Consider the following 144179-nt stretch of genomic DNA (forward strand, 5'->3'; position numbering starts at 1 on the left):
CTGAAACAGATTGAAGGGCCTAATACAATGTCCATTGAAATCAATGGAAAGATTCCTATTGAGGTTAGTGAGCTGCAGATCAAGCCCTAGAAATGCAGTTTTCAGTAGTGCTGGATAGCAATTCTTCAAGTTCTACTGGTCTACCAGTGACAGGCTATAAAATTAGAATCAGCTGGTTGGCTGACATACTCATAGCATTGTCACTAATGAGCTGCTATCTCTGCGGCTCCTATACAGCCTTTCCATCAAAAGTTTCAATAAAGTTTATCCAAAAGCCTAAATCATGCTGAGACTTTTGGTGGAGCAGCCCCTGGGGGCTGTATAGGAGCCTAGCATTGCATGTACTGTGGGAAATAGTGCAGGCTGGCAGACCTGGAGGCTGTAGGAACAGGAATTTCAGATCCTTCTAGCAATAGACCTCAAGTACAAATCACAAAAGGAAATTGTACACCAGCATTTCCAAGGACTGCCTCTGCTTTAATGTAGAGGAATAGGAGCTATTTTCCACAAATGAAGGATGACAGAGTTGCCTGTGGCTGAAGAAAACAAAATAAATACATCTGAACACAAGAAAAGCTGTTTGAAAATGTATGTAACTCTTTCATGCATTTGGTCTTTGCCGTCCTAAGTGAAAGTAGTGGAGAGAAAAATCTGGGGGGGCCTAAATGTGTAAGGTAGGGGATGACAGAGGGAGGATGAATATGCGCCAAGGAAATGTGTCAGAAATATTTTCAGAGAAAATTCCAGAAATGACCAGGGCTTAAACACAAGAGTTTTTCACTAGATTTGACTCACAGGCAGCTAGAGACTTGAATTTGCATGTCCTGCATTTCTCTGCTTTCCTGATCCTGTGTGATAGAAATGAAAAAAAAAAGTAGTTTATTTCCTAAAACATTCCACAATCTGGCCTGGATTCACACATTTACACCCAGACGGGATCTTCTGAGCAGGAATCTTCAAAGGGATGGAGGAGTTCAGACCTCTTCAAACCTCTGTTACCTGCCCAGCTGTAATCTGGGCTCTGAACAGAGCTACCGCAGAACTGGCTTCTATGCAAGAAGAAGAGCAGAGATTAGCAAGATCCAGGAGGAGTGAATGGGTTGAGGGAAACTAACACTATTTCTCTCTGGCCCATGGTGGGCTCTGAAGGGTGAAAAGGCTGTCAAAGTCATAAGGTTTCCATAAGGAGACCTTTGTCTCCTTTGGATATCTTGGTGTTTGCACATTTAAGAACAGGATCTGACAAGATGTCCTGGGAAATACCTGCAAATATTATCTACCTCAGAGCCCACTTCAGTGGATTTTAGAGCTGGGAGAGGTGGGGACTTCAGCCGGCTCTTTAAACTTTCCCATCCTCTTTTTCAATCCTCTCTCATAGATTGCTGTCTTTTATTGACTATCAGCATCCAGAACTGTGTTTTGTGACACTGTGGAGTCTACTCTCGTGTGAAATCCAGCCCCCCCGAGAGCATCACTACAGAATGAATCTTGTAAAATCCACTGCAACACTTTTCCATGCTAGCGTAGTAGTCAATTTTATAAAACACTTCCCAATGCAACCCCACGCATCCCAGACTACCACTGAGTCCTTTGATTCTGGTGGACACCAGCTGAAACAAATAAACAGGATTTGGATTCTATTATAAAATGACATCTCTTCCTTTCTGTAGGGCATGCTGAAATAAGTAGTTTTTCATTTTATTAGGCAGGAGTTCTTCTGTATAATCTTCACGTGAGGATCTGTTAAATGCTACGCCATTCTCCCAAGTGAGAGAAGCTTGCTGGCACAAATAAATAATTACGTGTGTTAAGTCACCAATGCTATTTACATCTTACGGTCATCAATAGAAAGAGCTTTAGAAATACAAAAGGACATATATTTATGCTTTATATACTTGAGAAAGCATTCAATAGGGTAAAGCACGATGAAATGATAAAAATCTTAGAGGAACTGGACATAGATAGAAGGGATTTAAGAATAATTGGGAACATATACTGGGATCAAACAGCAGCTGTTAGAATGGGTGGTGAACTAAGTGACTACAGGAAAATAAAAAGGGAGGTTAGACAGGTTTGTGTTTTTTTGCCAGATCTTTTTAATTTGTATGGTGAAAGGATTATATGAAAAATAGAGGGTCTTCCTGGGTTACATATTGGTGGGTACAATTTAAATAATCTTTGATATGCTGATGATACAGTTTTAATTGCAGAAGATGAAAGGGATCTTCAAGAATTAGTCAAAGTAGTTAATAGGAAAAGTGAGCTGAAGGGACTTAAGTTAAACCTTGCAAAAATGGAATCAATGGTAATAACTGAAAGCAAAGTTATGCTAAGGTGCGACATAAGTGCAAATGGGATAGTTATACGTCAGGTGACTAAATTTAAATTCTTGAGGTGTTATAGCACATCAGGTGGTAAGTGTACAATGGAAGTTAAATGTAGAATTGCACAAGCGAAGTCTGCTTTCCAGAGAATGAGTATCCTCACTAACAAGTTGTTATCATTAGAATTTAGGAAAAGAGTTTTGCCATGTTATATTGAGCCAATATTATTATATGGGTCTGAAGTGTGATCAGCAAGCAAGTTGAGAAGTCCACTGAAGCCACGGAAATGTGGTTTTTAAGGAGGATGTTACATATTCCATGGACAGCTAAGAGGACGAATTAGTCTGTTTTGACTGAAGCACAGTGTAGAAGATTGTTGCGAGTGAGAACAAGGACAAGACAAGCAACATTTATAGGATATGTAATGAAGAAATTAGGACTTGAACGCCTAGTAATGATGGGGAAATCAGATGGTAAGTGGGATAGGGGTAGGCATCGAGAGAAATTATGGCTACTATTACTTCCTGGTTATGGTGCAGAAGCACTGTAAAAATGCTAGAAAGCACTCAGAATACACAGCGGCGGAGGGCCATGATCACCTAAGCCAGTTGGCATAGTACCTAAGGAGGGAAGGAAGTAAGGAAGTCACCAAGTATTTGAGAAAATAGGGTACTTTTTATCACTGAGTAAGATGTGGCTTTACCATCTACTAGCCAGCAATTTTTTCTTAGTGGTAAACACACTGGGAAGCGGGGGAAGGTTTTGAGAGGAATTATCTCAAGGATAAAGGAAAGACACTGGGAAATCAATTTTAACTGCTCTGCGACAAGAAGGCTGTGTCTACACGGGCACAAATGTTCGAAATAGCCTTATTTCGAAGATTACTAATGAGGCGCGGAATTGAATATTCAGCGCCTTATTACCATTAGGACGCTTCTGGCTGCGGCGTTTCGAAAGCGCTGCTTTTGAAAGTGCATGGCTTGGCGCAGCTACAAGGGCTCCTTTTCAAAAAGGCCCCGCACCTTTCGAAATCCCCTTATCCCAATCACTGATTGGAATAAGAGGATTTCAAAAAGTGAGGGTCCTTTCGAAAAGGAGTCCCGTGTAGCCGCACTGAGCTGCGCGCTTTCAAAAGCGGTGCTTTCGAAGCTCCGTGGCCGGAAGTGTCCTGGTGCTAATGAGGCACTGAATATTCAATTCAGCGCCTCATTAGTAATCTTTGAAATATGGCTATTTTGAAGATTTGTGTACATGTAGACACAGCCGAAATGTACTTGTTAGGAGAATAACTGTTATGTATGATGTAATGTGTATTATGTAATTAAGTATTTTTCAGTTGTGTATTATATAATCAATTCCATGTATTTTGGAAGGGAAAGTTCATACTATTAGAATGTATGATTATTCCTAGTTGTCTCATCTTGATTGTGGTTCTGTCATGCTTATTGAATACTTCCAAATGGGAGCTGTCTGACTTCCATTGAGACCAAATTATCATGATTTATTTTGCACTATCCTTCAGACCATGTTACCATTGCACTAAAAGCCCCACAGCACAGTCTCAGAGCCCAGGTCAATTGATTTAGGCTTGGGAGGCTCAAACTATGGAACCAAAACCAGCAACGTAGATGTTCAGGTATGGGCTGGAGCCTGAGTTCTGAGAGCCATTCTTCTAGTGGGGTTTCAGATCCAGCATCCAGACCCAGACCAAAAGTCTATAATGCAAGATTTAGCCCCACAGCCTGAGCTCCATGAGCCCAAGTCAGCTGACCTCATACCAGCTGTGACCAAGTCCTGGGTCTTTTATGGCTGTAGGAATAGTCCATTAGAGGAAAACATGGGATCAGGTCATTTTATGCTAGGCACTATTGGAATTAGTGGGTATAAAGAATATAACTCATGTAGGTGCTATCAAAAATCACAGCAGGAACCTATCTGCATCTTTAGGTGCTTAAATATCTTTGAAAATAGGTCCTGAAGTTTCTTCCCTAATGCCACACAACCAGCCAATTACTGAACCAGCTGTATACTTCAGGTCTCCTGAAACCTAGTCTAGTGCCCAGTCTACAGAGTCACCTGGTTGTGGAGAAATCCCATGGCTAACAGAAGGCCATGTTGTACATCTTAAAGGCCGTGTCTACACATGCCCCAAACTTCGAAATGGCCACGCAAATGGCCATTTTGAAGTTTACTAATGAAGCGCTGAAATGCATATTCAGCGCTTCATTAGCATGCGGGCGGCAGCGGCGCTTCAAAATTGATGCGGCTTGCCACCGCACGTCTTTTCCAGACGGTGCTCCTTTTCGAAAGGACCCCGCTTACTTTGAAGTCCCCTTATTCCCATGAGCTTCATTAGTAAACTTCGAAACGGCCATTTGCGTGGCCATTTCGAAGTTTGGGGCACGTGTAGATGTAGCCAAAAAGTCAAAAGACTCTCAATGACCTCAGTGGATCTTGACTAAAGGTGGAAAACAAAAACAAAACACAGCATAGTTCTAGTATATAGTAGCCCCTCCTGTGAGCAGAGCATGGCAGGTCCTCAAAAGTGATATATGGTAACTTTTGCCATGCTATCATTAGGAGAAGGCAGGAGACAGGAAATGGAAAATGCAAGATCAGAAGACCCTTCACTATGTGGATTCACTACCAGTCCTCTTTACAAAATTTACAAGCTGTGAACACAGATATAGGCATAAGGCTACAGAGGAAGGCTGTGGAGTGAAAGTACTGTGTGTGTACACAGGCACAAACTTTTCTTCTTGCTCTGGAGGGTGCTTGATCCCTGTTCTCTGCTCCAGCTCATGCCATCCCTTCCCCAAACCCCATCCATTATTCTTCCTGCCCCTGCACCACCCCAACCCTGTCTCTTCCCCACCTCATCCCCTGAACATGCCCTATCCCTGCTCCTCCTTACTCCCTCCCTGAGATTGAATGACAGAAATCAGCTGTTTGTGGCTTTACAGAAGCACTGGAAGGGAGGGGAAGGAGTAGGTCAATGAGGCTGGTCGTGTGTGAGGCACGGGCGGCGGGGGCAGAGCAGGAGAGCTTGGTGCCAGTGAATACACATCTCATAGAGCTGGAAGGGACCTCAGGAGGTCATCAAGTCCAGTCACCTGCTCTCTTGGCAGGACCAAGCAGCATCTCTGACAGATTTTTTTTTAAAAAAGCTTATTTGCTCCAGACCCCTAAACAGCCCTCTCAAGACTGAGCTCACAACACTGGATTTAGCTGGCCAACGCTCACACCACTGAGCTATCCCTCCTTCCAGTTGCTATACCCACTAATTTTTCCCTGTGGGGTGCTCCTCCCTGGAGCACACTCCCTGCTCTCCCACCCCCCACCAGAGTTGGCACCTTTGTATATGCATATAACCTGTAGCTTTCTTCACAAATTGTCCCAAAGAACCAGTTCAGTCAGCCTGTTTACTTGTTCTTCTTACAGGTCTCTGAATTCATCCCTCAGAAAGTTGTAACCTTACAATCATTAACAAATGAAGACGTTGAGGTATTCTACTTTTTACCCAATGTAGCATGTGATTAATTCTGTGGTATAATTTATTTGTAGTTATACATTTTTATCAGGTAAATTAGGGCATTAGCATTCTAGAAGACAGTAAATTGGGGATTTCAGAGGGAGATCAGTGTAGGATATTAATTCACTGCTGCACTTCAGAATAAATCTGTTTATATTTTGAAAGGCTCAGCTGAAAATCCCTAAAGGCAGCAAACCAAGTTCACCTAGCTCATTTCTAATAGATAAGCTTCTGGGGGGAGTTTTCTGTTATACAGGAGGTAAAACTAGATGATCACTACTAGTCTTGGAACCTATGAATGTAAGCATTTTGTGGTAGGGCTTATATATGTTTGCACATAGAGCATAATGCTCTGGGCGTGGCCACTGTGCAAATTATGATCCCATGACATGGGTTAAATATACTTGTTAAAGGTCAGGCATAACCACTACACTACATTGATCAGAAATGCAAAGACACTTTTGTGTGGAAGGCGGGAGAGAGTGAAACAATACAAGATAAGGGATACACACAGAAAGACAGAATCAGAAATGAAGCCAAGCAGACAGTAACAAAAGTGTGGGCAATGCGACTCTGAAAGAAAGTTTGTTGAGCACAGACTGCAACTGGAAAGGTAGGCTTGGACAAGTGAGTAAAGAATTGTCTCCTGATGTTGATTCCTTCTGTGGTCAGGGAAAAAGTATCTTGGCTCAGTAAATAAGCTAACTTGAATCAAAGAAATACTTGATAACCGTCAATGTTGCCTCTTAAATAGAACACCCTACAACATGAGCAGGTCAAAACCAGTTGCAATAATAATGATATAACAAATAAAGAGGTATTGATTCCTTTAGGATTAAGAATTATTAGCTGATATAAACTTGTGGACATTGACTTAAGTGACATTATTCAAATTGATATAAATTCTTTAAACACTAAATTGTTCAGTGATACAGATTTTGTGCTTAAAAACAATTTTACATAAAATAAACAACTAAGGTAATCTCATTGCCTATAGTATGACATAGTATTTCCATAGGCTCGAAACAGAAAATACCTAGAATGTTGCAAATACTGATATTACGTCACTGCAAATATCTAGTTAGGCCCTCACACAATCCCTGCCAATGTCAATCAAAAGATTCTCAGTTCAGTCCAGTTCCATGAGACTTTATTGACATCACTAAATAAAGAGATGAAGCCCTCAGGAATCTGTCAAAAGTAGGATAGGGCCACCTTATGTTCAGAGTTGTATGCCTTGAGCCTATTTGCCGTTATTATCCATTCCTGGTCCACAGGTATATTGCTATGTAGCATGACACCACCACTTTGGTGAAGGTGAATTGATCTCTTTGCTATCATCTAAGGCAACATTTCTCAAAGTTCACTGCTTTGTGCCCCACTTACTACATGATAGAGCATGAAGCCCTTCATCTCAGGTGTGGGCAGGAAGGGAGCCAAAGGCCAAACCCTTCCACCCATGACGTTGGGGAGAGTTCAGGTTTCAGCTTCAGCCCTGGGTCCCAGTAAGTTTAATGCTGGTCTGGTGTCCACTTTGGGTTCCTGGCCCCTGGTTAGAGAATGGCTGATCTGAGGCAATGGGCACCTGTTTGAGGGCAATGGCTGCTCTTCACAGTTATAGCAAACAGAAGAGCTCAGTTCTGCTCATAAAGTGGGGTGAGCAAATGCAACTAGACTGTTTACCCAGTTGATCCCTAAGACACAATGCCATGCCTATAAAACAGACATAGCACTTAGAAGTTTCAAACAGGGGAAAAACAAATGACTTTTTGATGGTTCAAAGTATGAACATTCCCCAAATTAGATACAGTGTACAATTAACTCAGTAGCTACTAGCTAAAATACAACAACTGATATAAAACTGAGCCAGTATGATGCTGGGAGGATACAAGTCATCTCTAGCAAAGAGAACATGAAGTAATTCACAGGAAAAGATAAGTGCATGGAATAAGGGAGAGGTAATGTACTATGAGACTATGAGCCTCTGCAGAGGCCATAAGGATACTCCATGCTGAGGTTTTAAGAACAAAGATTCAAAATTACACAATCATATTTATTAAATACATCCATACTTTGAGGAAGACTCTCAACTTTACCCCTGATGTGTTGCTTAGGTAAGGCAAAAGCAAAAGAGAAAAATTTAAACATCTAGCTAGGGAGACCCTTGACATGTGAGATCACACAGAAACAGGACACTCAGTGTAGCCAGCATCTATGCTACAATCTTTGATGCAGGATACATGTCTTGCAAAGGGTGGGTGCTAGGGGAACTTCCTTCTCTAGCAGTGCTTAGCTAGAATGGCCTGCTGTGCCTGGCAAAAAATCAGGAAGACATAACCAGCCTTCTAACAACCTCCATCTCTGCTACAACCAGCCAAATTCAGCGGGTGCAGCAAACAGTAGACTGTAAAAAACAGACACCCCAGCATGTGAACACTATTCACTGCACTCTGGAGTGCATTCATTAGAGTCACGTTCTAAAAAATGTTCCTTCTTGCCTTCAAGTTGCTTGTCTCCGCACAGACGGAAAATTGGTGAGCTGGGGAGCTTTGCAAGGGGCTCCCCTTTGAAAGAATTCAGACAGAGAGATATGCAGCATGGGAGTTTAGAGGCTTGAGGTGCATGTGCATTCAGATTTGCAAACAGTGTGACTTTCAGAGTATCATAAACACAAAGGTAGTCATGGAAAGTGTAACAAGAAAGAAAGCTAATGTTAGGCTCAGTGATTTGGGAGATATTAATTTCTGAATGCAACAACTGCAGAAGCTGCAGCATGGAGTCATGGCAAAACAAGCAGCAGGAGGGGCTGCAGACCTTACCGGATGTTTGGGATACATGTAGTTTTAACAACCTCCATGGCATCATGTGGTTCTTTTAAAAAAAATGTATTGAGAGGGTGTGCTGAAGGTCACCCACAGGGAAGCTAGATTTTAAACCTCTACTCATACAGTAAGATCCATTCTATAATTCATCACCACCAAGGCCTAACGACAACTAAAACAATCATGAACACCTGGTAAAGAGCTCCTCTCAATTACTGGTTAACTTCTGTGGACAAAGCAAGTGACACACTCAAAAGCATTTGCAGGCAGAGCAGATACGGAAAGACCCTGGGAGGGAATAATTGGCAGCAGAACAAAAGAACAAGGAGAAGAAACATAACACAAAAGGATCTCAGAGGCAGTAAGCCAAAGCTTTATAGTAAAAATCTCCTCCGCTGAGTCTCAAGAACCATTCCTTCCTGACAACTCAGTCATAATGAGACAATACCTGCTTTGGGGCATGGAGGCAAATAGATCAAAACAGATAATAATGAAAATGTGAAGACAGACAAGAAGAAAGGCACTGAGTAGGGGAATAAATATTTCACATTTGGAGGGAGCCACATGGAACATTTTATTCTCAGACCCATCAAAATTATATTCACCTATGTTGATACCTAATTTAATTTCCCTACACCATACTCAGTAAGGTAACTGAAAAGTGAAATCATCCATGGTGAATTTGATCATTATCTGATATCATGAAAAAGGTTCAGGAAAGGGCCAGGAAACAGAAATTGAGTTTTCAATTCATCTTCTGTAAAGGAGTTTTCTAGGTTCAAACAGTTAAAGAAGGGCTAGAGTTGTACTTGTGGAATAATAAATTAACCTTTAACCTTACTATGATTTGGAACAGTGTGCAAATGGCAGACTGATTATAAAATATTACAAAAACCAACAAATTGTACTTTGGGGCCCAAATAAAGAACAGGGAAGGTGATTAAAAGAGACAAGATTAACTCATAGGATGGCTTCCTTATGGAAAAGCTGATTAAATTTAAAACAAAATATCAACAACAACAAAGACGTGGAAAATTTACTTAAATAGTAGCCGTTCTGTTGTGCATAAAGCAATAATTATTACCACAGCAAAATAGCCAATGAACAAAAATCAACACCAAAATACACATATCCACCACTATAAACCATAAAGATCATCTGACCAACTGTTCAAAACATTTTTATTTTCCAAAATAGAAAGGAGCACATTGAATTTTATCTAACTGAAAAATCTGGGATTATTGTGATGGATAAAAGGGCTACTACCCCTTTTTTAGACATCCCTGTCTTTGGTTAACTAAATTGCCGGTAAAGGGGTAAACCCAGAGATAGTGGGTCTTGTGTCACTAAACAACCAGGTGAGCCAATGGAAGAGAGAGGGGGATTTTTGAATAGATGCAGTTATCTGTTAGGTGAGTCTTTTGTGTGGCCAGAGGAAAGATACACAATGAATGAAGTCTGAAACCAGACTTGGAAGATTTAATTAATATCCATGCCTTGAGAGAAATCTTGGAATATCATATATGTGAGTAAAAATGAAATGTTTAGTCAGGTGCTATCTGGGTATTTTCTTCAATATTGAGTTTGGTCCAGGACTTTTCAGGCTGATGTATCCCTCCCAAACATGGAAACTTTTAAACTTAATCCCAGGAAAGTAATTCTCTGTGTTTTAATTCACCTTATTTTCAGTTGCTTTATTAACACCTAGCAACCAAGTATGCTTAACAAGTATGTATTCTTTATGTTGTTAATAAAATCAGTTTGATTTGATTCCTGTGTCCAACAGGAGGCTCTGTGCATGCCTAAGACTAAGAGATCAGCTATCAGAGTTTTCAATTTGTTTTTCTTTTTGTTTTCAAGTTGTCTTTTAAGGGAGAGTTAAAATCCTGGGGTTACCCCACAGGAAGACATCCTGGGTGTGACTTCCTGGGTTCGAAAAAGGGTTTGTTTGTTTGTTTTTTTTTACTGGGGTGATGGCAGCTACCTCCCAGGTCAGGGAATCCGTGTCCTTGGGAAGCTTTCATAGAGCATTGTTTCTCAAAATTTTTGTCCCAGTGCCCACGCGACTGAACACTAAGGCTACGTCTACACGTGCAGCCAACATCGAAATAGTTTATTTCGATGTTGCGACATCGAAATAGTCTATTTCGATGAATAACGTCTACACGTCCTCCAGGGCCAGCAACGTCGATGTTCAACTTCGACGTTGCTCAGCCCAACATCGAAATAGGCGCAGCGAGGGAACGTCTACACGTCAAAGTAGTACACATCGAAATAGGGATGCCAGGCACAGCTGCAGACAGGGTCACAGGGCGGACTCAACAGCAAGCCGCTCCCTTAAAGGGCCCCTCCCAGACACAGTTGCACTAAACAACACAAGATACACAGAGCTGACAACTGGTTGCAGACCCTGTGCCTGCAGCATAGATCCCCAGCTGCCGCAGAAGCAGCCAGAAGCCCTGGGCTAAGGGCTGCTGCCCACGGTGACCATAGAGCCCCGCAGGGGCTGGAGAGAGAGCATCTCTCAACCCCCCAGCTGATGGCCGCCATGGAGGACCCAGCAATTTCGACGTTGCGGGACGCGGATCGTCTACACGGTCCCTACTTCGACGTTGAACGTCGAAGTAGGGCGCTATTCCTATCTCCTCATGAGGTTAGCGACTTCGACGTCTCGCCGCCTAACGTCGAAGTTAACTTCGAAATAGCGCCTGACGTGTGTAGACACGACGGGCGCTATTTCGAAGTTGGTGCCGCTACTTCGAAGTAGCGTGCACGTGTAGACGCAGCTTAAATGTTCTACTGACCACCAGCCAGTTGCCCATGATGACAACACACACTACCGCTACTGATATGGACCCCAGCCAAGATTCCTCACTCCCCTAACACTGCAGCCCCATAGGGTGGGGGAAGAAGGACCAGGGTTTATGGGTTCCCACAGACCAGATGAATTTTTCTGGGAACCTGGGCAAGTAAATGTCATGGACCACCTAGGCTCTGGGGTGCAGCAAAACCAAGAGCTTTATTGGTGGCTGCTGTGGAGCGGGATGGAGATGGGCGTGTGGAGTCTGAGTGGGAGGGAGAGTGCAGGAGTGGGGTGAAGGTGGGAGGTTTGGGAGAGAGAAAGAGTGCAAAAGTGGGAAGGGGATGGGAGATCTCGGAGGGAGGAGGCTGCAGAAGCAGGGTCGGGGTCACTGTTTTCCACAGAAGAGGCATGCGTGAGAGTGAGGGGGGTCTGGGCTTTGGGAATGAGGGAGATGGGGTTCCTTACCTGGCTCTGCATTCCACACTATTGCTAGGCGCTGCCCTATGCTATTCTCATTGACCCTCGTGACTTCAGTAAGAACTGATTTAACCTCTTCTGTTCTATACTAGTCTGTTTCTCAAACATACATTTGGGGAATATTTTGTGAGCTAACCTATATTTTAGCCCATGGATGTGTGCACTTAGTACATCCAAGCAAGCACACCACAGCTCATTGTTTCCCTTTGGACATACTTCAGGGATTTATCTTCATTTATTTGCTACCCAAACTGAACTGACTTGCTTTGATGTATAACACGTGCCACTGCTTGCGTGGTTCTCATTGTTAAATTCTCACCAGACTCCTGGGACAACATGAAACCAGGAGGCTGGTATCTATCTCCCCACATAGCGTGTGGTTGAAGTGGGACATGACCTGACACTAGTTCTGTAACACTATGAAGTTAAATATGGAGAAGCTCAGCCTTTGATCCCCCCATGTAAGTTTCCTTTTCCTACTGCATGTACATTTGGTGGCTGTTCATTCTAACTTTGACAACACTGAATGGTCACACAGAAAAGAATAGATCTTTCTCTTCAAGGTGTGAATTCATTGTAATTATAGACCATCTTGCAGCCCAGGAGAGCTGTAACTTTCTCCATTTTTGCAAGGCTGATTTATATATTTAAGGCATTAATGTGGAACTGGTTCACAACAAACCTCTAGGGACAGCATAACACTGATTCATAAGTATTTAATACCTGCTTTATCTATTTGAAAGTAATCCTCTGAGATTTCCAATCCCATAATGACCAGGTGGATGTACTGTAATTTAGTTTAAAACCTTAAGTCTTCCCATAATCTTTAATTCATATTATCATATTTGGGAGAGGAACAATATAATTTGATGTGGTTTACATAATAATTTCATCTGCAAACAAATGTATTTTGCAATATTTCTGGCTAATGAAATTTCATTTATATTCAGTTCAAAGAGGAGGTAGCTTTCTTCTGATAACCACTACTTCATTTGTAATTGACACATCCAAGACGTGCCACCCTAGTGGACTCCCGACTCCAGTGTGATGCATGAATAAGCACAGAGAAGAGATACAGTCTCTGGCACTTCATTTTGTTTTGTTTAAGAATTATTTGACCATGACAGTATCAGTTGTGGATTACATAACCTACTAGGTTCCTCAGTGCAACAGGGCTGCACAGGTGTCCTTTGTATATACCTGTATCTATCCTGCTGTGGAGAGTAGAAATTCTGCTTTGGTAGGGGGTTTTGTTATCGTTTTTGGAGGGAGCAGGGTGTGGAGAATAGGAAGAATATGGGTGTTCTGAATGTCATTATGATCAGGGTGGAAAATGCTCAGGACAGAATCTATCCTCAGTAAAAGATGAGAAGTTTACAGGAGGTACAAGTGGGAATACGGGGGGACTAGATGAAGAACCTATGTTTGGAGGTAGATGGACTTGATGATATGCATGTTCAGTTTGTTTGTTTTCTGCAAAGTTGTTGTAAGTGGGCTTTAAGCCCCCTGAACAGGCTAGGTTATAGAGGTTTATGTTGCACTGGGGACCATTTGGCTTGGACTTTTTGTTCTGTAATCAGCCCTGGGTTTTGAAGTTTCTGAATGCATAACCCACCCCTGTCAGAGAGAGAGCAGAACTGAACTGTGAGGCTTAGTAAAGACATCAGTTGCCAAACTCCTGAGCAGGTGTAAAGAAATGGCAATCGGAAAAGTTCTGGAAATGTGTGAAGCTTTTTTTCCTAGGTGCAGATCTGCATTCAGTGCTGTGCTGGAACAGTGGTTGTGGCCTGCCACTGATGTGCCATGGGTTCCTTCCTACCTGAAGCCAGAAGATATTTCCTCTGTATAAAATGCACATTCATGACTGTTCCACAGGAAAAGACTTGTGATTGGGAAGGACAGTTACTGCCTGCTCAGAGAGGCTGCTCAGTAGTCATCACCCAGCCTGGGGAAACATTACTGCACACTTATCCCAGTTTTAGAAAGAAAGGAACAGGTGATGAAGATTGCAGAAATAAGAAGCAGGTAAACTCCATAATTCCCCTATAGAGACATGCATCTGATGAAGCGGGTCTTTGCCCATGAAAACTTGTGCTCCAAAATATCTGTTTGTCTATAAGGTGCCACATGACTTCTTGTTGTTCTTGAGGATACAGACTTACATGGCTACCTCTCTGATACCCATAAAGTGTGTTATCTCTAGCTATCTGAGTTTAGCTTCAACTTCACAATGGTACTCAGCCCAGCCTGAAAGACAATTAAGAATGCCTTCAAAGAGATTTCCAGCAATCCAAAGAAGACAGGAAACCCTTGCTGGGGACACTAAACTAAGAGGAACTACAAGGGCATTGTATAAGAGAAAGGTAGATGACTAGATGGCATGCTAGAGCCAAGGTATGGTTTTGTTCTGGAGATGAAACCCTAGACATCACTCAGTAATTGGATAGGATTCTGAAGTCAGCAGAAGAAGTCTGCTGTGGGTGATTGTCAGAACTAAGATCACTGCTTCATGTGTTACCTCACACAGTATAGATAACTTCAGGGAACCCAGAAAGATGCTGAAATAGAAGACTGCCCAAGTGAGTTTATCAGAGAACCTGTCCGGAAAACAAAGCAAATGCAAGATATAAGATTCTGTAAATGAACCTCTGGCTAGGTAAGAGGTGAAAAACAGAAGATTTTGGTTTTATGGAGCAGCCCACTTTCCATGGAAAAGGAGAGCCATCGAGTTTGTGTAAGTCCATCTCATTAGACGGAAAACCAATCCTCTAGAGGACAAGCCAGGAGGGAGTTAAGCTAGAAGAGGGCAAAAGGGGGGCAAATGAGCATTACATTTTTGTAAAATAAGGATTTTAAGAGCGAAATTAAATAGTCACTAAGGAACATTATGAGAAGAAAATATTTAATTTCCTATACACCAATGCCAGGAGCCTGGGTAATAAAGAATAGGAATTGAAATTGTTTCTTTATGAGCCTAAATTCAACCTAGCCAACATTATTGAAACCTGTGTGAAGACTTGTATGACTGAAATGTTAAAATCATTCATCACAACTGTTCAGATGGAAAGGGCAGGCAAAAGAGGCAGGGAAATAACCCTTTGTGTAAAAAATGACCCAATATCAATAACATTTGGATGCATAGGATTTTTAATGGTTATGTGTCAATTTCTAATACATAAGGCATCGGATAGTCCAGCATTAGTTCAAGTCTGATATAGACCACCCATAACACAGAGACGGTAAGAAAACAAAACAAAACAGTGTTCTCATGGGGGGAGTTCATTCTGAAAGTCATAGGGTAAAGATTTGATGCCACCAGTTCCAAAACATCCATTGAATTTCTAATAATTGCAGGTGACAGTCTCCTAACTCAACCTGTGCTGAGGGCAACAGAGGGGATTTCTATATTAGAACTTGCATGGACATCTAAAGGAGAATTGATCACAGAATTAAAATTTAGTGGTTGTTTCTAATTCAATTTAATCACATTTGCAATGTGCCAACAGAAAAAAAAAGTCCAAACCAATCATATATAACACTTGGGGCCAGTTTTACAAAGCTAAAATAGTTATGAGTCAAATCATCTGGGAGAATATAAACTGGAAAATTATAAATGAAAATTGCAAATTGTTTAATCACACTTTATGCCTCAAAAGCTGTAACCAAGAATGAAGAGTATACTGGTTAAAAATCTCACCTGGCTTAAAGGTAATGTGAAAGTAGTAATTCAAAATTAAAAACCCAATATATAACAACTGGAGTGAAGGGATAGTTGACTGCAGTGGATATAAATTTGGAACTCGGACTTACGTAAAACTGATAAGGGTGGCAAAATACACAAGAAGACTGTGGCAGGGTGTCCTACCGCGCCTTGCTCTTGAGGGTCCCACAAAATCACCCCCAGGGCTTCATAGCCTAATCAGGCCTCTGCAGCCCAGTCACAGTTCATGGGCCCCTGCGACCTAGTCACAGTTTGTGGGCCCCTACGGCCTAGTCAGGCCTCTGCAGCTTAGTCACAGTTCATGGGCTTCTCCGGCCTAGTCAGGCCTCTGCAGCCTAGGTCCTCCCTGCCTTAAGCTCACAGAGTGGTGGGAGTAGGGGAGTTTGGGCCTGCCCACTCCACCAAGCTGCAGCACAGGGCCCTGTTGGTGGTGGATGTGAGACCCCAGCCACCAGCTCAGTGGGGATCCCCCACCACAACATGCTGAGTACCTGGGTCACCTTCTCAGTTCCCCTGCCCTGGGTTGCTTCCTACCCCGTTCTTGGTGTGGTCTGTCACCTCTGCTCAGGTCTCACCCCCTCCAGCTGCTCTTGCTGTGGACTGCTGGGAAAACTGTCAAAAAGAAGGTATATAAGACAGAAACGTTTAATAAATATTTCTGCTCTGTTTTTGGGAAAAATCCAGATGACTTATTCATGTCATGTGATGTCCATGACATAATTTCTGTTCCACCAATAACTAAATTTACACTAAATTTACACTAATTTACACTATGAGGTAAATTCGATATTAAGGCAGTTAGCTTGATATTACCACGTGACTATCTTCATTTTAAATACCATTAGCTCAATTTAGGGAGCACTGATATCATCAGTATCTCCTGGGTGTACTGTCTAGTCCGAATTTAAAAGTTCTAATAATGGCCAGTATGGAAATGCCACATCTTAAAATCAAATTTATTAGCCTCCAGAGGTGTTCCTTATGTTACACACAATGCTCCACAGTTCTCTGCTCTGGCTGCTGCTCTCCAGGTGCACAGGAATTAGGTAACAGGAAGACCATGAATTTCAAATTGGGACCAGGAAGCCCATAGCTGTGGGGTAATGTTTGTATGAGAGGCTGTGTAGCCAACCAGGCTCGGGTTCCCCAGAAACGAGGCTGCACCCAGAAGGCAAGTGCTATATTTGGTTTATTGAAAGCGCGTGACACCCATGACGGGAGCCCCAGAGACGCCACAGTCACCAGTGGGGGAAAACCCGATGTGTTGGAGCTTTGCTCGGGGAGAGGCTCTATAACAGGCCTCCTAACACTAGCTGATAAAGCTGAACTCATTAACATAAGATTGCCTAAAATTGCCTGTGCATTCCTTATCACTATCTCTTGTGGCCTACTGCCAGCATAGCCTTGAGGTCTTGGCAAGAGCGTCTTGTTCTGCAGTAGTTCCCATGGCAGTTATTTTGCAGCTTTTCACCTTGCCCAGACTGGTCTGTTTAGATTCTCCTGAGGATTCACAGAGGGGTCAGACTGCACTCTCGACCGTTACAATGTCTTTTCGCACCCTACAGGCTGAGAATTTTTTTCTTTCTTTGCTATTAACACTGTGAACACATCTACCCATTACAAATAGCCCCAGCACAGAGTTCGTGGTTCTGTCTCTATACCTGATATTTTTTTGTGCGCTGCCTGGCACCAGCTGCTGCCTCACTGCACCACGTGGCAGCAAGACTGTTGTGAGGGTCGCACTTGCATAAGACGCAAAGAAGCTTCTTCTCAGTAGTTTACATTTGTGCACACTCTACCCTTCCCAACAGAAGCCAAGCAGTTGGGGTCTTTCCTGCACTCAACCACATCACGTGGGTCATCCCTCACCCAAGAAAAGGACATGCCTGCCATTCAGTGCTGACCATGCTGCCAGGCAGCACCACGTCCTGGCTTGTATGCAGTTAGGGATCCAAGGACAGGAAATATATTCAGGGGCTTCCTGCCATCTGGGGGGCACTGGTTCAACTGGCCCCCCACAGAAAATATTTTCGGGGCCTTTCTGCCACTGGGAGAAAGTCTCCCCTAGTAGCTATGAATTGTGGGGACTTGCAGCTGCCCAGCGGGAATACTTCATCTGGCCTCCCCGCTGATCTACTCTACCCCAACAAGGACTCAGAGGCTAGCTGCAGCTGGGGGGAAGTCTCCCACCCACCAGCTTTGAATTGCAGGAGCTTACAGCCCCCCAGGGTTCAAGTGGTTTTCGAGCCACAGATCCTGCTCCCCAAAGCCAAAAAAGATTTTTGGGGACCATGTCAACTGGCTATTGAACCTCTCAAACACCAAATTGCCCCACAATGGCAGTGAAATTTGGTAAGCCCCATCCCCCTTGTTGGCAATTTCTGTGTAGTGAAGATGGAAGACAAAAATCTGTTAATTTGAAGATCTTTGCTAAAGCCCTACTTTTCCTTCCTTCCGCCTGGAAAAACGAACCTTTACTTACCATGGAAGGGGAATGAGGGTAATTCAATGTGGGAAGATGATGCCAAATACCAACAAAAATACTCAGAATGCTATAGGGACGAGGGAACTGTGGGACAGGTTCCCACAGTGCACTGCTGCAGTAGTCAATGTTTGCCTATTGAACGTGAAAGCAATAAGTCGACTTTGTGAGGAGCATGGGGGGAGGTGAGGATAGTCAGATTTGAATTCATAAAATCCAGTGTTACAAAATCGATATTAAGAAATTGGAATTTATCTCATAGTGTAGATGTAGCCTAAGTAGGATGTTAAGCAGCAGCTGTAAAAATCAGACTTTATCATGTATACAAGAGTTTTACAATAGCTGGTTGAGCAGTTCTCAGCAACATTAAAGTTTATTTTCAAAAGTTCTTGGAACAATGGGGAAGTCCCAGAGGACATCAATAAAGTTAACATTGTGATAATATTTGAAAGAGTAAATGGAGCAACTTGTGTAATTACAATCCTGTCACCCTGACACTGATAGTAAGCAAAATAATGGGATGGCTAAAGTGGGAATGAATTATTAAAGAATTAAACAATTACTGTGTAAGAATAGCTCTTGTCAAACTATCAATATATATTTTTTTTCTTATGAGATCATAAGTTTGCTTAATTAAGGTAATAGTCCTGATGTAATAGACTTCTTTCAGTCATCCAACTTGGTCCAGCATGGCGTTTTGATAAAGCAATTAGAATGACAAAAAATCAACATGGCACACAGTAAATGGATTAATTAATAGGTCTCATAATGGAATTATCTAAATGTATTCATCATTGAATAGCAATATTTATTATGGTGGGCCTGTCAGGGTCAGTTCTTGTCCCTCCACTAGTCAACATTTTTATTAATGACTCAAAAAAAACCCTTTATTAAATCAAATCATTACTGATAAAATTTGAAGATGACACAAAGACTGCTAGAGTGGTAAATAATGAAGAGGATGGGTCACAGATGCAGAACAATCCGGTTGATTTGTAAACAGTGCCTTAGCGAACAACAAGTTGTAATGGATTAGAAATTTCATGTGATAATTTATGAGCGTTATACATTAACCTGTTTATTGTGCTTTGCTCAAGGAGCTCAATCTATCTAATGATTTGTTTATTCTCGTTACTCTTTGCTGAACCCTTTCCAAATTATTAACACGCTTCTTGACTTGTGGATTCCAGAAGAGGACATTGTTCTAGAATTGATGCCAAATCCAGAGCTAATACTACTTTCTATACTATGCAATATTCCATTTTTTAAACATTCAAGAATAGCATTAACCCTTTTGTGTTGCACTGGACTCTCATTTCAAGCTGATTATACACCATCACCCCAATGTTTTTTCTGAGTCATAGCTTCCCAGCATAGAGTACCAAATTCTGTCAGTATAGCTTATGTCTTTTGTTCCAATATGTATCACCACATTTGCAAAGTACAAAAAAGCCCCCCAATAATAACAAAAACATTCCTGATTATTTTTGATAAATTGTGAACGTCTAAAACAACAAGAAGTCCTGTGACATCTTATAGGCTAACAGATATTTTGGAGTATAAGCTTTCGTAGGCAAAGACCCACCTTGACAGATGCATAAACATCTAAAAGCCCAACAAAGAACAACTCATATCCAAATAGTACGCAATATGTAATCTTGAAACATTGGATAACTCCACCTTTAATATGTGCAGTGTATTGTAGGATATGATACTGTATCTGTGTTTTGATCATGTTGCTAAGAAAGTCTTGATTTTGAAAAGGAAAACGGAGCTTGTGGCATTCCTTCTGTGAAGGGCAACACACATTTTAAGAAATAAAACTGAAATTAAAGATGAAGTAAAATTAGCATAATTAAATTGGGTTCAGGAGTGAAAGTCAGGAAGAGAGCGGTACAAACACACACGTGAAGTGTGAGGAAATAGAATATGTAAAAAGTTTGTGACCATCATGCAGTAAATGTGTCACATTACAAATTATTGTGTTTGTCCTGTTCTTAGAATAGGGTTTACCAAAAATATGGCTTGATGTTATTTATTAAGGACCATCTTGTATTCTCATGCATTGGAGCTCTTGAATTACTGAGTTTTTTTACTGAATGGTCTGTTCTTGCTAATTGGTTGCAGACACCTGACCTAGACCATGCCTGATACATATTTATCTAAGCTGGTGTTATATATCTCCAATGATGGAGGTTTCACAACTGCCTGAGACAATTTACTCAAGTGGTTTACTAGCTTTGGGAGCCACAAAGACATCGATGTGGCTCCAAAGTCTCAGGTTGCAGACCCCTGGTCTACATGGTGCCTGGTCCTGTGGTGAGGTTAGGATACTGGACTTGATGACCTCTTGAGGTCCCTTCCAGTTCTAGTAGTCCATGTTTCTAAGATTCTGTGATTGGCCCTGAAGTAGGATTTAATTCAGCGAACTCTTATGGTCTGTTAATGCATGAGGACAGACTAGGTTATTATAAAAGTTTCCCCTTGTAGTCATAAAATCTCTGACTGATACCATCAGCATCATTTTAAACTTGCCAAGATACCTGTGTAATTATAGGAAAGACTATCAGGTCACAGAGGACTTGGTCTCGTTAGTATTTACTATCCTGTACATCCTAGCTATGCAAAGTATCATACTTAATGCTCCATCCTGTGTATTACACATATTAGATGAAATTGCCAGGTATACCTTTTTATTTCCCACCAGAACTATTACAGGGAAAAATGAAGTGCAGGAGAGTAACACCACATTTTCAGTCTATCTTACTGCAGGTTGTAATAAATCAGTATAAAACTGAAAACCATTAATGGGACACTGTGTATCCTATTCACCATTTGAGCAGTCAAATAAAAAAAAATACAGCACATAACCAGAGCATAACTGAGTTGATAACAGCAGTTCACAGAAGAGATGCAGGAGGAAATGATAGGGTTTGTTACTCCACTTAGATCTATCACATTATTTCCCTGGGTATCCCTGTGTATCAAATCAAAATTTATAGTGTGTAAAACAAAGACTTGTTTAAATTACGTGTATGAAGTTGCTCCTTTCCCCTAATGAAAATTGGGCATTATCTCAACATTAGAGATATTTGTAATACATCATTATGCATATATATATACTCATTTTATATGTCACACAGGTCTGCAAGTTGGATTTGTCATGTGCCTCTCTGGATTTTTAGGATTTACTTCAAGAATGATGGAATAAGATAATGAAGGTCAAATTTTAGCTATAACGGCCAAGGTCTGTGTGAAGGACTGCATGAAAAAAAGGGTGCTTGCAGTCAACACCAGAATTACTGTATCTGTATATGTAAAATGTACTTGTAAATTTATACAACTAGTTGATGTCCATTATATTATATATCTCTGAATCCCATATTTGCAGCCACTATTACAGCAACTTTCTATGCGTATTTGTGAACTCGCCAAGCTGTGCTTTCTCTAGAAATTGGAGACAATATTTTCAAACGTCAGTGTCTAAAGCTGGGAACATAAATAAAACTGGACTGCTTTTCAGAATCCTTATTGTGTCACATTCCCTTTTCAATGAATAAATTACTGGTAAAAATCCTACTGTGATATTTGTAAGTTAATTTTTAAATTGGTTTTTTAACCCTAACTTGATCTGTTGGAATGTGTGTGTAATAAGCATAATTACCACTATTGCCAAATGCTTCTTACAAGCAGATCCCAAGCAGCTCAATGCCTTAATATTGTCTCATTTATCCTCACTTTAGATCTGGACAAAATTTATATTTTATTATAAATTTTTTTTATTATAAATATTTATGAATACAAAACACAAAACTCATTAGAAGTCAAACAACTGCATTGCCCTTTCTTATTATGTGTTCTAATAAATCAATTCTCTCATATTCATTTACATGTAGAATGTTATTCCTTCAGACTGTACCAAAATGTATATTGGTCATAGTGAGAGTAATGAACAACAGAAACAGCTCACCACAGATCATGGTAGATTCTTCATCACAGATCATATTAAAATCATGATTGATTTTTTTTCTGAAAGATAAACTCTAGTTTATGGTGAGGGAAATATATGGTCTTAAACAAGGAGATCGGTCTTGGTGATCTCAAGAGTCCCTCCTGGGGCTTAGCATCTATTAATCTTTTTAAAAATCATCCTTCATTATGTAGACCATTTAGTGATACACACATACCGAAGAAATATCAGATCCTTGCCCTCTTCAGCTGGGTCCAGACATGAAATTCAGCACTCATTTACATCACTTTTCTTTAAAGTTTTGGATAAAATAGTGGACAAGCGGAAATAGAAATATTACTTGTTTCCAAGCCCTTCATATGCCCAAGCCACTTTTGTCCAAAAACTGCCCACAATCCGCAATAATTTGTTTCCTGTTACATACACTCAAATTATTAAAAAGTATTTTCGTAGTAGTTGTGAATCATAAACTGAATTTATAGAAGGAGGTATATAGAGTAAAGATATGATCTCAAACTTTATAATTTTCCCACCTGAGCATGGCTATGTCTAAACTAGAAGGTTTTGTTGACAAAACTAGGGTTTTGTCAACAAAATTTCGTGAGCATCCAGATTCCCAAGGTGGTCAGTTGACACTAACTCTACAGAAAGCAGCACTTTTTTGATAGTCTTATCCTGCTTCTCATGAGGCATAAGGCCTCTGTTGACAGAAAGCTGGTCAGGTGTTCCCGGAGGGCTTCGGTCAACAGACAGTGCTTCCCAGACGCTTGGCATCCCTGTCTCCTGAGCTTCTGATTGGCTTTTTTTGTAAGTCTGGCAGCTTGGCCATGATCTGTTGACATAAGTTTTGTTAGAAAACATCTACTGACAAAAATGCCTGTTTGAAAAATCAGTGGAATCTAGACATAGCCTAGGGCTGTGTCTACACTCGCATTCCTATTTTGAAAGAGCCAAGCAAATGAGAAAAACAGAAAATGCAAATGAAGTGTAGATTTACATATCTGATGCTTCATTAGCATATTCTTCTTTCAAAAGAGCTTATTTCAAAAGACGAAGAGCAGTGTAGATGCAGCTTTTTCGAAAGTAAACCGCATAAAATGGGAAGAATGGTTCTTTCGAAGATGGGGTTTACCTTCAAAAGAGCCACATCTACACTGCTTTTCTTCTCTTGAAAGAAGCTCTTTTGAAAGAAGAATATGCAAATGAGGCACCAGATAAGTAAATCTGCACCTCATTTGCATTTTTGAGCTCCCTCATTTGCATGCCTCTTTCAAAAGAGGAATGGAAGTGTAGACACAGCCGTGTAGACAGACTATGTGTTTAACTCATCTTGGGTCTTTGCCATACCATTTGAATCTCATAATAGGGGCTTTGTCTATAGAGGGCGATAATTATTTCTACAAAGGTGTGAAGTACAGAAAGAACATTTGGGCAACAAGAATAAGATTCAAGATTAGATCATCATTCTTTACAAAGTCCTAAATAAATTGGAAAAGAATTTATTTGTGATCCTGTTTATCTCAGACCTATATGAGATCATTCTCCCTTGTAAGAATGTTTTTCTCCTCTCCCCCAACCCCTCTGTTTTTTAAAGTGGTTATCCACTTTAAAATGAAATCACTTTCTGGACCACTGAGGGCGGCCTCCTGAATCCTATGAAATATGATTACTTGAGAGGTTTCATTACAGTGATTTTGTGTTCTGCTTCCTCTTATTATTGGGACGGCATTTTAAAATACAGAAAAAGTAGGCGGGAAATTCAAGAGTGGAAGGGAGTCTAGTTTTTGAGCAGGATTCTGACAGTCAGGACTCCTGAGTTTGATCCCCTGATGCAGATGTTCTCTGCTACCTTGATTGCTCCTGGAAACATAAATGAAAAGCAGAAAAGCATTCCTGGAAATTAGATGTTTTTGGGAAAAAAGGGCTATTTGTACTTTGTTTTTCTACTTTCCATTGTGATGAAATATTTCACTGCACAGCAATAAGTGGGAGATCAAAACAACCCAACATATATAATAACCTGAAAGTACAATTGAGAGAGTAATAATAAAAGAAAGATGAATATGAGACAAACATAAAATAAAAAAGTGATTTTACCTTTATTTTATTCCATATTGAACCCTGGTATATTTTATCATAAAAATAAGAGTGTATATATGGAATTTAAGGAATACTTTGTGGATTTGTGAGCAAGGAACAGAACTGTAGCAGTGAGCAAAGGTTCTCTTTGCTTCTCTGTCTGTACTAGTTTGACATAGGTCAGCTATCTCTAGGTTCCTCCAATCAGTGCAGCCATCACAATTATAAACAGACAAAATGAAAATAGAACATTCTAGATCTAAACCTAAAGGTCAGTTCTGCAAATGAACAAGTGTTTATGGGAACAATGATCCCTTCCAACCCAAAAGCACTGCTGAATTCATAGATTAATAGAATCTAAGTACTGAGGAAATCACTATCACCATCTAATCTGATTTCCTGTACAAAAAATGTGAGAGCTTTCCCAAAATAATTCTTAGATCTTATATTTAGAAAAAAAATTAGTCTTAATTTCAAAATTGCCAGTGGTGAAGAACCCAGAATTGCACTTGGTAAAATGGTTCCAGTCATTGTTATGCTCACTATTAAATATTTGCCCCTGATTTGCAGTCTGACTTTGTATATCTTCAGCTATTTCCAGACATAAAGGAATGACTACCAGTGCTCAGTGTGTACTGCTAAGTCACCATTCTTCCTGACTGTAGTGTGGATGGATGGAGGGTAAAATGGTTCCCCTCCTCCTTCTGCATTATCTAGGCCCAAGAGGGTAAACAACAGAATACCACTTGTCATCACCTATAGCACTCAACTTAAACCTCTCTGGCATATTATTGACAATCTACAGCCATACTGTAACGAGATCCCTTGTTCTTGCAGGCCTGGGTGACAGACCTGTTCCTTCCTACAGACAGTCACCCAGCCTCAAGAAAATTCTCACCAACACTCACAAGCCATACTGCAGAAGTATGAACACTGGAACCTTTCCTTGTGACACACCCCGTTGCCAGCACTGACCTATCTATACTAGAGACACCATCACTGGGCCTAACCTCCTTAGCCACACCATCAGGGGCTCATATTCCTGCACTTTCCCTAAAGTGATATGTTCCATCATGTGCCAGCAATGCCCCTCTGCCATGTATATTGGACAAACTGGACAATCCATTTGCCAAAGGGTGAATGGACACAAATCAGACATTAGGAATTTGAATACACATTAAACCAGTAAATGAGCACTTTAACCTGGCAGGACACTCCAGTAATGATTTTAAGGTTTGCGTATTATTACAAGGAGATTTTAATACCAGATTACAAAGGGAGACTCCTGAATTGAAATTAATTTGCGAGCTTGATACCTTTCACCGGGGACTCACCAAGGATCTCAATTACCTTATATTCATTACAAGAACAATTTCCCCAACATTGATATTCGCAGGGATGGTGGACATCCCACTTAACTAACACTTCCCCGAGGGTTTTCTCTGTCCACCACTTAATTCCCTCTCCTTACTTTTTAATTTTTATGTTTAGTTGATTCCTCAGTTTTCTCTGAGATTTCCTCTCAGTTCTGCTCCAGAATCTGTGTCTGTCCCATGAAAGCTCATTACCTAATAAATAATATTGTTAGTCTTTAAGGTGCTACAAGACTGCTTGCTTTGGATTACCCTGAAAGTCTCGTGGAAAAACTCTTACAGACTCTACACCTGAATTGCCTATTTTACTGTAACCCTTTGGATTGACTCCAGAGAGGCTTTCACAAATCAGCAGCCTCAGTATCTCTGCTGTGCAATTGCTCTTGATCTTTTAGTCATTTACGATCTTTCCTTTCTAGTTTTCTTTTAGTAGGTCTTAGATACAGTTAATAAGGATTGTCTGGCAATAGATACTTGGATAAGATCTGAGATGCATACCAATCTACTGGGATTGGTGGAATTTTCAGGAGAGTAAATGAGGTTTTTAGTAACCTCAATTTGGATTAGACTTAGTTGTCTGAATGGGAGCCAAAGTCTGCAGTGCACAGGGTGGGCGGGGGTTAGTTTTTGGCTTCTGGTTAACCAGTGGAGCACCACAAAAACTCCTTTGCTACTGACTTGATTAATCTAATTATAGAATAAACCAGCAGTTTGGGGATTGTGTGCCATATTTCCTACAGCCTTCTCTGAGTGTGGCCCATTCAGGAACCCAGTCGCAAAGATGCTCATCGCTTGGATGAATGAGGGGGAGCGTGGATATGTTGGCACTTTCTCCCCAATTCTCCCTCCCAGAGTACAAGAACTGCATGTGGACCTGGCCTTTATGCTGACCTCTTGTATCAGCCCTTCTCTGCACCTTGGCATAAGAGTGAAGCACAATAAGTCCCTGAATTTTATTCATCTATAACCAGACAACTTTTTAAGGCGTTCAGGATTTAGTCCAGAGATTCTCCAAGATATATACTACACACAACACCTGGCAACTTCCTAATACAGTGTCCCAGATACTGTTGTGATTGGCACACTAGCAACATCTGGCTAGAAAGTTAGATTAGGGAGGTGGATTAAATAGATACACCAGAAAAACTGAAGTTTGACAGCCTAGTCATCTTAATAAACAATCTCACATGTCTTTTCTGGCTAAAGACAGACAGACGGCACAGTTTGATGCAAAGACACAACCCTCTCACTTCTCTGCCCAAATCATTCCTGCAAATATTAAAAACAAATCCTAACCCTGTTATAAAAATATCTTATGTTTATTTATAATTTCTTGAGAGGAGACCACTGCAAGAACCAATTTTCAATGTCATTAATTCAATTTCTTTGAGAAATCTCACGAGCTGCTGATAACAGTTAGCTCTGCAGGCAAAGAAATGCTGCTGGAAGTGTTTTAAAAAGGGAACAGTTTGGCCTGGGACGCAGTTAAATGTTCTACTGAGACAGATATGTTTATCTTAAATAACTGGAAAACATAGTTATAGCCTTTAGCTAACTTTTTTTTATATAAAATTATATCTGAAGGAGAATGGATGTTTATAGCGATATCTATTAGTAAGTCTTAACAACAGCTAAAAGCTTCTTTTCTCTTTGGATGTAATTAAAATACTCCATCTTACTCTAAGACATCACCATTCCCAACTAAACTTACTAATTACCTTACCCAGCTTCTTTAAATTAAGAAAAAAGGACTTGAGACACTATTCAGTAATGCTGCGAACAAATATAGAAACTTAGGCAACTCCATCATTTTTGGTAGGTTATAAGTCCAACTCAATTTAGAAACATATTGCTTTATTTCACAGGAGATTAGGTGACTGCTTTGAAAGATAGGACAAAGTTCAATTGATAATAATTATTGGTATCAACATTAGCATGTAGGTCTATGATAGTAAGATCAGTTGATGCAAAACATAAAAGATTGATAGTTGTCGTTTCTGTTTCAAATCTTGTTCCTCTCCATAGCTAGAAATGTTATCTAGAAATTTTGTAACTTTAAAGCAAAAGAGGGACTCATAAATTTAAAGATTTTTTTTATGTGTGGAGAATCAAGGCTTTTACTTGAAAATATGAAATATTCTCTGCCTACAAGCTACCTTGTGGTTCTTCAATCCCCCTTCAGTTCTATAAATTCACAGGTTATTACTAGTTGAAGTTACCAATGGTTCCATGGAGAGATGTAATGGGAAAGAGAGAAAGGGCAGCGTTGCCAGGTTGTCTGATCTCATTCTGTTCTGTTTATTCTTTTGCAAGGATTTGTCTCAGTGGAGAGTTCCTGCTTCTTGGCAATGATCACTAGTGCTGAAATCACTGATAAGCTGGTTTAGGGGCAGAACTTTAGCCAGCATTTGATTAGAGTATTGAGTGAAAGACAAAGCAGAAAGTTTACAATAAAAGTTTCTGTTGTTACATACAGATTCAGTGCTTAAGGAGGGAAATATTGCCTCACAGAGGTGGTAGGTAGTTTTACCAGATTTCTGGTAAATTGTTTATGTTTTACAATATTAAGAGTAATCCCTAAATGCTGAACCTTACCCTTTTTTTGTGGATGACAACATCTGACATAAGAGTTTACATTTTGGAAGCTGTTCCAGAATCTTGGATCAGTGCTTCATCCAAACACATTTTGTGTAAAACATTAATTTGGCAAAACAAATTTTATTTTCTTATGGGGGAAATTACAGTTTGTATAATGCCCATATACATTTTGGAGAACTGGTGTAAGGAGACAGACACTGACATTACAAATAATTTTTAGTAACATCTGAGGAGGCAAAGGAATCCACTATATGGGCAGACACAGTATTCTGGAATACCTGCAGAATGAGGGGACACCTATTTGTGAAGGAAGATAGTCTATTTGTACTGTTATGTGAGCAGCCAGTGGGGATGGAACCTTCACTAGTTCCAAGTGAAACAGTGGTGGCATACAGTGTGTGGAAGCTGGAGGCCATTGGACACCAGCCCCCATTGACTCCTGCATCAGATGTATAGTTTTTAAAGAAAAGGTCAACCTTCCTAAGAAAAGAAGGAATGACCATGCCTAATATACCAGGTTTCTTGGGTCCAGCAGGCCCACTTCTGTGAACTGCAACATCACTCAGTGTATAGACAATGGGTCTGTGTCAGGCAGTTGAAAAGGTTGTGCTGCCCCATGTTTTGTCAAGATTATATTGAACATGAAGGTTGTTTTCTGGAAGGACAGTCCCAGTACTGGGGAGGAGGGAATTTGGTGTCACACAATTGGGAGAATGGACAGCTCTGAGGACATTTACTCTAAGTTGATGACAGATAGTAACAGTGCCAAAGGATGACAAAAGTTTCAGTCTATATAAAGAGGAACTTTTTACAGTGAACTGTCACAACTGCTGAGAAAACAGACCAGACCAGACTGACCCAAATTATAGGAAGAGCTCATTATTGCAAACAAGTGTTGTTCCATCTTTGGTGAAGAGAATGGCAGGAATGTCAATTAAGTCACTTCTTGCTGCCGGGGGGTCACAGAGGAGGAAAGAAGGCAGGCAAGTCAATGGGGACCGGGAATCTTAACCATCTGAACCAGCCAGTGCAGCACCAAAAGTGATCACCTTACATACTGCTGTGAATATCAGAGAGGAACATGCCCAACAAAACAGTGCTTGTGACAGAGCAGATGGCTGTACTATCGAGTACCATCAGCTTGACTGCAACTTCAGGTGATAAGGAGTCATCAGGTGCAGGGATCCAGAATGATAGCATGTAGAGTCACTGTCCCACCTAAGTGTAGAGGGAGAGGACAATCTTTCTGCTTCAGCCATGATGAGGTTCTTTAGATACCAGTAGAAAAGACTGATATGTGAAAAGACTTTTTGGGAAATCATTAATTTCCTAATTTCCATGCTCCAGTCCCAGTCTTTGATGACCCAAGTAAACACTCTATTGGATAGAAAGATATTAGAAGTTTGGGGAGCAGTCCTAAACCAGGAAGCTGAAGACATACAGAAACTTTTGCCCTTTGATAGAAAGTCTCACCATCAAAGTCCTCAGCTATTTCATTCACAACCTGATGTTATTGATGTGGGCTATTATTGAAAAACAATTGAGACTACTTGTGTATTGTGCAATTTTGGGCATGGACAGGCAATCTACTCACTTAAGTATGAAAGGCCACGTCTACACGGGGATGCTACATCGAAATAAGCTATTTTGATGAATAGCGTCTACACGTCCTCCAGGGCTGGTGCCGTCGACGTTCAGCGTCGACGTTGGGCAGCACTACATCGAAGTAGGCACTGCAGGGGAGCGTCTACACACCAAAGCGGCCAACATCGAAATAAGGGTGCCAGGAACAGCTGCAGACAGGGTCACAGGGTGGGCTAGCACTTCCCGGGCAACAGCAAGCCGCTCCCTTAAAGGAGACACACTTGCACTAAACAGCACTAGATCCACAGAGCCGACAACTGGTTGCAGACCCTGTGCAGGCAGCATGAATCCCCAGCTGCAGCAGCAGCAGCCAGAAGCCCTGGGCTAAGGGCTGCTGCACACAGTGACCATAGATCCCCGCAGGGGCTGGAGAGAGCGTCTCTCAACCCCTCAGCTGATGGCCGCCATGGCGGACCCTGCTATTTTGATGTTGCGGGACGCGGCTCGTCTACCCGTGCCCTACTTCGACGTTCAACGTCAAAGTAGGGCGTTATTCCCATCTTCTGTTGGGGATAGTGACTTCGACGTCTCGCCGCCTTACGTCGATTTCAACTTTGAAATAGCTCTCGCCAAGTGTAGACGTGGCGGGCGCTATTTTGAAGTTGGCACGGCTACTTCGAAGTAGCTGGCTCGTGTAGACGCAGCTAAAAAGTTCCAAGATGGATGCTACAGAACAGTGATGGGGGTCTGATTTGTCTGCATAGAAGTTCATCGTCCAATACTGATCAGATAGAAACAATGTAAGAGATGCAATGTTTAGATTCCCAGCTAAGATAAGCAGCATCCAGAGGCTTCAGAAATGAGCTTTTTTGCAGTATGAGCCATCAAGAGTTAGAAATGCAGGAAAGCCTTCTCAACTATATTACAGAAACTTTGGGCCTCTTCCTGAAAGTGTTCCATTAGCCTCAGTAAATTGTTTTGTGTTAGACATAGGCTTAATGTTTGTGACAGGTAAGAAGCTCAACTGCAAAATATTAATATTCATAACATAAAGCTCATTAAACAAATAGAGGCAAAATCCAATCATGATTATTAACACTGTTCCAGATGTCATACTAGTATTGAAAATGGACCAAATTAAAAATGATTGAAGAAGTTGTTCACCAAATCTCAGCAGATCCTTTATTAAGTCAAAGAACACAGTAAGTGCTACTAAAAGATTATGGAACCTTAGCCAGTTGTGGCTTGCTCAATGACTTTTGGATATTTGGGAATGGAGACAGTCCTGGATCTTAGTAGATTTTATTAGTCATGGTTGGCTAGACTATTTGCCAGAAATGTAAGCTTTGTTTGGTGGCTTCAGAGGAAAACTCTACCCACTAAAGATGCAGACCTAGAGAATAGCACTAGCAGCAAATAATTGGAGCTGGTATTCATTGACTTCATATATTTAGAAGCAACCAAAAAGGATGTTGTGAACATGTTATCGGTGAATGACCACTTTACTTGGTATGTACATGCTGTGACAAGTCCCTTGTCAGCCTCTTTAGGGGTTCTGCACCTCTTGGTGAATTTTAGTGTGTGTCTCGGAGACTCACACTGGCCTTTCGACTTCCTGGGTCATTCCAGAGACAAGTTTCTCCACTTATTGAGCCATTCTCATGATAGGCAAGTCACAAGTGGGGGGGAGAAAGCCACCCTTCAGAAGATTTGGGCACTCCTGTCTTTCCACTAGAACAGCTGTCCTGGGGAAGGGTGGGGGGATCCCAGGTCCATCCAATACTCTGTCTCCAGCCCAGGGACTCTAGAGGAGAGGCAGAAGATGGGGCTTTTCCCCTGCCTCAAACACAACAGCCTTTCCCTGGGCCACTTCTCTGACCACTTCCTTCTAGCAATTTCCTCCTCTATTTAGCTGGGCCACTTCTCTCTTCTAAACTTCAGTCCTATAACCTCTCTTCCTGGTTCACTTCTTATCTCCTTCTTCCCCCTTCTGCCTGGGGAGAAATGTTTTATAGCAAGCCATAAGGTCTTAACTGGCAACAAGTGTCTAATTAGCCTTTTTGCTTCAGGCTGGTTCTTGATGAGCCCCAGCTGCCTGCCTTGGCTGCTGGGCTGAACTCTCTGTGAGCCTTGGTGCAGGAAAAAAGAAAAAAAAAGGCATTGACCCAGCTCCCTGTATACTTGCCTTCCACCAGGTATACTTGCAGCCTGTGGTCTGACGCATTACATATTCTTCTACACATGATCAGAGGTCCATCTCAGTTACTTGAGTGTGGGAGAAAGACTATTCAGTATGTATATTCTCAGGTGAAATATATGCTGATGAAGGAGAGGATTTTGAGAGCTATCTTCTGAAGGAAGTGACTAAAATAGCAGGAATTAAGAAGTTCAGAAAACCCAGAATCATCCACAAGGTTATCCTTAGCCAGAAGAGTTTAACTGAACTCTGTTAAACATGTTGGGGATGGTACATTCAGAGCAGAAGTCAACTTGGAGCTAGAGCACTTTTTTTTTGCACACCTACAATGCCACAATAAATGATGCTACAGGAGTCATGTGGTATGTTCCGATATTTGGGTGAGGAAGCCAGGGTAGGAGGTTTGAGCTATAGGATTACAAATGTCACTAGGTGTGGGATACCACTGTGTCACCTGATTAAGAGGAATGCAGTAAGATGTTTATTGCTTAGCTATTGCTGCATCCCATAACAGCTCAGACAGAAATAAGCACTGGTATGATGCTAGAGTGTATTCTCTGGAGCTACAGCCAAGTAATGGAGATCTGTTGCAAATTTGGAAATTGCTGATAAACATAAGACAGTGGACAGATGCAACAAACTACCTTACCTGGTGGTGGAAAAAACTCAGAGAGCTTCTGGTTAAAAAGATCAAACCTGAGACCGAGCAAGGTCAAATATAAATAGTATATAGGCACCACTAGGAGCCCCACATGGGACAGACCACAACATAGGACTCAAGCCACCACCCAATATTTCCAGTGGGTCTCCAGGGGATAAACCATCAATTCCCAGCATATCTGAGTAGGAAGCGGAAAGGAGGACCTTGAACCTTTGACTGTACCTCTCAAAGGTGTCCTGAAAACAGATTTAGTTTTAACAGATTTCTTGGTGGGGACTCAAGATGTTTCTGTTTTATAATATTAAGAACCATCTCTACATATTGAACCTGAGCATTGCTGCTGCTGACTCTCCCTGGCCGAAGGGTTACATTACTATTAATAAATTATTTAGGGTTGAGCAAAAACTTTCAGTGAAATATTTCCTCCACAGAAAAAAAGGGTTTCACTGAAATTTGCCATAGAAAAAGATAGGTTTCACCTGGAATTTTCTATCAGGAATGTCACAATGAAACTTTTGCTTTCAGTTTGTTAACCCGAAAATTAACAACATATTTTGTTTTTGATCATCATAAATCTGTGGTCTCTTGAATGGGCATTGTGGTACTGCAATGTAGTGACTTAGGAATGGGGAAATAATGTGGCGTATTCTGGGCAATACGGATTGGCTGGGGAGAAAAGCCCATAGGGAAGAATGGGGACCGGTGGGACCCAGAACTACAGCTTCTATGAGACATCATGGTGGCTCATGACAGTCACAGAGATTCTTGCCAACTCAATGCAAAATGGATTTTTTTATTCTGTTTTGGGAAACATGGGGAATGTGGACAAGTTTTATTTTGATTGTAAATGTTAAAATGATATCATTTGGTATCATCGAATAGGAATTGTTAGGCACTTTCTCTTCTAGAAGAAGTGTCAATGGTTTGACGTTTAGTCTGCTTTCAGGCCAAAACCAAATGTCCAAATATCAGCATTTCCCATAGGACAGAAATCCTCATCTGATCAATTCTAATGATATAAATATTCTGTGGTTACATCTACAGTATACTGATAACTTTCCAGACATATAAGAAGGAATTGTCTATGCTCTGAGGAGCTCAAAGTTTAAGGGCACACAGTCAGGCAGAGGTCAGGTAACAGGAATGATAATAAGCAATTTTCTATATGAACCAACAAGAGTCACTCATTCTGTGTATTCATGGATAAAATTTGTTTTAATATATTGAAAGAAATTGAAAAAGGGAACACGAACAGATCAAATCGTGGATCTGCATTTCTGGCACTGATTTTTCAGGGCTGTCACTGTTTCTCTTCAAGACTGCTGTGTAAATTACTTGATACGTTTTGTGTAGTTGGGAGATTTAGTACTTATCTGTGAGAGGCTCATTAAACTGAATAGAAACATTTACTTTGCCTTTTGCAGTGGTGGCAACTAACAATAACAGTGTGATGTTTGGGGGTTTTTAGTCACGTCGTGTCAAATGTTCTTAGTTTGGTTTGACTTGTGTCCAAACTGAGTATGTTTGCGAGCAATGACACTTATCCATGTGGGTCAGACGCTAATTAAATTGACTTTGCCATAGCACACAAATGTCCCCATTATTTTCTTTTTGTCTTATGCTGTGTCAATGTTTCCATAATAAATTAGAAAATCTTTATTCAGCAGGCTTAGATAATATTTAAGAGATGTAATGAAAGCATTAAATGCAAAGAATTCTGTTTCGAAAAGATGAACTCAGCAAAGACAAAGACATAATCAGGAAAGAAAAACTTTTCTACACTGACCCCTTTAGCTCTTACATCATTGAAAGAAAAGACAACTGATGCGCTGCTTGTTCATACATTGAATAGATAGGTTAATGTTACAGCTTACATGAGGTCAGGTGAAATCCACTGTTAGGCTCAGCTTTTGTACATTTTGCCACATTTTGACTAATCAAACAGAGAAGTATACGATAATGAATTATTCATAGATACAGTGACTGTGAAGTGCAGAGCTATAAATATACTGAAAGTGGTACCAGTAACACCATAATTAACAATGAATAAGGTGCTTGACTGGTTTATGATGTCACTACTGTTCCAAAGTGTAATTATAATTTGTTCATCTCTTTTCTGTTTATTTTTAAATGTTTTATCTTATGCTGTACAGCACATAAATCCTGGTAAAATATTCAAAGCAAGTTATAAGAGGCAACCATCTAGTTCATCTTATTTCAAGTCTATGTTCTACCTCTAACTTCTAGCCTCCAATCTTCAAATGTTTTAGTCTTTCTTGTTTGTTGATTAACATGATTAAGAAAATATTAATGTGATTAAGGAAATATTATTATATATATTACGGTAATATCCACAAACCAGATCAGCATCCCCTCGGTGCTTGGAATAGACAGTCCCTGTCCCAGACCGCTTACAGCTGAATAGACAAAACAGATACAAGTAAATTATGAGGTGTGTCTGCTAGCACAGAGACTGTGGAAACAATTAGGGAACTGGTTAGCAAAGGCCGTTTTCTTATGATTTGTATTACTTGAAGCACCAATTATGGACTACAAACCCTGAAGCATCACAGAAGAAAAAAGATGATCCTTTCCCTAAATGGTTTACAATCTAAATACATGCCAAGAGACAACAGAGATTGACTGGAATGTTGATGGGGAAATAAATTAATAAGGTATTGATCAATAAGATATTGGCTAACTTAAAAGGTCTACATTCTATCAAGTTTATTGTAGATTTCATGGCAAATGTTTAAGGAGGATTTTAAGAAGGAATGTAGCTCTGCAGATGTTTATGGAGAATGTCTCCCGAGCATATGAGGCATCATGGAAGAAAGCAAGAAGGTGCTTGTTTACATATTGAAGAGGTGGACAGTGGAGGTAGTGTCCTGAGATAGACAGAAACTAACAATTTTGACCGTGAATGAGAAATGATAAGTAGGGAACGAATACGTCAGGAAGGGCTTAGGATCATGGGATTTGTAGGGACTGCATGATTCTAGAAGTGTAACCCACTGCCAAGAAGCATGATTTGTTATGTCTAAGTCATCCAAGACAGATGACTACCTGGCTTCCTTTTAAAAACCTGCAGTGATGGAGCTCCTACAACTTCACTAGCCAATCTTTTCCATAGTCAAAGTGTTCTTACAGGTAGGAAGCTTTACATGAGATTTAATCTAAATCTTCCATGCTGTAATTTGAACAGATTTCCTTTGGCTGTACCTTCTGTGGCAAGAAGAGAACAAATTTTCTCCATCTTTCTTGAGGCAGCCTTCCACGTATTTGAATACTTCTGTCATGTCTCCAGCGAATTAACTCCTACTTGTTTTTACTTCCCTAAATATATCTGCCTAAATATATCTTTAATCTGCCCTTATTCAATTTCATTTTGTTTTCTATAGCCCAGTTCTCCAATGTATCAAGATCCCTTTAGATTCCTTTGCATTTCAAGTCTGTCCACCAAAGTACTGGCAACTCCCCCCACCCCCGTCTCCCTGCCCCCAGCTTTCTTTCATTGACATATTTGATCTATATTTTCAATATTCTGATATCCAGTCATTAATAAAATGTTAAATAAGAGCAGACCCATACAGATCTTTGTGGAATCCACTTGAGACCTCCTTCCAATCTGGCATCATGCCATTAATATTTAATCTTTGTGGTTGTTTAATCAAATTGTGTATCCACTTCATGGTAGTTCAACCACACCTGCATTTTTCCAGCTCACTTATCAGAATATCATGTGGGACTCTGTTAAGAAACTTGCTGAAGTCCAGGTATGCTATGTCCACTGCATTCTGCCATCCATCACACCAGTTACTTTGTCAAAGAAGGAAACCAGGTTACTTTGGAATGATTTGGTCTTGATAAATCTATGCTGACTGTTAGTGATTACCCCTTCACCCAACAGATGTTGGCAAACTGAATGTTTTATACATTGTACTAGTGCAGGGTTAGGCAAAATTTTGGCCTGAGATACACATCTTGGTATGGAAGTAGCATGGCAGGCCCATGAATGCTCATGAAATTGGGAGTTGGGATGCAAGAGTGGTAGAGGGCTGTGGCTGGAGTAGGTGTGGGCTCTAGCGAGGGGCCAGGGATGAAAGATTTGGGGTATGGAAGGATGCTCCATCTGGGACCAAGGGATACAGAAGGTGGGAATGGAGATTGGGCTTGGGCAGAGGGTTGGGGCATGGTGGGGCTTGGGGTGCAGGAGCTGGGCATCACTTACCTCATGCAGCTCCTGTAAGCAGTGACAAGCCCTTGTGCCCTGGCTTCTTTGTGAAGGTGCAGCCAGGTTGCTCTGTACTTTGCCCCATATATAGGTGCCACTGCCACAGCTCTCATTAGCCTCAGTTCCAGGACACTGGGAGCTGCAGAACCAGAACATGTGGTGGGGGCAGTGTGCAGAGCCACTGGCTGCTTCTGCTTCCAGAAGCCACGTGAAGCCACAGAACATGTAGAATACTGCAAGCCTATGACTGTGCACCCCTGCACCTTAAGGGCCAGAGTAAATGGTCTGGTAGGATTGATGCATCCCTTAGTAGCTTCCTAGGTATTGATCTCAGTCAGATTGATCTATAGTTCACTGGCTCCTCTATCTTCCATTTTTTATATGAAAAGAAGAGCACTATGATAGCTGTTCTCCAGTATTTTGTGTCCTCTTCTGTCATCTGTGAGTTTACAAATATTATTGCCAGTTGCTCTGAATTTCTTTAGCCTTGAAAATAAACAAAAGCAGCTGCATATTTCCTTGCCCTCATCTCCACATTTGACTGTAAAGGTGGTGCAACTTTTCCGCTCATCAAAGAGGTGATTCCCTTCATTAGATCTTCATCAACATCCATTTACTCACTGATCTTTCCAACCATTACCTGGTCTCTTTCAGCAAGGCTCAGGAATTAAACACACTCCTTCACATGCTCTCACTTAGCATTTCCTGAATTTTCTAACCATGAGTGCTGATGACTTCTCCTCTGACCTCCTCCCTGACCTCTCTTCCCTTGATATGGTTGTTTATTCTCTTCATGCTCCTTTGCCAGTGACTTTTTTGCCTTTGTTGCCATCACAAAGTTTGCTGGCCAACTACCAGTGCTGTTCATCCCCAGATCTGCTTCCTTTGCTCTTGCTCTCACAACTGCAGAATGACTTGTGGAAATTCAGTGAGCAATCTGACTTCTTCGACTTCAAATTCATTCACTCTTCCTTCGGTTCTACCATCTTCTTAGCTGAGCAGCTCTACTTCTTTACTTTAGTTTAATCCAGTACCATTGATCCAAGATGCCTTCTCATTATCTTCAACTGAGTCCTCAAACCCTCCCCATTTTCCATCTCTGTTGTTCTCTCTGCATAGGATCTGGCTATTATGGGATAAACTTGACCAAATACAACACTACTTTCTCCTCCTCAGATCATCTTTCTTTTGCCTTTTCCTTCATATTATTCCCTCCTCCTTCTTCCCTCTCATAGGTTCAGAATTTTTTCATCTGATCTCCTCCTTGAGCTCCTCCACTTGCCCCAGAGACTGCATGCCATCAGATGCCTGGATCTCCCTCCCATCCACTCTCATCCCCTCCTTAATCTTGTAATATCCCTAATCCCTCTTTCCTCTCCGTCTCTTTCCTTTCTCAATAAAAGCATGCTTTTGCCTCTTATCTTTGAATAGCTCTTCCCTTGACCTCAGTTATCTTTCCAGCTACCACTCCATTTTTCTTTCATTTCCAAGGTCATTGCAGATGGTAGCTAGTCACTCTTTGCTTCTCCAGTTCCTTCCTGGACTATATTCTGTACTGCTTTTCCTTCCCCTTTCACCCCATGGAACCTGTTCCCACCAAAGTTTCTGATGTTCTCTTCCTAGCCAGAACTCAGAACCAGTGCTCCATCCTCATCCTTCTTCATGCCTCAGTCACCTTTGGCACAACTGCCCTTGATCTACTTTCTGAAATAGTATCTCTTGCCTTCCATTACTATATCCTCTCCTGGTTCTCTTACCTCTCTAATCACCACTTCTGCTTGTTCTTTGAGGAAGCTTCTTCATTGTCCCTCCAACTTTCTGTTGGGGGAGTTCCCCAGAGCTCTGCCCTTTGTATGATGCTTTTCTTCCTCAATACCTTACCTTTGGATAATCACCCCCATAAATAAACATAATTACTACCTTTATGCAGACAATTTACAGATCTGTCTCTCTACTCCAGGCACTCAGAGTGCTTAGACCAGCTGCTAGCCTTCTCTGAAACACAACATAACACAGTGTTCCTAATAACCTTTTTCCAGTGGAAGATGGACACAAACAAGCTCTGTTTCATCACATTGGCTCCTTGGCTCCATTTCCTATATTATCACTTAAGGAAGGTCAGTCCTCCCCAACTACACCCGTGAGAGGGGTATGTAGGAGTGTGGTGTGTTACCTCTCTTTGTGTGAATTGTAAAGCCTTAAAGCTCAGTAGGCAAATAAAATAATCCAGCTACATGGTATTTCTTTTTTAATGTGCTCAGGCAACTTGTTAGTAATTTGAATGTTTCTACTGCATAATTCTCATTGATTGTCATAGCGCTTACTTGAATATGTGCAATTTGACCAGGTATTCTCTACTCAACATAGGGAAATATGATCATCCTACTGCAGGGGAACAATTACTCTCCCCTCTATTCTCCATTTTTACCCAGTCTCAAGCCTTGCTACTTGTTCTAGTTGCTAGCAAAGGATTTACCCCCTAAATTATAATTTTTTATGGTGAAATGTACTAGTTGTTGTTTGCAAGACTGACAGATGTAAGTGCCTTTGTTTGTTATTCATAATTAGACAGATTGCTAACTTTACTTGTAGCTACAGTAAATGAGCATAGCCTTTGTAACTCTCATAAAGACATGGTAATTTGTGACCCAAAAATTTCCTGTCACTGAATCTCAAAGCTCTTTGTACAGCAAAGTGTTCATTTGTGGTACAGCAATTGTATACCAGGTAGGCTCCTAGTTATTATGCGCTAAGCCATGTCTTCCATAGGTTGTTTGGATTTCTATTCGTACTAGAAAGTCTGTGATGTGTGTTAATTTAGCAATGTGAATGTTGACTGGAGCTCTACACTGTAATTTAATAGTGCCATGGGAGGGGACTCACAGTCTATTGATCCAGATATGAGAGTGCTGTCCGCAGAGCCACAAGTACGCTAGGCTAAGTTGCAGTTTAATATAATAGAAGGAGTAATATTTTCTCCCCTGAACATGTGATTTTTATAGACTGAGGACTTAGGCTCTGTATTTATAGTTAAAGAAGAATGTTAGGTATAAATTGAGAAGAAATGAAATCTATCCCTATCATTCTGTTTTTTTGTTTGTTTTTTTTTTCAAAGATGAGGTTATTCAATAAGTACAGGGAAACTGGGATACATCTGATCATTGTTTGGGGATCTCTGAAGGTGAGCTTGCCTCTGTATTACTCACCATTTACCATAACTCACTGGAAGCCTCCCTGCAGATGCTCGCATAGGCTAAGTAAGCCGTGAGGACTAGAATCTTAAGGGACAGACCTGCAGATTGTTGCAGAAGTGACATTGTTTATCATGGAACCTTTCTTCCAACTAACGCTTACCACATACCTGTTATCTGTGCTGTTTCGCCCTGCTGTTTGCAATTTAAATCCTCTTTTAGGATATATTATCTGTGGGCAAGAGCCCGTGGGCAACACATCTCCTGCAGAAGCCCTGTGAAAGAGGGCTCTGAACATGGCTGGCAGAAAAATACAAATTCCCTTTTGTGAAAATGTTTGAGATTTCATAATATGTTTTTGTTTCTGCATCAAAATGAAAATGACGTATTTGGAAAATTCTCATAATTAAAAAACAGCAACAACAACAACAACAACAACAACAAAATAAAACCCTTGAGAGACTCTAGAAGCCCATAGTAACTAATACCCCAGTGGTTAGGACATTGTAGCCATTCTAGTCCCAGGAGATTAGAAAGGTATGATGGGCGAGTTAATACCTTTAATAATACCAACTTCTCTTAGTGACCAAAAAATAGAATAGAATCATAGAGGTGGAAGAGACTTCAAGAGGTTATTGAGTCCAGTCTCCTGCACTCATAGCAGGACGTAACACTATCATCCCTAGCAGATATTTATCTAACCTGCCCCTAGGTACTTCAAAACTGCTGTCATGAAACATATTTAAAGCCCCAACAAGAACTGAACTGAAAACCCATGATTTACAAAGCCAGAGTTCTATGCAACTCAGAAGCTTACCTGTTTCACCAACAGAAGCTGTTTCAATAAAAGACATTACCACATCCACTTTGTCTCTCTTGTGTTCACCATTAGAAAGAAAACATGAGCAGCTTTCTATTTAAAAATCTTGATTTTGTTGACATTATTCTTATTACTCTTGGGGTGCGTCTACACTTCTGAAGAGGTATGCAAATGAGGGAAATGTAAAATGCAAATGAGGAACATATTTGCATATTTGACACCTCATTTGCATATTCTTATTTTGAAAGAGCTTCTTTAGAAAGAAGAAAACCAGCATAGATGCTGCTCTTTCAAAAGTAAACCCCATCTTAGAAAGAATCCTTCTTCCCATTAAATAAAGATATTGCTTATAAGTGGATATTCCAAGTTATATAAAAGAAGTATACTAGAAGATGTTGGAAGGCTACAATATCATCAAAATTAACTCATTGTTTTTCTCTGTGGAGATTTAAAGATAATTTAAAACGATTGGGATTAAAGTTTAGGGCAAAATAGCTTTTAAAAAAGATTAAATGCTTTTCTGCAGCATGAACCCTGAAATAGGATGCAGTATTCCTTCTTTTTTCTTATTTGAAGAATTACATTCAGGCAGCAGTACCAGCTAAGGTTTAAAAATATGTGCCACTAAATTTCAAATGCATTTTAGCATCATGAGCTGGAATTTTAATCACGAAATTCAATTTTCTGAGGTTAAAATTCTATTAATCATAAGGAAAGCACAGCTGCCTTAAAATGGAAGTATCAAGGACAAGGTGTGATGGTGCCTTGAGATGTGATGAGCTGATTAGTAATGATGATAAATAGATGGTGTTAGTGTTCTACTCAGATTTTCATTTCTGGAAATCTGAGTTCAAGCAACTTGCAACTTCTAGAAACAGGTGTCTTAATAGTTTCTCCTTCAGGAATATAGACAAGTAATAAAATTAAAAACACAGAAATTTTACAATTTGAAATTTTAACCCTATGTTTCTCCCTGTCCACGTGTTCCATAATGGTGATCTGATTGCGTAAAAAAGTGAATCACTGAACATTTCAAAACAAAATCCTGCCCATTTGTTTTGCGGTAAGATGATTTTACTTGTTAACAAGGCGCTCAGCTGAAATATCAACTGATTATTTACTGTGGAGATACTCAGATATCGCCCAACTATATTTTGGCTTCTTTCCCATCCAAGGAAATTCTTTACTTTCTTTGACATGCGCAATTTCTCCTGATACATCTGTATGCATACTCTTAAAGAAAAAGCAACAAAAACAAAGACCTTCTGCTACTGATAATAGTAATAACATTGCTTAATCTATTTCATTAACCATTTTCTGCATAAAAGGAGAGGAGATAAATTATGTGTGAGTTTCTGTACCAGGACTGTTTGAGTTGTTACGTGTTGAAAAATAAAATTGAGCCTTTTAAGCTTAACACATGCTTTTGAAATGCAACGCGACTCCAGAGTTATGAACCCTAGAATTACGAACCTCTCCCCCTGCGCACATGCATGCACACACACACACAATCACACTGGCTGTGGCCACACTTGGCCAAAATTTCAAAAAGGCCATGCTAGTGGCCAAATCGGAGAATGCTAATGAGGCACTGAAATGAATATTCAGCACCTCATTAGCATGCTGCTGACTGCGGCACTTCAAAAGTTCTGCATTTCGCTCATGTGCAGCTTGTCTACATGGGGGTCCTCTCCAAAAGAACCCTGCAAACATGAAAAGCCGCGTATTCCTATCAGCTGGGTCCTTTAGACCAGCCATGCGCAAGAGAAATGCAGCAGTTTCAAAGTGCTGCAGCCAGAAGCACACTAATGAGATGCTGAATATTCATTTCAGCAGCTCATGAGTATTCTCCGATTTGGCCATTAGCATGGCCCTTTCGAAATTTTGGCGAAGTGTGGCCACAGTCACTCTGTTTGGAAACAGAAGCATGCAGTCAGGCAGCAGAAGAGAAAAAAAAAACACTAAGAAGAAAACAAAACAAATATAGTGCAGTCCTACGTTAAGTGCAAACTGCTCAAAAAGAAAAGAGACAGTTGAAAGTAAAGATTTGAGAAGGTAAGAAAACTGCTGCTGTGCTTGTATCATTTAAATTAAGATGATTAAAAGTAGCATTTCAGTTCTGCAGAGTAAAATTTCAAAGCTTTAATTGAAATTTCAAATTTCAGTGATCAGTTGTAAACATTATGAACATTTCAGAGTCATAACCATCTCCGTTTATGACACCTTCGTAGCTGTGAGGTCTACTGAAAGTTGTGTGATAAGAACTGAGAGACTTCTCTACAGCCATTAGTAATGTTTGACTCTAGCAGACAGTCACAACATTTTAAGAAATTTTAAAATAAAGTTAAACTATTAGAAACGCTGAAGCAGAAATTTCATGGATCTAGATTTTCCAATGAGAATGCAACTCTGCAGACAGACCTGGGATATCATTGTTATTGTGGAACAGAGGACTGTAACTTTGAAAAGAAGATTCCGAAAAGATAGGTGAAGATACAGATGTCAATAGTTTTAGCCTGCAAAGTGTGAACCATTTATTAGATTGAGGGTAAAATTTTCAAAAACACTAAGTAATTTATGGTTCTAAGTCCCTTTTTCAAAAGTGACATAAGCACTGAAGAAACTTAAAACTTATCTACAGAGAGGCTTTGTGTGTGGAAACTAGGGTTTAAATCTAGACCACTAGAATGTTACCCACATCTTTGTCTCTGTGGACCTAAATCACTTAGTCACATTTGAAAAATGTGACCAAAAATTGTCATTACATAATTTCACAAGACCTTTTTTCTTCAACACTTCTTATAATTGCAAACTGTATTTCAGTCTTTTGAATTTGTTAATAACTTTGGTTTCATTGAGAATCTCATTTACTGGATGGTTAAGGAGAACAAACCTTTATTTCTGAACTGAAAGGTTTTCTAAAAATTGTTCTTGATGTATGGAAGATTGATCCAATCATTAGAACTCTGAAACATCTCTTCCTTGAAGAGCCTTGACCAAGTTTCCTTCTCACCAGAGAGGTTGTAATTATATACATTTTTATGTTAGTCTGTTTTATATGTGCAGAAGATTTTAAATTGTATTAAAAATAATAAAAAAAACAGCCATGTAAATGTTCCTGTGAGAACCTCACAGTTCAAATCCTTATCCCTGGAAATTAAAGGAAAGACATTCAATTGGTGTAATCAGTGTAATAGATTACATCAGCTAAACTTCTGGCCTAAATTATTTAATCTGTTCAAGTAGATTATCTCTACCTTCAGATTTCATGAGAGCAGTACTGTACATCTTCCATCATATGACCTTTCTAGAGGCCTCAGAATCATTCCGTTTTAAGCTTGGCTATTTATAGAGTTAGATTTCAGTTTTAAGCCTCTGTCTCCATGGCTGGAGTGGTTTCAGTTGCTGAAGTGTATTATACCAGTTGCAATGTAATGACTCACATGAGACACAAAGATCTTTTAGGAGAGAGTATCTGTTATCTTAAGATCTCACTGAGACTCCAAGGCCATGTCTACACTAGTCCAAAACTTCAAAATGGCCATGCAAATGGCCTTTTCAAAGTTTACTAATAATGTGCTGAAATACATATTCAGTGCCTCATTAGCATGCCGGCAGACATGACACTTCGAAATTGCTGTGGCTCATTACTGTGCCACTCGTCCAGATGAGGCTCCTTTTCAAAAGGACCCTGGCAACTTTGAAGTCCCCTTATTCCTAACAGCAGATAGGAATAAGGGGATTTCGAAGTTGCTGGGGTCCTTTAGAAAAGGAGCCCCGTCTGGACAAGCCTCACGGCAGCAAGCTGTGGCAATTTCAAAATGCCGTGGCTGCTGGCATGCTAATGGGGCGCTGAATATGTATTTCAACGCTTCATTAGTAAACTTTGAAATGGCCATTTGCATGGTCATTTCGAAGTTTTGGGCTATTGTAGACATAGCCCAAGATCGAAATCTTGGCCATATGGAAGAGAGTAGCAAAACTCCCATTGGTCACATCTACACTCTCAAGTTATTTTGGAAAATCGGGATCTTTTTTGAAAGAACAAATGGAACATCCACAAGCAAAATGCACTTTCGATCCAAAATCAAAAGAATGTGTCTCCTCTTCTGGAAGTCCTCATCCACTCCTGGATCAGGAAGAGCACCGCCTTTCAAAAGCTTCTTTTTTAAAAAAAAAAAAAACAAAAAACATCTGTAGCTGCTCCACAGGCCATTTTTTTGAAAAAGCAGTCCTTGTGGTGACAGATTTTTCAATCCCTGGCTCGTTCTTTTGAAAGAGCGGGGGCTATGTGGATACTCTTTATTGAAAGAGTAGATCAATCTTTAAATTCACTTTTTTTTTATCTGTGGACATGCTCTTTTGAAAGAGGATCTTCCAGAAGAGCATCTTTCAAAAGATCACTATAGTATATATGTGGCCATTGACTTCAAAGTGGCAAGGACACCACATCTGATATTTGCAACCTATTAAACTCTCCTACCTATGTATTTAAAATACACGAATAGTGAAGACAAGTTTAAAGAGGAAGTCATTTCCTAAGTACAGCACTATGGTTTATCTATTTTTAATGGGTTGTACAGCAATTTGATGAGCAATTCCCTAAAATGCCTACTGGTATGTTGAACCAGGGCCCAAATTATTATATTCCAAATAGCCTACATCATATACAGGGTGACAAATGCTTATGTCATCAAAGTTCTACTGAACCTAAAATCTAAGAGTAAATATTAAAAAAAAAATCACACAATGCCCATGTATTCTAGGTAATCATTCATTTTTGTCAGCAGTGAGACAGATTTAAATTGGAAAAGGTTTTATTTCTTCAAATTTTCCTTTGGTTCTTGTTTCATTCTCACATTCCAAGTACACTAACATTCCACTCAAATGCACTTTTCATACATTTGGACACTCTTTCCTATGTACTTATTTCTCACTTGAGTGCTGTCAAGAGGCAAAGCTAATGTTCTTCTATTTCTTTGTAATTATTCCTCCCTGATAGATATTAGTAATCATCAAAATGTTCAGAATGACTTCTTTCCTCGTTTCAGATGAGAGACACAATCAAATAAAATTGATAGGAGAAATTAGCTCTCTTCTTGATTGACAAAATAACGGTCATGCAGATTTAATTTTCTCCAGCACCCAGAATTCATCCTTCAATGGGTGAAAGACTATTCTTCTTTTGCATGAAGTTAGACTCACTACAGCATTTTTTTGCTATATGAAAATACTGTAATACATAAAGACTATTAGTGTAAGCATATACTGCAAGATCACTCTAGTGCAAACATGGACCATATAGGTTAGATATGTGAGGGACCAGAAAGGCAAAGCAGACTGGTTGCAGAGTTAAAACCATGCATAAATAAGTATCTGGCTGTTCATTGATAGGACAGAAAATTCAGGAAAAGCTACTTCAGAAAGGAATTAGGATTACAAAATGTAACATAGGAAGTATGTCTTTTTTCCTTTTTGACCGCTATGAATTAGAGGTGCAACCCATGTTAGTTTATTTTTATGGGTTCACTTCCAATTAACCATCCATCAATCCATCCATCTTCAGGACACAAGTGGTACCCTTCATCTTCTGCTACTGGTAGGTGAAAGTATGGGGGGGTGAAAGGCTCAGGGCTTCCTCCATCCACATCCCCTCAGGAAGATCATAAGAACATAAGAATGGCCATACTGGGTCAGACCAAAGGTCCATCCAGCCCAGCATCCCATCTGCCGACGGTGGCCAATGCCAGGTGCCCCAGAGAAGGAGAACAGAAGACAATGATCAAGTGATGTATCTCCTGCCATCCATCTCCTGCCCTTGTTCTGAAGGCTAGGGCACCATACTTTATCCCTGGCTAATAGCCATTTATGGACCTAACCTGCAAAAATTTATCAAGCTCTTTTTTAAACCCTAATAGAGTCCTGGCCTTCACAGCCTAATAGAGTCCTGGCAAGGAGTTCCACAGGTTGACTGTGTGCTGTGTGAAGAAAAATTTCCTTTTACTAGTTTTGAACCTACTACCCATCAATTTCATTTGGTGTCCCCTAGTTCTTGTATTATGGGAAAAGGTAAATAATTTTTCTATATTCACTTTCTCCACACCATTCATGATTTTATATACCTCTATCATATCGCCCCTCAATCGCCTCTTTTCCAAACTGAAAAGTCCCAGTCTCTCTAGCCTCTCCCCATATGGGACCCGTTCCAAGCCCCTAATCATCTTAGTCGCCCTTTTCTGAACCTTTTCTAATGCCAATATATCTTTTTTGAGGTGAGGAGACCACATCTGCACGCAGTACTTTTATAAAGCCACAGGAGCAGCAGACTCTGACCTTGGGACAGAAGGTAGGGGCTCCACCCTCCATTCCAGTACTTGTATACTATGAGCACCAGAACAATTCATCTCTTGGCAGCAGTGGGTATGAGCTAGCAATGGCTGTTTTGCTTTTGTGGCTAGGAGAATGTGAGGCAATCCATACTCTTTGTTTTCTTCTGGTGCTAATGGGAAAGTAGAGCTAGGCTGGTAGAGCTGATGTGGCCTAATTTATCCCCACGCTGCCAATAAAGACTGGAAGTGATAATGTCCTCATAGATTACTGCAATCTATCTACTTGTCTACCTACCCACCTACCGAATGCTATGGCTGCAGCACCATACAGTTCATTGCCTCACACATACTTATGTATCTATGCTTTCATCACCTTTTTTGACAATACCAATTATTGTGAGCATATCACAAAATATTGGTCAATGGGATTTTCAGAAAAAATGATGTTCTTTGTATGTTTAGAGTTGCTACTGGTTATTGTGTCCCACTTTTAGCAAACACTAAATAGGGACATATACAAATTGTCATGCTCCTTCAACTGGTATTTGTAGAACCAGTTCCCTTCAGGCTTACACATGCTGAACAAATAAGGTAGAAAGTAAATTCTAAATGTAGGTCAACTGTGAAAGAAAGAGTTCATCATGATTCCTCATTGGAAATGCCACAAAGAACATTTCATTTGATAGTTAATGTGTTTTCTTTTAAAATATGCAGATGTCTAGAAGGAGCCATTTTGGTGAGGGCCATGAAAGAGGAAAATGCTGAGTTATTCAATCATGCAACATATGTGAATGTTTCTCATACCATCATTAGGATAAAATCTATATTAGGGACCCACATAGTTGCCTGGTCCTAATTCTGTTTTCAGATTTTCTTATGAGATACTCCATCTCATGTTTCCATGATGGTTCTGAAGTAGTGAATGGAGCCTGATCTCTCACTTTCATTATGGAAGCCATTGAGGGTTCTTTGAAAACAACATGCTCTGCAATTAGAATACAGCAGATAAAAAGTGTCCAAGACAGTACTCTAGATGTTCCTTTTGACCAACTGAAGAGAAGCAGCTATGGGGACAGGAGACCGGTGTGTTCACTCTTCAGTTCTTGTTGCTCTGAGGATGATAACCCAATCAGAAGGAATAAAATGAATCAAATAGCAGAATCTCAAAGCTATGAGAAGGGTTTGGGGGATTCTATGAGGTCAAGATAAGTGACGTTTGCCAAGAGTAGACCAGTTGCTTTCTTTATGCATTTTAAATGATGATTTTGAAAGAGCTTGAATAGTGAGTGGATGCTCCTTCATTAAAGAATTCATCCTATATCCAGATGTTTCAAGACCAAATAGATCACTATGATCATCTAGTTTGACCTTCAGCATAAGCTAGAACTTTACCAAACTTGCATCAAGACCATAACTTCTGGCAGAACATCTTTTAGACAGACATGTTTTATTTACGGTGCTGCCTATTTTTATCTCTGAGTTGAATATTTTGAGCTAGCTCCTCAGATGGTGGAAATCAACACTTTCAGATTTACTCCATCAGAGAAGCTGGCACCCCTATGTTTGTCCTTGCCACAAATGTCAATGAACAAATAACATAATACAACTGTGTGTGACAGTTCAACTGTGTCTGTATTCCCTGTACAGTAGGGAGGGATTTTTAATTTCACACTTCTTTCACAGCATGTTGCAATGATTCCAGATTCTTAGCAAATATATACATTAATGCCAATATCTTAGATTTGTTGTGGTCTCTGTGTGTTGTGTGTATGTGTGTGAACATATATGAGCATATATACCCCCAAAGTGTTTAGTTAGAATTTGGTGAGTATTGGCAATGAAGGAAGAAATTCTGGCTCAGTATCTCTAATCTGTCTACTAGGGAGCATGCACAAGAAATTATTTATTTATTGTTCTTATTGTATTTTATTATGGACGGAGCTGACTTGAAAATAAGTCTTCTATTTCACAAAACATTTGAAGTCACAAAATTTGTTTTTCTTCTGCCTTGGAACAAAATGTAACCTCCCAATATAGCAAGCACAGTTTGGAATAGCCACGAGCCCTGTTGATGGAGTACACTGCTGGAATGTAGGAGGCACAAGGTCAAGAACCTGCTTCAAATCTGACCAACCAAGGACTTGAAGCTGGATCTCTGGCATACCAAATGAATGTGATGACTGCTGGGCCATTAGCTAAGGGTGTCTTTTGCTCTAGTTTTAAGCAGAAGATCTCATGAAATGCTTTGACAAATCAGCATTTTTCAACAAAAATGTTTTGATGAGCAAGTGCCTATTGTCTCTAATTACAGTATCATCTAGAGGCTTCCAAGCAACCCAAGTACATTAAGCAGCAGATCATCTTCCCTGCTGTGGATGGTCTTGTAGATAAAGCACACGGTACTTCCTTCAACCACTGAAGTACACTTTACCAGGATAATATTTTGTGATATTTACCAGTTTATAGTGCCAATAGAACCATGTCATTTTCATGTTTGTTTTTCCATCTTTCCTTAGTATCATCTCATCTGAAACAGGACATATGTCAACAGAAACAGAAATGGCTAGAGGAGGTTAATGAAGGAGGAGGGGAATACAAGGTGTTGAAGAGCTGAGATAGCTTTCAATTTGAAAGGAATTAAACAGCTATTATTACTTTAAAAAAGGGAAGCTTAAGAGGAAAGCAATTACTATTGTAAAGACACCTTAGACATTGTTATCCCATAATATAAGAACAAGAAGACATTCTGTCAGATATAAAGGGAAAAATTCAAATAATTTAAAAATAAATACATTTTAACTTTATGCTATTTTACCATCATTAAGGGCAATCCACCAATAATAAGGTTATATTTAGTGGGGCTAATGCTCTGTTCACATGAGCTTTCTACTACATCCAGTGGAATTACCTCTCATTTGTATCAGTTTAAAGGAGAAGAACATAAGCCTAATATATGATTTTGTCTGTGTCTACACTATGAGATACATTTGAACTAATTTATATCTATTTTCTTATTCTGGAATTTATAAGTTCGAATTTGACCATCCTCACTTTCCACATGCTCCTCACAAAGTTGAGTCATTGCTGTCACACACAAATTGACTAACATCGACTGTTGTGGTAATGCATTGTGGGAAGCTATCTCACAGTTCCTTCATCCCAGTAGCATTCTGAGTATGCTCACTGGTCTTGATGTCTTCTTCCCCCATTGCATTTTCCTCATTCCCCTCCTGACCTCTGAAAGTGCACTGATCCCTGGAAATAATTCAGGGACCCTCAAAGTTAGAAGACAGAGAATAGAAAAGTTTAGGAAAAAGAGAATTTTTGGTTCCCCCCCATACACATTTCATTGCCAACATGGGTGCAGTGACTGTATTCTCAACTGGCCATCCCTGAAAATACAGGTGCCCAGACTGTTTTTAGAAGTGAGAAGAAAGGGGATACAAAAGTGAAGGAAAAAAGAACCGAGTGCTGAGGGCCCAGTTGACATGATCCCTTCATGGGGAATCAGGCTGCCCCCCCACAGCTAATGAGACTTCCCCCCAGTGGCAGCAAGCCCCTTTATGGGCTTTTCCCCAGTGGCAGCAAAGGACCCTGTGCTTCTGAGCTGCCAGAAGAGAATTTTCCCCAGAGGCAGCAAGACCCTTAGCCACTGGGGGAGACCTCCCACCGGCAGCAGCTAGTCCCAGTATGGGTGAAGAGGGTATATGTGGAGGGCCAGTGGAAGTGCTCCTTCCCTACAGCAGCAGCAAAACCCTGAATTTCTTATTCGCTGGAGTAGACTTTTCCCTGGCAGCGGTAAGCCCTGGTAAGGGTGAATCGTCCAGGGGGCAGCGTAGGGAGGTTTAGTGGGAAGCCAGCTGAAGTGGTCTTTCCCCATGGCAACAGCAAAGCCCCTCCAGTATCTTACCAACCAGGGAAGACTTCTCCAAGGCAGCAGCAACCCCCACCCCCTAGTATGTTAGCCAGTGGGTGAGACTTCCCCAAGGCAGCAGAAAAGCGCCCAGTATCTTATGCAAACAAGACCCCCCAGCACAGCCTTCTGAGATGTGGTACAGTGGGACATGGGCTGGTGCCAGGCAGTGCAAAATAAAATAAAAAGCATATAGACAGAGCCGTGAGCTCCCTTCAAAGGCTATTTGAACAGGCAGATGCACTACAGTGCTAATAGCAAAGAAAGAAAGAAAGACAGACATTTCTCAGGCTGTCATACTAACATGAGTCCACAGCTAAAGGGTCACTGCTCATGTTTGGAAATTCACAGTCGTCCTGTTACTGGAGGGCACTGGACACAGCAAAGCAGAGAGGGGCATTCTGGGTTACCTGTGGGACACCTCTGGAGGCTAATAAATTCAATTTTAAGATGTGGTGCTTCCACATCGGCCTTTAATCAAACTTCTGAATTTGAGCTTGATGCTATATCTGCTATATCTGTGATTTTGTAAGCTCAAGATTACTGCATCCTAAATCAAGCTAATGGTATTTACAATGAAGACAGTCTTTTGGCAAAATTGAGCTAACTGAATTAAATTCGAATTTATCTCATGGTGTAGATGTAACCTAAGACTAGCAACTACTTATACTAGCTAGTATAGAAAATGGCTGTCAACCATTATCCTTCAGGTTATAATCCCTTGACATAACCCCTGAAGTCCAGGAAACATTTGTACTTTCAAAGGCTGTTTCTACACATGCCACTTTTGGAGAAAGTGGCATGCTAATAAACAGCCCGAAATATGCTAATGAGGCACGATGCAAATTCCCCACGCCTCATTAGCATATTTTGGGCTGTTTATTAGCATGCCGCTTTCTCTGAAAGTGTGAAACGTGTAGAAACAGCCAAAGAGTTCATTGTAAAATGGCTCAGGTATATTATGGATGGTTTTTATTAGGAGGAGGATAAGGACAAGAGAGTCTATATTTTTTGTTCACGGTAGAGAGATCTCCCTACCCGTTCTGAAGTGAAATCCCTCCCATTGCCATTGTCCTACACTTCTGGAGAGACTGCAACCTCCTCTCAACCTGAAAGAATTTTTGTTAATACCCCTCTCACATGAAACCAGGCAAGGGACTGTGTTCTCCCTACTAATATGCACCTGTAGCATAGATAAAGCATATTACTGCTGAGGAACATAATGCTAGAACTAAGCGCCTTCCTCTGATTACAGTCACTTCAAATTAGGAATGAGAAAATCCCTTTAGAGTAAAAGAAAAAAATGACCTTTTCCCCAAATTTGAATTAGCCGCATAATTTAATTCTTGCCTCTGTTATGTGTTATCTTGGAACTTTGTATGACCCTCATCATCATAACATCTGAGTACTTGGCAGTGAAGCATCCATTTACCTATCTAGTCTATGAATTTTTCATTTAATTACTAAAGACATTTTCTGTGATGCGTTTTGGAACTGTATTTTTAGCACTATACAAAAGGCTGCTAAATCTGTCTGCCTCCTACATTTTAATAAAAGCATCTTGCTCTCTCCAGCCTGCCCCACTGCCACATATTTCAGTCTTTTAGCAAGTGTCAGAAATCAAGAATTTTCCTCATGCATTATACTCAACACGTCAATTGTATTAAGTCACCCTTGACTTATGGTTTTATTATATGTTATGTTTGAATTGAAACAAACTGTTCATAATCTGTGAAAAACATAAGAACACAGGCGTGAACCCTCAAAGGTATTTAGATGTCTGAATCATTGAAATGAATGTAAGGTAGGTAAATATTCGAGGATCTGCATCAGATATTTGGAAACTACATTTTCTGAAATACAGATACAGAGTCAGAGAAATGTAAGGCTGAAAGGATCTCAGCAAGTCATAGTTCATCTCCCTGCACAGGAGCAGGGAGGAGGGGTCTGCAAAGCAGGGGACTACAGCTTCCATTAGCCTTCCCCCCTGCACATCCTCTTCTTCAAGGCCATGTTAGAGGTAAGGTCCTGCGGCAGGAAGTGGTCAGACTCTGCGGGGAAAAGCTGCAGCATGGCGAGGTAGAAGCCTCAGAAAAGCTCACATCAGAAAAGATTTCCCAGGAATAGCCAGACGTGGAACAGGTTCTGGTGGTGAGACATTACAGCTATGTCTACACTGTGCTCCACCCAGCACTGCTGCCAGCAGAGCTATGCAAAATCACCTATGCAAAGTCAGCTATGCAAAACGTTTAAGGTATAAAGGACTGGCAACAGAAGGGGGGTTAACCGGCAAAGGCACGTCTACATGGCCTCTGCAGTGCCGACACCCCATTCTGTCAACGCCGAACTCGCGTGGGGCTATTCTAATGAGCTTCGGGAGTATGCAAATGGTATGCCATTTGCAATCCCGAGAAACTCATTTTGCATAGCTCTGCTGACTGCAAAGCTGGGCAGAGCGCCATGTAGACACAGCCTACATGTGCTATCTGGGGGGATCAGCCGCAGCTGGCAAGGAAGCCTGTTCTGAAGAGAGACACAGAGCCTTACCTGGAAACCTGCATGTGGCTATTTGTTTGAAATGGAGACTGCACTGGATAGGGCACCCCAGGCATTAGGCTGAAGAGCCCTGACTCCCTAGTGGGCTATTCCAGGGACCTAAACAAGACTTGATATTGCTCAGTTAGAAGAGTAACTGTTTAAGTGTCTGTATTGAACAGATTTGCAACGTTTTCCTTCCTGCTAGCTCTAGTAAAATAACCTTCCCCTTACCCATGCCTCTGGCAACTTGCCAGACACCCACTACATCTGCAAGAGATGCAGCAAGGACTGTCACTTTCGTGTGGGTCTTTATAGTCACGATAGACGCTGTAAATGAAGTCTTCAGTTGAAACTTTTAAGGGTGCGATCCATAGTCTATGCAGACTGAAGGATGCCTACTACCCATGCCTCTGAGTTATCAGGACCCAGTGCTGTGAACACCTACAAAGCCTGCCTGCTGAGACACCTGCAGTACTTCTTCTGAATTGTGATACATCCGGCATGCAACTAGAACCCTGTATGTTTTGCCTACTGAGCAACCATAACAATTACATAGGCTTAAGACTAGCCCACTGATTGGGGACCTCAGGGGAGGCACAAGCGGCAGTTGCCCTGGGGCCTAGTGATCAAAAGGGATCAGGGCTCTGAGCCACTGCTGCTGCAGGAGCAACAGCAGCCAGAGCCCTGGGCCCCTCCATTCACTGCCAGAGCGCCATATGGTGCACTCTGGACAGCTGTGAGGGCTGGCAGCAGGCTGGAGGAGAGAGCCAGCAGGGAGGGCTGGCTGCCCTCATCCCACCCTTTCCACCCAAAGCCCTGCCTCTTCTGGGAGTGTGGATCTAGCCCCGCCTCTTACTCAGTTGTCTGGGGAGTTATTGTCTCCCCCCTCTGCACCCCCCGACCAGCTTAAGTATTCCTAAACCATCCATGAAAACTTCTTTTTAAAATGCTCCAGTGATGGGGATTACAAGAGCTCCCTGGGTAGTCTGCTCCTGTATTTGATTATCCTTACAGCTAGAACATTTTTTTATAATATTTATCCAAAATATTCACTGCTCCAAACTAAGATGATCCCTTCTTGTCCCACCCTCAGTAGATGTGGGGAACAATTGATCACAGTCTTCTTTCTAACAGTCCTTAAATGCATTTGAACAGTGTTATCATTTTTTCCCTTAGCCTTCGTGTGTCTAGCCTAAACATACCCAGCGCTTTCACCTTTTCCTCAGAGTTCACGTTTTCTAAACTATACGTAGGTTTTTTGGTCGCCTCTGGGCCCTCCAGTTTGTTCACATCTTGCCTAAAGTTCAGTACGCAGAGGAGAGGACAGGGCTCCAGATGAGATCCCACCAGCCCATCAAAAGCTGTGGAGGTGCTAACGGCTGTGGCAGGGAAAGATGAATGTCCCCTACCCCAGAACTTCTGCAACAGGGAAAGAGGCACCTCTCCCCGGCCTAGGCCCTGGATCTGCCCCAGCCCAGGTATTGTTACACAGAGAGTTTTGCGGGGAGTCTGCTAGCTACACTACACCCCAAGACAGCCAGCAACCCAAGCCCCAGATTCCTCACCCCACCCCAAAGTCCACATTCCTAATCAAAGTCTGCACCAGCTGCTGCATCCAATCTTCTTTGCGAGACTTAAGTGCACTCCTACACTACAAATACCTCATCCTCACCACCCATCATTTCCATAGTAGTACACGTAACAAAATGCATTCTGCACATACATAGGAAATATTAGAGGGTATGTTGTCCATGTCTTACTAAGACACTCCTGCAAAATGACCTTTGCCTTGTTTACCTCAATATCATACTGTTGGCTTACTCTCAATTTGTGATCCACTGGAGTCTTTGGATTTTACCAGTTATTTGTATTTTGTGTATTTGCACTTGACTTTTCCTTAAGCGTAGTACTTTGCGCTTTCCTTTATTGAATGACACCTTGCTCACCCCAGACTAATTCTGTGATTTATCAAGATGATTCTGAATTCTAAGCCTGTCGTTCAAGCTGTTTACAATGCAGCTTCGTGTTTTCCACAAATTTTTGGAGCATATTTTCTATTCACCTTCCAAGCTGCTAATGAAAATATTGAGTAGCTGTAGCTCCAAGATAGGCGCTTGTCCCACCTGATATCTCCTCCCATTGATTTCTAGATTGCCATTGTATTCTACAGCAAACAATCATTTATCCATTTTATCAAAAAGAATCTTCTTCTGAACGAAAACCTCCTCCTTTGTTCTAGGTTTTGCATCAGCCTAGTGCTTTTGTTCTCAGAAAACTCTTTTCTTTTATAATGTATATCACATCTATATGCATACAACCGCCTTCTTGGTTCTTCAACACCACAGAAACATTATGCGCACACTGCAAAGCTCGTTCACTTCATTCTCTATGCAACAGTGGTTTTGTAAAGTGCAAAATTTTTTTTCCCATTAAGAACAAGACTGTAGCCATTTGGGATAGTTGTGTCATTACGCTGAGCTAATGAATTCTGACACTACTCAGGTGTGTTAGTGGTGAACATGGTATCAACCACTTTGCATGAGGAGACAGGGATTTTGCTTAATAATAGTGCATATGTGGGAGATGAAATACCAACTCACATTCTTTAAAAAATATTCTAAAGATATTAGTACCAAGAATTCAAAATTCAGTATTGTGGGCTGTTATTATAGGATATGTTGTAATCTGAAGCAGATGTAAAGCTACTTTTACAGCTACCTCCGAACTGTGCAGATAAGGAATTCCTGGGATAGTGTATCCAGCCGTTTGCCAACTTCTTCCAGCATAGGACTCGAGGCCAAGAAAAGAGCTACAGTGAAACCACTCAACTTCAGTGATCCCCATCTGACCAAATGGCCCTTTGCAGCCATGAGTGTTTAGGAATAAATTATAGGAGGGCTCGGGCCTCCAGCCAATGCTCCAATCAGAGATTCCCAAAGGGAAAATCATGATGAGAATGTTCAGCCCCTTTGGTTTAACCTTATTGATTTGTTTCTAGATGACAAATGAGTTGTTAGGAGCCTTTCAAATTCTCTTTCCCTTTCATTTTGTATGGAGAATTTTCAGAAGGGAGAGTTTCCACTAATTGGTTGTAGTAATGCCTGGTCCAAAGAAAAAGTCCTTTCCAAGATCAGGAAGGGTTTTTTTTAAGACTGCTGATTTTTTGGACACTTTAGGCATAAGAGTTGGCCTTGGATGATATAGTGCTATATGACTGCATACCATTTTCACACTTCCAGACTATCCGTCCCCTTCTGTCTTATTTGGCTGTTTAAATTCCAGTATTTTGTCCTACATTTCAGAAAAGAATGAAGGATTTCCGTACAAGAAGACTGTTGGTATGCATACAAAGGAGGAAGATGGAGACCCTCTGACAGTTATTCCGAGGAATAGAATTTTTAAACTGTTCTACCCTACTGTGACAGAGCAGAAGTGGCTGCCAGTAAAGATCTAATAGAGGCCAAACATTTTGGGTGCTGGAGGAATGTCCTTTGTTTCCCTCCTAAATCCCCAGATGATGCAGACCTTTAAACTGGATAGGCAGCTGGGGTTCGATAGAAATCAGCCAACCACTGCTTGCAATCAAGTACCTGTCACCAGTTAAGGCCTCCAGGCTGCCTATAAAAGGTTTCCCCAGGCAGCAGAGAGAGGGGAGTGCCCAGAGAGAAGGAAGCTGGAGGGCTGAGAGAGGTACAGAGCAGGACAGGTTGAGAGAAGCCAAGGAACACCAGACACTAGGTACGGGAGGGAAGTGGTGGGTGCCAAGGCCCAGTGAAGGGGCGCTGCTGTGGGGCAGGGGCAAAAGCCCTGCTACCTCCCTTCCCTCCTAGGGTCCCTGGGCTGGATTCCAGGGCAGTGAGTGGGACTGGACCCCCCCACCCTTTCCCTGGAGGGGTTTGTACTCTTCCCCCACTCAGGACTGGCCTGTGATGAAAATGGCTCAGTAAAGGGAGACCCTTGCCCTTAGGAAGCTCCAAGGCAACAAAAGGGCCTCTCTGAGTCTTTGAGGTACACAAGGAGCCACTTGGAAGTGCAGGACCCCTAAAGGGACAGTCATGGGTTTGTCACACCTACCCACAATAAGATAAATAGTTGTAACTCTAACAAGATAATTTTTTCAAGAAATATAGTATGAGAGAGAGAGCAAAATTGTCCACTTTCAGCTACCTCTTTATGCCACTGCAGTCCTACCTCAATGTTATAGATGTCTGGGTTAATTCTTGATTCTTATGTGTGGTCTGCATAAATTACAATGTCAACAACTTGAACGCACCCATTGAATCAGACGGCCTCTATTTTGCATGGGGCTGGGAGAAGATGGAGTTAGCAGAGCTTCTTTTTTCTCCTTTAGTCTCCTTTTTCCTCTTCTCATAGAATCATAGGGCTGGAAGGGACCTCAGGAGGTCATCTAGTCCATCCCCCTGCTTCAAGCAGGATCAACCCCCACTAAGTCATCTCAGCCAGGACCTTGTCCAGCCGGGACTTAAAAACCTCAAGGGATGGAGAATCCACCACCTCTCTAGGCAACGAATTCCAATGCTTCACCACCCTCCTGGTGAAGTAGTTTTTCCTAATATCTAACCTACACCTCTCCCTCTTCAACTTCAGACCATGACACCTTGTTCTGCCATCTGGCACCGCTGAAAACAGTTTCTCACCCTCCTCTTTAGAGCTCCCCTTCAGGAAGTTGAAGGCTGCTATTAAATCACCTCTAAGTCTTCTCTTCTGTAAACTAAACAAGCCCAAATCCCTCAGCCTATCCTCATAGGTCTTGTACTCCAGCCCCTTAATCATTTTTGTTCCCCTCCACTGAACCTGCTCCAGCAAATCCTCATCCTTTTTATACTAGGGGGCCCAAAACTGGACACAATATTCAGGATGTGGACTCATCAGTGCCGAATAGAGGGGAATAACTACTTCTCTAGATCTGCTCAAAATGCTCCTCCTAATGCACCTTAGTATGCCTTGAACCTTCTTGGCTACAAGGGCACACTGTTTACTCATATCCAGCCTTTCATCCACCATAACCCCTAGGTCCCTTTCTATTGTACCACTGCTGAGCCAGTCAGTTCCCAGCCTATAACAATGCTTGAGATTCTTCTGCTCCAGGAGCAGGACGCTACACTTCTCCTTGTTGAACTGCATCAGATTTCTTTTGATCCAGTCCTCCAATTTATCCAGGACACTCTGGATTCTCTCTCTACCCTCCAATGTATCTACCTCTCCCCCTAGTTTTGTGTCACCTGCAAACTTGCTGAGGGTGCAGTCCAGTCCCTCATCCAGGTCATTAATAAAGATGTTGAATAACACAGGCCCCAGAACTGAGCCTTGCGACACTCCACTTGAAACCGACCGCCATCCAGATATTGAGCCATTGACCACTACCCATTGGGCCTGACCACCAAGCCAGCTTTCTATCCATCTTATAGTCCAAGGATCCAATACATATTTCCTTAACTTATGGACAAGAATGTTGTGGAAGGCCATACCAAAAGCCTTGCTGAAGACAAGGTATATCACATCCACCGACTTCCCCATGTCCACAGAGCTTGTTACCTCGTCATAGAAGCTAATCAGATTGGTCAGGCAGGATTTGCCCCTGGTGAATCTATGTTGGCTACTTTTGATCACTTTCCCCTCTTCCAAATGCTCCAAAATGGATTCCTTGAGAATTCCCTCCATTATTTTCTAAGGGATTGAGGTAAGGCTGACCAGTCTATAGTTCTCTGGATTGTCCTTCTTTCCTTTTTTAAAGATGGGCACTACATTTGCCTTCTTCCAGTTATCCAGTATCTTCCCCAATCTCCAAGAGTCTTCAAGGATAATGGCCAAAGGTTCAGCAATGACCTCTGCCAATTCCCTCAGTACCCTCAGGTACATTAAATCCAGACCCATGGACTTGTGCACATCTAGTTTTTCTAGATAGCTCAGAACTTGTTCCTTCCGCACAGGTGGCTGCCCTCCACCTTCCAATACCGCATTGTCTAGGACCATCATGTAGAAGTTGACTTTGTCCGTGAACACCGAGGCAAAAAAAGCATTGAGTACTTCAGCTTTTCCTACATCACCTGTCACTAGGTTACCTCCCTCATCCAGTAAAGGCACCACACCTTCTCTGATAACCCATTTATTGTTAACATGCCTGTAGAAACCCTTCTTGTTACTCTTCACATCCCTTGCCAGCTGCAGTTCCAATTGTGCTTTTGCTTTCCTGATTACTGCCCGGCATTCTCCACCTGTATGTTTATACTCCTCCTTAGTCAACTGTCCACATTTCCATTTCTTGTATGCATCCTTTTTGAATTTAAGCTGACTAAGGATTTTACTATTAAGCCAAGCTGGTTTCCTACCATGTTTGCATTTCTTACTATGCAGCGGGATAGTTTGTTCCTGTGCTTTCAGTAAGACTTCTTTAAAATACTGCCAGTTCTCTTGAACTCTTTTACCCTTCATCTTCATTTCCCAAGGGATCCTTCTCATCTGTTCTGTCAGGGGTGAGAAGTCTGCTCTCCTGAAATCAAAGGTCTGTGTGTTATTGCTCACCTTTCTTCCTTTTGTCCAGATCCTGAAATCTATGATCTCATGGTCGCTGCAGTCCAGGTTTCCTCCCACTTCTATTTCTTCTATTAGTTCTTCCCTGTTTGTGAGCAGCAGGTCAAGTTGCGCATGGCCCCTGGTTGGTTCCTTCAGCACTTGTACCAAGAAATTATCCCCAACATTCTCCAAAAACTTTCTGGATTGTCTGTGTGTGATGTTTTGGTCTCCCAACAAATGTCCGGATGATGAAAGTCTCCCATGAGAACCAGGGCCTGTGATTTGGAAGCTTCACTTAGCTGCCTGAAGAAAGACTGATCTATCTCATCTCCCTGATCTGGTGGACTATAGCAGACACCAACTACAACATCACCTCTGTTACTTCCACCTCTAAATTTAACTCAAAGACACTCAGCTGGATTTTCTCCTTCCTCATACTGGAGCTCTGAGCAATCATCTGCTCCCTCACATAGAGCACAACTCCTCCTTCTTTTCTCCCCTGTCTGTCCTTCCTAAACAATTTATAACCTTCCATGATGGTTCTCCAGTTATGCAAATTGTCCCACCAAGTCTCCGTTATTCCACACACCTCATACTTCTTTGACTGTGCCAGGGCCTCTAATTCTTCCTGTTTGTTCCCCAGGCTTCTGGCATTTGTGTACAAGCATCTTAGAGAAGGGGTTTATTGGCCCACTTTCTCCTCTTCACCCAGGAAACCCACTAGATTGTTCCCTCCTCCTTCTCCACTTGCCTCAGGGCTTGTGTCACCTTCCCCCGATGAACCTAATTTAAAACCCTCCTCACTAGGTTTGCAAGCCTGCCCACAAAGATGCTCTTTCCTCTCTTTGTTCGGTGGATCCCATCTCTTCCCAGCAATCCCTCTTCATGAAAAAGAATCTTCGCCCCCTCTGTTTCTTTGCATCTGATGAAGCGGGTCTTTGCTCACGAAAGCTTATGCTCCAAAATATCTGTTACTCTATAAGGGTGCCAGAGGACTTGTCATTGTTTTTGCAGATACAGACTAACATGGCTACCCCTCTGATATTCTCTTTCATTTGAAACACAGTAATAAAACAAATGGACAGAAGTTGTCCAACAGGTTAATACTGTGACTGTTTCAAAACCCTTTGTTTAGCAAGTGTGGGCAGGACAAAGCAATTGTGCTTATGACAACCCTTCTCCCTTACTGCAGCTGCTCCAATGCAGTCCAAACCCATCTGACAGGAAATCAGAAAAATCTTCAATGTCAGCAAGGTCTTTAGTGAAAGGGAGTCTACAAGACCACAAACTGCTTTCATATTGCACATCCTGGACTGTGCTGTGCTGTGCTGCTTATGTCTGAAACCCATCCAGCAGTGACATAGGCTTGGCAGTCTTATTTTGAAACTGCTTCTGCCAACAAGATGTCTTTGGGAGACAAATCCAAGAAGAACCTAAATTCTTCACAGCTTGATGAGATAAGGGTGTTGGCAATTACTGAGTGATAGATTTCTGCCCTAAACCCTTAATTCATGCTTTTTTGCTATGCTGTGGTTTTGTTCCAATTGGCTCCCTGCCTTGGAATCTACTGTGCATTGCTAGGTTAAATCTGATAGACAGCCCGTGGCAAAACAATCAGTTATTTTGACGGGAGGCTCAGAAGAGGTCACAGCCACTTCCCATAAGCTGGTGTGGTGACTGTTCAGCACTCTGAGGCAAAAAGTCAGCATGACTCTTCCTTCAATTGACTTGCTCATTCTTCACTCCCTCTCTTCACTCCCTGTTCTCCAAATCATAGCTAGTTTTGGCAAGGGCAGCTGTCTCAGGGCTGTCTCAGTTTCTTCATTGTCCAAAGTTAAGCTACTGTGATACTAATTTAAATAATCGGGCTTATTACACAGAGCAGTGTACAATTCCAATTAATATCATAGGTAAGGGGATGACACAGTTTGATATTCACATAATGTAATCGCTTTTAAAGGTAAAGCTGTGCCAAAGGCTCACTGTGCTTTCACTATGCAGCTTTTCTGGGACACATGTAGCAGTCTATTATTTTAATATGGTATCACAGAGGGTAGCCACACCCCTCTTTTTCTTATAAAGAAAATGACATTTGGGGATCTAAAAAGGTATGTCATTGTTCCTCTATATGTGGCATTGGTGCGATTGATACTGGAATACTGAATACAGCACTATGGCCCACATTTTAAAATGATGTTGTAAAAATAGGGAAAGTTGCAGAAAAGCTCAATAATGCTGAGGAAAGGATTGAAGAACATGCCGTACAATGAGAGATTTAGAGATCTAAACATGTTTCACTTATCGAAACAAATAATAAGTGGTGGTTTGTATGCCAGTCTTCACAGGCAGAAAATCCTGGGAACCAGAGGTTTATTTAATCCCACAGAAAAAGGCATCAGTGGCTGCAAGCAGGAGCCAGAGAACTCCATGCCCTGGCAGCAGCCTGATTAGGGGCAGGTGTAGGTGCTCTTGGGCCAGGCATGTTAGGTCAGCAGTGGTGGGCATACCTGACAGAGAAGAGGAAGGTCAGGTTGGTCAGTGGGTAGGAAGGAGATAGGGGAGCAGGCAGAGGACATGTGAGTAATACCCAGGGGAAGCCCATCCTTATGTAATATAGGAATTTTGACAACGTATTTTCAATGGCAAACTATTCCATTAAACGTTTGCTTGGCCAGCTGCACTATAGAGTGTGAAAGACCTTACTGGATTATTATATTTACCCTATTACCTCAAGCAGCAAGGGATCCAGGGGATAGTAAATTTTCCTTAAACATGTCCCGTGATTTTTACCCTAATTACCTGCCTAAGAAAATTGTTCTTACATCTAACTAAATGTGGCTTTTGTGGCATTAATCAAGTTCTCCTTGTTTTAACAAAGAGAACGATTATTTTCCTTCTTCTTTTCTGATTCACTTCAAATAGTCATAGGGTTACGATCCCAAATTGAAAAATAATTGTTTTGGCTATCCTTACAGGTCATCCTACATCTTACATAATTTACATATATTCTACATTTTACATCTTGCCATTCTTAGACCTTCGTCTATGGATCAAGTTCTGAATTTCTAACATAGGAAAACATACAGGTAGAGCATTTTGTGAGGGTTTTCTTTTTTTAAGCATGAGAATTTTGTTCAAAGTGTTCAAAGAGTTAAATGCATATGCAAGTGAGCTTTTATATCTCAGGCTACTGTAGTCTGCTGCAGGCTCTGGTATATCACAATCCACACACTGATTTACTTAGTTATTAAGTAATTTGCCAGGAACTGAAGTTAGGCCTATAGGTCTATAATTACAGGATTCATGCTTCTCGGTGAAATACAGGAGGAATAGATCCCTGGCGTGGACTACTCTGCCACTCCCCACATTCATTTTTAATCACCATTCAGTTCCAGAAGAATAATTAGGGAGCAATCAGTGCAGGGATTGACATTTTAACTGGCTCTTATGTAAGCTATGCAAAGCAGGATGGACTTCAAGCCCTGTGGCCACTAGCAACCTTAGATTGGACAGGATCCCGGACCATATGCTGTCCTTACTTACATCTGTACAACCCCACTTAAATCAAGTCTTCAAATTATGCACAGGTTCCCTGCATTGCCATGCTAGCTCAATAGGCCACAATCAGCCAGAACAATAAGTATTATGAAAGCATTCGGATATCATAGAAGCACTTGTGTACTGTATGGATGGGAGCCAAGTAAATGCCTTGCCTGAGAAGCAAGGTAGGTGGCAGTGCATACAGCTGTGTTCAGTGATGCAAGGGTTTTGATGTCTTGTACTCAAGAAGTGAGTTCAACATTTTTTTTCCTCAAGTAGTGGATGAGGATAAGGATGTGAAATAGCTGCTGGCAAGCAGCATCAGGATTTTGCTCATCCTAAGGACTGTGAGAGGAATAATCAGAAGATTTCACCTCACCAGTGACTCCTGCTCCATTAAGCTCTGGGAAAGACACAAGTCCGGTATGATTATTCAGCACCTATGAGGAAAGACATTTGATGAGTATATCAGTGTAAGCTGTTTATAAAATATTGATTTTTATTGTATTGGTCTGTTGTGGCTGCATTTCTTGACAGAGCATGGCCTGTTTGGCTATATGAATATATTTATGCAACATGGTATGCCAGGTCACAGTCATTTGTGAAGTCTGTCTAGTTCCTATTGGTTATTAAATCATATACATTAGACACTTTTGCCATGTAGCAGACTGATTTTAAAAGAATCTCTGTATAACAGAAGCACAGAAAAAGCAGAGAAAGGCTTTTGAAGATACCATTAATTGCTGAATCTGTGGATCTGACTGAGCAAAGCATTTATGCATGTGCTTAACTTCAGCAGCAAAGAAGGAAACCTGTCTCTCAGCATATTTTACTGCTATAAGATGTAGTTAATTTACACAAACGTTTTCTACTGAAAATATGAATAATAGTATAAACGTATAGCTGACATTTAAACTACAAAGTAAAGAAATTTAGTTGCATAGATTAGTGCACATCCCTCCATTCCACCTCTGCACTCATACCTTAGTTTGCATGTAAGTATGTGTGCATTGTAACATTCATCTAGAAGGTAACAAATGTTTACTCATATGGTCCTGTGCATCCGAGCATCAAAGATGGAACAAAAAGTTTCCTTCCTTTCTCCCAGGAACAAATGTTTCTCTGCCTTTGACAACACTAAAAGTGCCATTCACTTGTTGCAATGGCCATTTCTATAGCTTCCTACTTAACAATAGCATTTGCCAGGTCACTGCCGTGAGAGCTTGGAGCAGACCCAAGGTTCCATCCAGGCCTCATCCACCAGCTCAGGGAAGAAAATAGTGGGTACAGGGCACAAGTTTATCCCTTAAGCTATGGCTACACTGTAGTTGCTATCTTGGAATACAAATATATCCAAAAATAGCAATTGTGGGGCTAAACACCATGCTCGAAATAGCCTGGTTATTTCGAGCATGGTATTCCATTTCCACTGCCTCTCATTATGAAAGGGGTAGCAGAAACCTCTAAATAGCTCCTTATTTTGAACTTCGGTGCCGTTCGGATGGCACTGCATTTGAAATGAGGTAACTCAAAATAACTAAAGCAATTTGCGCAATGCAAATTGCATGAGTTATTTCAAGCTACGGCTACAGCGTAGCTGTAACCTAATTGCCTAGATCCAAGATCCGGGAAGTGTGTACAGTTTGGTGTCTCACTTGCTGTACGACCATGTGTGGCTGAACAGTGTGAGACATGATCTAGCCTGAAATAAATAGATTTGCAGGGAGACAAATGCCAAGTGAAGCACTGCAAAATGGAATTTTCCCTACAGATTTGCAACCAGACAGCTGGGTTAATTTCTGATACATTCCAATTTCATCATCTATAAACCTCCATGAACCAGGCCTGACAAAAAACCTTTGCAAACCTGTTTAGAGCAGAACTTGAATGGTTTCTTACAGCTCCTCCTCTAAGGCTTATCTCCTGAGTCACATAATGGGCTCCATAGAAATATGTCTACCATTTGTAGCAAGAGCACAATTTACCAGCTGAAACCATTCAAACTGTTACAGACAGCTGAAGGTTGAAGGCTGTGTATTGCTTGCTGCTACATATTTTCATCAGCTGAATCTCACCGTCATGGTCAGCTGCTTTTGTGCTCTGACCTGGAAAAAAAATGGAGCTTAGAGAAAGTAGAAGCTCAAATCTCCCAAGAGAGAATGTGTGAAAAAACCTCATGAAACTTTTCTGCAAATGCATCTAACATCATCTAAAGCGAAGCTGAAATCATTACAGACTCTATTCGACATTCAGCATCTATCATTGGGAAATAATATATCTGCTAATGCTCTTTGTGGATGACACAAAGATGGCAATAGTGAGATAGGGTTGTTCTGTAGGCTAGGCCCTCTCAAGCAAATGGTGTTTTAATATAGCCAGTGGCAAAGTTAGACACCTGGAAAAAAGAATACGGGCTATATTATAGAATGGGATTATATGCTGGAAAGCAGGGATGCTGAAAAGAATTTAGGGGTGATAGTATCCAAGCAATGCTGTTCTGGCAAACAATGATGTGATGTTTGTGTATATAAACATAAAGTTAGTGATCAGGAGCAATGTTACCTATCAGCTCTGTGTTTTTGGAGAACTAAGGTACAGTACCTTGCCTGTCTGATTCAAGAAAGCCCTCCTCCCCACATGCCTCTGCTTCAGCCAAAGCTGACAAGAAGAGTTATAAAAAGCAATCAAAAAGCCAGGGAAGGCAACCCTAAACCCCTCCATCAAGGATGACAGGATTAAGGGAATTTCCCAAGCCTCATCTGCATCAAAGATGGGATGGGGAGGGGCATCTTCCTTAGCACACAGAATGGGAACAGAGATTCCAAGGCAAGAACAGCACAGAACTCTGGGGCCAGAAAAGCAGGGAAGCACTGCATGATGGGAAATCTTTACCCCAGATGTGAATGAACATACACCTGCATACACCCATCTCAACAGTTATCAGACCAAATCCAGTAATAGATCCTTTGTTGGTATCCAAAATCTGAAGCTGCCTTATTACATTAGGAGCTCCACCAAAGGAATAATGCCCATGGCCAAGAATTATCAATTCATATTATCTAGCTTGCATTAAACAACTTTGTAATACTCCTTTAAATCATCAGTTTACCCATAAACAAATCTTGTGTTCTCCCTTGAATCATGGTTCTTTGTCTACAAAAATTCCCACCCGTGATCAAGTAAGGATTCTGATGCCTGCATCCCAATTCTGCACCAGTTCCACTGGGACTTCTTCTCCTGACTGATCATGCTGGGGATTCTGCTCTGTCTGTCACTGCAAACAACACCTCCAACTCCCATCATCACCTACATAGATGTCCCATCCATAGGATGAGGTGGGGTGATTGCCCAAAGCCCTGTGCTTTTGAGGGCCCCACAGCAGCTGTCCCCACAGAGGGGGACATCCTATGGACAGAAGAGGGAGGGAAAGGATTATCGGGACCGGTGACATGCCAGGGGATTACCTGGGGCTGGGGGTTGCATGTGGTTAAACAGAGTGACAAGGCCAGATGAATACCCAGAAGCCAGCTACTTCTAGATAGGCCCAAGGGGTTTGTAACAGAACACCACTTGCCATCATCTATAGCCCCCACTTCAAGCCCCTCCAGCACATTATCTACAATCTACAACCTATACTAGAACATGAACCATCAGTCTCACAGGCCCTCGGTGACAGGCCTCTTCTTTCCTACACACAGCCACCCAACCTCACAAAAATTATCACAAGTACCCACACATCATACCACAGAAATACTAACCCTGGAACCTTTCCTTGCAACAAACCCTGTTGCCAACTCTGTCCACATATCTACACTAGTAACACCATCATTGGACCTAATCAGCTCAGTCACACCACCAAGGGGTCATATTACTGCACTTCCACTAATGTTATATATGCCATCATGTGCCAGCAATGTCTCTCTGTCATGTACACTGGACAAACTGAACAGTCCTGTCACCAAAGGATAAATGGGAACAAATCAGACTTTAGGACTCTGAGTACACATAACCAGTAAGTGAGCACTCTAACTTGACAGGACACTCAACGACTTAATGGTGTGTGTATTACAACTAAGATTTTAACACCAAATTACAATGGGTAACTTCTGAATTGGAATTCATTTACAAGTTTGATACCTGTCACCATGGATTCAGCAAAGATCTCAATTATCTTACACATTACAAGGACAATTTCCCCTTCTCTGATATTCACAGGCATGGCACACTCCCACTTAACTTAATTAACACTTCCCAGAGTTTTTTTTTCTCTCTCCCCACTTTCCTCTACCCTACCCTTCTCTCCTCCCTCCGTTCTAATTTTGATATTTAGCTTATTTTTCAGTTTTCTCTGTTTTCCTCTCAGTTCTGTTCCAGGATCTGAAGAAGTGGGTCTCTTCCAGGAAAGCTCATTACCTAATAAATAATGCTGTTAGTCTTTAAGCCACTACAGGACTGCTTGCTTTGTTTTTATGTGTTGAACAATAATTAGTTGGTCACTAATAAATATCAAGTGAGCCTTCTTGAACTTTCTAAATTGAAATCTACTAGAACTAAATTGCGGGGTGGGGGGGAAGCACTGGAAAAAGAATTCCATGGATCTGTAGAGCGCTCTGGACAATAAGGTGAGAAAAAGAGAGAGGAGAAATTCTTTGTATAAATATAAATTTAAATCAAGCCTTTTCATGGGGATCTATTGAAAAAATTATTGAAAAAAACAATTTTGACGGAAAATTGGTGTTCAGATTAAACAACATGTGGCATAGCATGTGTCTAACTCCATGGACATTTTTGTTAAAAAAAAAAAAAAGAAAAAGCTCACCAAAACCAAAATATTTAATCCTCAGGGGATTTAAAGTTTGTTTTCCTCATGTCCCTCTATCTTCGTTTGTGAACCATGCCTCCCAGCTGGACTTTACCTCCCACAAGTCATCTTGACCAGGGACTTCCATGATGTAACTGTCTTTCCTCATGGTAAAAGGTGTAAAACCAACTATGACCTTATCTGACCTGGAAGCCTGGTCTATGAAAGAGAATTGGAGCATAAAGAACCCAAACTGCAATACCACTGAGGCATCCACAGCAACATTTGAAGTCAAAATATTTTAGTTTCAGCTTTTCCACCAAAAACCCACTTTCCAATCTGCTGTACTTTAAAGCTTTGTCTGAGTTTGACTTGCTTCTGTTTTCTACCTTCTATAGGTATTGCAGCAGTTCAGAAGTCACTGCTTTTGCTCTGTTTTCATAGACTTCCCAACCAATCCTTCATATTTTCAAGATTTTAGTAGAGTTGTTAGAGGCAGGCCAAAACTTGAACTCTAACCTTGTGGGTGGGAAGCACAAAGAAGGAAACTATCAATAGATTGGGATGGAGTGTTAGCCTTTCTCCAAAGTGATGTCACAGACTAATATACAAGGCCCCTGTGGCAAATCAAAAGGACTTTCATAGTATGAGGCGAGAGTTATAAAACCTTCTTTAAAAATATTAGTTGACTTCAGCAGAAAAGAATCTGCTGTACCTTTACTTGTACTCAGTTCCAGAACAGAAACTAGAGGTTGCTGAGGCTTTATATGAGTTGGGTTTTTCTCCTAACATTTTGATAAAGATGATGAGTTTACTTAACTGTTGGCCACTTAAGGAGTTTTATTTGCGGGTTACAAAACAATTCCCATCAAGTTTGCTGTGGCAGGAATGGTGGAGTGTATGTTCTAAGGCTTTGGGGAATAGTTGAAGACTTAAATAATGGGGTTGGGCAGGGAATGGTAAGATCCTCAGGAGCCTAATAGGGACCCATAGTTCTCTTCCCCGCCCCCTTCTGCTAGCTGCTATTCAGGAGGTGTATGCTTTGTTTACTGAGAGGCAATTTAAGCAAATCTCTCCTCAGAAGTTTTGTGACATTCTATTTGCACACTGAATGTTTTTTAATTACCTTCCTAAAGTGTGAAGCACTGCATTCAGCAGTTCTATAGCTCACTTCATTTACAGATCTCAAAGCACTTCACAAGAGAGAGTAAGTAATTAAATCTGTGTTACAGCTGAAGAAGTGGGAATGTAGAGAGGGCTAGCTGGAAAATGAGAATTCCATTTCGGGAAAAAAGTCAAGTTTAGGGCATTTGTTTTTACTGTGTAATGGAAGAACAAAATAAGAGGGACCTTTTCAAACTTTTATGGGAAAAAGCACAAGAGGGACTCCTCCTGACCAATAGTCTCCTAATGGGGATTCAGAAAACATTAAGTTTGAGTATCTGCTTAATTTGGTGATTGTCCTAACCCCTCAATCATAAATGAATAGTAGTTCTGTTAGTCTGTATTCTAACAAAACAAAACAGCAGTCCCCTAGCATATTGAAGACTGACAACATGATTTATTAGGTGATGACCTTTCGTGGAACAGACCCACTTCTTCAGATCTATAGAATTCTATAGATCTGAAGAAGTGGTTCTGTCCCATGAAAACTCATCACCTAATAAATCATTATGTGAGTCTTTAAAGTGCTTCAGGACTGCTGTTTTGTTTCCTTAGTCATAAAGGCTGTCTGTCTCCCATAAGTTGTCCTTAGTCATAAAGTCTGTCTGTCTGCCCCGATCAGAAGAATCTCTTGATTAGGTTCATCAAATATTGATACATTTTAATGAAATATTTTGATTTTGACAAATTGCATTATTTGATTAAAAAAAACAACAACCCCCCTCAAAACAAACCCATATTTTGGAGAAAAAAATCCCAGCCAGCTCCAGTGTGTGATTGCACATTCTGGAAAACATCCAATGTGTCCTGATTCCCTTTCCATTCCCCTGTGTGTTGGCCCAAGCCGCTTGCTTTTCTGAAAGACAGTCACAAGAGGCTTCCTGGCAGAGAAAAAGGGAGATACAATAACAGTGCTGTGGGCTTGGAGAAGATCTGAAGTTGACTAACTCCAACACACGTAAAAAAAAAACACAAGGTTTTTTGCCGACATTACTATCTATTTAAAAAAAAAAAAAAGGAAAATGTCTGGAATCCAGTTACAATTTAATGCATCACAATCACCAGTGGAGAAAAGATTACCAATCTAATTTTTCATCCAGGCACAAAGAACACTGAAGTGTAATATGATAGGTGAGATATTGTATATAATAATTAGGAAGCAATTATGTTCATATATTTTGCTTTAGATAATATTATTGTAGGCTCTGTCTTGTGCTTCCACTTTAAGAAGTCACAATGGACTCCTTTCCTACGATTACCGAGAGGTAGCATCTATGGATACAGCTGAAGACTATAAAAGGCACAAGAAACACTGTAGCTGGAATTGTCCACTGGTCTTAAAAGTCTCTCTTCCTCTGCAATTTTTATCAGTTATCTTGCTGATGAAGATTTTGCATCTAATCAGGAACAATGTGACTAATTATACATTTTACATGCGTAATAGAGTTTAATGAATTTTGTCAGCTTTTATCATTCTTTAAAAGACTTAAGATAAGCCTGAAAACATCAGGAGGATTTTAGAACAGCAAACAACAGACTTGACCGAAATGGGGTCAGAAGAGAATAGCTAAAAATAAAGCCTACTGCATATTGCTGACTATAGAGTTAGTATAAGATCTAGGCCAAAACGAAGCTTCCTTTGAGATACTATACCTGTTTGAAAATATTCTTTACTGGGCTATCGTCATACCTGCGTTGCTTTAATTCTTTTCTGAATTTACACACCAAAAGGAAACATCCTTAGTTTGTAAGGATTGCTCTTGGGAAAGGATTTGCTTTTATGTTGGAAACTTTAAATCAGACAAAGCCTGGATACAATTCCCTTGCTTTTGACACAATTTCTGAGGACAGATTACCAGTTTGGAGGGAAGCTGTATCCTCAGTGCATTGGGTTTATAGGAAGATTAACAAATCTTATGGAGCACAAGGCTTTGAAAATCCCTAACTATTGTTTGGGGTGTGAAAAGTATTTCAAGCTCAAAAATCCATTTTTACTTACTGTTGCAACCAGTGTTCCTTGGGTGGAACTGGAGACCACAACTGCAGACCAGTGCATGCTTGGGTGGCCGCTCAAGAGACATTAAAATGCTGCCCAGCAGATAAGCATTGTTTTGCTTCTGTTGGTGGTGCACCACGTCTTGGTACACATAAAATTTATTCCATGCATAGATGGAAAAGATTAGAAGGAACATAGGTTGAAACCTATTTCTTTTTTAATTCTTGTGTTGCTTCTGTTTAAAACATGTTTGCAGAGGTAAAGGAAAGCCTGTTGTATATATTTGGGAGAGAGATATTTCTGTAGACCTAGGTTGGAACAAAGGAGTTGTTTATATAAGGTTTCCATAGGTTATACTTATTTTAGACCAGAAGGTATCATTATATATAGTCACTAGTCTCATTTCCTCTACAGCATAGCCCATACGCCATTGCGGGGTAATTTCTGCAGCCAAACCATAACTTCTGTTTGAGCTCCAACAGATATTCTAGAAGTACACCCAGTCTTAAATTAAAGAATGACATATATGCCATATCTCCTTCTATATTAGAATTTTTTTCTCCTCCCATTTCTGATACTGTTTTCCACAGTCTCTTTAAATCTCTTTTTCACGCTGTTCAATCTTTCATCCTCTCAGGATTTCATCTCTCTATTCCTTCTTTTTAGCTATTAAAAATCAAATCACTCCTCAGCAGAATGCAACCCTCAAAATGTTAGCTTTCAAGATGAAATGTCAAGCCCAGGATGTTTGAGTGGGTTTCAAAATTAGGTAAAAGTGACTTTGCCTGTCCTTATATTTTAGAGCTGATTGACTGCTGGGTTCAAAATTCATTTACTGGACTTCGCTGAGACGGATCACTGGCAATGAACATTCCTCTTTCTAAAGTTCTTAGGCAGACAGTTCTCAGGAAATTGAGTTGCTTCACATTCTTTCAGTTTTGGTTACACCACTGGAGACTAGTTTCTGAACATTTATTTTTGGACCAGCTGCAGATTTATGCAGTCATTTAAAAGAGACAGGTGAGTGACATTAACTGCAAACACTAACCATGGACATCCAATAAAATCTCAAGTTGATCTGAACACCACATCTCTTTTCTATCTCATATGTTTTCATAAATCTGAAGTGCCAGAGAGTCAGCATACATCAGTGCAATAAAGCTGACTGCACTGTCTCCCACTGCTGAAAAACAAATCAAGACAGCAAACTCATTCAAATACACTAATTAAGGCCCACAAATTCAGAGACATTCACTTGAACTCTTACAAATTCCATGACCTTTTTTTATTGTCTGAAGCAGATATAGTTCTTTGTTCATGTAAAACAAAAAAGTTCAGGGGCATGTCTGACAGCAAACTGTCTTCTACTAAAGAACAGATGGTGTCCATTTTTTTCTTGGAGAGCACTGTAATAACCAAGGACCAGATTCTGACACCTTTGATCACAATTGCATTGTGACTATGCAAAAAAAGGAGGGTACCATTTCACCTAAGGCAGGGTGGCAGGATCTGACTCCAAGAACAACCACAGAGAGGCCTGATTCTAAAGTGGTGAGCCAGATGCTTTAAGGCATATCTCTATTGATTTCAGTGAAGTGATGCTTGTTTACATTTGCTGAGAAATGGGCCCAAACAGAGTCATATGGAGTAAGATAACATTAAGCATAAGTATAGAAGGCAAAATCTAGGAAATTAGTTAAGTTTGATCAGGATTTTTCTTTTCTTATGGAGAAATTTTAAGAAAACAGATAGGAAAGTTATCAATATTTAAATATAAAATGTATGGATAACATTTATCCTGGGGTAACAGGCCTACAGGTTAATTGGGTTAAAAACAAAATATAGGCCTTGCCTTCCTTCAAGTCTTTTAATTAACAAAAATTATGTGGGTATTTTTAAGAAACCACAATAGTTGAAATTATTATAGCTGTGTAGGGGACAACAATTCATATCTTCAATATTTTGTACTGAGGAGAGCAGAAATGGTGCAAAAAATACCCCAATTCTTTACATCAACCTCCTGACTAAAACTGGCAGAGGGATGCTGTGATTCAAAAGCAACTAACTGCAAAAGAGCATCCTCCCCACAGCTGAACTAGCAATGAAACACAACCAAGTCCACGAGATCTAGGGAGGTGATAATTCCCTTTTATTCAGCACTGGTGAGGTTGCATTTGGCATTTGCAGTTTCTCATTTTGACCACCCCACTCCCCGGCCCATTACAGAAAGGATCTGGACATCCAGTTGAGGGCAACAAAAATGATTATGGGGCTGGGGCACATGATTTATGGGGAAAGCCTGAGGGATTTGGGCTTATTTACTCTAAAGAAGAGAAGAGTGTATGTAGGGGTGGATTTGATAGCAGCCTTCAACTACTGAAGGGGAATTCCAAAGGGTATGGAGAGAGGCTGTTCTCAGTTGTTACAGATGATAGAATAAGGAGCAATTGTCTCAAGTCGAAGTGGTGGAGGTTTAGGTTGGATATTAGGAAAAACTATTTCTCTAAGGCTATGTCTACACGAGAGAGTCTCATTAACAGAACCGGGGGAGGTTGTCTACAACATTCATGGAGTATCTAAACACAAAAGTTGCGTCTACATTAGAGCGCTCTTTTGAGAGGGTGACTTTGGAGAGAGAATGGTCAAAAGATGCCCTTTCCAAGGGGAGTATCTACACACAGGCTGGGGCTGGTGGTGTTAATGAGCGCTGTTGAAAGGGCAACATCAAAAGGGGTCATACAAGCTGTCGAAAGAGAGTGTTCGCACACACCCATTCCCTCTTTCAAAAGAATGGGGCAGGAAATGCTGTGGATGGGGTCGCAGGGTGACCAAGCTCTTCCAGGGCCGCAGCAAGCTGTTCATTTTAAAGTGCCCACCCCAACACCCTCAGCCTGCACAGCATGAAGCTGCGGAACTGCCACAAGCCTTGCAGACACAGTGCCGAGCACAGACCAGCAGCATCTGGAAACCCTGCTGGCTGCCACCAGTGGAGCGGGCACCCTGAGAGCCGCAGCACCGGTGGCCAGCCTGCAGCTCCTGATCGCCCCCAGGAGAGAAGGGGATGCCCCAGACCATGGGGTCCTCTGGGCCCTTCCCACCAGAGCTGTGTCTACACATGCACGCTACTTCGAAGTAGCGGCACTAACTTCGAAATAGCGCCCGTTGCGGCTACACGCGTCGGGCGCTATTTCGAAGTTAACTTCGACGTTAGGTGGCGAGACATCGAAGTCGCTAACCCCATGAGGAGATAGGAATAGCGCCCTACTTCGACGTTCAACGTCGAAGTAGGGACAGTGTAGACGATCCGCGTCCCGCAACGTCGAAATTGCCGGGTCCTCCATGGCGGCCATCAGCTGGGGGGTTGAGAGACGCTCTCTCCAGCCCCTCAGCTCACTGGTGGCCGCATGGAGCGGCCCCTTAAAGGTTCCCTCCCCCTCCCTGACTCTTCAGGAAGCTGAGGCAACGTGCAGGCTGCAGCCTGCACACGCGGGCAGCCTGCACAGCCCTCAGCCACCCACCCAGCGGCGATGGCGAGCCAGCAGCCCCCCCAGCGCCCCCAGGGGACCCCCCCCAAGGGGAGCCAGGGCAGCCAGCCCAGCCAGAGGGCCAGCCAGTCTGGGAAGCGGCAGCGGGGCCTCTCCTGGACGGAGGCCGAGCTGCGGGACCTGCTGGGGCTCTGGAGCGAGGAGGAGGTGCTCCAGGTAATGGGGATCAAGAGGCGGAACGTGGATGCGTTCGCTCGGCTGGCCGATGGCCTGGCTGCCCGGGGTCACCCTGCCCGCACTCCAGATCATGTGAGGAGTAAGGTGAAGGAGCTGCGGCAGGGTTATGCCCGGGCCCGGGATGCGGCCAGCCGATCTAGGGTCGCCCCCGTCACTTGCCCCTTTTACAGGGAGCTCAGGGACATCCTGGGCTCCCGGCACACCTCCTCCCCTCCCGCCACCCTTGACACCTCAGCTGACGAGCCCCAGCAGGCCCTGCAGCCAGAGTCCGCCCCGGAGGCAAGCCCCGCACCCCGGGGGCCCACCCCGGAGGCCATCCCCGGGACATCGTGGCAGAAGGAGGTGGAGGAGGAGGAGGGGGGCTCCTCCTCTGCAGAATCCAGCCTGCAGATCCTCCTCCTGCCATCCCGGAGCAGCAGCAGGGCCTCCGACCCCCGGGGATCTCCGGACCGTGGGAGTGGACCCACAGGTAGGTACCCCTCTCTGGTGGACACCCCTGGGCTTGAGGGGCGGGGGTAACAGAGATGTGTCCAGGGCCCCCCACACGCTCACATGGCCATGGCCCCAAGGACACAAGGGCCATGGCCCTCACAGCACTGCAGCCGTCAGCCCCTGCCCCCCCACACCCTGCATGACAATGCCATGCCCCATCCCTGGGCCAGGGGAAGCGGAACCTCGAGGGGCCCCCGGGAGGAGGGGGTGGGACACCCCGCAGCAGCAGCATGTGATGGAGTTGGGGGAGTGCCAAAGGGAGACTCAGGCTACATATGAGCCACAAGAGCCGAGGAGCTCCCAGGGCCAAAGGAGGATCCTGGCGCTACAGCTGGCAGGTGACACCTCTGCCCTGAAAAAACAGGAGGGAGGAGCCGAGCTGGCTTGGAATTGGGGGGCGAGGGCGGGGGCCACAGGTAGAGGCTAGGGGAAGGGAGAGCTGGTAGGCAGCCAGCCAGAGGACGGGGAAAGCTGCATCCCAGAGGGGCCCCCCTTGGGTTCTTCTCCCCACGACGGGTTGGAAGGACTGTCTCTTCCGACAGCTGGTGCTGTCACTCCTGCCAGAAACTGGCCATCTGTGGCCTAAGAAAGCTCTCCTGCTCTCAGACCCTGAGGGGTGAAGTGAGAGTCGCTCCCACCAGGGGACGGGGTGCAGTGCAGGGGGACCCCTGAACCCCATCCATCACAGCAGCATCTCCCGGGGACGGGGATGGGGAACCTGCAGCACAGGGAGAGGGGGACAGAGGCCACGGCTCGGGGCCCACACTAACGCCTGTCTCCATTCTTCTTTCCCCCCTCCTCTCCTGTGTCCTGCACCTGCACCTGCACCATCCGAAGGACCGGAAGAGAGCGCCGGCGAGCCCTCAGTTGTCCCGGAGAGCCCTCCGGGACCATCGCTCCAGGGCAGCCCCTCGGCCGAGGAACAACCGGCCCCGCGGAGGGCTAGACGGCGGACCCTGCGCCTACTACCGCCGACGGCGACGGACTCCCAGCTGCTGGCCATCCTCCGCCGGCAGCTGGAGGTGTCGGAGCAGCACCTCCAGCTGCAGGAGCGGGCGCTGGCCTGGCGCCAGGAGGCATGGGGGGCCTATATGCAGACATTTAACGAGCTCGTGGACTACCTGGCCCCCCATGCCGCGCCGGCTGAGCCATCGCCCGCCCTGCCCGCTCCTGCAGCCCCACCACCAGCTTCTCCGGCCGTCGCCGGCCCGTCCGCCGTCGCCCCACCACCCACCTGCGAGGGCCAGAGCGCCGAGGGACCCCTGGAGCCACCTGAGACTCGCCGGCACCAATACCTTCCGGTCCAGCCCGCTCCCACCCAGCCGTGGACCAGACTGCAGGTGCGGCGGGGCTCCCGGCCGGGCACACCCAGTGCCATGCTATAGGGGCGAGGGGCCCGTGACGTGGCCCCCTCCTTGTTGTATATAGTTGGACCCTGTTTTTTTGGTGCCCCCATTTGCCCCGTCCCCCCCATGTAAATAGTTCTCCCCTTTCTCCTCCCTGTTTTTCTTTTTATTATGTATGCCACACAGTTGTTTCTTTGGTTTGTTTTATTTGTGTACATATTGCTTTGGTTGAACGTTTGTACTTAGTTTTCTGTTTGTGCTTCACATACTTATTTACACCCCAAAAAAAAGGTTCGGCCAGAAAAAAAAAAATTACGTTCAGCCACAAGTGCGTGCTGTCATTTGTCCAGGACAAGTGGGGAGGGGGGGCGGTGGGGTGCTCCATGGTGTGGGTGTTGGGGCAGGAGTGTGGGGGAGGAAGGGGCGGGCAGTAGGGGGCCTGGGCAGAGTTCACCCCGTGGCCTGTTGGTCGAAGTAGGCCCGCAGGGCCTCCCGGACCCGGGTCCCCTCGGGGTCCACCTGCCGACTGGGGGCAGCAGGTGGCTGCACGTGTGCCCTGCCGGCCTCCGCGGCCCAGCCCTGCAGAAAGGTCTCCCCCTTGCTCTCCACGAGGTTGTGCAGGGCTCAGCAGGCACCCACAATCTGGGGGATGTTGTTGGGGCCCACATCCAGGCGGGTCAGGAGACATTGCCAGCGTCCCTTGAGGCGGCCAAATGAGCGCTCCACCACCTGGCGTGCACAGTTCAGGCGCTCGTTGAAGCTCTCCTGGCTAGCGGAGAGATGGCCCGTGTAGGGGTGCATGAGCCACGGCCGGAGGGGGTATGCCACATCCGCGATGACGCAGAAGGGCATGGTGGTGTCCCCCAGAGGGATCTCCCGCTGGGGGATGTAGGTCCCCGCCTCCAGCCGGCGGCACAGGCCCGAGTTCCGGAAAACCCGGGTGTCGTGGGTGCTGCCAGGCCAGCCCACGTAAATGTCCTGGAAACGTCCCCAGCTGTCCACCAAGGCCTGCAGGACGACAGAATGGTAGCCCTTCCGATTGAGGTATCGTCCTCCACTATGATGCGGGGCGCGGACGGGGATATGAGTCCCATCCAGAGCCCCGAAGCAGTTGGGGAAGCCCAGGGTGGCAAAGGCGGCGACAGTGGCATGTGGGTCCCCCAGCCTCACGAGCCTGTGCAGGAGCATGGCGTTGATTGCACGCACGACCTGCAGAGAAAGCACATGGGACAGCCCCAATGAGGGGTGAGCAGGGTGTGCGTGGCCCTGCCCTGCCCTGGGCCCCCTGGCCCCCCTGCCCTGCCCTGGCCCCCCTGCCCTGGCCTGGCCCCCCTGCCCTGCCCTGGCCCCCCTGCCCTGCCCTGCCCTGCCCTGACCTGCCCTGGCACCCCTGCCCTGGCCCCCCTGCCCTGCCCTGGCCTCCCCCTGTGGGTTCTCTTACCTCCATGAAGACAGCTCCGATGGTGGCCTTTCCGACACCAAACTGCTGCCCCACGGATCGGTTGCTGTCCGGAGTGGCCAGCTTCCAGACAGCGATGCCGACCCATTTCTCCACAGGGAGGGCACGCCGCATGGCAGTGTCCCGGTGCCTGAGTGCGGGGGTGAGCCACTGGCACAGCTCCAGCAATGTCTGCCGGCTCATCCTGAAGTTCCTGAGCCAGTGGTCGTCGTCCCACTCCCCAAGCACCAGCCGCTCCCACCACTCGGTGCTGGTGGGGTAGCTCCACAGCCACCGGCGTGTGAGGCGGGGGGTGGAGCGGGGTGCTGCAGGGGTAGGGGTTGAGCCCTGCTGCCCTGGGGGCATCTCCTCCCCTGGGGCAAGAAGGTACTCAGCTGCCTCCCACATGGCATGGGCCAGGGCAAGCCCTGCTCCTGCCGGGAGGGCTGGGTGGACCTCTAGCTGCTGCTGCTGCTGCTGCTGCTGCTGCTGGGGGTCCATGACTGCGGCGCCCTGGGTCTGTGTGCCTATGGCTCCTCAGACCGCATGCTGTGCAGGCTGAGTGTATGTGGGAGGGGCCCTTTAAGGGAGCGGATAGCTGTTGCCCCGGAAGCGCTAGTCCGCCCGTTGACCCTGTCTGCAGCTGTGCCTGGCATCCCTATTTCGATGTGTGCTACTTTGACGTGAAGACGTTCCCTCGCTGCACCTATTTCGATGTTGGGCTGAGCAACGTTGAAGTTGAACATTGACGTTGCCGGCCCTGGAGGACGTGTAGACGTTATTCATCGAAATAGCCTATTTCGATGTTGGCTTCACGTGTAGACGTAGCCATAGAGTCCTGGCCTTCACAGCCTCCTCCGGCAAGGAGTTCCACAGGTTGACTGTGCGCTGTGTGAAGAAAAATTTCCTTTTATTAGTTTTGAACCTACTACCCATCAATTTCATTTGGTGTCCCCTAGTTCTTGTATTATGGGAAAAGGTAAATAATTTTTCTATATTCACTTTCTCCACACCATTCATGATTTTATATACCTCTATCATATCGCCCCTCAATCGCCTCTTTTCCAGACTGGAAAGTCCCAGTTTCTCTAGCTTCTCCCCATATGGGACCCATTCCAAACCCCTAATCATCTTAGTCGCCCTTTTCTGAACCTTTTCTAATGCCAATATATCTTTTTTGAGGTGAGGAGACCACATCTGCACGCAGTACTCAAGATGTGGGTGTAGTAGTAGTAGTAGTGGTAGGCATCCTTCAGTCTGCATACACTATGGATTGCGCCCTTTAAAGTTTCAATTGAGGACTTCATTTACAGTGTCTATTGTGACTATAAAGGCCCACACAAGAGTGACAGTCCTTGCTGCATCTCTTGCAGATGTAGTGGGTGTCTGGGAAGTCCTTAGTGTGCTTTCCATGCGCTCGCTTCTCCTCTGCTAGCTGTCTGATCTTCAACTCACCCTTCTGAAGGCCCTTGTGTAACCCCTGCCTCCATCTGCTGCGGTCATCTGCTAGTTCTTCCCAGTTGTCCAGCTCAATGTCTACCTCTCTGAGGTCTCTCTTGCAGACATCTTTGTAGCGCAGCTGGGGGCATCCGGGAAGTCTTTTGCCAGAGGCTAGCTCACCATACAGGATATCTTTTGGAATCCTTCCATCATTCATCCTGTGGACGTGGCCAAGCCAGCGGAGTCGATGCTGCTTGAGGAGGGTGTGCATGGTTGGGATTCCAGCTTGCTCAAGGACGGCAGTGTTGGTCACTCTGTCCTTCCATGATATTCCAAGGATGCGCCTGAGGCAGCACAAGTGGAAGACGTTCAGCCTCTTTTCCTGGCGGGCATACAGAGTCCAAGTCTCGCTGCCATAAAGGAGGGTGCTGAGGATGCAGGCTCTGTAGACTTGCATTTTGGTGTGAGTGTACAGCTTGTTGTTCTTCCACACTCTCTTGCTGAGTCTGGACAGAGTTGTGGCCGCTTTTCCGATCCTCCTATTTAGCTCAGTGTCCAACGACAGGGTGTCAGTGATGGTGGACCCGAGGTAAATGAACTCGTGGACGACCTCTAACATATAGTTGTCAGTGCTGATTGATGGGGATTCAGTCACATCCTGACCGAGTATGTTCATCTTCTTTAGGCTGATGGTAAGCCCAAAGTCCTTGCACGCTTTGGAGAACCGATCCAGCAGTTTTTGAAGCTGGTCTTCTGTGTGAGACACTACAGCAGCATCGTCTGCGAACAGCATGTCTCTGATGAGGACTTCTCGCACCTTAGACTTGGCTTTCAGCCTTGCAAGGTTAAACAGTTTCCCATCAGATCTTGTGTGCAGCAAGATGCCCTCTGTTGAAGATCCAAAGGCATGCTTCAGGAGGAGTGCGAAGAAGATCCCAAACAATGTCAGAGCAAGCATGCATCCTTGTTTGACGCCGCTCCTGATTCTGAAAGCATCCGATAATGCGCCGCCATATTGGATGGTTCCTCTCATGTCTTCGTGGAACGTCTGGATCACCTTGAGTAACCGTGGAGGACAGCCTATCTTGTGGAGCAGTTTGAACAGACCGTCCCTGCTTACCAAGTCAAAAGCCTTGGTCAAGTCGATGAAGGCTATGTAGAGTGGCTTTCTCTGCTCACTGCACTTCTCCTGCAGCTGCCTTACAGAGAAGACCATGTCAACGGTAGACCTCTCTGCGCAGAATCTGCAGTGCAATTCGGGGTACACCCTCTCAGCAATCTTCTGGAGTCTGCCAAGGATGACGCGAGCGAACAGTTTACCAGTGACGCTTAGGAGGGAGATTCCACAGTAGTTGTTGCAGTCGCTTCTGTCTACTTTGTTCTTATACAACGTTACATTGTTAGCATCGCGCATATCCTATGGAACCTCACCCTCTTTCCAGCACAGGCACAGTAGCTCATGTAGGGGCTCCAGGAGTGTGTCCGCGGCACATTTGATTACCTCTGGTGGTATACCATCCTGACCAGGGGCCTTTCCTGATGCAATGCTGTCGATGGCTCTCTTCAGTTCATCCACAGTCGGTTCTTGATCCAGTTCATCCATTACTGGTAGGAGCTCGACGACATCGAGGGCTGCGTCAACCACAACGTTCTCATGTGAGTACAGCTCGGAGTAGTGCTCAACCCAGCGCTCCATCTGTTTGGCTTTGTCAGCGATGACTTCACCAGATTTGGATTTCAGAGGTGCCATCTTGTTCTGGGTGGGTCCTAATGCCTTCTTCATACCCTCGTACATTCCTCTGAGATTACCAAAGTCGGCACAGGTCTGGATGCTGCTGCATAGCTGGAGCCAGTGGTTGTTGGCACAGCACCTGGCTGTCTGCTGTGCTGTTCTTCTGGCCTGTCTAAGTGCTTGCTGCGTACTCTGGTTCGGTGAGCGTTTGTACTCCAGGAGTGCAGCGCGCTTTTTTTCAGTGACTGGAATCATCTCATCGGAGTTAGCTTCAAACCAGTCGTTCGTGTTTCTAGCTCTTCTTCCAAATACCGACAAGGCTGTGTTGTAAACTGTATCCCTCAGATGTTGCCATTTGGATGTCGCATTGGCGCCCCCAGGGCCGCTGTGCAGATTTTCCTGGAGGGTCTCTCTGGACTTTTCAGCTTTCTCCAAGTTTGCCGTCTTTCTGGTGTCAATGCGGGGCCTTCCAGCAGGTTTAGAGCGGTGCAGCTTCTTGGGTCTGAGCTTGAGCTTGGAGCAAACTAGCGAGTGATCTGTATCACAGTCAGCACTATGATAGCTGCGTGTCAGAAGGACATTTTTGAGGTTATTACGCCTAGTGATGACATCTAGTTGATGCCAGTGCTTCGAGCGTGGGTGTCTCCACGACACTCTGTGCTGTGGCTTCGTTCGGAAGAATGTGTTTGTGACGCACAGATTGTGGTATGTGCACAGTTCAAGGAGACACTGTCCATTGTCATTCATTTTTCCCACACCGAAGTGTCCTAAGCAGGATGGCCATGAGGCCCAATCAGCTCCAACTCTTGCATTGAAGTCACCCAAGATGTACAGTTGTTCATGAGTAGGTATTTGTGCTACAGCAGCACTAAGCACGTCGTAGAACTTGTCTTTTACTTCTGCTGTGGCGTACAGGGTTGGAGCATAAGCACTGATCAGGTGGACAGGACCAGCGCAAGTTTGAAGCGTAATCCGAAGAAGTCTTTCTGATCCGCCCATGACTAAATCCACCATTTGTAGAAGGGTGTTTCTGACAGCAAAGCCAACACCATGCTCTCTGGGTTCTTCTTGGGCTTTACCCTGCCAGAAAAAGGTGTAGTCCTTTTCCTTTAGCGATCCCAAATCTGCGAGTCGCGTCTCTTGCAGTGCAGCGATATCAACTCTGAGCCTCTTCAGTTCCTCGATGATGACAGCAGTCTTGTGGGTGTCACTGATGGCCTGAAGATCTTCAGTCAAGCCTGAAGAGCGATGGGAGAAGGCGGACCTGGGGGCACTGAAAGCAGCTGGGGGGAGAGAGGCCAGTGCAGTGAGGAGGGCGGACATGGGAGCAGATGGGGGTAGTGGGTTGGGGAGGGTCCTATGATGATGGTAGCTGGGGGGGGACGAAAGGTAGGGAGGAGGGTCCCGGGGATGTGAGGTCATTGCTCCACAGGGAGCTGTGGTGACAGGGAGGTATGAAGTAGTGGGATCCTTAACCACATTCTCCACACCCCACTGCCTTGTGGGTTATCCTGGGAAGAAGAAAGGCTACGGGAGTGAACCCTGACAATAAATCCGGAGTGGAGTCCGAAGGCGGTTCGGTGTCAACTTCTGGCACTGTCCCGGCAACTCCTGCAGCTGAGTTGGTACCAGACGTGGAGGTTATCCTCTCCTTTGAACTAAATCAGTAAAGCCGAGAGGGGGACACTGGTGTCTAGGCAGCCCAAAGTCTCCATAATAAATGCCCAGGCTCGCTCCTGGAGAGGTACTCCAGCATCGCTGAACAGCGTTGCATCAACACGGGATGCAACAGATACCGGTTATAAGCTCTTGCTCGATTGGCGTAGAGAATGAGCGGCAGGGGTTGCCTTCGATGGTGGGAGAGATCTTCGCTTCTCACTGGACAGTCACCTTCTGCCTCAAGCTGGGCAGCCCACAGCCAATAGGGTACTGTCCCGCCACAGTTCACCTGCCTTTCTGGGTGCGTGAGGCTTAAGGCTCCTGAACCTGACAAGTGACTGAAATTTGGGCACCAGGCAAACCAATAAGAAAATCAACAAGAAATGAGAAACATCAACAATTCAAGCTTGCTTGGTGGAATGTGTGGACCATGCTGATGTGGGCGTACCATAGTTTTATATAGGGAAAGTATAATATCTTTTGTCTTATTATCTATCCCTTTTTAAATAATTCCTAACATCCTATTTGCTTTACTAACTGCCGCTGCACACTGCGTGGATGTGTTCAGAGAACTATCCTCTATAACTCCAAGATCCCTTTCCTGATCTGTCGTAGCTAAATTTGACCCCATCATGTTGTACGTGTAATTTGGGTTATTTTTTCCAATGTGCATTACCTTACACTTACCACATTAAATTTCATTTGACATTTTGCTGCCCAATCACTCAGTTTGCTGAGATCTTTTTGTAGTTCTTCACAATCCCTTTTGGTTTTGACTGTCCTGAACAACTTGGTGTCATCTGCAAACTTTGCCACCTCACTGCTTACCCGCTTTGTCCACATATCTTCTCTGGAAATACCATCACTGGACGTAACCAGGTTACTCACAGAATCACGGGCACTTTCTCATGCTCCTCTTCTAACATCATATATGCCATCATGTGCCAACAATGCCCAGATGCTTTGTATATTGGACAGACTTCTAACTCCCTTAGACAAAGGGTGAACGGGCACAAAACAGACATCAAAACACTCCAGATCCACCAACCAGTTAGTCAACATTTTAATGGAATGGGGCATTCTGTCAATGACCTCAAGGTATGTGTGCTAATGAAGAGACATTATCGCTCCGTTTTAGAAAGAGAAGTGGACGAACTGACATTTATATTCAAATTTGGAACATTAAAACATGGTTTAAATCATGATGGAAACTTTCTGAGTCCCTATAGGGGCTCGTCTGCATACTTGACTCAATCTAATTCTTGATCTTCCCCCCGACCCCTCCACTCTCTGATTTGCTCACCTTGATTAACTTTTTCTGATTTGTCCTCCTTGCTTACTGTTTTTGGTTCTCTGTGTCTTAAATATTGAGTCTGTTCTGGTCTGGCTATGGTCTGAAGAAGTGGGTCTGTCCCACGAAATCTCACCTAATAAACTAGTTTGCTAGTCTTTAAAGTGCTACTTGACTGCTTTTTGTTTTGATAGTGTATAGACTAGCACGGCTTACTCTCTGTTACTAATTCAAAGTTGTTAGACCCAACAGCTCCTATTGGGATGCAGTTTCAGAACGTTGCCCCTCTGATAATTAGAAGCCTTTTCATATCTAGCCTGAATTTGTTCATAGTGGCTGTGTCTACACAAGCCCTTTCCTTTTGCAAGGGGCATGTTAAAGAGCAGTTTCATAAGATGCTAATGAGGTGCTGCAATGAATATCCAGCACCTCATTAGCATAATGGCGGCCACGGTGATTTGAAAGTGCAGCTTTTCAAATCGTGCGTCACCTGTGGAGACAGGACCTTCTGAAAGCACCCCCCCCCACAGTTTTCGAAAGCCTTTCTTCCTAACACCGGATAAGAAGAAGGGCTTTCGAAAACTGCGGGTGGACCTTTCGGAAGGTGTTGGCATAAAGCCAGTCTCGATGTTCCGGGGGGTCTTCTGTTGATAGAAAGAGCTTCCAGGACACTGGGCAGCCCTGTCTACTGTTCTTCTGTTTGGTAGTTCTGTTGAGAGAGCAGCTGAGCAGTCCGGACACTCTCTGTCAACCCCTTGACAATTTGAATGCAATCCGTTGACAGAAAATTTGTCGGGAGGTATCTTCCAACAGTAACTTTCATCAAAAGATCATTCTAATGTAGATATACCCCCTGATGTTTACTCCCCTAAAGTATTTATGAAGAGCAACCCTAACCCATGTCATCTTTATTTTTTCTGGACTAAACAAACCAAGCTCTTCCAGTCTCCTCTCACAGGTAATTGTTGCACAGATCATCCTAATAGCTCTTCTTGATACCCTTTCCATGTTAAATGCCTCTTTCTGGGACATGGGTGACCAAATCTGTGTATAGTATTATAGATGAGATCTTACTAGTGCTTGATTTCAAAAAATATTAATACTGCACTGTTTCTATTGGAAATGCCTTATCTATGCCTAGGATCTCATTTACTATTTCCATAGCCATATTTCACTTGTGACTCATAGTCATCCTGTGATTAGCCCACATACCCAGGTCTCTCTCCCCGTCTGCTGCTTTCAGTTAGTGAACCCCCAGCAAGTAGCAGAAATTCTTATTATTAGACCTTGAGCATATTATTATTTGTGCTATCGAATTTCATGTGAATTTTGCCACTCCAGATTTTCCTGCATAATGTTCTGATACTTCTGTATACTGACAAAGAGTCACAACTCAATATCATCAACAGAGTTAATTAACATACTGTTACTTGTTTTGCAAAAGTCATTAATAAAAATACTGAAGAGGATGGATCTCAAGACCAATCCCTGAGGAACTCCCTTCAGGCTGATAACTCGCCTTTGGGCACAATCCATTGCCCTCTTGCCTTTAGCCAATTCTTTATCCACCGGATCATCTTCTTCCTTAATTTAATGAAGAAGTTCTCATGTGGTACTGTATCAAATGCTTTATTGAAGTCCAAGTATATCAGACATATTATACTTCCCTTATCTAAGACATCACTTTTTTAAAGAAGAAATGAGCTTAGTCCGGCATGGTGTACCTTTTTGGAAACCCATTTCTCACTACATGCTTTTACTATTTACTGCCTTCAGTTTAATTATTCTTTCTTCACAATTTATTCTAAAACCTTGCATTCTGCTGTAGTCAGACTCAGGGCATGGCTACATTGTGAAATAATGCAATGCAAGGCTGCAGCATTGCGTCTCAGCACCCTGGTCAACTGATTTGTGCTTGAAGGGCTTGGACTCTGGAGATCAAATAGCGGTGTGAATGTTTTTGCTTAGGCTAGAACTTGGGTTCTAAGAGCCTACCCCATCACCTAGTTTCAGAGTCTGGGCTCCTGCCCAGACAGCAAACTCTACACTGCTGTTAAGAGCCCTGCAGTCCAAGTCCCATGAATGCCAGTCAGTTGACTTGGCTCTGATATTGACAGCTTTCGGTTTATTATTGCAGTGCCAACATATTCTAACAAATCTCTGACTACCTGTTATCACTTACTTTCCTTTTCTTACATATAGATATGATAGCTCTTCTTCAGTCATATGGTACTACCCCTAAATAGACATATTTATTCAGAATTCCTGCTACTAGACTTGTAACCTCATATGACAGTTCTTTCAGCATTCTGGGTTGGAAATTATCCAATCCTCCCTCCCCCCAATCTGAGTGCATTCACCCCTCTTACTTTTTTTTTTTCCAACTCAGTTGTGGTAATTTCCATTTCTAATTTCTGGTATTGGCCAGCATATGTTAGGGCTTATCAAGTGACCTTCTCTTTTGAAAAGGAACTTTTATTTCAATGGTGCAACTGTGATTTACTCCAGCTGGAGGTCTTGCGTTACGTATGCAAGTTGCCTTTTTGAGACAATGACATGTTGTTGTTTTGTATTTCCTGATTCTGCTGCTCCTTGTAAGCTATTCATCTCTTGTTGTATTATGGCTCTGAAAGAGAAAACTTTTTTTCAGATAGCAGTATTTTGAAATTTCCCAGTCCAAATGAGGGAAACATTATAAAGCTCTCTCACATGCTTTTTCGCCTTCAAGCTACAGCAGAAGTGAGGTATGAGAGAACAATCAGGCCTTTAGTTTGAAAGTTATTTTTTTAAGAATAGGTTTCCACAAGTATTATTAAGGAGCAAGAATTTCAAAACCTTTCTAAAGTAATAGCTCAAATCTACCTTTATGCCTTTCTTCTCTACTTTTCAGAAAGATCTGTACAACAATTCAGATAGTGCATATTTATTTTTGCTTTAGCTTTCACTAGTTTGAAATTAACAGTGGTGGATTTCACAGATGTGATGTCTTTTTAGAGCTTTAAATTATAATAATTACCACATTTCTCTTTGCTTTTTACTCTGGTCATTTTTTATAGCTGTGTTGTTTACATGCTAGAGAATTTTCTCATAATACTAAAAATATACCTTAAAGGGATAATAGCATAATTTTTTAGCATTTCATTCATTGTAAATTACAATTTTGAATGCAACCACCTTGTTAAATAAACTGTGCAATGCATCATACAGACAATTTATTTGTATTTCAACTGTATTTACTATTACAGTAAGCAGTGGTATTCCTTCCAGCTACTATTACCCCTCTCCCTTGAAATATAAAAATCTACTTTGCATTTTTAATGTGACAAAGTTAATTTCTACACAGTTAGGTGACCAAAAAGCAGCCTATCCTGACCTAATTAAGTCAGTGTATGTACTATAGCCTTCTCCCACCAATATAAATGGTACATATGATAATAATGTGCCTTGTATGGTGTCAAGTATCAGAGGGGTAGTCGTGTCAGTCTGGATCTGCAAAAGCAACGAGGGGTCCTGTGACACCTTATAGACTAACAGAAATGTATGAGCATAAGCTTTCGTGGGCAAAGACCCACTTCGTCAGATGCAGGCCTGCTTCTGATGAAGTGAGTCTTTCCCCACGAGAGCTTATGCTCATACATTTCTGTTAGTCTATAAGGTGCCACAGGACCCCTCACTGCTTTTGCATATGATAATAACATAACTCTAACTCCACGGCTCTGTCTACATGAGAGTTCTGTCAACAAAACGCCGGGGGCATCTACACACAAAATGCATTTTGTTGACACTGTCAACAAAACTTGGCACTTCCAGTGGCAGCATTCTGCCTCTCCGCAGTGAGGAATAACGCCTTTGTCCACAGTTTCCTTGGACAAAAAAAAAAACCATGTAGATGCTCTGGGGGGCGCCTTTTGACAATAAGCTCCTCCATGGCACTGGCCAGCTGAATATGTGAGGTGCCCTCTCCACTGCAATCACAGCTCTATGCTCTTTGCTTCCATCTGCTTTTAAATGTGCAGACAGGCCAGGAAACCTTGTCTCAGGAAGCTGAGATCATGATCAATGGCTGCCCTGCATGCCTCAGAACCAGTGATGATGACTCCTGGGTGAAAGCCAGGTACTCCAAGACCTCCCAGGGCTGTTGGGGAGCAACCTGAGGAGTCTCTGGACCCACCCTGGGGGTCAAAGAAGCAGGACAACTACTGGTCTGGGCCAGAGCTCCAGGACATCCTGGCCCTCTGGGGAGAGGACGCCATACTTCTGGACCCCACAGCCAAGCGCCAGAATGCCCCAGGGTATGCTAGCCTTGCTGCAGCACTGGCAGAATGTGGACACCCTGCTACCACCCTGGATCAGGTGTGGGCCAAAAGGAGAGCACACCACCAAAGGTTACATGTGGGCCCAGGACACACAGCGGAAGTCAGGGGCAGGGACAGCCACCTGCCCATTCTATGATGAAACCCACCAGCTCCTGGTGGTGAGAACAGCACCTCCAGCATGGTGGCCATCAACATGGCCGAGGAAGCCCCCCAATACAGTCAAAGTTAGAGAAGCTGGAAACCCTGCCAGAGCCCCAGCCAGAGCCCAACGTGGACCCCAAGTCCAGCCAGGGAACCCTCACCATCGCCCTGGACTTGGGTTCCTCAAGTGGGGCAACATCCAGGGCATTGTATAGACCTCTTCAGGGGATTGTCTGGTAAGTACCCCATGGATCTTACAACCTAGGATGTGGTAAGGGCACAAACAGGGTGTGCCATAAGCCATACCAGGCCAGTTTGGGTAAGAACCCACACTCCTGTGAGCCCAGCATGTATGCCCATGTGCATGGCAGCACATCCCACCCGGACCCAGCAGGCAACCCCTGGTCATGGGCGCCAGCACACTGACAGCCCCATGGGGACCTGCACAAGCCCCAGGGCCCTGGAGGGGGGCAGCTGGCCCTGCCATGTCTGGGAGAGGGCCAGCCATATGGGTGACATCCCAACCCCAGATGCACCACCAAGGCGTGTCCCCCTGCCCCACTGCATGCAGGCATGTCTTCAGGCATCAGTCAGTGCCTGTCCCCCATGCAGAGTGCTGCAGGATGCACATGTTGGGTGGGGGGTAGGAAGGCCTAGGCTGTGCCCAGCTTGCTTGCTACCCATGCAGGGTCACACTCTCCCATGGGCTCACAGCCCTCCACCCCTTCCCTGGATTAATGCCCCCGTCCCAAAACCCTGCATCGTAACAAAATAAGAACATAAGAATGACCACAATGGGTCAGACCAAAGGTGCATCCAGCCCAACATCCTGTCTGCCAACAGTGGCCAATGCCAGCTGCCCCAGAGGGAATGATCCAAACAAGTACGATCTCTCTCTTGCCACCTATCTCCAGCCTCTGACAAATAGAGGCGAGGAACACCATTCTTTACCCATCCTGATTAATAGCCACTAAGGGACCTAACCTTCATGAATTTTTTAAAACTCTGTTATAGTCCAAGCTTTCATAGCCTCCTCTGGCAATGAGTTCCACAGGTTGACTGTTCCCTGTGTGAAGAAGAACTTCTTTTGGTCCAATTGCTCAGTTTTGTGAGATCCTTCTGAAGTTCTTCACAGTCTGCTTTGGTCTTAACTACCTTGAGCAATTTAGCATTGTCTGCAAACTTTGCCATCTCACTGTTTACCCTTTCTCCAGATTATTTATGAATAGGTTGAATAGCATTGGTCCTGTCATTGACCCTTTGGGAGCATCACTGGTCACCCTTCTCTATTCTGAAAAGTTACCGCTTGTTCCTGCCCTTTGCTTCCTCTCTTTTAACCAATTCTCACTCCATGAAAGGGTCTTCCCTCTTATCCCATGACAACTTAATTTACTTAAGAGCCTTTGGTGAGGGACCCCGTCAAAGGCTTTCTGAAAATCTAAGTCTGGAAATCTGGAAGGCCAAATTTAGATGCCCTCCCCCCGTCCCTTGTCCCAAGCCCCTCCACCCACTGTACATATGTGAATAGTTTATTATGGAAAAAGAGTTTATTTGACATTCACTAGAGATGTGGACATACCTTTGTGCATGGTGGGGAATGCAGCCTACCCACTCATGCCCTGGCTCGTGAGGCCCTGCAACAGGCACCTGGACCCCACCCGGGAACTATTCAACATCCACCTTTATGGGCCTGAAGGCAAGTTTCCATTGAATCCTGACATAGCTGGACTTGGGGGAGCAGAATATCCCAACATTGTGGCTAATTGTGGAGGGGAAGAAGGGGGCCTTCCTCCTGGGGTCAAGGGGCAGATGCTGGAGGTGCCTGTGAGCAGCTAGGCACAGCTCCAGCCCACCAGGTGCACAGGGATGGGGTGTGCATCCAGAAGGCTCTACAGCAGAGCTTGGTCCCATGGGTGCATCATGTCCACAGCCCTACCCTGTCCCCACTTCAACCATTCCCTTCTCTCCCTCAACCACCGGGACCCCCTCCCCAATAAAGAGGGACATGACGGTGGTTAAAACAGAATTTTTATTAACATGAAAATAAACCTATGTCATATAAACCCTTTGTCCATAACAAACTATTTACATATATAAACAGTGGGGGGTGGTAGACAGCTGAGAAAGGGGGTGGAAGCATCTCAACTTGGGTGGGGGAGTTGGGGCCAGTGGTAGGGAAAAGTATTCCAGGGAGCGGGTGGAGGGCCACTAGCCCAAAGGGAAGAGGGACCCTGCTGCAGACTTGGGGTCCCTGTTGGGGTTGGGATAGGGATGGGAGCATAGGAGATATGTGTGGGGAGAGGTTGGGGTGGATTTGGGTTGGCAGAGGAGCAGGGACGCCTGGGGAGCAGGGGTGCCATCCATGGCCATTGCCCACTGCAGGGCCTTCAGAGGCACCTGGGACATAATTTTGGGATGATCAGGGACAGGAGGGGCGGGGTAAAAGGAAAGCAACTGTGGCAGGGGCAAGGTGAGCAGCGGTGACCATGGGCATGGAGGCCTGGGACACCCTGGCCTCTCAGATGGGCAGGATATGGTTTTTCCTGGCCATAAACTGGTCCCAGGCCTGCATCCGTTCCTGTCACCACTCCCAGCCCCCCCAAAGCTGCTGCTCCTGGAGCTTGTTTTACCACTGGAGTGTAGATACGGATGCCCACAGACCATCATTGTCTGTCTGGCAACAGCTCCTCTGGCCATGGGACTCCAGGATCATGAAGGGGCTGGCTAGCCCTGGTGGCATGGTGGAGCTGGTCCAGCCCTTGGATGATGCAGCTGTAAGGAGAGAGTGGGAGATTGTGAGTCCTTGCCTCAGCCCAAGGCCCCACCCACACCCATGGACCATGGGATGGGCGTGTCCCAGGTACACATGTCTGTGCTCCCTGCAGGTCGGGACCTGCTGCACAGGGACCCTGTGGTGCTTTGAGGACTGGGCTGACCACTGTGCCCCACTTCCTCCTCCTGCCTGACAGGCTAGTGGCTGGGGAAGATCCAGCCACAGAGGGGTCCCCACATGGGTAGTGGGCTAACCAGGAGCAGCCTGGACCTCCCTGCCCACCCGCACGCATGCAGTCCATGGCACTGTCTATTGGGTACGAGTGCTGATTGTCATCTGTAGGCATGCCCACGTGCTGGGGGACACACTCTTCAGTGGTGTGCTGAGGTCAGGCTATTGCCCATGTGGCCTGCCTTTTTCCAGCCCTGACAGGTCAGGAGCCCCCCTCCCCATGGTCCTAGGGCTCGTGTGGCCCCCTGTGGGGCTGGCATCAGGCTGGCACCCACACCCAGGAGCTGCCTGCTGGGACTAGGTGGAATGCATTGCCATGCACATGGGTGCATGTGCTGGGCCTGCAGCAGCGTGGGTTCCCCCCCAAGCTGCCATGGCATGGCTCACAGCACACCCCGTCTGTGCCCCTCCACGCCCCAGGGTGTGCTACCTTTGGGGTACTCATTGTATAGTGCCCAAAAAAGGTCCAGAGATGTCCTGGGTGTTGCCTAACTCAAGGGGACCAAGTCCAGAGTGTAGGTGAGAGTTCCCTGCAGGCTCCAGCTGTGGCTCTTGTGGGGTTTCCAGCTGCTCCAGCCGTAGCTGTGTTGAGGGGTGCCTCCCCAGGCATGTCAATGGCTGCCGTGCTGGGGGTGTTATCCTCACCCCCCAAGAACTGTTGGAGGTATTAGTAGAAGGGGCAGGGGTCCATCCCTGCCTCCAGCATTTGCCATGCATCCTGGTCCTACATATAGCCCTCACAGAGGTCTTTCCCTTTGGCCTGTACCTGCTCCAGGTTGTGGATGGAACACCCGCACTCCACCAGGCCTGTGGCCAGGTGGGCATACCATGGGGCATTCCAGCACTTGGTCATGGGGCCCAGGAGTATGGCCTCCTTATCCCAGAAAACCAAGAGGTCCTGGAGCTCAGGGCTGGACCCGGAGGGGGCCAGCTTCTTTGACCTCCAAGGTGGATCCAGAGACCTCTCAGGCTGTAACCCCGAGGACCTGGGGGATCTTGGGATGCCTGGCTTTTGGCCATGGGTCATCATCGCTTGGTTTGCAGCTGGGCCACCATTGAGCATGCTGCTGCTTGAATGCTCTCAGCTTCCTGCCATGGAGTTTCTGGGGCTCCCTACACCTTTAAAAGTGGCCACAGGCAGAGAGCATAGATCAGTGATTGCACTGGAGAAAACACCTCCTGGATCTTGCTGGCCAGCACTATGGAGGACCTCTCTGTCGACAAAACGGCCCCCTGGAATATCTCCGCATCTTTTTTGTTCACAGTTTCTGTCAACAAAGGGATTATTCCTCATTGCAGAGAGGCAGAATGCTGTCTGTGGAAGTGCCAAGTTTTGTTAACAGACTGTGAACAAAAGGCATTTTGTGTGTAGACCCTCTGCAGGTTTGTTTTTTTATTTTATTTTTTGTAAACAAAACTCTCTAGTATAGACATAGCCTGTAAAAACTCAGAATCAGTTAGGAATCTGAGAATGCCCCAGTAATATGGAGTGCATTTGGCATGTAGCAGAATTATTTTGAAATCAAATATTCTGGAATCAATCTTCGAGAATAGCTTCTTTTGAAATAATGCTGCTGTTTAGACATAGCCCAAGGCTATGTCTAAACTACGAGATAAAATTAATTTTAAGTTAGCTAGCCCAATTTTTTCCAGTGCCTCTTCTCACTGTAAATTCCATTAGCTCAGTTTATGGACCTCTAAAATCGACCTGATATCGAAATCCTAAAATCGCAGTAACCCAACGGGTGTACTGTTCAATTCGAATTTAAAAATCCAAAGGGTAGTGAGGATGCGGCTGTCTTTAAATAGAATGCATTAGCCTCTACAGATACCCTGTATGTGCCCCACAATGCACCGCAGTTCTCCGCTCTGGCCTCTTACATCTCCACGCTCTCAGGTGCAGAGGAATTAGGCAACAGGACCGTTACAATTTGGCATCTGCGAGCCTGTAGCTGTAGGGTCATTAGAGGCTGAAATATCTTTTTCTTTGCTAGTAGCACAGCTGTGGGGTCTGTGTTTCTGTGTATACCCCTGCTAGCTGCTTTTTTGTTCTGCACTGCCTGGTGCCAGCCGTTGGCTCCCTGTATCATGTGTCAACTAGGCTATGCAGGGGGGGTCATGGTTGTTTGGTAGGATGAGAAACTTCTTTTCAGCTGTTTACATGTTGTCCTGCCCCCACATCCCCTCCCCTCCCTCCTCCTGGAGGCGCCACACAGTCTGGAACATTCCTGCACCCAGTTGCATCACATGGCTTGACCCCGAACCAATAAAATGACGTACTGCGCAAGGTGCCAGGCAGGTTGCATGCAGTGAGGGTCGCGGTTTCCGGGTGCTGGCCATAGCCGGGGGCTGGCTATAGCCACCGGGGGGACACCTCCCTTGGCAGTCAAGATTTTCAGAGGCTGGCTGTAGCCAGGTGTCTTGTAGCTGCCCGGGGATGGTTCCCTTGGCAGTCACAATTTTGAGCACCTGGCTGTAGCCGGGGGTCTTGTAGCTGCCCGGGGATGGTTCCCTTGGCAGTCACAATTTTGAGCGCCTGGCTGTAGCCGGGGGTCTTGTAGCTGCCCAGAAGATGTCTCCCTTGGCAGTCATGATCTTCAGGGCCTGGCTGTAGCCAGGGGTCTTGTAGCTGACAGGGGGAAGTCTCCCGCAGCGGTCACAATTTTCAGGGGCTGTCTGTAGCCAAAGTTCTTTTAGACACCCAGGGGACGTCTCCCTCGGCAGACGCGATTTTGAGGGGCTGGCCGTAGCCAGGGGTTGTGTGTCTGCCCCGAGCTATACATGTCTCAGTGAAGACAATGCATTAGCTGTACAATTACAACAGTTGTCAAAGTAAGGCTCAGGATAGGAAATATTCATGTCCTAAGGGTTTTCTTTTCCATGTGCAAACCTGGCTGTAGTCTGGGGTCCTTTAGCCTGATGAGTCATTTAAGTTTCAGTGTAACAACAATCATTTGAGCTTCAGTCTACTTGGATATAAGGTCTTCTTTCCCAGGTGGCCTAAATCCAGATTCATGTCCTGAAAGGGCCTCTCTGGGCAATCACAATTTCTGTGGCTGTCAACTGTGTACTGGCTTTTAGCCACCCTGGCCCATTATTGATGATTCATTTGAGTTTCAGTGTAACAGCCGTGCCTATTTAAACATACTTAAAATGTCAGGGGAAAGAGGGGAATGAAATGTGGGAAGGCAGCATCATATACCCACATCTACTTGTGGCGCCAGAACGCAATGGAGCTCAGGTGACTATGGGATAGGTACCCACCATACAGTGCAGCAGCCCTTGGCTTATGTTACTTGTGCATGGCGTCAGTATTTTGTGGGGCACATGTGGGAAGGTGAAGATGCTCAATATCGAATGGATAAAACCCAGCATTAAGAAATCAATTTTAATAAAATCAATTTTATCTCATAGTGTAGATGCAGCGCAAGAGTGCTGTTTTATTACTTGCGCTTGGCAAAGACTGTTTCCTTTCTTTCAGAGGTCAGTTATATTACTGCAGTGTGTTCTAGATGGAATTAAACTGCAAGATTTTCTAAAACAAGTCGTGATTTTGCTTCCTAAAATCAATATTTTAGGATATTTTCTGTATTTGCATCTACAATGCTGTTTGGACCATTTCTAACATGACCATTTATGAAGGGATGAATAATGTTCTTATTTCAACGATAATTTTGCTGCTGATTACATTTTTTCTGCCATCAACTTTGTATTTGAGGAAACTGCAAAATTGATCATTACAAATTTCTTCTGCTATTGCAATTTCTTCAGCACTGCTTGTATGGCGGTAATTCACAAGAGAAGACCCCTGAAGATCAGTAACAGCACCTATGTGCAATTTTTACTGTGTTTCCATTAAGTTGTAGGCAGTCACAACATATTAATAAATCTAGTGTTGTGTCACCACTGTGAGGTGGGTTAGTGTTAATTTCTTAATACTACCGAGTCTGAAAAAGACATACAACAAGACTAGCCCTGTCTCAGTGACAAAGACAAGAATAGAACCAAAGCTTCCTCTCCTGAGACTTAATCACAACGCAGTTATCCTTACTAGAGACATGGTAGCGGTCTACGTCAGAAGTTTTCACCCTGTGGTGGAATCCACATACTATGTTTCAGAATTCCAATAGAGCCTGCACTTCCATTTAACATTTTTTAGGGGACCCCAATGAAAAAAGTTTCAAAAACACTAGTCTATATTTGGAGGGGCTCACCTTTCAGAGAAATACCTGTAAAAATACAAGAGACAGTGACGTTACTGTATACATTTGCACAAAAACCAAGAGGGTGCGTACGTACGTGCATTCTTTTAAATTTGCTGTGTACCGTAAACTTCACTCTTGAATCTCATTTGACATTCTTTATAGCCCAATATATTTTATAGCGCTTGCAACAATGCTGACTAATGTGACACAAAATCATTGTGTTTGAGTATGAATGGAAGTTTTGAAATATTGATCTTTGGGCTCTACTAACTGATACTTTTATAAGCACCAAATAGCTCAGCCTTGTGTAATTTACAAGCAGCAGCAATGTTGATTCTGAAACCTTCCATTTCACTTTTTTCTTCTCCTATTTTTGCAACATTTCACAACCTCCCCCGCCACCGTGTTAAGAATTTCACATGACCTTAGCAAGATGCAAAATAAACAATCATATGTAGGTTTTGAGAGCAACATGTTCACACCCTTATTCATCAGAGACATGACAATGGCTTGTTCCTGCAAAAGAACGTTATCCAACTTTTTTTTTAAAGGAAGAAGTATGGAAGATAATTTACTTGTCCCATGTGAAAGCTTTAAAAAACCTAAATCCTAGGTAATTGTCTTTTCCCCAGATCTGTCAGGATGTTCATGATGAGACCTCCTTGACAAATCTGCTGTTGTTACTGACCTCTGTGTGTTAAATTGTATTAGTAAAAAGTCTGCAGTGTTTCTATTCTTCATTTTAGTACCCTTTGAATATTGTTCTCTTATCTTGCTTTCAATTGAAAATGTAAATATTTCATTTCTGACCATCAGCAGCTGAATAAAATTATAATTCATTAGAAATATTTAAATGTCCTCTTAGATATGTTAGGAATATTCTGAAATGCTGCACAGATGTCAACTATGTCTAAGCAGTTAATGTTCAAATAAATCCTTGATATTCAAATACCACATATAGAATTCTAGAGAAACAAACTGAATTTAATCTAATCTCTACATACAAGTTTAAGATGCACTCTTACACTCTTGTTTTTAAAATTATATAGGAAACAAACAAAAATGAGAACAACATTTTGCATTTTTCCACTGAGGAATCCATGATGCTTGTAGCAGTAAGTTCAGTGCTTTCCCTAAACAGAGTTTTACCATGGGGACCAGAATGATGAGAGAAACAGTGAGAGATGCAGAACCGAAAATGTGAGGCTGTGGGAAGAAAGTAAAATACATGCTTTCCCACATATTACTGTTTTGATAAAGTAAAGCACAGAACTACAGGCAAACCATTCTTCTTTTAGCAAAGATAGTAAAACATGAAAGACAAGATATATTCAAATATTGATGTACATTTTTGGATGTGAAAGATTGATCAAACACTGCTTCTTTGAATTGCCTCTCTTTTTGCAATAAAGTAAACCAACATTTACGCCATGTCTACGCTTGCCCCTCCCTTTCAGAAAAGGCATGTTAATGAGGCAGTTTGGAACAGGTTAATGAGGCACTGATATGCATATTCATCACTTCATTAGCACCATGTCAGTCAGTCGTGCTTCAAAAGTGCTGTTTTTGAAACAGAGACTGCCTGTATAGACATGGAAGCTTGGAAATAAACCCCACACTTCAAGATTCACTTATTCCCAATTCATTTTGGGAATAAGGGAGTTCTGAAGAGTGGTGCTTATTTCGAAGCATCCATGTCTACACAGCCACTCCGCGTTTTGAAAGCAGCACTTTCAAAGCATGACTGGCCATGATTATGCTATTCAGGTGCTTAATTTGCATGTCAGTGCCTCATTAACCTTTTTCGAAGTGCTTCTTTAACATGCCCCCTCTGAAAGGGAGTGGCACGTGGCACTTGCAGACACGGCCTTAGAGTTTGAGGTTTAACCCAGATCCTTTGGTTTGACCCAGTTCAGTATTGGAGGACAGGGAAAGAAATGGATTTTATTTAATCTTTGTAACTCCTTGTTCTGAAGTTCAGACTCCAGCACAATTCAGAGCAGCTTCAAGGCTGCCCTATGACTGGCCTCAATGCCCATGGCCCATAGAGCAGCTGAGATAGCTGTGATGTGGTGGTACGCTGACCATTGCTCCCTTAGGCTTGGTCTAAGAGCTTTCAAAATGGAGACACCATGATAGCTCTATACCTTCTGAGGATTCCTCTTAAACTGTGTTAACACAGCCCCACCCTTTCAGAAGGAACATGCAAATGTGCCCAATCAAAAATGCAAATGAATCAGAGATTTACAAATCTCTTGCCTCATTTGTACACTTTCATGCAACCTCATTTCTGGAAGTGCAGTTTTTGGAAAAAAAACAGCCATGTAGATGGGGTTCTTTCAAAAACAAACAACTTTTTTGGAAGATTCCTTCTTCCTGAAACAAAATAGAAAGAAGGGATCTGTCAAAAATGGGGTTTGTTTTTGAAGGAACCCCATCTACACTAGTGTTTTTGTTTCTAGAAAAGCTTCTTCTGAAAACAGGATCACATGAGATTATGCAAATTAGGTGTGACATTTGTAAATCTTCATTTACATTTTCAGACTTATTCATTTGCATTCCCCTTTCAAAAGGGGACTGTAGTGTAGACATAACCTTATTGGTGGGGAATACCTAATTAACAGATTAAATGACTAATAAACTTTATTAAATCAGATTAAGTCATCTATTGAAAATGTTCTCAAAAGGAGCTACACAGATTAAATCTATCTCCACAGTATATGTCAATCAGCTAAGCATTAGTTTCAGGTCTTTGTGGAAATTAATCAGAATATGGAATAGACAAAGAATGGACAAGAATGCTTGGACTGGGTCTTTCTATAAATTATTGAGCATGTGTGACTGATTTTGGGGACCATCCAATGTTTTATGACACTTAGTAGCACTAAAACAAACACAAAATTAAGGTCTCATCTGCCTCTAATACAGGGATGGGGACCCTCCAGCACATTGGTCTTATGCAGTTTGTTGGTGTTAGTTGCTGGTGGGCAGTGAGATGGTTTGCTTATCTGAGCATCCCCAGGCATTGCTAATCACAGCTCCCAGTGTCCACAGTTTGTTGTTCCCATCAAATGGGAGCCACTGTGGGATGCAATGTAAAGGGCCACACCACTTCCCCCAGTTCCGATTGGCTGCAGATGGTGAACTGCAGCTACTAGGAGCTGAAAACAGCAGTACCTGTGGATGTCCAGGTAAACAAACCATTTGGTGGCTTACTAGCAACTCCCACTATTTTTCAGGAAGTAGGGTGCTTTTGAAAGTGGGATTTCCTTTTAAATGAACCCTGTCTACATGGGTGTTTTGGCTTTTGAAATCAGCTCTTCTGGATTTGAGATCCCATGTGGGTATGCAAATGAGGTGTGAGATATTTAAATCTGTGCCTCTTTTGCCTTTCTGATCACCTGCATTTGCACGCCCCTTCTGAAAGGGATGGGCAGTGTAGCCACAGCCTTAGTGTTTAGCACTATTGCCAGTGTGACCTTGGGGTATCAAGTTGAACACCAACAAACTCAGGAACACACAATTAGCGACTACCCATAAAAAATTTGTTTAAATCACTTGCCCAGTATCACTCAGAGCTCTCCAACAGATGGAGAGAGAGAAAACCATCAGGCCATCTTTTCATTTCCTGCAGCCACATGACTCATTCACTACACATGTTCCAATTTATGGAACAAATGAGGAAGGGGACCTACAGACAACTCTCACCTTTACTACAGAACATTGATTCATCCCTTGAGCTGCCGCACACTGAAGTTCATTGAAATAGAAGTTTGGACTGAGGTGCATTGTTCTTAGAATCAGATTTGTATTGGAAAAAACTCATGATTATGGATTAGAATATTTGCTTTATGTGAATATTGTGCAGCGATTCATAAAATTCATTGTTAACATTGTGTGCTAGCATGTTTACTGAAAGCCAACATGGAAAATGAGAATATTTATTGAGTTCACAGAGTTATGAGTTTTTTCCCCCTTTTGGAAATAATCTTTCAGTCTGGGGAGACAGTTTTCTAAAATTAAAATTGGGAGTTTTTCATATTTCATATATTTACAAAAAAAATCTTATAATGTATGGGAGCACAGTGGTCTGAGCTGAGCACCGTGTTTCCAGTTTTTATGTGAAGATGACTAAGTCACCATTTAACCCATTGACAGGCATGTGTACCAAAGATCTGAAAAATACTAAATGAGAACTTACCTCATGAGGTTTTCTTTTTTAACCTTACCTCAATGATTTTAACGGAAAGCCCTCCCTCATGGGGCTATAACAATATGGGAAGTAATAATAAATTAATGTATTGTGCTTCCTACAGCTTCATATCATATTAGTGTACTTGGTTACATTTACACAGTATTGGACTACTGCATGAGTTGTGCAAAACAAAACTAAAAGCATTTTTCTCTTCTTATACACTTGTGATAGTTTTTAATGCTGGCAAGTAGTAGGCATCCTTCAGTCTACGTAGACTATGAATGGTGCCCTTCGTAGTTCCATTTGGGATCATCATTTGCAGCGTCGACTGTGACTGTGAAGGCCCACACGAGAGTGACAGTCCTTGCTGCATCTGTTGCATGTGTAATGGGTGTCTGGCAGGTCCTTACTGTGCTTTCTGTGGGCTCGCTTCTCCTCTGCTAGCTGTCTGATCCTCATCTCACCCAGCTCTTCCCAGCTGTCTGGCTTGATGTCTACCTCCCTGAGGTCCCTCTTGCAAACATCTTTGAAGCGCAACTGGGGGCATCCGGGAGGTCTTTTGCCAGAGGCTAGCTCGCCATACAGGATGTCTTTTGGGATCCTTCCATCATTCATCCTGTGGACGTGGCCAAGCCAGCGGAGCCGCCACTGCCTGAGGAGGGTGTGCATGTCTGGGATTCCAGCTTGCTCAAGGACGGCGGTGTTGGTCACTCTGTCCTTCCATGATATTCCAAGGATGCGCCTGAGGCAGCACAAGTGGAAGACGTTCAGCCTCTTTTCCTGGTGGGCATACAAGGTCCAAGACTCACTGTCGTAAAGGAGGGTGCTGAGGATGCAGGCTCTGTAGACTTCCATTTTGGTGTGAGTGTACAACTTGATGTTTTTCCACACTCTCTTGCTGAGTTTGGACAGAGTTGTGGCTGCTTTTTTGATCCTCCTATTTAGCTCAGTCTCCAATGACAGGGTGTCAGTGATGGTAGACCCAAAGTAAACGAACTCGTGGATGACCTCTAACGTATAGTTGTCAGTGCTGATTGATGGAGGTTCAGCAATGTCCTGACCAAGTACATTTGTCTTCTTTAGGCTGATGGAAAGCCCAAAGTCCTTGCATGCTTCGGAGAACTGATCCAGCAGTTTCTGAAGCTGGTCTTCTGTGTGTGACACTACAGCAGTGTCATCTGCGAACAGCATATCTTTGACGAGGACTTTCCGCACCTTAGATTTAGCTTTTAGCCTTGCAAGATTAAACAGTTTCCCATCCATCAGATCTTGGGTGTAAAAAGATGCCCTCTGTTGAAGATCCAAAGGCGTGCTTCAGGAGGAGTGCAAAGAAGATCCTGAACAATGTCAGAGCAAGGACGCATCCTTGTTTGACGCACTCCTGATACTGAAAACATCCGATAATGTGCCATCATATTGGATGGTTCCTCTCATGTCTTCGTGGAAAGACTGGATCATCTTGAGTAACCGTGGCCGACAGCCTATCTTGTGGAGCAGTTTGAACAGTCCATCACTGCTGACCAAGTTGAAGGCCTTGGTCAGGTTGATGAAGGCTATGTAGAGTGGCTTCCCCTGCTCCCTGCATTTCTCCTGCAGCTGCCTCAGAGAGAAGACCATGTCAATGGTAGATCTCTCTGTACGGAATCCGCACTGTGATTCAGGATACACCCTCTCAGCAATCTTCTGGAGTCTGCCAAGGATGACATGAGCAAACAGTTTACTGGTGATGCTTAGGAGGGAGATTCCACTGTAATTGTTGCAGTCGCTTCTGTCTACTTTGTTCTTATACAAGGTTACAATGTTAGCATTGCGCATATCCTGTGGAACCTCTCCCTCACTCCAGCACAGGCACAGTAGCTCATATAGGGGTTCCAGGAGGGTGTCCGTAGCACACTTGATTATCTCAGGTGGTATACCATCCTGGCCTGGGGCCTTTCCTACTGCAATGCTGTCGATGGCTTTCTTCAGTTCATCCATAGTTGGTTCTTGATCCAGTTTGTCCATTACTGGTAGGAGCTTGACGGCATTGAGGGCTGTATCAACCACAATGTTCTCATGTGAGTACAGCTCGGAGTAGTGTTCGACCCAGCACTCCATCTGTTTGGCTTTGTCAGTGATGACTTCATCAGATTTGGATTTCAGAGGTGCTATCTTGTTCTGGGTGGGTCCTAATGCCTTCTTGATTCCCTTGTACATTCCCCTGAGCTTACCCGAATCAGCACTGGTCTGGATGCTGCTGCGCAGCTTGAGCCAGTAGTTGTTGGCACAACACCTGGCTGTCTGCTGTACTGTTTTTCTGGCTGCTCTGAGTGCTTGCAGGGTACTCTGGCTCAGCGAGCGTTTGTACTCCAGGAGTGCAGCATGCTTCTTTTCGATGGCTGGAATCATCTCATCAGAGTTAGCTTGGAATCAGCCATTTGTGTTTCCAGCTCTTCTTCCAAACACCGACAAGGCTGTGTTGTAAATTGTATCCCTCAGATGCTGCCATCTGGATATCACATTGGCACCCCCAGGGCTGCTGCGCAGATTCTCCTCGAGGAGAACTTTTCGGCTCTCTCTGAGTTTACTGTCTTTCTGGCATCAATGCGGGGCCTTCCAGTTGGTTTAGAGTGGTACAGCTTCTTGGGTCTCACCTTGAGTTTGGAGCAAACTAGCGAGTGATCTGTATCGCAGTCGGCACTATGATAGCTGCATCAGAAGGACATTTTTGAGGTTATCACGTCTAGTGATGACCACGTCTAGTTGATGCCAGTGTTTCGAGCGTGGGTGTCTCCATGACACTCTGTGCTGTGGCTTGGTTTGGAAAAATGGGATGCACAGATTGTGGTACGTGCGAAGTTCGAGAAGACGCTGACCATTTTCATTCATTTTTCCCACACCGAAGTGGCCTATGCAGGAAGGCCACGAGTCACAATCGGCTCCGACTCTTGCATTGAAGTCACCCAAAATGTACAGTTGTTCACGAGCTGGTATTTGAGCTATGGCAGCACTAAGCACATCATAGAACTTGTCTTTTACTTCTGGTGTGGCGTACAGGGTTGGAGTGTAAGCGCTGATTGGGTGGACAGGACCAGTGCAAGTTTGAAGTATGGCCTGAAGGAGTCTTTCTGATCTGCCCATGACTAATTCCACCATTTGTAGAAGGGTGTTTCTGATGGCAAAGCCAACACTATGCTCCCTGGGTTCTTCTTGGGCTTTACCTTGCTAGAAAAAGGTGTAGTCTTTTTCCTTTAGAGATCTCAAATCTGTGAGTCGTGTCTCTTGCAGAGCAGCAATGTCAGCTTGGAGCCTCTTCAGTTCCTCATCGATGACAGCGGTCTTTCGGGTGTCGCTGATGTCCTGAAGATCTTCAGTTAAACCAGTCAGCATGGTCCGCACATTCCAGCAAGCAAGCTTAAAACTTTGATGATTACCTTTTCTTGTTGATTTTCTTATTGGTTTGCCTGGTGCTCAAATTTCAGTCACTTGTCAGGTTTGGGAACCTTAAGCCTCACTCACCCATTGAGGCAGGTGAACTGTGGTGGGACAGTACCCTACTGGCTGGGGGCTGCCCAGCTTGAGGCGGGTGGTGACTGTCCAGTGAGATGCGATGATCTCTCCCACCATCGAAGGCAACCCCTGGCGCTCGTTCTCGATGCCAATCGAGCAAGATCTATAGATCTATAGATCTGAAGAAGTGGGTTTGTCCCACAAAAGCTCAGCACCTAATAAATCGCTTTGTTAGTCTTTAATGTGCTACTGTTGGTGGCGCGCCCAGCTCAGATTGCCTGGGCTTTCAGGCCCAGTCCTGCGATCCCTGCACACGCGGCCTGCAGCAGCTCCATGGGAAGATGCAGCCAGAAGAAGAGTTGGCAGCTTTGGCAGGGACACGGCATGGCTGGGCCGTGAGATCGACACCTTCCTGGAGGAAGTGGGGATGCAGCAGCATGTGGCTGGGTGCAGAGAGGCTGGGGGAGGGGGGACCTGGGGGCAATGAGAGCTGATGGGGGGCAGTGTGGTGAGGTGGGGGAACATGGGAGTGGATGGGGGGCAAGGGGGCGGGGAGGAGGGATCTGGGGTGATGGTAGCTGATGGAGGCAGAGGGGTGGGGAGGAGGGTCCTGGGGAGGTGAGAAGGTCATCAGGCCATGGGTAGCTATGAGGACACATGGTGCCAGGGAGGTGCAAGAGGTAGTGGGATCGTTACGCACATTCTCCATGCCCCACTGCCTTGTGGGTTATCCTGGGAAGGAGCAAGGCTAAGGGAGTAAACCCTGACAGAAAATCCAGAGGGGAGTCCTAAGGCGGTTCTGTGCCAACTTCTGGCATTTAACCGGCAACTCCTGCAGCTGAGCTGGTACCAGACGTAGTGGTTATCCTCTCCTTTGGACTATATCAGTAAAGCCAAGAGGGGGACACTGGCGGCTGGGCAGCCCAGGGTCCAAAGAAAATAATTGCCCAGGCTCACGCCTGGAGAGGTACTCCAGCATCGCTTAACAGCATTGAACCAACATGGGAGGTCACATATACCAGTTGTAACAGTGCTGCTGGCACTTGGCAGCTGGTATTCTGATGCCACTTTTCTTTAACATCAGTAGGACAAATGATGGGTTATATTTTATCTTCTAGTGTGCCTTCATATTCTTAAAAATGTGCAGCTGACAGAAAGATAGCACAACTTACTTGGGTATGAAAGTCCACCTTTTCTGAAAATCCTTGAGAATGGATGGAAACTCTTTTTTTTTTTTTTTTACTCTATGCATTTGGCCATAGAGAGACAGAAATCTGATCCTGCACCCCTGCACCCATTATTTAAGTGACTTTAGTACTGTGAAGGATACAAGTTTGAGGACTGTTCAAACTGTTACGATTTATTTCTTGTGAATATACTTTTTTGGACCCACGTTAATGAATTAATAGATTTTTAGGTTAGAAGGGGCCAAGAGATGAGTGAGTCTTGCTTCCTGTATATCGTCAGACAGAATTTCATTCAGGGATTCTTGTACTGAGCTCAGAAAAACATCCAGTATTGATTTGGAGACTTCTAGAGATGGAAAGTCTATCATGTTCTGTTGTGGTTTGTTCTAATTCTGAATCTCCCTTTCTGTTAAAATATGCACCATGTATCTGTTTTCTTAATTGTGTTCCTGTAACATGGCTCCCCTTTGCTATCAAGTACAGAGTAGGCTTTCTTCTAATATCTTTGTTAAGCATAGCATTCACCATTTTATGTCAGGTCTATAAAACTGTAAGTCAACAAGTTATACTACTTAAGTTATGTAAATTATGTAAGTGAATTTGACATGGGTCAACTTTCTTAGGTGTCTATATCACACTGTATTACTGGGAAACGCTCTTTTGCAAACTTAGCTTATGTTTCTTGGGGAGGTAACACATAGGCACCCATGGATGAACACTATGCCAGTGACTTAGCTTGTCTGTACCAGACTTGCTAAACTGATAATTGCTGTATTAATTGCAGTGGTGCCAATTTAACCGTAAGTATAGAAAAGGCCCTAGATATGGGATCTGTGTTTCTTTTTTTCTGTATTTAATGCCTATCAATAATTTATAGATGCACTTGTTGAAATTCTGGTCCCATTTATGTCAATGAAAGATGTGCTATTGACATTAATGGGAACAGAATTTAACCCAGCATCTCAGTAGATACATACTTAATAGAGAAGAGGTATATTAGGATTGAAATAGTGTCTATGAGTAATAACAAGCAGTCCTGTAGCACCTTAGAGACTAACAAATGTATTAGTTTGTGAGCTTTCTTGGGTAAGACCCGCTTCTTCAGATGACTGAGGTAGAAAATATGGAATCCAGGGTTTATGTAGAAGGGGAGGAGAGGAAAATGACAGACATTTATTTGTAATGTATGTGGCGTTACCCAAAATAAGCGCTAAGATAAATGAACTAGGCATTTAAAAAATAGCTAGTATTAAAGAATAGAATTAATTACAAATCCCAAGGTACAATCTCTCTCTTGAACATACACTAAAGTTCTCCAAAACACTGAATGCGTTTTGTACTTCAGTTGAGGAGTCAATGCCAGCCTCCCAAGCTACACATTTGAATTGCTACTAATAAGGTCTCATGAACAAAGCACAGCCCTGAAGATTTTCATGACCTGCGCTTTTCTGATCGTTCCTCATCTCTCACAAGGTACATGATGGGACCTCCACTGGGTATTTCAGCCAAATGAACAGATTTGAATTTTGCTTTCTGAAAAAAAAACAAAGTTGATCTAGAAATAAATTATTGAACAAAATTTATGCAGATGTGTAACCAACAGGGACTTTATGTGGAGTTTTGACATTATCAGGGAATTCAGGGTCCTGAAATCAGTGAAAATATTATAATGAGTCATAAATATAGTATTTTCACCTATAACAGATATTTTCTTGTGCTTAACATTTTTCATGTCATTGCAAGAAAATGATGTCCACCCTGCTCAGCCAAACATTCTGAAACATGAACAATTAAATAGCATTTCTAAGAAATAGGGTTTGTTTGTTAGGTTTTGGACATAAAACATTTATTTTCACTTTTGGTTTGACAAAGGGAAAGAAGGGGGGGAGCAAAATGCTCAACCCCAAGAACTCTATCATGCCCTTTGAAATTCTAGGTTGCTGGGCTGATCAGATGATGCATAGTTTTCCTTTCACTTTTCCTGAACGCTATGTTAACACTATGAAAATAAATGCTTCTACATAGTGTAAGAGAGGGTTGTGGAAATTCCTGGCATATGGCAGGCCTCCTAGGGAATTGAAAAGCAAGTCACACAATGGCTCGCTGGATGTAGTCTTCCATACAGTAGGTGGCATACCAGAAAGAGATATCACCTGACATGCCTGTCAGTTCACCAAGTTTCCACAAAAAGTTACGACAACTTCAGTAAAATGTTGCAGTGTGCGACAATCTCTTGTATTACACTTTTGGACTACTTACGTATTGATTGACTATAGTAGGCTGTGGCCATGATAGCCTCCCATTTTGAAAATTATTTTGAAATGAGGGGCAATTTCGAAATGAGTAGGAGAGAGACTACACAGCAATTGCTTGTTTCGAAATTGATTTTGAAATTAAAAGGCGTTTGTTTCAAATCATTATTCCACTCCCGTGTTGGAATAACACCTCCTTTCTATGTTAATTTTGAAATTAAGTGTGTGTAGCTGCTCCCTGACTGCCATTTCGAAATGAAAGTTCTCCACAGAACCAGCTTCTCCCACCAGCAGCCAGAGATCTATGGCTGTCAGCTGCAGGTGTCTGAAAGCTGCAGGGACACACAAACCCCATGCAGGAAGCTGAGAGTGTGCTGGCATCCATAGGAGCACGAGGTGGCCAGACGACACTCCCTAGCACCCCCAGAAAGTGACACCCCTCCCTGGCTGGACAGATGGCCAGCAGCCAAGACCCCCAGGATCCCCATGGAGCCAAGGGTTCTGGGTGGTGGGGCTCCCAGGGCTCTGGGCAGCCCCCAAAGAGGAGGGGGACCCTTTGGCTGGAAGCAGAAGTCCGGGACCTGCTGGCTGTCTGGGGGGAGGAGGACATCCTGCTCAGGATGGAGGGGCGGAAGAGAAACACAGACGCCTTTGCCCATCTCACCAGCAACCTCGCCACAAGGGGCCATCCCCTCCGGACCCCCGACTAGATCCTCTCCAAAGTGAAGGAGCTGCGGCAGGGCTATGCCCAAGCAAGAGACTCAGCCAAGCAGTCAGGGCAGCACTGGCCACCTGCCCCTACTTCAGGGAGCTCCACCAGCTGCTGGTACCACCGGAGGAGACCCTGGACACAGCAGAGCCAGAGGGGCAGGGAGAGGAGCCCAGCCAGGACCCTTGATGCCCCCCCCCCACAGTCCCCAAAGTACCTGCTGGCACCAGGGACAGTGACAGCGGGAGCGAGGGACCACTGTACATTGCCAAGCCCTCTGAAGGCCCTAGCAGGGCTATCTCCACCTGGGCCTCCCCTGAATTACACGAGGAACCCTCAGGTAGGACCAGGCATGGGGTGCCCTGGTCATGCAGGGTGGGGGGCTGTCCCCGACACCCCCGGTATGGGCCTGGGCACATGACCACAGACCAGGGACCCAGAGATGGCTGTCATTACTGCTGGGGGAGGGCCCACATGGGGCCATGGGCTGCCATGAAGGTCAGAAGCCTGGGAGGGCTGGGCAGCTACTCTAATGGCCCTGCATTGATGTACCCCACAGAAGACGAGCCACCCCAGAGTTTCTCACCACAAGCAGGGTGGGATGGCGGTGGGGACAAGGCCTCTGGCCCACGGTACCCAGGCTCATGACTGACGAGGCACCACACTCTCCCCTTATGTCTTCACAGCCTCAGCATCTGCCAGCCACCCCAACCCCCCCGACGTGCCTGGGAGCCCTGCAGCAGCAGAGGAGGGCGAGGGGGTGACACCTCCCCGGACTGGGAGCAGTGATGGGAGGAGCTGCCGCCGCAGCTGGGCAAATGATCTGGTGGCAGCCCACATGGCTGCCTGGTGGGAGCAGAACCACTTGCTGCAGGAATGGCTGTCCATGGAGCGGGTGCCCTGGGACCAGGTGGCCGGGTATCTCGACACCCCGACCCAGGCCATCGCCAACCGCCTGGCCCAGCCGCCTGCCCCGTGGATGGTTTTTCTCATAGCAACCCCCACTGCCCCAGTCCCTCTTTCCTCCCCGGCCCCCTCCTTGTCCCTGCCACCCCCCATCTTCCCCAGCCCCCACCACGCCCCTTCTGCCCCTCCCCCCACCGCTTGCATCTCTGCTTCCAGATGACATGACCCAGGCCAAGCAGCGGGACCTGGCGCACTGGCTGTGGCCAGGCAAGCCCTGCCCATCTGTGGTTCTCTCCCCTCCTCCCTGTGAGTCCAAGCCCCAAGATACGCTGGTCCAGCCCTACCTCCCCATTCCACCTGCCCCATCCCAGCCCCACTGTGGTCCCCGGACCCGGGGTGGTCACAGCTCCAGTGGCTGTCATTGCTCCCGACCAGCCACTCCGATGGAGGAATGAGGTCCCTCACCTCCCCATGTATTTAGTTCACCCCTGTCCCCCTGTAAATACTCACATGTTCTTTGTGTTCCAAAAATAGCAGTTGAATTTATTTAATGGTGGTACATGTCCTGTCTTGGGTGGGGATGGCAAGCGGGGTGCAGGTGGGGCAGGGGTGAGAATGGGCAGGGGGTTGTGTGGAGTGAGCCAGGCCAGGTTCTGGGGGCCCCTGGGCAAAGGCCTCCCAGAGGGCCTCCTGCACATGCACCCCGTCATGGTGCACTTGGTGACATGGGACAGCACCTGGCTGCTCATAGTGAGGCATGGCCTAGGCTGCCCAGTGTGCCACAAAGAGCTCCTGCTTGCTCTCCATGAGGCTGTGGAGTACACAGCAGGTGCCCACGACTGCGGGCAGGCTGGGCAGGTCTACCTCCAGGTTCATCGGGGGTACCTGAAACGTGCTGTCAGATGACCGAATGCCCTCTCCACCGTGTTCCTGGCCTAGCTGAGAGGAGCACTGAAGAGGTCCTGGCTGTCATTGGTGTGTCCCGCGTAGGGGCACATTAGCCAGGCCTGGAGTGGGTAGGCATCATGAGTGACATTGCATGGGGGCATAGTCACGTCCCCCACCAGCAGCTTCTGTGGGGGGATGTAGGTGCCCTCTGCCATCCTGCAGCTGAGCCACGAGTTCCACAGAATGAGGGTATCATTGGCCCTGCCTGGCCAGCCCACACAGAAGTCTGTGAAACATCCTCGGGCATCCATGAGAGCCTGGAGGATGAAGGAGTGGTAGCCCTTTTGGTTGATGTATCATCCCCAGCTGTGTGGTGGGGCCTGGATGGCGATGTGAGTGCTGTCCAATGCACAGATGCAGTTAGAAAATCCCAGGTGTTGGAAGCCAGCCATGGCAGTGTCCTCGTCTCCAAGGTGGATCAGGCGGTGCAGGAGGATCCTGTTGATGGCAGTGGCAATCTCTAGGGGTAGAGAGCACCGGTGCCTGTGAGTGTGTGGTAGCATATGGGGGACCCCCCTCCCTGGTGCCCCACTTCCCAGTACCCCGCTCCCTGGGACTCCCCTCCCAGGGACCCCACACCTTGGGACCCCCTCCCCAGGACCTCACCATGGGTGTGTGGCTCCGGGTGCCTTACCTTAAGCAGGATGACCCTGATGGTGGCCTTCCCCACCTCGAATTGGTGGCCGACCGAACCGTTGCTGTTGGGGGTGGCCAGCTTCCACAGGGCAATGGCAACTTGTTTCTCCAGGGGGAGTGCAGGACGTATGCGGGTGTCCTGGTGGCAACGTACTGGTGCCAGCCAATGGAACAGCTCCATGAATGTGGCCTGAGTCATCCAGAAGTTGCAGAGCCACTAGTCATTATCCTACTCTCCGAGGACAATGTTGTCCCACCATTCCCCGCTGGTGGAGTACTGCCAGAGGCGACGGCAGGGCTGGAACAGGGGGTGCTCCGGATGTACCATAAGGGGAGGCTGCAGGAGGCTGGCCACGTATTGGGCAGCATGTAGCCTCATATGGCATATGTCCAAGGTGTCCCTGTCACTGAAGTGCTGCGGGTCCATGGCAGGCAGTGGTGTGGTGGCTAACCAAGGCTCTGCCGAGTGCTGTGCTGGAGGTCGCATGCTGCAAGCAGCCAGGGTCCTCAGCATGTGCATGGGGGATGTGTTTGGGAGGGTCCCTTTACAGGGGTGGCTGGCCCATGGTCCAGGAAGGGCTTGCTGGCCATTTGACCCTGCCTTTGCCATTTCCTGCCCCGTTATTTCAAAATGAAGCTGTGGCTGTGTAGCTGCTCCATTTCAAAATGCCTGGGAGCCTTTTCAGTGTTGCAGACGGCAGCGTCGATCCATGTTTCGTGTGTAGTCACTTCCATAGCGCTTATATCGAAATAGCTTATTTCGAAGTGACAGATAGCGATAAGCGCTTTCGACATCACTTCCTACTGTGGCCACAGCCATAGTTACATACAAATAAGGTAAATGAGTGAAAACGTGTATTTCTTTGTTGAAGTGCAATAGATGTGATATGTACTGTTTAGACTCACCTCTTTTAGTAGCAGATGCAAACCAAATAAGCACTTAGACAGAAATTTTTGAAATGGTAAGCAGAGTTAGTATGGTATCTTTGCCTTGTGATAGGCTCCATAGGAATGGCTCAATGGTCAGTTCTGAAGGGCAAAGCCATTAATGAAGCGCATGGACAAAAATGCTTATTCTGTCTAGTGGGTTAAACAATAATCATATCTAGCAGAGACAAGGAATTGAAGAATCTGTAAACATACAGACATAAATATCATAACAGCATGATTTGGTTTAAGTTTTGCTTTTTTAGTCACATGCATAGAAACACTGAGTGAGTGTTAAAAGGCCACAAAACGTTCTTGAAAGGAGCAGAATTTGCCCTTAATGTTTCTATGTTATGGAAAGCTCTGAAGTCTGTACTGGTTGCTACTATGCAAAATTAAGAATACAGTAGGTTGTTATCAGCCAAGATACCCATTAGTGGCCAGATCTAAAAATAATGGAGTAAAAGGAAGTCTTTCCACTGTCTTCCCTGGTCTTTTGATATGGCCCGGTAAGAAAGAGACACTGCAGAGGTGCTTTTGGGGCATCTAACATTTCTTATAAGATAATCTTTGTATTATCTAGGTACCAATCAGTAGGGAGCTTACTGAGATACAGGAATGACAAGCAAAAAAAGAATAGTGACAACCTGACTTTGGGGGACTCGTTCAAAGTATAACAGACACTGAACGAAGAGCAGGAATTAGTACTCATTGCTATCATTACACAACACAGATAAAGTAGTCCAAGTTAAGAAACAAATCTAAAATGGCGTCACTTAAATTATTGTCCTACCCACAGCCTGCAAGTTATATCAGCTTTTCTTTTCTAAACTCCATTCAGTACGCTTTGCCATATCCACACCTAAAATGCTACTGACGCACAGGTGCAGCAGTACAGCCATGGAGCTGTAGCACTTCAGTGCAGATCCACACAAGAATGCTGGGTGAGATTTTTCCCTTGCTGTAATAAATCCACTTCCTGGAAAGGAGGCAGTTAAATCAGTAGAAAAATTCTTCTGTTGCCCAAGTGCTGTCTGCCTGGCAATTTAGGATTGCTGAACTATATATTTCCCAGGTGCGGATTTCTCAACAGCCAAAGAAGGTAGTCTGGTTACTCTATTTTCTAGTGTAGACCAGCTTGTAGACTCCTCTTTGAATTTGAACCAGAATCTAGGTACAGGTTGAACCTCTCTAGTCTGGCACCCTTGAGACCGATCTGACCGGTGCCACACAAGCGAATTTACAGACCACAGGAGGTCAATATTGTCTACCACCATTTCCACCACTTCCACCGCTTACTGGGCCCGTAGAAGACATGTAGGGGTAAATTACAGCTGAATAAGAGCCAGGAGCTGGGGCTGTGAACAAACTTTATGGGACCCTGGGAAACTTGGCTACACCTAAAATAAGTGATTATCTGGCTAAATAAAATCATGCTGGATTACAGCTGTTGCCAGAAGAGAGTGACAGTCTAGAGAGATTCAACCAGTACAACCTTCAGAGCGAAAGATCTTCAAACCTTGCATGCACAGCATATCTTAATAACATTTTAGAATATTATTATTATTGTTACTATTACTGTTAATTATCTGTATCTCATTAGTGTCCATGGGCTCCTTTTTGTATTTGGACTTCATTGAGTGAGCTGTTCACAAAAACACATAAGAAGGAGTGTTCTTGAAAGGGACGTGTTGACTTCACAGTAATGTGCAAGTGTAACAAATAAAAGCAATGTACGCCACCTGATGCTTCTGAATAATTTAAATGTGTACTTAAAATATAAATGTGTGTCAGCCATCTCTGGTGTCCCTCTATTACCCATTATCAGTGAGGATTGATTTTCTCTTGGAATTATACAGTAAGAACAAAATAATGATCACAGCCTCATGGCTGATAAGACCATCTGTTTCATTTTGATTTCTTCTTTGTACATACAGTGGGTTTATGTGAAGTGTTATTCATATTTTATATGAAATATGTATGTGGAATGAAAGAAACCCTGAACAAAATATTTTAAAAGAATGACTCTTGACAAAGAGTTGAAATATTTGTTATTTTCATCTGACATGCACATGACAGAATTGATCATAAACAAGACAGCCAAGAAAATTCAGTACTATAGTCAGCTATCTTCAATATTTTTAGACTGTTAGATGACAAATCTTTCTTCTTATGCATAAATAACATGCTGTGAATTCCAATGTGTAAATACAAGATAGCGTCTAAATGAAGAAGTTGAGTGACTGTAGTTACTGCATATTCAAATCTATTTGGAGTATCATGCAGAAAGAAATTAATGAAGCCACTTTATAATCTTACTTCTGTCTTATTATCAATGATTATACTACACTTGCTCCCACAGTGAGACAAACATTTTCAAAGCACAGAGGGACATACATAGCTTGCCATGAAAAGTGACAGATAAAGGACAGGGAAAAGGAATGCAATATACAAGAAAAATGCTTGAGGGAAAAGTTAGAGGTTACTTCCATCTGTTTTTTTTTTTCCTGTTTCTTGTCTTCTTTAAGTAAACAAACTACTATCATCAGTCCCTCTACCTATTACAAACCCTATTACACCTTTCACATATAATACATATGTACATATAATACATACATACATATAATATCTATTACAAACAAAGGTTGCTCTCATGCTTTAAAATGTTAAGTTTGATCCGAAGAGGACTACATGGACACAGCTCCCAGGAGAACTGGTATTTATCCTTCATTCAAAGTGTAAAAATGTCCCATCGAACTACCTCTTACTCATTATTTTCACCAAACCTGTTGTCCCCCAATACAGCAGATTTAGTCACCCTGCCTGCATCCCTGTTACAGGGCAGAGCTCGGTAACAGATTCCAGGTTATTTCATAGGCAGTGGAAAGAAGATGTTTCAGAGGCAGAAGAAGACTAAAGCCAGAATGTCAATGTGGTAATTGGAAAGGATCAGGGGAAGTACAATCAGCAAAGACGAGATGAGTGTCCAAGGGCTGGTGTACACTTGCTCCCAGCTTCAAAGGGGGTGTGTTAATCAGGGTGATGGGAGATTACTAAGGAAGTGCTGTGGTGAATATGCAGCACTTCATTAGGCCAATTCTCCCCCACAGCACCCTCAAAGTGTGAAACTTCAAAATGTTGGCATGCAGGTAGACATGGGCACTTCAAAGTGCCCGCGGCTAAACACATGCCAGCACTTCGAAATTTGACACTTGACCCTTCAAAGTTGTCACAGGGGAGAATTAGTCTAACGAAGTGCTGCATATTCACCACAGTACTTCATTAGTAATCGCCCATCACCCTGATTAACATGCCCCTTCGAAGTTGGGGGCACGTGTAGACCCAGCTCAATATGAGCAGCACAATCTATGACATGGTGATGGACACACTACCCCTATGAAGAGAGCCTTGCTGGTTCTAACCCAGCCTTTGGGAGCTAGAGCTGTGAATCCTGGAACAAAATACCCCCATTTGGTTCTGGGGCCAATAAATAAGGCCATTAACTCCAAACTAAATTTGCTAACCCTCAAGGATTGTCCTGTAGCACCCAGGGATTAAAGAGTACTTTAAAATAAAAGTTATGTAATGCGATGAAACCTCCAGGAATATGTCCAGCCAAAACTGGCAACCTTAAGTACCATTTCACTTCCCTTCTGTTTTTTTTTTCCTGAAGTGGGAAGTCCTAGTGCCCCCTTGGGATACGGATAGAAAAGAACAAAGGGAATCTGCACCAAAGGCTAGTAAATGAGAACTTCTTTCACATAAGATTTCTCAGGCCCTTTCTCCAATCCCAATCTGCTGTTAAAGGGCAGCTCTCTTGAACGCCTTTCTCCTACACCCATCTACCTACTCTGGGAAGTGGAAAAGCTTGAGATTTTCTGAACTCTTTGCTGCTTCACTGACTCATCTCTCCAAGATTCTTTGTGTGTGTGTGTGTGTGTGTGTGTGTGTGGACAATATCCATCCATCTATACCTTTCTGATCCATCACTTCTGAACCAAGTGTCTCAATTTTCTTGCTTATTTACCTTCCTTTTCATTCTGGTTCAGTAATTTATCTTGTGTTCAATTAACCTTAATCCAGTGCCTCTCTCTTTCACAGTCCCATTGAAATCAATCACAAAATACTTCTATTGGCTTTATTGGTACAGGATCAAGCCCCTTATGGTTTGAATATACCATAAACCATTATAAATCACAACAGTGTGAAATAAGAACCTAGAAAAATGGAAATAGAAGCATTGATTTTGCCTCTTAAAATTGAAAAGAAATAGAAGAAAAATGGAGGTTATTCATGTCAGGGAAAGACACCTGTATTTCAGAAATAAAAGCCACCACTGTTTTTTTAGGAAATCAGAAATAACATTTTACACAAATACTTTATGTCCGTAAGAGGGCCTAGGGAATAATAAGTTAATGAGTATGATAGAAAAGACAGATATTTATGTATTATTATTCAGTGTTAGAGTGGCATTAGTGTTCAAGTAAATTTAAATATTCTTGCTGTAGAACTAATATTGTCATTCAGATTTTTACAGTTTTCAAGGATCTGGAAGTATAGAAAATGCTCTGTTGCTTTTGAAAAAGTGCATGATACAGTTATTGCTGAAAGTGCATGATAAAATATGAAAGTACAAAATAGTGTTTCTGAATAATTTGAAAAATATTTTTAAAATCAAACTAATGAAGACCATGTTGGCTTCAGATAGTAATGTTGTCAACATTATGAGTGTGTTATAAGTTGAATAGATAATAAACTTAGTCTTCAGCTTTCCATTTTATTTATATTTTGGACATTCATGGGTCTGTTTTCAGTTTCATGCTCTGACACAACCACCCACCTCTCTCTCCTCTTCAGCTGCTTTGCTCCATCTGCTGGCTTTGGTCAGATGGTAGATTTGACCCTATATTGTCCCTATGCTTTGGGTGTGGTTTTTTTTTCATCTCCATAATTTTGTTCATATGCTTGTACAAAAAATCAACTGACACAAAAACAATTCTTTAAACTGCTTTCACATGAGAAAAGGAGAATTGGTGGAACTTTAGCCCAGCTGACTTTAAGAGAGCCACAATTCTTCTCCCCACTTCCCCAGCCCAACCAAAGACTAATGTGGGACATATAGGCTATGTCTACACAGCAGCCTTATTTTGAAACTAGCTACTCCAGAACAGCTATTTCGAAACAGAGCAGCTAATCGCAAAAATATATTTTGAACTAGAACTTGGCTATTTCAAAATACATCATCTGCACACAGAGTGCTTATTTTGAAATAGGGGCTGTTAAGATGGAGAATGGCGCTTATTTCAAAATAACTAGTTCAAAATAAATAATTATTCCAAAATAGGCACTGTTCCTCTTGCAATGAGGTTGACCGATTTCCGAATAATGCACCCACTATTTCAAATTTATTTTGAAACAGCATGTGCGTAGTAACTCCACCATGAAGCCTCTACGAGCTGCATGTCAGTCCCAAGCCTGGATGAAGGAGGAGGGTTGGTCAGATGAGCATCAATGCGCTGACCATCAAACAACAATACAAATGAAACCTGATGCCAGTACAACTAAATTATAACAGGTGCCGGCTCGAATGTCTCCCAGATAAACAAGGTCCAAGATACGAATCGAGCGATCAGGGTTGGGTCGATAAGTTGGCTAGTGAAAGAAAATTACAACTTGCACATATGCTATCCATTGGAACATGGAACGTCCGAACACCATGGGCAACTGGAAAATTAGAGCTGCTTCAGAAGGAGATGGAGATATACCAATGAGATAAACTTGGACTGTCATAGATGCATTGGATGGCATCAGGAGAAATATGCAGTTGCAAAATCATTTGGTCAGGAAATGAGATGAAACATGAAGCAGGAGTCGAATTCCTTCTTGGCAAAACAGCTAGAAGAGCATTATTAGGATACAAACCGGTGAGTACAAGAATGATGGCAGCGAGATTCGAAGCAAAACTGGACAGTACAGAGAAAGAGATGAGGCTATTCTATAAAACTTGATAAAGATGGTGGAGGAGATACCGAAGAAAGATGTGTTGATCATCAGAGTAGATTAGGATGCGAAGGTTGGAACAGATAACGAAGATTGGGAGAGAGTCATGGAAAGGTTTGAATATGGAGAAAGAAATGAACAAGATGAGAAACTACTAGAGATTGCTACAGAACAGGAGATGGTGATCTGCAACACGAGATTCCAACACAAGGACTGTAGGAAGTGGACATGGCGACTGAATGATGGGAAGTCCAAGAACATGATAGATATGGTTTTGATAAGAAGATGGATAAGAGCAGTGCCGAACTTTCCAAGGAGTGGGTATAGACTCAGACCACAGCCTAGTGATTGCAAACGTCAAGATAAAACTGAAAAGAAAAATTAAGACACAGTTCAAGAAAAGAAGAGACATGGTGAGGCTATGTGAGGAAGAAACAGGGAATGTATGCAGAGCAGCACTCGAAAAGAAGATTAGGAATATCACCACAGAGAAAGACCTAGATAAGAGAGTTGCAGGGATAACCATCACTATAGAAGAGGTAATTGAGCAGACTGTTCCAGAAGAAGAAAAGATAAATAATAGGTGGATTACTCAGGAAACACTGAAGTTGGTTCAAGAGAAGAGAGCGTTGAAGGTCAGAAGAGATGTTTCCAAGAAGGTGGAACAGCAACATAGGGTGAAATACAATGAGGTAAGGAAAGCAGCCAAAAAGGATAAGGAGAAATAGTTGGAGGAGCAATTTGAAGATATAGAGAGGTATTATGGCAGATGTAATATCTGTGAGGTGTATAAGACAATTAGCAATATTAATAGGAAATGGCAACCAATGCAGATGGTGATCAAAGATGAGAATGAAGAAATGCCCATAAACAGGGAGAAGATTGTGCAGCGACGTACAAGATGTTGCACTGATCTATACAAAGCACAGTTGGACCCGAATGTCTCAGAGAGGCTGATTGAAGAATTGAAAGAGATATCTCCACCGAGCATCAAAAGCAAGACCGATATTTCAAAGAAGGAAGTAGAAAAAGCAGTGAAACAACTAAAGAACAACAAGAGCCCTGAAAATGACAAGATCACAGGAGAGATAATCAAATACAGTGGAGAAAGCATAATGAAACTTCAGGTATAGCCAAGTTTCAGGAAACACACCAACTATGTAATGTAGCATGGAAAGAAGGGAAGGCACCTCAGAACTGGACAAGATCTGTGCTAGTGACAATACACAAGAAAGGAAGTACATTGGAGTGCAAGAACTGCAGAAAGATTGCCCTAATGAGTCATCTAGGCAAGATGCTGATGATGATACTGACAGAGACTAAAACTGCAGGTAGAAGAACACATAACAGAGTGGAAGCAGGGTTCAGGAAAGATAGAAGTACCATACAACAGATATTGGCACTAAAACTGATAGCAGAGAAAGTTTGATGAAAGAACAAGAATGTATGTATTTCCTTCATCAATTTTCAAAAGGCATGTGACAGTATGGATCAAAAAGTGGCTTGGGCAGTGTTGGAGTCATACGAAGTGGACAGCAGACTGATATGGTTGTTGAAGGATATCAATGACAACGTGGACACAGTGGTAAGAACATGAGGGGAGCTGGGAAGTTGGTTTAAAACAAGTAGAGGTACGAGACAAGGAGATCCAATATCATCAAGTATCTTCATTGCACGTCTGGAGAGAGGGATGGACAAGATCAAGGAAGAGGTAGAAGGGATATCTGTGCATGGGAAAAAATGAACAACTTGAGGTTCACGGATGATATAGTTATCATTGAGGAAGATGAGGAGAAGATAGCGAAAATGGTGAAGATGTTAAATGAAGAAGGGAAGCAGCACGGACTAATTATGAACATCAATAAAACAAAAACAATGATATTTGGAGATAAGAAAATAGGAAGGAAGGTCAGTGTCAATGGTATTGAACTAGAAAATGTAGAAAAGTTCACATATCTGGGGAGCAACATAACGTATGATCTAGACTGCAAGAAGGAAATAGAAACTAGAATACTGAAAGCAAGAGCAAGTTTGAAGGTGAAGGATAAGACCTGAAAAGTAAAGCAATTAGCTTAGGAATGAAGCTGAGCATCTTAAAAATATATGTATTCGGCAGCATGAAGTATGGATGTGAGACATGGGTGATAATGAAAGATTCGAAAAGAAGAATACTGGCATTCAAAAGGAGTTGTTATAGAAAGATTCTGAGAATAGCATGGGTGTAAAAGGTCAACAATTAGGAATTACATAGATGATACAGCTGAAAGAGAGCCTGATGCCGAAGGTTATAATATGGAAGCTACAAATATTTGGGCATATTTGCAGAATGCATGACAAACGGAAATGAAGACCCTGGTATTTGGCATAATGGGTGGTTAGAATAGGAGAGGCAGACCTCACAGAGAATTGATAGATGATATAGTAGATTGGTGTGAAGCTAGTCTACAGAAACTAAGCCATTCCACACTGTACAGAGAAAGATAGAAGGAAATAGTAAGAGAGACATCAGACACCAACGGGCACTAAGCCCACGGTTATTGATGATGGTGATGTGCGTAGTATAGAAGACAGCAAAGTTATTTCAAAATAACACCTGTTATCTCCAAATAACTTGGCTGTGTGGCCATAGCCGTAGAGAGGTAAATGAGACTTTCTTTTGATAACTAACAGAAGTTTCCAAATCAAAGGCTTCAATCACCCTGACATTTACCGGGTGAGCAATATACTAGTGTACAGACAATACAGGAAGTTTTTGGGGCATAGTAAAGACAACTTTGTGGTGCAAGTGCTGGAGGTATCAAAGGGCTAGGGGTCATGAGTCTTTTGATCTGCTGCTCTAAAACAGGGAAGAATTGGGAGGAGAAGCAGAAGTAGGTGGCAACCTGAGCAGCAGTGACTATGAGATGGTTGAGTTCAGGTACCTGACAAAAGGAAGGAAGCAGAGAAGCAGAATATGGACCCTGGACTTCAGAGAAGCAGACTTTGACTACCTCCCACCCCCTTTCTATTTTAAAGAAGCCTTTCTGAAAACATAGTTACAACCCATCCCAGTATGCAGATCACGGGAGGTGATCCAGGGATCAATACTGGGGCCGATTTGGTTCCACGTCTTCTACTGATCTGGATGATGGGATGGGTTCCACTCCCAGAGAGTTCCCAGATGACATAATATTAGAATCATAGAATCATAGGGCTGGAAGGGACTTCAGGAGATCATTGAATCAAGCCCCCTGCTTCAAGCAGGATCAACCCCAACTAAGTCATCCGAGGCAGGACTTTGTCAAGCCAGGATTTAAAAACCTCTAGGGATAGAGATTACACCACTTCTAGTGCTTCACCCCCCTCCTGGTGAAGTAGTTTTTCCTAATATCCAACCTACTTCTCTCCTTCTGTAACTTCAGACCATTGTTCCTTGTTCTGCTGTCTGTCACCTCTGAGAAAAGTTTCTCTCCAGCCTCTTTAGAGCTCCCCTTCAGGAAGTTGAAGGCTGCTATTAAATCACGCCTAAGTCTTCTCTTTGGCAAACTAAATAAGTCCAGATCCCTCAGCCTATTGTCATAGGTCATGTGCTCCATCCCCTTAATCATTTTCATTTCCCTTTGCTGAATCTGCTCCAGCACATCCACATCCTTTCTAAACTGGGGTCGGGGGCAAAACTGGACACAACATTCCAGATGTGGCCTCTTCAGTACCAAAGAGAGGGGAACAACAATTTCTCTAGATCTGCTCAAAATGCTCTTCCTAATGCATCCCAACATACCATTAGACTTCTTCGCTACAAGGGCACACTGTTTACTCATATCCAGCCTTTCATCCACTATAATCCCTAGGTCCCTTTCCACTGTACTGCTGCTTAACCAGTCAGTCCCCAGCCTATAACAATGCTTGGGATTCTTCTGTTCCAAGTGCAGGACTCTACAATTCTACTTGTTGAATCACTTCAGATTTACTTTGGCCCAATACTCCAATTTATCCAAGTCACCCTGGATCCTATCTCTGCCCTTCAATGTATCTACATCTCCCGCTAGCATGGAGTCATCCACAAACTTGCTGAGAGTGCAATCCAGTCCCTCATTCAGGTCGTTAATAAATATGTTGAACAACACCAGCCCCAGAATCAAGCATTGGGGCACTCCACTTGAAACCAACTGCCATCCAGATACTGCGTCATTGACCACTACTCATTGGGCCTGACCATCAAGCCAGCTTTCTATCTATCTTATAGTTCATGTAGCCAATCCATACTTTCTTAATTTCCCTGTTACCCCTCCTCTACTTATGCTACATCGATGACACCTTTATCATTTGGACCCACAGTAAGGAGACTCTAGAAGAATTCCACAGAGATTTTAATAACCTGCATCCCACCATCAATCTCAGCCTTGACCATTCCACAAGAGAAATACATTTCCTGGATTCCACAGTATGAAGCACTGGTGGCCACATCGACACCACCCTCTTCTGGAAACCCACTGACTGCTACATTTACCTACATGCCTCCAGCTTCCATACAGCTCACACCACACGATCCATCATTTACAGTCAAGCCCTTAGATACAATCACATCTGCTCTGATCCTACTGACAGAGACCAAAAACTACAAGACCTTTACCAAGCATTTAGAAAACTGAATTACCGACCCAGAGAAGTAAAAAAACAAACTGACAGGGACAGATGAATACCCAGAAGCCAGCTACTTCAAGATAGGCCCAAGAAGGTCAACGACAGAACACCGCTTGTCATCACCAATAGCCCCCAACTCAAACCCCTGTAATTCATCATTAAAACCTACAACATATTCTGGATCAGGATGCTACACTCCAGAAGGCTCTAGGTGACAGGCCTGTCCTTTCCTATAGACAACCTCCTAGCCTGAGAAAGATTCTCACCAGCAATCACAGGCTACACCACAGTAATACAAATCCTGAAACTTTTCCTTGCAACAAACCCATCTGCCAACTTTGTCCACATATTTATTCTGGGGATACCATCACTGGACCTAACCATGTTAGTTACAAGATCAAAGGCACATTCTTGTGCACTTCTGGCAACATTATATATGTTATTATGTGCCAACAATGCCCTGACACACTATGTACATTGGACAAACTGGGCAAAACCTTCACCAAAGAATAAATGGACACAGAGCAGACATCAAGGAACTCAATACATGTAAGCCTGTCAGTGAACACTTTGATGGCGTGGGCCATTCTGTTAAAGACTTATTAAAGAATCTGTGTCCTGAAACACAGAGAATTTAACAACAGATTAGAGCAACAGATTTCTGAGTTAGAGTATATATTCAAATTTGATACATTAAACTCGTGGTATGAACAGAGACATCAACTACCTCACTCATTACAAAGACTGCTTCTCTTCCTTTGATGCATGTAATTACCTCAGACAGGATAATTAATGCCCCACCACCTCTCACCCCCTTCCTTCTATCCTGTTTGTCAGTTTTTATTGCAATTTTCTTCTCTTTTTGGACTTCTGTACTTATAAATATGTCTGTATGGGAAATGAAATTGATCTGAAGAAGTGGGTCTGTCTTAAGAAAGCTCATCACCAAATAAATAATTTTGTTAGTCTTTAAAGTGCTACATTTCTGCTTCTTTGTTTTGCTGGAGTACAGACTAATATGGCTACCTCTCTGTTACTTTCCTTAATTTATGGGCAAGAACATTGTGGGAGACTGTATCAAAAGCTTTGCTGAAGTCAAGGTAGATAGCATCCACAGACTTCCCCATGGCCACAGAGCCTGGTACCTCATCATAGAAGCTAATCAGCTTGGTCAGGCATGACTTGAAATTGCAGGGAGAGGTAGATAGGCTGGTTGGTAGGGATAGGGAACAGAGTGACCTAAATAAATTGGGTGATTGGTCCAAAAGAGATCTACTGAGGTTCAGCAAGGCCAAGTGCAGAGTCCTGTACTTTGGATGGAAGAATACCAGGCACTACTACTGGCTAGGAACTGACTGGGTGAAGATTTTGGTATTACTGTAGATGAGAATCTGCACATAAATCCAGAGCGTGCTGTTGTGGCCAAGAAGGCTAATGGCATATTGGCTTTAGTTGGAACATTGCCAGAACATCAAGACTATGGCCATGGAACAAAGTTATTTCATGATAACAGCTGCTATTTCAAAATAACTTTGGGAGTATCTACACACTGGCTGTGGCCACACTTGGCCAAAACTTTGAAATGGCCATGCTAATGGCCAAATCAAAGAATACTAATGAGGCACTGAATTGAAGAGTGAGCACCTCATTAGCATTCACACACTTCCGGCCATGGCGCTTCCAAAGCACAGCTTTTGAACCTGTGAGGCTCGGCGTGGCTACATGGGGGTTCTTTTTGAAAGGACCCCACACATTTCGAAATCCCCTTATTCCTCTCAGCTTTCGAAGTGCTGCAGCCTGGAGCGTGTGAATGCAAATGAGGCACTGAATATTCAATTCAGAACCTCATTAGTATTCTTCACTTTGGCCATTAGCATATCCATTTTGAACTTGTGGCCAAGTGTGGCCGCAGCCACTATTTCAAAATAAATTTGAAATACCAGGCACATTATTTTCAATTTTGTAAACTTCATTGAGGCTGTGTGTGCACTTGCATTCCCTTTTGAAAGAGGAATGCAAATGAGGGAAATTGATAATGCAACTGAGGCACTGATTCACATAGCCCACACTTATCTGCATAATCTCTTTTCTGAAGGGATTCTTTTGAAAGAAAAAAAACTAATATAGATGGGAGCCTTTCGAAAATAAACCGCGTCTTTGTAAGAACCCTTCCTATTTGTTTCAGGAAGAAGAGTTCTTTTAAAGATGGGGTCTATTTTCAAAGGAGCCCCATTTGCACTGCTTTCTTTCTTTTGAAAGAACCTCTTCCAAACAGAGATTATGCAATGAAGCATGAGATATGTAAATCTGTGCCTCATTTGAATTTTTGATTTCCCTCATTTGTATTCCACTTTCAAAAGTGGAACACAAGTGTAGACACAGCCTTTAGCTTTGACCACAGTAGCACTAAATTTCAAAAGGGGAAATTTCAAATAACCATTTCAAAATTTGTTCTTTTGAAAGACAGTAACTACACACAAAAAGCAGATCACCCTTGCGATCCCCTATTTCGAAAAATATCCCTGCCCTCTCGAAAGGGAGCAACTACACAGCACAGAGCTTCCTTTTGAAATAAAGGGGCAGGAAATTGCATGGAAAGGGTCGAATGGCTGATAAGCCCTTCTGGGAGCAGAGGTCAGCCACTTCCTTAAGGGGTCCCTCCCAAACATCCTACCCACGTACATGCTGAGGGCTCAGACTGAGTGCAGCATGTATCCTCCAGACAAGCACTGGCAGAGCCCTGCTCAGCCTTGGTACTACTCCTCACCATGAATACTTGCGCAGACGTAACTACTTTTCAGACTGATTTACAAACATTCCATAATGAATGTTCAGCAAGGTCATACATGTCAATGACAATTCCCAGTTTCTTGTCAATTCAGGAGACTTTGGCTTCCATGTAGACTTAATCCTCTATAACACAGGTGGGAAACTTTTTATGTCAGGCCCAATTTTTTGTCCCTGCAACCAGCAGGACCCCACCTATCTAATGTACTCCAAACAGATAAGTTTTGGTTATGTTCATAAGAAAAAAAAAACTTTTGGTATGTGCAAAAGAATAAGTATGCAGACTGTAAAAACTTTGTTAATTGGTATATAAATGTGAATACACTTACATAAAAACAGTAACATATTTCAACATTTTTAATGAGGTGGATGAGCCTGACACTCAGCAGCTTATTATGCTTTGCCCCACGTATGAAATTTCATGCTCCCTCACTTTGAGCACCAGTGCTCTATAACACCCTATGACAGGGTGCCATTAACAGCAACAAATTGAGCTCTTTGGAAGCCAGAATCCTAGAGTCATTTAAAATAGCCAGGATACTGGATGCAGTTAGAGTACCCAAGATTTATGTAGTTTGGGTTTGGAAGTGTCCTGAATGAATGCCTGTAAATGGTTAAACCAACAGAAAGTGAGTTCTTTGTTGACAAGCAGCCAGGTGAGCCAATGGGGGGGAGAGAGGGATTGTTTGAACTGAAGCAGTTGTCTGCTGAGGCGGTCTTTTCTTTTTCTGGCTGGAGCAGAGAGACCAAGACATTCATCCTAAACAGGCTTAATGAATCCAGTAAATATCCTATCTACAAGACAATTTAGGCATACAAATATGTATGTAGGAAGGAATGTTTAGTTAGATGCTATCAGGTTATTTTTGTTTTGCCTTTCTGCTATAGGCACTGCTTAAAAAAACTTCCAAAGGTCACAGATTCCCTGACCGCAGGAGGTAGCTACCAACCCCCCAGAGAGAGAAAAAAAATCCCCTTTAAAATCCAGGGAGATGCACTTGGGACGTCTCCCTGTAGGGCAACCTCAATATATTAAGTCTCCCTTAGGAGAGAGCTTGAAAACAAAAGAAAGAAACTAGCTGCAATCCGATCGCTGACTTTTCAGTCTTAGGCATACATATGCACAGATCCTTCTCTAGAGCACAGGAATCAAATCTTTGCTTTAAAAAGTAATTTATTTGCAATACAAAGATAACGTACATCAAGAAAGTGATAAGCACAAAGAATTACTTTCCTGGGATTCATTTTAGAAGTTACAGTTTGCAGGAGTGAATACATCAGCCAGCCTAAAAAACAACAATCCCAAAATAAAAATAAACTGATCACGTCTAACTAAACATTTCCTTCCTACTTACGTATTTGTATGCCCAGATAGTTGTGACTGGGGTATTTACTAGATTCATTAAGTCTGTTTAGGATTAAGCATCTTGGTCTCTCTGCTCTAACCAAAAAGCTGGACATCAGCCTTCCCAATGTCCCCCAGGTTGTGGGCACCTGCTGCATGCTCCACAACCTTGTGGAGGGTAAGAGGGAGGCCTTCATGCAGGGGTGAGCAGTTGAGGCCAGAACAGGCTACCCCCAAACAGCAGCCGCCCCTAGCTCCTGGGCTTACCCATAGGGGGTCCGGGTCTAAGAAGCCCTGAGGCAATATTTGTACGGAGGGCCCCAGTGAGCACTGCCCCGACCATCCCTGGTGGGTCTTCTGCACTCTGTCCCCACTACCCGCACATTGCCTCCTCAGTGAGCACACTTTATGCAGGGGTTTGAGAAAATAAAACTGTAAATATATTTGTAAACATCTGACCTGTGTTGGGTATGATTTGGAAAAAAAACAATTATCACAACTATATACATGGGGGAGGAGAACTATATACGTGCAGGGGCACTTGGACGACCTAGCCATTGACCCATCACTCTGGGGCATGGGGCTTGATGTGCACAACCCCCGCTGGGTCCAGGTCGCAGGCCCTCCCCTTGTCCGGGGTCCCCAGCGAGGCCAGCTGGGAGCTGGAAGGACTGACAGGTACAGCCAGGGTGGGTCCTCAACCCGGCAATTGGCTCCAGTGGGCTCCTTTCCTGGGGGGCTGGTATGTGGGGCATCAGTGGGGGTAGCGGGGGGGGGTGGCAGCCAGGCCACTAGCTCCTTGAAGGAGGTGACGCCATGTTAGAGGTGGCCATAAAGGCCCCCCCAGGACTCCCAGTACCAGACAAAGCTATTCCAAGATGTCAGCCTGGCGCTGGAGGGAGGCAGCCACCTCGGGGTCCAGGCTGGCTCTCTGCTGTCTCTGGCGGGGGCAGGCCCATCCCAGCACCGACAGTGGCCCTGGGTGGTCGCTGCCCATGGAACTGGGAGGAATGTCCAGGACGACTGATGGCGCCATGCTGTCCTGGCCCTCAGATGGTGCAGCTGCAGAAACAGGGGAGAAGAGAGAGAAATGCCATGAGTACTGAGCCCTGCCCCATGGCCCATGATCTCCATACCCCAGTGGGCACTGGACCCCCATCCCTTTTCCCCCATCTGTGGGTGCAGGGGGCCCTGTGGGCAGTCCCTTTGTGTGGGCTGCCCCCCCACCCCTCCTCATGGTGGCTTGGTGTGGCTTAGTCCATGGGAGTGGGTGCTGATGGGCACTGGTAGCCATGCTGCTATCCCAGTGCCATGGTCTGCCTGGACCCTGGTGAGCCGGGGTCAGCTGGGGGCATGGGGGGGCCCCTGGTCACTTATGATGCTCCCACCCCATGGCCCAGTGGTGTGAGCCCTGTGGGGTATGTACCTGAAGGTCCACTGCCATGGTTGGGGGAAGCCTGTTGGACAGATGCCCGGCTGGAACTGCAGGGGTCGGGGGGGTCCATCACCAGCTCTCCATCCTCGCTGGACCGGTCTGATGGTTCAGTGGCTGGCCCTGGCTCTGGCCCTGGGGGTGCGAGACTGGCTTCCGGTCCAGGCTTCAGCTCCAGGTCCTGCTGGGGTTCCTCAACTGCAGTGTTAAGGACAGCTGGGGGGGAGGAGGAGTTCTGAAGGCCCAGGGTGGTCCTGAGCTCCCAGTAATAAGGGCAAGCAGCAGAAGCAGCCCCCAACAGGCTGGCAGAGTCCTGTGCCCGGGCATAACCCTGCCACAACTCCTTTACCTTACTCCTGACATGGTCAGGAGTGCAGGCACAGTGATCCCAGATGGGTAGGGTGATCCTGGGTGCTCAGGGTCTCGGCCAGCTGGGTGAACACATCTGTGTTCCACCGCTTGCCCTCCATTACGTGGAGCACCTCTTCCTTGCCTCAGAGCCCCAGAAAGTCGCAGAGCTCAACGTTGGTCCAGGAGGGGCCCCACTTTCTGCCCCACCAGCTGGAGGCTTGAGAGCCCTGTGATGACTCAGAGGGGGGGGCCTGGGAGTGCTTGGGAGGCTGCCTGGTCACCATCCCTGTCTGTTGGATTCTGGGGTTCTGGTTGGGGCGTGCAGCTACAGCATGTGTGATGGCTGCCACCTGCACTCTCTCAACTTCCTGCCACGGGGTTTCCAGGTCCATGGGGCTTTAAGAGCTGCTGCAAGCAGAGATCACAGAGCCCCACAGGGAGTAGTCAGCACATCTCTGCATCCCAAGTGATTGCTGCCATGGCGGACCCCTCTATTTTCAAGTAGCAATACGTGGATCGTCTACACACATCCTACTTCGATGTTAAACATCGAAGTAGGGTGCTATTCCCATCTTATCATTGGAATAGCGGTTTCAACATCTCCCTGCCTAACATTGATTTCAACTTTGAAGTCGTAGGAGGCATGTGTAGACACGATGTGCGCTATTTTGAAGTTGTGCCTGCTACTTCCAAGTAGTGCTCTGGTGTAGATGCACCCAAAGAGTGGAAGAGCTCACTTGCACATGTAGGGTATGTCTACACGACAGCCTAAATTTGAAATAGGCTATTTCAGCATTTGATGCTGCCTAAATGGTGCCACGTCAAAATAAAGTGCTATTTCTAGGCATCCCTCACGTCTTCTGTAAGGCTACCTAGTTATAAACCAGAAGTGTATCTAAACTAAACACCTGCTGAGTTCTCCAACGATAGATTAAATGTTTATTAAAACGTTTGTTAATCAAACCTGTTATAAACTACGTATAAATGTACATTTGATGGGGTATAGTCACAAAATGTTTTAATAAACGTTTAATCCATTGTTGGAGAGTTCAATGGGTGTTTAGGTTGGGTGCACTTTTGGTTTATAACTAGCGAGCACACTTTCACTTGACATGCTCATAATCATTTATAACACTACTCAGCTCTGTAACATGCTCTTAGTATCCTTTAATTATTTAGTGACCGGCTATAAACTATTCATAAATGTACCATTAATATGAAGTGTGACTGTTTAACTCCTCTGTTGCATTCTCTATTCCACCCGGCAGTGGCCTGTGTGAGCAGGTTGAACCTCAAGAACTGATTCATGGCACCACTGAAGTCAATGGGAGTTTGTTCTGAACTTCAGTAAAGCCAAGAATTCACCCCATAACTTTTTAGTTTAGGAGGTGAATACTTTTTATACATGACATCTTTATGTGGTTCTTTTCTGTAGAGATTGGCAAAGACTCTAAAAGTTGTACATAGGGTGCAGTAGTTGTTTGTCAGAGTTTCCTAAAACCCTATTTTAATATCTAAGATTTTCAGGCAGCATATTCCCCATTCTACTTCTCTCCTGTTGTTTAATTTAATGAAGTTTAAAAATGAAAATGAAAGAAATATAGGGGTTGCACTGAATCATTCCTTGTCTAATATTACTGAAAATATCAGGATTTAAAGCAAAACTGAATGGAGAAATTATTTCCTTCCAGGTGCATGGTACTGGCAAAAAAACTGACAGGATGTCTTAAGGTAGGTCTACACAGCACAATTATTCCCAAACAACAACGTTAATTTCTACATGACACAATGGGTGCGTCTACACTAGCCAGCTACTTTGAAGTGTGCTATTTCAATGCTGAAATTGACGTTAGGTAGTGAGACGTCGAAATCGATATTCCTATCCAAAGATGGGAATAGCGCCTTACTTCAACGTTCAACGTCAAAGTAGGTCATGTGTAGATGAAACCATGTCCCGCTACATCAAAATAGTGGGGTCCTCCATGGTGGCCATCAGCTGAGGGGTTGAGAGACTCTCTGTCCAGCCCCTGTGGGGCTCTATGGTTGCCACATGCAGCAGCCCTTAGCCCAGGGCTTCTGGCTGCTGCTGCTGCTGCTGCTGTAGCTGGGGGTCCATGCTGTGTACACAGGGTCTGCAACTGGTTGTCGGCTCTGTGGACCTCGTGCTGTGCAGGTCGAGTGTGTCTTGGAGGGGCCCTTTAAGGGAGTGGCTTGCTCTTGCTCCAGAAGGGCTAGTCCAGCCTGTGACCCCGTCCACAGGCTTTGCTGGCCCCTTATTTCGACGGAGAGTGCTTATGTGTGTGGACACTCCACATTTCCTTCCCAGGGCAGCTGCTTTTGACGTTCCCTGTCACTACTTAGATGTTGAACGTCGACGGCACCCTCCCTGGAGGATGTGTAGACGGTACGTGTCAGAGTAGCCTATTTCAATGTTCTTACTTCGAAATAGGCTACTTCAATGTAGTGTGCTAGTGTAGATGTAGCCAACCACTATTTTGAAATAAATTTGAAGTACTGGCCACCTTATTTCAAAATTGGTAACCCTCAATTTCCAAGGAATAGTACTTATTTTGAAACAGCTATATTGAAATTGGTGCCATTATAGACAAAGAATAGTGCCTGTTTCAAAAAAAACCCATAGTGCATCCAATGGCTCTGTTTTGAAATAGGATGTATGTATGTAGATGCTGCATTTTGAAATAGCTAGGTGATAGTTTGAAATTTATTTTGGCTGCATCTACACTCCTTCCTGGAAGGGGCATGGTAATGAGTGGATTGTAAGATGCTAATGAGGCACAAATTAAAATATCTTGTACCTCATTAGCATATCCCCATAAGATCTCACTTCTGGAAGATCCCCTTCTGGAAGCAAAGCTGCCACGTAGATGGGACTCCTTCACAAGGACACAGGGTTCTTCTGAAGGAAATCCCCCTTACGGAAGACATGTCTTCTGCAAATGGAATAGTTTATTTTAGAATAAGGCTGGTATGTAAATATACCACTAGGCTGTGTCTACACTACATTCCTCTTTCGAAGGAGGAATGCAAATAAGGCAAATTGAAAATGCAAATGAAGCACTGATTTATGTATCTTGTGCTTCTTTTGCTTAATCTCATCCGATTGCCTTTTGGAGAGATATTTTCAGAGAAAGTGATTGCACAAGATTATGCAAATGAAGCATGAAATTTGTAAATCAGCACTTCATTTGAATTTTCAATTACCCTCATTTGTATTCCTCTTTTGGAGGAGGAATGTAGTGTAGATGCAGCCCCACAGAAGTCAATAATTGAAAGTAAAAATCTCCTTGTACATATCTGCTTTTTCATACCATCTAATCGGTGTCATACAACAGGAGTCATAGATCTATGATCAAATGAAGAGGATCCATTTAGTTCTAGTAAGATGCAAGGATAAAATAAGCAAAAACAAACCTCCAAATATCTTAATGTTTCAAGACATAATTGATCTAGGTTAGAAAGAGATTTTCTCATTTACCTGGTCATTCACAACTTCCTATTGCAGAACAACTTGCACCTTGCTCTGAAACATTTGATTTCAGTCACTGTATGACACATGATATTGGACTAGATAGACCACTAAGCTGATCTGGTATGATAAGTCCTATCCATTTTCTGCATGGTGGACTCACTAATATACATATTGTGACAAAGTCCCTTGTCAGCCTCTGTGGGTCCCTGAGCTTCCTGGCTGATCTGTGCTGTCTCAGAGACTCACAGAGGCCCCCCTTTTGCCTAGGCCCTTCCAAAGGCAGGGTTCTCCACTTAGCGAGCCATCCTCATCATAGGCAGGACCAGTACAGGGAGAATAATACCAGTCCCCTTGCAGGCCCACGCCTGCTCCAGTAAAGCGGTCCCTCGGGGGAAGTGTTGGGGGAGTCCAGACCCACCCTCTACCCTGGACTCCAGCCCAGGGTCTCTATGAGAACAAGAGGCAACCGGCAGGACCTTTACCCCTGCCCCAAAGTAGTAGCCTCACCCTGGGCTACTTCACCCAACACTTCCCTGTGGTACCTTTTCTCTGAGCTCCTGCTCCTCCCAAAACCTTCCCCCCTGCTACCAGACGGGGAGCCTTTTATAGGGAGCACAGGGCCTATCTGACCAATGGAGGTCTGGGCCTCTTCAGGGAACAGAAATGCATTGGCCCACCACCCAGTATACTGTCCTTCTAGAAGGCTCTGGAAGCTTCCAGGTAAGGGTCTACCACCAGGCTTACCACACTATATAAACACAAACATGCTCTGTAATAGTATTCGGACAGGTTGGAGCAATGTCTGTATCAAAGGGCTACCTTTCTCTTGTTTCAGGAATGGCATTTTCAATGCCTCCACTTTATTTTATAACTTTCACTTTGGAGTGCGAGGTTCATATTGGCTGTGTCTACACTATCTACCTACTTCAAAGGGAGGATGGTAAGTAGGGTGTTGGGAGTTTATTAATGAAGTGCTGAGGTGCATATGCAGCACTTCATTAAGCAAATTCCTCCCCCGAGGCAACTCCAAAGTGTTAAAATTCAAAGTTCTGCCTCATGCGTAACCATGGCTCACCCGCTGGTACTTCGAAGTGCCTGGGCAACTTCAAAGTCCCTTTACTCCTCAAAATACGTCAGCTGTCACTTCAAAGTTTAGCACTTTAGAGTTGCCGCACGGAGGGAATTTGTTTAATGAAGTGTTGCATATGCACAGCAGCACTTCATTAGAAAGCTCTCAACACCCTACTTACCATTCTCCCTTTGAAGTAGGGAGGTAGTGTAGATAAGCCCATTGTGTAGCAACATCGTTTGAGACTTGGAGCATCCATTTCGTAGTGGGGGGATCAATACCTAACTGAATAATTATTTCTAAAGAGATGGCAGTCAACAATCAAGGGCTATCACCACTAAATGACTTGTCCCTATTGGAATACTGGGTTTTCTACCAGTAGGGCTACTAAGTTGAACTGGGGGAGTGGTTTGGGGGCTGGAGCCAAGAACTCCCCCTGCCAGAAGTACATGAGAAGAAAAGAGACAGAGAGTCTATGCCTATGCTAGAAGTATCTGTTGACAGATGTTTCTGTTGGAAGAGATTTTTCTGACCAAACGTCTGTCGACAGAGGGAGGCCATACACTAAAGCAGATCAAAAGATTGATCCACTCTGTTGACAGAGTGGCCAGACTGCCTGGCTGCTGTCTTGATAAAACTGACAACTGGAAGCACAGCCGACCTGGCTGCCCAGAGTCCTGGTAGGCCCCTCAGAACATCCACACATCATTTTTGTTGACAGACTCTGTCGACAAAGGAGCTCTTTCTCATCTGGGAGAAGAAGAAGGCTGTCAGCGGAAATGCTGAATTTTGTTGACAAGGTTTGCTGCAAAAGGGCATGCAGCCTGAGAAGAGTGGCAGTTGTGAGAGGACGTAGAGTAGGCTGGCGGGGGAGGGATGTGGCCAGGATTGGTGGGGGCTGGGACCTGGGGTCAGGAGCAGAGCCAGGCAGAGGTGTGGTGACCAGAATGGGGAGGGTGGGGTGGGAAGGAGAAACCGGGGCCAACTCCTTCATTCAGGACCAGTCAGGTCCAAAGGTGCTGGACTGATGTGGGGGGGCGACCTGTACTCAATACAAGAATGAACAGCAAATTAATGAAGTAAGGATGGAGGTTATAGTTTCTCCTTTCTGTGTAGGAGTGAGGAGATGCCATGCTTTGAAGAGCTGAGATTTAGACATATCACAAAGGTGAACATGATAGTAGTGAAGATTAAATGGAGAGGAAGACAGAAACAAGAATGGCGGTAGAAGAGTGACTGAGACAAGGTCTGTTAATATTTTGGTCCTTAATGTAGTAAAATTTACAGAAATGAGAGAAATGAAGAGACACTAAAGTCAAAGGTGAGTTAATTTACAATATGAGCTGTAGAAGGGATGAATATGAGATTTGTATTGAGCATGGGGGATCTGAATTGGGATTACAGGCTGTGGGGATTGTCTTACTGAAAACACTATACCAAAATGAGAAATGTTTGCAATAGAAGTACTTGACTTTCTCACATGACCCTTTTGTAATCTCATTTCCAACAAGTACCAATTTTATTTTCTATAGTCTTTCTAATTAGTTGCAGGATACTTCACTACAAATTGAATAGGCTCACTTGATCAAGATTTCTTCATCATATACTTTCCTTCAGAGTATGTCTGAGTGCCTTCATAAATCATTTTGCCCTACTTTGCATTTAAATTTAAGTTATACTGGATTTCATATATTCTATTGTATACACTAATCTGTTTTGTGGTTTATGTCAGGTTTGGATCTTGCTACATCCCTGACTATTGTGTGCTAAAATTAAAGCTGTTTAAATATGTCAATATTTTATGACATGTTTGGCAAATTAATTACAAGATTAACAATTTCATTTGAACTGTTGAGTATGAAGTTTTCAATGTGCTCTTTGTAGGACAATATTTATAGCTTAAATATGTTGTATTTATATGGAAAAGACAGTGAGGAATGGAAATCAAAGGGCCTGATTCTAGTGTCACTTACAATGGTACAAATGAAAATACCTGTGTTGTGTCTATGTAAAACTGGTGCTATATCTAAATGAGGTCTAGAATTCTAGAAACCACTTGAAACCAAACATCACAACCTGTCCCTAGCTCTTATGCCTGCATGCAAACCCTAGCCAAGCTAGCAGGCCTCTTACCACCACCCTACTCGGGCTGCGTGCCCTGGCTGGGATCCTCGCACTGCCACTGCCAGCTCCACTGGTGCCAGCCTTGCCGCTGCCAGCCCTGCTGCTGGTCGTGCTGGACAAGTTGCTGGCTCTGCCCAGATTCCCATCCTGCTGGCCCTGTTACCTCCAGTTCTGGCATGGTTCTGGGCCCTGCCTGGACTCCCATCACACCAGTCCCCTGTTGCCACCAGTCCTGGCAGGGCTCTTGGCCCCAGGCTCTCCTGTCACCCAGCTCCTGGCCATCAGAGTTTCCAGGAATGTCTGTGGTTCTACCAGGCCACACATGTTGCTAGACTAGAGTGTCCCAGTTTTTAGAGGTTCAACTTGTACAAAATTAGAAGTAAACAAGAGATTGTCAGAGATCATGTTTTAGCATATTTATAACTGAACACTTGGGCTCCTAGAAGCAAAGTGAGTGTGAGACTTGAGTCAAAAGGGTGGCAGAGGTAGGAGCAATCTTCTTCAAGCTCCTGAACATTTCCTAATGAGTTCCAAATGGTTAGCAATGAGCATTGGGTCATACCTCAGGCTTTGGGGTAGGAGTACGTGAGAAGCATTGGGCCATACCACAGGCTTTGAGGTAAGTTTACAGGAACTGGTGAACAGCTTGAGTGGAACAAGTTGAAAGTCACAAGTCAAAGAAATTGATATTGTTATTATAGAAAAAACACACATCCCCTCCCATCCTTAAAGACAAACTATTGGGTAAACTGTTCTGAACTCTCACTACCATCTTAAAGAGGAGGTCTTGGGCTCAGATTGTAAACTGGATGAATCCTGTATGTGAGAGTGTTGGAGAGGCAGAGCAAGTAGTGGGGCAAACCCAGATTAGGTAGTGGCAGGATATGGGAGTTACAACATGATCTCGGTTATAATGCAGTCATGAACACCATGGGTGTGTCTACACATGCACAGTATTTCGAAAAGACGGGCCCTCTTTAGAAAGAGTGAAGGGAGCATCTACACGTACCATGCACTCTTTCGATGTGAAATCGAAGGAATGCAGCCCAGACATTGAAAGCTGGACCCTGATCCCGTATGGGAAAAGTGCCACCCATCGAAAAACACCATCGGAAGAAGGCACATGTAGACGCGCCACGGCCCGGTCTTTCAAAAGAGGAGTCCTCCACAACGGCGCCCAGTCTGAGTGTGGAGATGCCCTGCCCCACCAAGCCGCACAGACCCAGAAACCCCGTGGCAGGAAGATGAGAGCAGAGAAGCTGCGAAAGCACGAGCTCCAGGCAGCACACCTTCTCAGCCACCCCTGACAACAATGACAGGCACATGGCACATGGCCAGCACCCAGCAGTCCCCCAAGCCCCAGGGTCCCCCCTCAGAGCCCCCACAGGGCTCCCAGGGGCCTGTCCCCAGAAAAAAGAAAAGGGCTTCCTGCTGGATGGACCGTGAACTGAGAGACCTCCTGGGCCTCTGGAGGGAAGAGGAAGTCCTCCGGGAGATGGGGATAAAGTGGAGGAATGCTGCTGCCTTCGTATGCCTAGCCTGGGGACTGACCAGCCAAGGCCACCTGGGGCAGATCATGGATCAAGACCGGAGCAAAGTTAAAGAGCTCTGGCAGGGCTATGTCCAGGTCCAGGTCCAGGATGAGGCCGGGCAGTCAGCGGCAGGCCCCTCCACCTACCCCTACTATAGGGAGCTCCATAGCATCCTGGGTCCCTGGGTTAGCTCCCCACCGAAAGCGGTCCTGGACAGCTCAGTAGGCCAGCCTGAGCCAGAGGAGCTGCAGGAGCCAGGACCAGCCATCCCCAGCCAGGGGGCAGACACCACCCAGGACTGGTCCAGCAAGGTGGGTGACCTCATCATAGATGTCTCCTCGCGGTCATCCAGCTGGGCCATAGGGAGCTGGGCATCCCCGGAGATCCTCAAGGTTCCCCTCAGTAAGTTCACAGTGGGGCCAGCACCCTGGCGGGCAGGGAGGGGGTGGCACCCCTGCCAGTGGCCTGGGCACAGGCCTGGAAGCTCAGGGCCACACACCCCAGCCAGCCACAGCCCAGAACACACCCTCTGCACCTGCCAGTGCCACCCAGCACCCGGACCCATGCACAGATCCAGGCACCCAGTTGCCCAGTGGGATGCCCGCGGGCCAGCCCACATCCGGGGATGGTCCTACCCAGGGGCGAAGCCCATGTGCACTTCATGCCACAGGGGTGCTATGTCCACCATGGCCAGGCCCTGGGAGGGTTGGGGGAGGCGGGGCCCCAGGGGGACAGGGTCCTGGGGGGAAATAGGGGAAGAGGTTCTGCTTGGAGACTGACATGCTATCCATCACCCCTTGCAGGTGCAGCAAGTGAGAGCCCATGCAGTCCATCAGCATTGGTGGTCCCCAAGAACCTCCCAGAGGCATCGGACAGGGGCCGGGCACCCTCAGCAGCAGAGTTACACTGGGTGCGCAGCCCAAGGTCACCGTGGCGCCTGGTGGATGACCCCGCCAACCTCCGCCAGGTAGAGCTTATGGAGCACCATCTCTGATTGGGGGAGTCCAACCTGGTGTGGCAGAGGGAGGCCTGGGACCAGCTCATGTCCCACCTGGACACCATCCATGGGACTTTGCAGGAGCATGTGGGCAATGTGGCCTGGATACTGGCCCTCTGCACTCCCCCCAGCTGTCCAATCCCCTGAGTCCTCCACAAGGCCCCCCCAGAAAGGTCCCACCCAGGGTCCCCCGCCCACCCCACACCCCCCCACAGTCTTCCACCCCACCTCACACAAATGTCCCCCTGCCATCCCATCATGCCCAAACCTTCTGGTGCTCCCTGCCCTGCCATGGCACCCGCTTCTGGGGGCGGGAAAGGGATCTTGGGGCCGGCGTGGCTCTCAGCCCACAACTCCCTTGCTCGAGAGACCCTCCCAAGTCTGGTCCCCTCCCCATCCCCCTTCAAGTTCAGGGCCCCTGCCCTGTCTCCCAGTTCTAGCCCTCGCTCAACCCCCCTCCGAGTTCAGGCCCCCTGCCCCACAACATACCCTTCCACACACATTGTATATAGTTGGACTTTTACACCACAGTTTTTTACAGTTTATTATTGATAAAGGTTTATATTGTGCACTATTGCCCGCATCCTGTGGTCCTGTGGAGGGGAGGTATGGTGCAGTGGTGGCAGTGGTGCATGTGGTGGTGGGTAGATGTCTGGGGGGAGGGGGAGGGGTGGGCATCAAGGTGCTCAGTACGGCCCCGGGGCAAGACTTGCATGAAGGGCCTCCCGGCTCTGGACACCATCACAGTTTGCCTGGCAGCTGGAGACAGAAGCTGGCTGCTCGAACCCCATGGTGGCCTCAGCTGCCCATCCCTGGATGTAGGCATCCCCCTTGGCCTCCACAATGTTTTGGAGGATACAGCAGGTGCCCACCACTTGTGGGACCTTGCGCATCCCCACCTTGAGGTGGGCAAGAAGGCACCGCCACCACCCTTTGAGGTGCCCAAAGGCCCGCTCAACCACATGCTGAGCCTGGTTCAGGTGGGTGTTGAAGGCTTCCTTGCTGGGGTCGAGGTGGCCAGTATAGGGCTGCATCAGCCATGGCAGTCGGGGGTATGCCGCATCTGCAACTATGCATAGCGGCATGGTGGTGTCCCCAGCTGGCATTTCCCGCTGGCGGATGAAGGTGCCAGCCTCCATACACTGGCACAGGCCAGAATTGTGGAAGACCATGGTGTCGTGGGTTCACCTTGACCAGCCCACATAGATGTCCATGAACCGGCCTTTGTGGTCCACCAGGGCCTGGAGGACCACCGAGTGGCAGCCCTTCCAGTTGATATAGCGGCCGGCGCAGTGTGGTGGGGCGCGGATGGGGATGTGCATCCCGTCCAGGGCACCAAAGCAGTTTGGGAACCCCAACGAGGAGAAACCCTCAATGATGGAGTCCAGATCCCTGATGTAGATGACCTGGTGCAGAAGCATGGTTTTCAAGGCATGGACAACCTGCAGGGAGGGAAGCTGTGCACTCTCGTGAGGGTGTGGCAGGGTGTTCCCAGCTGATGACCCTCTCCCACCCCCCCAGCCAGTGACCCCCTCCACCTCCCCCGGCCCGGTGACCCCCGAGGAGTCCCTGTGTCCATGGGCCCCCTTCCCCCTTTCCATGTTGGGAGTGTGCCCCGGGCCCAGCTTACCTCCATGAGCACTGCTCCGACAGTGACCTTGCCCACCCCGAACTGGTGACCCATTGAGTGGTAGGAGTCGGGGGTGGCCAGTTTCCATGCCGCAATGGCGACTCGCTTCTCGAGGGGGGGCGCAGGCTGCATGGTGGTGTCCTGATGCCTCGATGTAGGTGCCAGCCAGTGACACAGTTCCTGAAAGGTGTCCCAGCTCATGTAAAAGTTCTGGAGCCAGGTGACATCATCCCATTGCCCCAGAACCAGTCGTTCCCACCAGTCTGTACTGCTGGGGTGGCTCCACAGGCACCAGGGTGCAAGAGGGCGGGGTGCAGGCTGGGCATGCTCTGTGTCCTCAGGGGGGGCTGTTCTGTCTTCCAAGGAGGAGGGGAGTGGCTGCAGTGACCATGCAGACAACGTGGGCAACAGTGCCCACAATGTCTGCATCCAGTGTGAGGAGCAGGGTGTCGTCGGCCATGGTGCTGCTGCGCTGGGGTCCTGCGTTGCTCCTGGCAGCTCAGCAGGCCTCAGCTAGTGCAGGGCTGGGGAGGTGAAGGGGGCCCGTTAAGGCGGTGGCTGGCTGTGGGCCCCAGAAGGGCTTGGTGGCCATGAGACCCTGTCTGCAGCATCTCCACCTCACTACTTTCGAAAGAGCGCTCGTACACGTGTGGATGCTCTCTTTCGAAATAATGGGACGGGGTCTTCGAAAGAGTGGGTCGGAACTGCGATCCGCCTTTGCCGTGTGGTCGTGTTCTTTCGAAAGATGGTATCTCGATTTCTGAATTTCGATTTTTCTCTTTTGATGGTGCGCTCCCGTGTAGACACAGCCCATGTGTGTTCAAGCACCCATTATACTAACGGGTCAGAAAGGCTTTCTATGTCTATAAGCTGCATCATCTACTGCTGTTCTATATATGTTCTAAATTGCCCAGGACAGCTGGGGAAAATAAATCATGTTCAGTTTGGTGCCTGCCTAGCTGCAGGGAACTAATATGGGCTAATACGGACAATAGGCTGTGAGTCATAGCATTTAGGAATTCCTCAAAAGCAGTTGGCTAATGATGTCAGTGGGGTTTGCAATGATCACAGAAATGTCAAATGGAATGGATAATATTGACTGGGACAGACTTGGAACGGGTCCTCTTTATCATCTTTTAGAACCCACAATTCAGCACATCACAGAGATATTCTACAGCTTTAGGGGTGAATGTGTACTGCTCTGCAATCCCTGTGAAGTCAAAGAGGAACTTTCAGGTTATCAGACTCTGTTGGGAACTTCATACACTGTGCTTACCCCTTTCCTGGTGCCTCTTTTCTCTGAGTTACCTCATAACATGCTAGTCCCACAATAGCTTGGATACTATACAAGACCTGCTTCCTGGTGCTGTTCTCATTAGTAATCCTCCAATTGCCCTTCTGCCTTGCAAACTGATTTAATTCCCCCTACAATATTCCTGATTCTGCTGCTCATTGCCAATACTAATTATATAAACTCTAAGGTCTATTTCTTGCTCTTGGTCTCTTCCTTTCACATTCTATCTGTATGAATCTCTTTTTGGTTCTCAGATACATGGGTCAGTCCTTACTCTATGGTGCTGGTTTTTTAGGGTGCACAGTTTGCAGAGCAACCAAAGAAGCGTTGCTGCAGGAGTATCTCAACTTCATTAGTAATGCATCTGACAGTAGGTTTTGGAGTATCTGGAACAGCCCTTGAGCAACCTTGGGCACTTCTGAAAATTCTGTAGGTTCCATCCCATTCCAGGGCCCATACTCTTGACACAGACTCTGGAGTGCTCAAGATATGGAACTCAAAAATGTGGCTGTCGACAAACACCAGGTCTGAAAACCCTCTGGCTATGCAAATCTCACTGGAGTCCCTAGGCGGGTGTCCAGCTGGCTATTTCCATCTGTTCAAGCTTTGGAAAAGGTTGGTTTATGTCCCAGCAACAAAACATGATAGTACTGGAGCTGGGAACAAAACTACAAAATTCTTTCTGCCTTGTTCTAAACACTAACCTCCAAGTTCTAAACACTTTAACTCCTCTTACGTGCAAAGAACAAAAGATGGCATAAAAAGAGGACACCCCAGAGAGTGAATGTAGCAAATCATATTGTATTAATGTACTATATATTCTCAGGACTGACCATGCCATGGAAAGAGAGTTCCGCTTTCACTGCAAAGGTAGGCCCTCTCACTATTATATTCTAGTTCTTGTACTATACCCTTCACTGTGCAGGTATGTAGCATCTAAATGCATTCATTTAATTGAGAAATAAAACTGGACATGGTCACTATGACATTAAAAGGTGGGATGCAATGCAAATTACAATAGTTACCAGGCATAGGAAGTTCAAAAACATATTGCAGGAGATTGATGGAAAACTGAAAACATGGGGATAAGCCACTGGTCTAGTAAATCCACCATACAAGAGCACTGGATAATTGAATTGATAATGTGGAAAATATTGTTAAATTAAGAAATGTCAGGTTGTGAGGATCTGGAAGGCAGAGCAACAAAAGAAACAATATTTTGTAATGCATTATAAAAATGTGGGGACTGAATAATTTCAACTCCTTCAACTATTTGTGGCAGCACATCATCTCCAAGCTAATCAGGTAATGCCTACTCAGGGCTTACAAAATGCGCTTCCCCTGGAATGAGGAATAATGTTTTTAAATTAGCCCATAAATCAGAGTCTAATTTTCAGGGCTCAATTCTTTTATTGATATTACAGTTCTGTTCTCGTTCAATGGCAAAATTTATGAAATAATTTATGATAAATAAAACAAGAATGGAAGAATATATGAACCTAAAAAGAGGATTGCTGTATCTTGGCAACCTTTGGGGTCTTCAATAAAAGCCTTATGGATACAGCAGGATACTAGATTTCATACATATCCCAATGCAGTCCTAAAAACGGAATGAATTGGAGGACTCTGATGCAAAATGCAGGGACTTCCCCTTCCCTAAAGTCAATTCAGGTTTATTATGTTGACCCCACTTCAGCACAGCACCAACACTAAAACAGGCCAATGCCCCAATAAAATCTTGTACAATCTATGTATGTTTGACTAGATTTCTTCTGACTTGGTCAACATTACTGGTATAGCCCATTAGTTTTGTAGTGTTTCCCAGATTCTTGACCTTATGTTCCATTAAATATTCCTCCTCGGCACTAGAACACAATCTACATACTTTCTTGTACACACATACTAAAAATTGTGATTCCGCCTCCTTGCCAGGAATTTCCCAGGGTGATGTCAGAGATGCAATCATTTATTGTAAATATGTTTATCTGTGACTAATTCTGCTAGGACGGTAGATATGTGTGCTTTTCATTACAGTGTTTCTCTAAAAAAAGTTTTGAAAAATATATTATGTCTGTTATGTGAAATATTTTATGCACATAGATGTCAATGTATCGGACAAAGCGAGTCTTTGCCCATGAAACCTTATGCTCCTCAAATCTGTTAATCAATCAGCTACCACAGGACTGCTTGTTGTTTATATGCACATAGTGTAATATAACTTGGACAAATGAACTGGCATACATCTTTTGTGATCTCTATACCAGAACAGTTTCACATATCAGACATAGTTTAATCACGTGATTGTTTTATTGCAATATTTCTGGAACATCGAAAGACAGCCTTTCGAAAGGGAGCATCCACACAGGCAAATGGGGACCAAAGGTTCAACCTGCCTTTTCGAAAGGCCCTAAGTGCACTTTCAAAAGAGAGCATCCACATGTCTCAGGGTGCCCTTTCAAAAGTTCAGGGGCAGGAAGCACCATGGGCAGGGCTGCATGGTGGATGAGTCATTCCAGGTCCACCGTCTGCCATCCCTTTAAAGGGTCCCCCCACCCCAAGCCTCGGCCTGCACACACTGAGGGCCAGCTACCTGCCTGTAGTCATTCAGACTGAGAGAGCAGAGGAGGCCCCCATGGACCCCAAGCAGCCCCCCTCCACCTCAAGGCTGTGGCTGGCACACTGGCCACAGTCCTGACCGCCATACACCAGCAGCTCCAGGTAGTCACCCTAGTAGCCACCCTCCTGGAAGCCATCCTCAGGGCATGACGTTCCCACCTGGGCCCCCAGGTCACCTGGTACAGGTGGCTCTTCCCCACAAGCCACGAGTGGTGGGGCCAGCTGGTGCTGGAGGACTGGGGCGACGACCAGTGGCTACAGAACTTCAGGATGACCAAGAGTACATTCCTGGAGCTGTGCCACTGGCTTGCCTCAGCTTTCCAGCACCAGGACACCCACCTGAGGCTGGCGCTTCTGCTCCAGAAAAGGGAGACATCGCCCTCTGGAAGCTGGCCACCCCGGACAGTTATCAATCTGTCGGCCACCAGTTCAGGGTGGGCAGGGCCACTATGGGGACCGTTCTCAATGAGGTAAGCCATGCCCAGATCATTATCCCACTGCATGCAGAGGCCAGGGGGTAGGGGGAAACCCGGCATGGGGCACCATAGGGGACTGGGGGGGAGGCAGCTCCCACCAGGGATGGGAAAGGGGCAGGGATGGGGATGGGGGCCCCAGGGAGGCCTGCTCTGCAGAGGATGGGGCAGATGGGCACACTGGACCCTGCACCACACCCACAAGTGCGTCTCCCCACCCCCGCACACCCTTCAGGTCATCCGGGCCATCAACAGGGTCCTCCAGCGGCAGCTGATCTGCATCTGTGGCCTGGATAATGCCATCCAGGGGTTTGAGGAGTTGGGCTTCCTGAACTATTTGGGATCCTGGACAGCATGCACATCATCATCTGGGCCCCACAGGTAGGGCCTACATAAACTGCAAAGGTCCATGGTCCTGAAGGTGCCGTTGATGCCAACAGTCACTTCCAAGACATCTGTGTGGGCTGGTCCGGCCTCACCCATGATGCCAGGGTGTTCTGGAACTCGGGGCTGGGCCGCCGCATGGCCAAGAGGACCTTCATACCCTGTCAGGATCTCCCCATTGGGGACATCCCAATGCCTCCCTGCATCACGGTGGACATGGCCTACCCCCTGCAGGCCTGGCTGATGAGGCAATACATGGGTCTCATGCAGCCTAGCCAGGATGTTTTTAAATGAGCAGTTGAACCAGGCCCGCA

This window comes from Carettochelys insculpta, chromosome 1 (assembly GCF_033958435.1).
Source record: "Carettochelys insculpta isolate YL-2023 chromosome 1, ASM3395843v1, whole genome shotgun sequence".
In the NCBI taxonomy this organism is placed as follows: Eukaryota; Metazoa; Chordata; order Testudines; family Carettochelyidae; genus Carettochelys; species Carettochelys insculpta.